At 38.6% G+C, this 144,179-nt stretch overlaps 3 protein-coding genes across 11 annotated transcripts in view; all 3 read left to right on the forward strand.

Annotated features, from left to right (window-relative positions):
• Window positions 1-1,800: 1,800 nt before the first annotated feature.
• Window positions 1,801-37,221, forward strand: slc26a6 (solute carrier family 26 member 6). 7 transcript variants are annotated; one of them, XM_057829957.1, is made up of 20 exons: window positions 1,801-1,833; window positions 2,197-2,281; window positions 2,676-2,815; window positions 7,136-7,275; window positions 7,566-7,676; window positions 11,216-11,349; window positions 11,524-11,688; window positions 15,061-15,213; window positions 15,867-15,949; window positions 16,426-16,573; window positions 17,175-17,288; window positions 17,978-18,055; window positions 22,519-22,614; window positions 22,731-22,837; window positions 30,552-30,621; window positions 30,886-30,975; window positions 31,042-31,170; window positions 31,653-31,707; window positions 31,952-32,076; window positions 35,707-37,218. In XM_057829957.1, the coding sequence occupies exons 3-20, from the start codon at window positions 2,676-2,678 to the stop codon at window positions 35,728-35,730; spliced, it is 1,962 nt and encodes a 653-aa protein (XP_057685940.1). In that variant the 5' UTR covers window positions 1,801-1,833; window positions 2,197-2,281; the 3' UTR covers window positions 35,731-37,218. The 7 variants fall into 7 exon arrangements, with proteins under 7 accessions (XP_057685940.1, XP_057685939.1, XP_057685941.1 ...); XM_057829956.1 differs by lacking the exon at window positions 1,801-1,833 and adding an exon at window positions 1,910-2,123; XM_057829958.1 differs by lacking the exons at window positions 1,801-1,833; window positions 2,197-2,281 and adding an exon at window positions 1,910-2,123 and having other exon boundaries at window positions 35,707-37,219.
• A 4-nt stretch (window positions 37,222-37,225) lies between these two features.
• On the forward strand, window positions 37,226-63,130 carry LOC130912113 (solute carrier family 26 member 6). Its single transcript, XM_057829955.1, has 19 exons — window positions 37,226-37,361; window positions 40,760-40,917; window positions 41,082-41,192; window positions 41,449-41,624; window positions 41,695-41,859; window positions 43,785-43,937; window positions 44,038-44,120; window positions 44,188-44,335; window positions 44,407-44,520; window positions 50,216-50,293; window positions 55,185-55,280; window positions 55,932-56,038; window positions 56,134-56,203; window positions 56,573-56,665; window positions 56,987-57,100; window positions 57,291-57,407; window positions 57,693-57,747; window positions 57,808-57,932; window positions 62,444-63,130. Exons 1-19 carry the CDS (start codon window positions 37,237-37,239, stop codon window positions 62,465-62,467), a joined length of 2,112 nt encoding a protein of 703 aa, XP_057685938.1. The 5' UTR covers window positions 37,226-37,236; the 3' UTR covers window positions 62,468-63,130.
• A 29,195-nt stretch (window positions 63,131-92,325) lies between these two features.
• The window catches only part of mgll (monoglyceride lipase), a 74,850-nt gene continuing 22,996 nt past the window's right edge, over window positions 92,326-144,179 (forward strand). Inside the window, exons 1-4 of one of the 3 annotated variants that reach the window (XM_057818250.1) lie at window positions 92,326-92,471; window positions 106,142-106,280; window positions 127,323-127,429; window positions 130,425-130,561. In XM_057818250.1, coding sequence (XP_057674233.1) covers window positions 106,153-106,280; window positions 127,323-127,429; window positions 130,425-130,561 — 372 coding nt within the window. In that variant the 5' untranslated portion in view covers window positions 92,326-92,471; window positions 106,142-106,152. Of the gene's footprint in view, window positions 92,472-92,524; window positions 92,862-101,629; window positions 106,281-127,322; window positions 127,430-130,424; window positions 130,562-144,179 lie in introns of those variants that run through there. The other 2 variants (XM_057818244.1, XM_057818237.1) reach the window with 2 other exon arrangements.

Here is a 144,179-nt window from a genome sequence, read left to right on the forward strand (position 1 = left end):
CATGAGTCTCTTCCGTGTGCTCTTGCTTACTTCAAAAATACTGCACGCACTTTGAAAATGAGAGCGCCACTGCCACCCACGGAGTGGATGTGCAAGTACACTTTATTCTAGTACGGCAAAAAAAATAAAAAAAATAAAAGCATGTTCCCCGAGGTCACTCGCGCCCCCCCTGGCATCGCTCTGCGCCCCCCTGGGGGGGCGCGCCCCACCATTTGAGAAGTACTGAAGTAGCCTAACACAAATGAACAAATATAAGTCCAAAGTGCACATTGACAGCTAAGACGTCGTCCCCATCAGAGCAAATAAAACTAAATATGATAAATAAGCCACCTTAACTCTTTCCTTGCTCTTAAAGATTTGATCCATTTTCTGCTGCATTGCCTTTTTTTTTTTTTTTTTTTTTTTTTTTTTTTTTTTTTTTTTTTTTGCTGTTTCAGAAAACATGCACATTTGAACCAATCAGAGCTAATTATCTCTGGTGATCACATGTCAGTATGTCAGCCAAATGAACGGATAAATGAGTCCAGGTGTTTTGCTTTGCTTTTGCACATTGACATGACTCGTCATCATCAGACTCAGATAACTGCAGCAGCTGGGGAAACCTCCATGCCGTCTGTGGAATAAAATAAACAATAAATATCGGTGGAAACGGATTACGCTACATAAGCACTTTATTATGCCTGTTGTTTACACTTGTGTATGTAAATCTGATGTTGGTAGATTGTTTTCTTCTTGGAGATTAAATGCATGTGTGGCAGCTTTGTATTTTTTTTTTTTTTGTACATAGTGTTTTGACAGTTGCCATCATATTTTCGGAATCAAAGCACCGTATACCGGCTCTGAATCTTATACCGGAACTGCGTTCCAGCCCTGAATCTTATACCGGAACTGCGTTCCTGACCGTTCCCGCCCACTTTCACCCCTGCATATGACTTATCCTCACGAGGGCTACGGGGATGATGGAGCCTATCCCAGGCAACTATGGGCAGGCAGGGTACACCCTTATTCGGTTACCAGTCAATCGCAGGGCACAACGAGACAAACATTCATGCACACATACATACTGTACCTACGGATGATTTGGAGTGTTAAGTCTGTCTACCGTGCATATTTTTGGGATGTGGGAGGAAATCTGAGTACCTGGAGAAACCCAAGCAGGTAGGGAGAACATGCAAACTCAACACAGGAAGGCCAGAGCACGCTACTATGTCGCCAGGTCCTTATAGGGTAAAGTTTTTTTTCCTTTTTCTTTTTTTTTGCTGTTGTTGTAATAACCAGAAATAGTTATTTGCCCTTAAGGTTTCATAGCCACTGATGGACGGTGCTTAGTCACTATATTGTGGAAGAAGCGGTAGGGCTGAACATCCTGGCAAATCACTCATTTATGAAATGAAAAATTTATTGCTACAACTCAGCAATTCAGCACTAAATCATTCTTTGTTTTTGCACGTTTTCAGGACTTCAAGCATTGTTCCTCAATTTGGAACCACAATGAAAATGGCTTTACAGGGCCTTTAACTTTTTAACAGAAAATGTTCTAAATTTGCTTTCAATGTCTTGATTTTTTTTTTTAATCAATCAATTCTTGATTAAGCCATTTAAGGAAGGATCAGTATAACATGTGTAAAATATGACATTAATTTTATTTGGTTTACAATAACAAATTAGTCTAGTAAAAACAGGGTGCTACGTGACACTGGCTATTACAGTGCATTCTGGGATGTGTAGTTTTATGTACAGACGAGCAAATTCAGATATTGTTTTGTTTTCCCCTTGAAGTAAAGATATGCCGCATCACAGATAACAACCAAAGAGAACTGTCGGTTTCTCATGGTAATAAAAATATGTTCGAAAATAACAACAGTGTTAAAGGATCGCGTGGACGAGCTGGAGATACGCGCGACTTCAGACCAGGGAGGGAATCTCACATAGAGAGGAAGAAGCGGAAGTTATTAATTTTCTTCGCTACAGATACTATTCTGTGCTGGACTTCTACAACTTGCACGGCTAGTTCTACTTATGTTTTGCTTTTGAAGTTTTGTGGCGAATCCACGCCACGTCAATATTATGTTTTGAACCACCCCAAAAGCGGAGCTCTTGATTCAATTTCAATGTAGATTCGTGTACGTAATCCGTTGTTTGACGTTGGAAATTAACCTTGTGCATGGGATATTTGCGTCTAATTGTGTGTTTTAGTACGTTTTCTGCTTCCTAACTCCTTTGGCCCAAAGTGCTTCAGAAGGGAAAGAAACACCGATGACAACATCAGAGGGGATGAAAGGTGCGCATGTAACAAACTTCAAGTCATTTTTGCAGGCTTGAGTTTTATTGTCATTTATTTCGATACGAACTACAACAGAGGCATTCAGAGCAAGAGAACGAAGGGGGGAAAGTGGGTTGTAAACGGTCTCCGGTGTCCAGAGTTCAAGGCTGTTACCCACCCTCTTGCACACACACATGTAATTTGCTCCCCTCTCTTTCTTTTTGCAAGTGAACTCTTGCAGATATCTGTCAAATGGGTCATCCTTTCGCTCTCCTTCTTTTATGCCGCAAAGCAACTCTACTAGGTCGTGTAGTTGAGATACATTGAACACACACTCAATATTATATATGCAAGTTCTCTAGTTTAAAATACTGTAATTCCTGAGTTTTTTATTTTATTTTATTTTTTTTAGATGTACCAAATGGAACAAAATAGCTCTCCTGAACACAGGCATGATCTTACTGTGGCTCTGGATGAAGCCAAACTGGAAGTCATTGGGCAGCGAGTAGATGCATCCATGTCCTTCTTGGAGACTGTCAAAATGCAGTGCCGGTGAGTCAAAGGACTGATTTACGACACACTCTCAACTCACTAGCGATAAACGTCCAATCTCTTGTGACTGTGATGACTGGCATCGAGTGAGGATTGTATGACAATAGCAACCATTGAGTTGAAGCAACACTTGGTAACTTTTCAGTTTTGATTGATTTTAGCGACACCGGTGGACAAAAGCGGTAATGTTTTGCCTTAAAGAGCATATGACACGAGAAAAAAAGTCTTAAATGGCATTATTATGTGAATTAGAATCATATTTTGAGACGATTCGACTATATACAACAATTTAGCAAAGCACAGATGACGAGAAATTAGTCTTTTAATCTGCCGGTTAGCCACGCCTACCATTATAGGGCTTTAGCGTCCCCAACAGGTGGATGACGTCAGCGGTAGACTGGGCTCATCGGTTTTACTTTTCAGCCCATTGAGGGGGAATTATTCAGAATGAGGAAAACGCGATGAAGAGAGCCGCAAAATGTCATTGTTTCAGTCTCTCTACTCCAATATTTTTACAGGATATTCTTTTTATCCAAGTATTTTTCCCCAATAGCTATATAAATGGCTTGAGAAGGACCAGTCAGCCCGTCAAGGGGGAACTATTCACAACGAGGAAAACGCGACGAAGAGAGTGGCAAAATGTCATTGTTTCTGTCTCTTTACTTCAATATTTTTACAGGATATTCTTTTTATCCAACTATTTTCCCCAATTGCTAAATAAATGGCATGGTCATGACAAATAACAGTCTTGTGCTGAATGGAATATGAAATAATAAAAATGCATTTATTCAGGACGACATGGCAAAATTACTCCATAACGGTCAAAAGTGTCGACTTCACCTTTACTGTCGCACCTCCCGAACGATATTTTATGACACCTGAATCGGACATATGTCATTTCCCTTCCCAGGCTTCGGAGAATGTAAACAAACCAGAAGGCGTGACAGCTAGCCGACATGCTAACCCGAACCGAGTGATGTTTCAAAGTCTTTGAAGCGGAAAATCACACATAACTAGCCTGGATTATTTGACATGACGACCCGGTTGTCGATTGTCTTCGCGGATCGGCCAACCGCCCGGCGGAGAGCAATTTACAGTTCGTTCCCCGGAGGAGGGTGGCTGGAGTTGTTGTGCAGCTAACGTGCTGCTGCTAATGAGCATTAGGAGAGCTTTTTACATGCCTATCAATGATCAAACGTAAGTAGTCCTTTATTTAAAGGAAGTTTGTAGTGTTTACTTTGTAATCGTTGTATTCGTATTTGACATAATACAAAACAAGATGTTTACTCACTTCCTCGTAAGTCCAATGGTCCCACAGTAGTAGGGCTTGGCCAATATCCATGGTGAATGGGAACCTTTTGAAACTCCAAAAAGGCGCATACGCCTCTCCCTCATACAGAATGATTTTTCTGCAGCCGTTTGGCTGGCGTGATGCGAAAAATAAACGTATTAATCCGCAAAATCAGCTGAATCCTTCGTCCTCATACACAACAGTACACTGTAGCGTGAAGAGGACGTTTTCTACCGTACATGTCACAGCGCCCTCCTCAATGCAAGACCGAAGCCGGAAGTCACTCATTTTCATGGCGCGGGATTAAAAAAACTAAATAAAAACAGCGATCGCTTCCACACACATCCAAGCGGTCCATATCATTCAAGGGCATAAAATACCGCGTGTATTATGAAATAAACATGCTTTTTCGTGTCACAGGCACTTTAAGGAAGACTGCGTTTCCCATGAGGACCGGCAATCGCGTGGCTTAAGGCCGAGTTATGCTTCCGCATCAGACCTGCGCCGTCAAGGAAGACCCGATTTACGACCCTGCGCCGTAGCCTGACGCGGTCCTATTCAATTTTCAAACCCTAGCGTCACGTCGACGCATATGACGTGACAGAAATGGACTTTGATTGGTCTGCTTTGACTGTTGTTTCCGGTTCAGCTCGAAATCACCGCCAATGTATATGCAAAAATGACCAAGCCGACGGGAATATCATCGAAGCGCAAGTCTCGTCCAGACATCATTAAGATTGCCAAATCGAAAGGTCAGCGATTGAATTTAAAAAAAAAAAAAATGGAAGAACCACCGAGATGTGTGTGTTCGGAATCAAGTGGCCAGACGAAGCGGTGACCCAGCCAAAAACTGCCAGCTTTTTATCACTTTATGTCGTATTTTTGGTTGGTGCACGTCATCATTTGTTGTGTATATCCGTTTGGTCTGTGACTTATTTACGTGTCACACTTCAAGTATATGAAGAATAAAGCACAGGTTTGGTGTCAAAAGAGTTGTTTTGATGTTTCATTTTCAACAAACGACAATTCACACACAATACATCATCAATGATTGAGAGTGCCTCGGTGCTTTGATGATAAAGTTAACATCAAGGCTTCCAACGCAGTTTGGGAAGTTCCGTAGATGCCAGAAATCTGCTATGGCTTCCAAATGGCTGGTTGTAGAACACGACAAAAAAATAAGGCTGGAGGGCTTGCCAGATCTCGGACAAAACGCTGGACGCAGTGCTCGACGCCAGTCTGAAGCTAGCCGCCACAGCTATTTGGTTTTCACCCGAGCCTAAAACTCTCTATGCGTCATCAAAAGTTGGACAGACCGCCTCGAAACAGTCAACTGCGTCGCCTGCACCTCAACATTTGCATGATCAACATTTATTCAATGTTGTTGAGCTGAAGATCCACATTCAAGCGCTCCATCTTGCATTGTTTATTTTTTTTCTGTTTAACTAGACAAGAGGAAGTCAACAAGCATGCCCCAAAACCGTACAAACATAACGCCACACCCCTCTAGTGGTTTGGCGGTGAATTACAGAGCAACGCGTCACCTGGCTGGAGAACCATCAAATGTCGAATGACGCCGTAGTCTCTGCACCGTCACCGCAATGCGGGAGCATAACTCGGGCTTTAGTGTGGCTAACCGCCCCCCACCCCATCCGAACTCATCAGCGATGACGAGTTCGATTGGGGTAGGGTGTCACGCCAGTGAGTGAAAGCCAGTACAATGTTTATTCTGTATATCGTGGTAGCCTGCCTTTTTGTCCCTCCTCAGACAAAACGTTTTGTCTCTTTTTTTGCACTGCCATATTTGCAGAATTCGGCCGAAAGCGTCCGCATCGACTTCCGTCTTTATACTGGATGGAGAAAGGGGAAGTGGCGTATGCCGTAAAGCAGTCAGCACATTGGAAGTTTTTTTTGTGTGGCAGGGTTTCTGCCACCCTCCTCAAAGTTAGTGCCGGTGAAAGCGATACAGACCCCCTCAAGATATAAAAAATGTGATAACTAGTTGTTCGTCGACGTATTATCACAAATATTATGAAAATATTAACTCATTTGCTCCCAAAAACGTATCAATACATTCTATTTTTAATTGCTTCAGTGTCCCAAAAACGTATTTATACGTCTTTTGCATTTTTTTTCACAATCGGCATCTACAGGTTCCCATGTGTCTTAGATAGAATGCACAAAGCTCAAAACCCATTTTAAAGCAATAAAACTGGCCACTGGAGTGCAGTAGCGCATTTGGTAAGACCCCCAACCCGATTCAACCAGTACAGCGTAGTTGTGACCGTGCTGCTTGCCTAGCAGAGCCCGTCATGCAGGCTCGCCGCTCGCGTCCCCCGCACCCTCCAGTGTCCCGCACGGAAACGCACACGGCCAAACCAGTTCCCCCCAGGAACACAAGTTCCCCAGGCGAAAGAGGCAGTGGTCACCACAAAAGAAAGACTAAAAAAAAATCCATCTTTACAAGACAGGCGGCAATGAGGGAAAAGTTTAACCCGCTGTCGCAGTCACCAAGCGTCATCTCTCAGTTAGTTATGTGTGAATAAATTGTTACTTTGCTATCAAAAGCTCTATTTGTCCGGTTGTTTATGTTATTTTTTAAAAGGAAAACATTATTTAGATGTTTGGGATGTAACTAAAGCAAAAAAATAGCTGTGTTAAAGTCAAAGTTATGTTTGAAATGTATGCGTTTACAAAAAGCTAATTTTCTCCGTTTTTTCATCAGAAATTGGAAAATTGCTCAATTGCTTTCTTCTAAAGAATGGAAAAAGATATGAACTTACTTTTTTCTGCTGAAAGAAGAGAGTTTAATCTTTCTTTTGGTGGGTTCCATGTTTATATAGCAATACAACAGAATTTTCTGTGGGCCTTGCAAAATCAGTCAAAATCCAGTAAAACGGCCGGGAGCGAAGGGCCTTGCTCTGGTGAAAATGGCTGGGAGTGAATGAGTTAAATAAAGGTTGAAAAGCTACCTATTGTTGCTTTAAAAAGAGCCAACTTCTAAATCTGTGCGTTTGCTCCCCATCCAGGTGTTCAGGCTCCAGGTTAAAGGGCACTCTGCTGGGCATCTTTCCCATCCTGTCATGGCTGCCCCACTACTCCATACGAGAAAGTGCAGTCAGAGACCTGGTGTCTGGGTTTAGCGTGGGCATCATGAATTTGCCACAAGGTGAGCAATGTTCGACCGTACAAAACCTGTCATTAAAAACACAAACAATCAAACAAATTTGAACACCAGCATGACACTAAGGTGCACCCGTGAATGTCATATCTGACTATCAAAGAAAGTATTCAAATTTGTGTCGCATTACTGCAAAAGTGTAATTATTAGACACCCGTTTATACACACTGTAGACATTTGTACTGCATAGATAAACAAGCACGTACTGGATGTGAGTGGTTACATTTTCAACCACGTTCCCTTATCCAAAATTCACATCCACATCTCTGTCTTACCAGGTATGGCCAACGCGATGCTGGTAGGTGTTCCACCTGTGTTTGGCCTCTACACATCTCTCTACCCACTGGTCATCTACTTCATATTTGGTACTTCCAGACATCTTGCTTTGGGTAACTGTCAGATTCACAAATAACAGCGAACAAATAATGTAATGTATCTCCCAGGTTGTATGCACTGCTCTAAATGAGTGAAATTTAGTAAAGGTGCTATATGGAGTTTGTCAGGTTTTTACTGCTACAGTACCTCTGGGCTAAAGCATAAATGCAGCCTTTTTTAAGCTAATGCACGGCGCGCATTCTTGTACGAGCACGAACATAAATCAAGGAGCGTTCGGCACATCAAATAGCCCCAGAAACTTAAAAACAGCAAAGGTGATTGTTTATACTGTTAGTAGCAAGCCTTAAGTGGGTTAGAATGTCTCTTCGCGGGTTTTGCCAAGAGGAGGCTCGGCGAAAAAGCGCTGATGCCATGGAGATGTGGACGTGTTCGGCCTGAGTATTCACACAACAAAGGCTTTCTTGTTTACCGTCTTCAGAAGAGGCTTCCTCCTGGGGTGACAGCCATGTACACCAATTTGATGTAGAGGGCATATGGTCTGAGCACTAACAGGCTGACCCCCCACCTTTTCAATCTCTGCAGCAATGCTGACAGCACTCCTGTACGAGACACTTGACATTTTGGAGGGAAAATGACAAGCAGTACTCAATTTAGACTATTAGCAGGTGTAACCCGAGTCTGTTCTGTGCCGCCCCGCGTTCCGCTCCCACCTCTGACTAGGCTGGGACGCGAACCCGCGCGCCGCGACGATTCTTGTCGGCAGGCAAGTTTGGTAACCACTGCACCAATAAAGCTCGAGCCAACGGCGCAGCCGTTAGCGACCTTACATGAAGGAATCGGCGGGGAGGTTTCCACGTGCTACAACGGATACACTTTCTGTGTACCCGTTACACTCTCCCCCCGAAACCTTCGCTGCCGATCCCGGACGAGCCCCCATTTGTAACCCGAGTCTGTTCTGTGCCGCCCCGCGGTCCGCTCCTACCTCTGACTAGGCTGGGACGCGAACCCGCGCGCCGCGACGATTCTAGTCGGCAGGCAAGTTCGGTAACCACTGCGCCAATAAAGCTCAAGCCAACGGCGCAGCCGTTAGCGACCTTACATGAAGGAATCGGCGGGGAGGTTTCCACGTGCTACAACGGATACACTTTCTGTGTACCCGTTACACAGGCATGGAAATCACTCACCTTTCGGCGAAATTCGCCGTTTTGAAGTCAAAAGGTGTGGCCTATGTGAATTGTGTAGATCCAAGGAGTATATTTTTAAGGGGTTGGAGGTAGTTATTCCATCTAACTAACTAATGACATGTTTTATTGAAGTTGCTAAGCCTGTCGTGATATGCATTGAGTCCATTTGTCGCAAGGTAAAAAACAGTAAGGGTAATTTCACGGCTGCGTTTTATCACCGCGTGCGTGTAGAGAACATATGAGACTCCAGTTCATTTTACAGATGTATATTGATAATCAACACGCCATAGAATTACAGTTCAGACATACAAAGTAAGGAAACACATGTATATTAAACACTGTAAACTACATTGAGACTAATGGGGAAAAAAAGACAACCTACTTTAGCCTGCTATAAAACATTGGCAGTCCCTTGTCCAAAACGCAAACTTGCGGTTAAAAGGTGAAACTTCAAACATTAAAAATCACTGGTGAACAGCACTTGCAAACGAAAAAAATTAAAAGAAAAAAAAATCTGAGTGACACCACAAGCAATGACGATAAGTGCTTTTTTGCGGAGTGTGAAGCTGTTAGCGGTTTAGCGAACGTACTTCCGGCGAACATCAAAATAAAAGCACGCCGCGTTTATATAAATAAAGATTTCTGGAGTTAATCCCCCATACTTCAGAATTATTACTACAGAATTCAGATTTTACACTAAGAATGGCTTTAAAATGACACCCTTTTTGAAAAATTTGATTGGCAATGAATATTATAATTCTTATAATGCTATTTTATATAGTAGTTTACTATAATAATAATAATGTTAAATATTTTTTTGTAAATTGTTTTGAATAATGTACAAAAGGCGAAGTCAGTGTTCTGAATCTGTTTACATTGCGTTCTTTTGCACTAGTAAATGCTATCAATATTTGACATCATTGTTTATGTGTGATTAATTATTGTTATTTACATGTTTATTTGTACTTTAATAAAGAATTTAAGTGTTTTTGGGAATTATTAAGCGTCAACAAAAATTTCATTGCTAAATTAGTAAAAAGTCGACTAATCGCAAAAATAGTCGGCTGACTAATCGGGAGAAAATTAGTCGTTTGGGACAGCCCTACCGGAGCATATTTGCTCCACCCCCTTCTCACCTTTTTAACCCCTGACCCATTTTCATGCCTGTTTTAGGGATGCACATTTTTTCATCGGGGTGTACTCACTTTTGTTGCCAGGGATTTAGATATTAATGGCTATATTTTGAGTTATTTTGAGGGGAAAATAAATTAACTCTATTATATAAGCTGCACACAGACTACTTTTCATTGTGTCAAAGTGTCATTTTGTTAGTGTTGTCCCATGAAAAGATATACTTAAATATCTGCAGAAATGCGAGGGGTGTACTCACTTTTGTGATACACTGTATCCTTACAACATATGGGAAGATAATCTACATTACTTATATAACCGAATTTTATGCAAATAAGCTTGTTTAAAAGTTGGTTGGGACAATTTGTGCCGTCTAAAAAGTTGGTAGTGTTATATCCCTACCGTCCCTATGCTAACTTACGCCCTTGACCAGGGTGGGCAAACCGGTCCTCGAGGGCCACAGTTGGTCCTGGTCTTTCTTCCAACTGATTCAGCACAGACAGTTTAACCAATGAGGTTTCAGTGGAAACAAGAAGCACCTGACTGCAATCAGCTGATTGCACTTATAAGAATCCAGACTGGTGAAAGGTTGTCCTCATGGTGAGTATGAACAAAAACCTGCACCCACTGCGGCCCCTTTGTGGAATATTTTGCCCACCCCTGCCCTTGACTCAAGGATACTTCTTTACCTCATTGAGCACTCTGCACTGTGCCCTCACTGTCAACCTGATAGGGAGACCACACCTTAGCAAAGTAGCAACAGTTCTGAACATTCTACATTTATAGAATCTGTCTTACTGTGGATATCTGGACATCAAGGCTTTTAGATAGACTTTTTTTTATTAAAGACCGTTTTCAACTTGATGCAAATCAACAATTGTTGATCGTAGATCTTATGAAGGCTTGGTTCACATCAACCATATCATCCAACCAACCCATTTAATCACATTGATTAGATTAGATTGATTTGGTTGTCTTCTATGACTGTTTACATATTCTGTCAATATAAATTGTGTTTGTATAGTCATGTAACTTAAAAGAAGATAAGAACATATTTTATGACCAATTTAAGGAGAAATCCAAATAATGCTGAAGGGTTCACCTACTTTTTCTTGCAACTACATAGGTGGCACTGCTTAAAACTACTGATGTATTGGTACACCAACAGCCTTGTCTTGTGTGTATAAAAACCTGCTTCTGTATATGCCAAACTTTTCCTGCTGGACATGTACTGTAACTTTGAAATTCCCTTAAACAAAATTGTGTTCATGTTTCAGGAACTTTTGCTGTCCTGGCCATTATGCTTGGGTCTGTTCCAGCCATTGTGGAGTTGCCTGGTGACGGTGCTGATGTGGTGACAGCTAAAGTAAACATAGCTGTCCAACTTACCTTACTCTGTGGTCTTATACAGGTACACACACACACACTTGTACCCTTAGCTCCTTTTCAAACAAAAATCGTACTTTTTGAAATAAATAATAATAATAATAATAATAAAATAAATAGTCCGGTTACTTGCACACATGTCCTATCTGTGAGCTTTTGAAACCATGAGCAATTTCTTTGTACATTTGTGTCCACTCAGTTGCTGCTCTATCTGTTGCGCTGCGGGGCTGTGTGCCGCTGGTTGTCTGATCCCCTTATAAGAGGCTACACAACAGGTGCTGGCTTGCATGTGGTTGTCATGCAGTTGCCTCTCATGACCGGAATAAATGCACAGAGACACACTGGACTGATGGCCTCCTCTTGGGTAGGACGTAACAACACAAGATGTTCATATACAGTCTTTGTACTTCTCTCAGCAATCTCACCTGATATATTTGTATTCTGTTTTTGTTCAAATGATTTGTCTTGATAGTTAGCAAAATGACATAATAGCTACTTTAAATCTTAATAAAGTAGCCAGGCACTACAATTGTCCCTCACACAGTTCACCTTTTGCGACCTCACTGTTTCACAGAATTTTTTTAGGGAGCCTGAAAACAGGTTTTGATCTTTGGTTTCATTCAGTAATAGTTTATTTTAATCTACCAAAAATTTTACCTTTGAGAGTCTTTGAGCAAGAGAGAAATGTAAGTGTTAATAACTCTCCGATCCAGGTGTTGAAAGTGCGTGATGAAGGGTTTCACAACCCTAATCATTAGGGATGTCGCACATCCGATCACGTGATCAGAAATCGGGATGATTGCACCATTTTTCAGAGGATCAGAATCGAGTGAAAAGGATCAGGTTTTTAGTTTAAAAAAATATACATATACATAGGTATATTATATATACAGTACCGTAATTTTCAGACTATAAGCCGCTACCTTTTTTCCGTCATTTTGAATCCTGAGGCTTATAGTCCAGTGCGGCTTATTTGTTGTTTTATTTGGGTTAATTGGTATTATTTTATTTGACAGCGGCTTCATGAGAGCATCATAATTATGACATGACACTATCATGGGCACTACTGATTGTTAATGTAACATGTCATTAAATGTCATCCCACAAATTATGTCACTAACTCCATTTATGTCCAGCACGGATCTTTTACATCCATTCAAAAGTGAGATCATTTGCTGGATAACACTAAATGACATCTGTTATAAGCATTTATTGATGCTCATGACAGTGTCATATCATAATTATGAAAGTCTAATAGCACCACTGTCAAATAAAGTGTTACTAAATACTAGGGCTGTCAAAATTATCGCGTTAAAGAGTGGTAATTAATTTTTTTAATTAATCACGTTAAAATATTTGACGCATTTAACGCACATGCCTGCTCAAACAGATTAAAATGACAGCACAGTGTAATGTCCACTTGTTACTTGTGTTTTTTGCCGTTTTGTCGCCCGCTGCTGGCGCTTGGCTCGGACTGATTTTATGGGTTTCAGCACCATGAGTGAGCATTGTGTAATTATTGACATCAACAATGGCGAGCTACTAGTTTATATTTTGATTGAAAACTTTACAAATTTTATTAAAATGAAAAGATTAAGAGGGTTTTTAATATAAAATTACTACAACTTGTACTAACATTTATCTTTTAAGAGCTACAAGTCTTTCTATCCATGGATCGCTTTAAGAGAATTTTAATAATGTTAATGCCATCTTGTTGATTTATTGTTATGATAAACAAATACAGTACTTTGTACGGTTGAATGTATATACACTGTATCCGTCTTGTGTCTTATCTTTCCATTCCAACAATAATTTACAGAAAAATATGGCATAGTCTATAGATGGTTTGAATTGCGATTAATTATGATTAATTAATTTTTAAGCTGTTATTCACTCGATTAAAAATTTTAATCGTTTGACAGCCCTACTAAATACTATAACTAGCAATTAATGAAACAACTGGAACAGTAACTGAAGAAATAATTAGCAATGAACATGAATTTTGACTTATTTACATCTGTAGCACTGCAATGCATGTGAGGAGGCATAACAGTGTTGACACTAGGTGGCAACAGAGATTGACTGTCTCCTCCAAGGGAGCAGTGATGGCCAAAGCTTCTTGGAGCAATGAAGCTTTGGAGCTAATTGGTTCAAAGCTTCATGGTGGTTCATTTGGTCTTATGACAGTCGTATAATGCGCCTTCCAAATGAAGTGTTACTGGTTAATAACTTTGTGTGTAAACTAGTGCTGCAACGATTAATCGATTAACTCGAGTATTCGATTAAAAAAAAAAAAACGAATTAAATTTTGCTGCTTCGAGCATTCGTTTAATTAAAGTGGTGTTGTAATGGTTTATTTTTGAAAGTGTTTGCATTTAGTGTCATTGATTTGGGTGGATACACTGCCCTCTAGTCGCCTTATTTTACATGGCCAAATCCAGCTGCTCCCTGTTAAGACCAACATAAGCTAGGTTTTTGTTTGAGCTAATGTTTTTCAATGCATTCGTAATTTAGTTTGAAGGTATATTTAGATATTTTTTGTGGGAATACGTGTCGGAACTATTTGTTGAGAGCATTGTAAGAAAAAAAAAAAAAAAAAAAGTTAGTATTTTATAGCATTTAAGCTAGTGGACTTTTGCTATGTAAGTTAGCCAATTGTCTTTTGTTGTACATATGTAGATCCTTATTTATTTATTTTTTTATACCGTTTGAGGCCCAGCTCAGGTATTTTAATTTTTTTCATGTTTATCCGATTGCTTGATTATTCGAACTAACTAGTTCATTGATTAATCGACTACTAAAATAATCGGTAGCTGCAGCCCTAGTGTGTTATCAAGCGTAATTAAAATTTTAGGTAAGAAATAAGATTTTTTTTTATTTTTTATAAGATCTAGAGGTTTTTGAGTGAAAACAGTAAAAAAGTTTTTTTTCTAGTCACTTCTGAGATTCAATTGTTGGCTGTTTTCAACAATCGAAAATAAAGACATTGATTGACTGAAAATGGTTCAGTATTAGATGAAATGTCTTGTTTTCTCATGTATATTTATAATTGCTCCTTACCTTAAAAAAAAAAAAAAAAAAAAAAAGTTTTTTCCGATTACTCGATTAATCGATAGAAATTTCAGTCGAATACTCGATTAGTAAAATAGTTGATAGCTGCAGCCCTAGTGTAAACATCCCATAATACTGTGAAGACAGCTGCGGCTTAAAGTCCAGTGCGGCTTATCTATGAACACATGTCGTTTTTGAGCCAAATTTGATGGGTGGCGGCTTATAGTCAGGTGTGCCTCATAGTGCGAAAATTACGGTATATAATTTCTAAGGACTAGATATAACAAAATAATCCAGAAATACAACGACATTGCCAAAAAGACCAAAAATACATACAAGTTTTATTCTCTGCAACACTCCTGGAAAAAGCGAAAAAATACAATATAAGCGTTGAAAAATATGCAATCGGGACATCCCTATAAATAATGTATATTAATCTTTAAAATCAAAACTGCAGATTGTGCCTATTGCGGGTTATGTTTAGACTGTAACCCCTGTGATAAACGTGGGAGCACTTCATAGCACTCACAAGAAAAGTGTATTTTGGTGCTCTGAAAGTACTGTTTTTATAAAGTGCACACAGAAAGTTATAACAACTTGTGTAAGGCTTTTAGAATGGCTTTAAAAATCCTCAGTATGGAACATCTCATTTTAACATCTTTTGTTTGATTGTGTCCTCTCCTAGACTTTACTCGATGTCGTGTATGGGATGACCAGTGTAATACCCGCAACTCTGTTGGTCTCTGTTGTTTCTATGGTGATACTCATTGCGGGCAAAATGTTAAATAAACATTTTAAAAGCAAGCTGCCAGTGGCCATACCCTGGGAAGCTATATTGGTAAGAAACACACAAAATCGGTGTCGGCAGATGCCCTAATGACAAATTTATTAAGAAATTATACAACAGTACAGTACATTTTGAACCATTTGAAATCCATGTTTAAAAGTGAATGAAATACTAATCCTATCTTCACATGAAAAAATGACAGAACCCCCCCCCCCCCCCCCCAATCATGTCTAGTATTTAATTGGATGTAAAAATATTCCACTCACTTTGGAAAATTGTGTTATCCCTGTTAAAGCTATCCCGGGGGATCTTCCCCGAGAATGGATTTTGATTTTCTATTACTGCTTATTTTGATCAACATGTTTACTTTATATGCTAATAAGATACAGCACTTAAACTTAAAATCTTATACAACAAAAATCAAAACACAGAGGGAGACTGTTCAAAATGATACATATGCAAAAATATTCTTAATATATTTGTATGTTTTGAATGTACTAAATCTTGTGTTCATACAAATACACGCTTGTTAAAGAGGTTAATTTTTCTTAAGCCTTTAAGTACTTTCTTTGTGTTTACATTCAAGTGATGAGCTGCTTAATTCTACAAAGCATCACTGTGTGAATGCGTTAACCTCCAGCTGAACTACGGTTTGTGATTGTAGGGATAAATGGGTTTGTCAGTTTTGTTGTTTTTTTGCTTAGATAGTTCTGGGGACTGTGGCATCAGTGCAACTGGACCTGGCTGGACAACACACAGTCCAGGTGGTCGGCCGGATTCCCTCCGGGTCAGTGGAATAGGCCTTATTGTCTTTTTTTATTTCTGTTTTCATTTCATCATGCATCGTTTCTATTACCATTTGTTAATGCCATTGTTTTTGTGAATTGACATGAATTACACAGTTATTATGAATAGAAGCTATATGTTGACTGACCCATATTTTATCCCTTGTTCTCATAATGTCTAGCTCCACAAATCAAGTTATGTCCCATTTAGTACTACTATTGTGTGGAAATAAGAAAATGTACTGTATATAATTTTCCGAGCTGTTGATGTGTGGTTCAGTGCAAAGAGGTTTCCTTGTTCGACTTACCAGTCACAATTCTCCAGTGATTCTTGAAAATAGATCTCTGGTACTCTGCTAAATCGTATGAAGACAAAATTTTAAACAATGTTAAGATCAGATGAAGTATTGGGAGCAATAATCAAATGGTGTTTTTCTAATTACATTTTCAATAGAATTGAATTGTTTATCTTCTCTAGACTGTCACCCCCCATCGTCCCCTCTCTCTCGCTGGTCAGGGAACTGTTTATTCCAGCTCTCTCAGTCGCTCTTGTGGGCTTCAGTTTCCACACAGCCATGGGCTCCATGTTTGCCCATAAACATGGCTACCACTTTGACTCCAGTCAGGTACAGTAGTTTTGAGGTTGTTCTTCAAAGAATCAACATGTAGTGGTCCTTTCCTTTTCCCCCCAACCAATTAAGCTTTGAGCATTCACATTGTGTAATGTTAGTGCAGACTGTTATCAATATTACATGAGGTAAATTGTTAGGTTTTTTTGCTTTCTGTGCAGGTAGCGGATACTTTAGCTGGGCCATTTTCTGCTAGTGTTGTTTTTATAAATGCATATAAGTATATAAATGCAGTGCTTCCTTGGAGCATAATACTAGCATAAATCACAATATTTAGTTTAGTTTTTGGAAATGAAGGAACTGAATTTTAGGGGAAAGCACTGAAGTCAATCAGGTGTGTCTTTAAGTTCTGCAAGGGATAACGGTAACAGTTGTATTGATATTGTGGCGTACCCCTTGTTCCAAGTGATTTGGTAACATTTCAACACAGCAAAATTTAAATGCACAGATGATTTCCACTAAAACCATACTCCTCAAACCAAAAGACATCTAGGTTAAATGAAGTATAATAAACTAAAGCAGTTTTCCAATCATCATTTGAAAATCTCTCCAAACGTAATGCAATATTTTTGAAACAATCTTGTTCCTCTCTGCTTAGGACCTGCTTGCTCTGGGTTTGTGTAACGGCATAGGAGCCTTTTTCCAGTGTTTTGCTGTTAGCAGTTCATTCTCACGCAGTATGGTTCAGGAAAGCATTGGTGTCAAATCACAGGTAATGTTTCCCTCAAATATGTTGAACGGGGAACATGGCACTTAATAGTTTTGCCTATTTCACTGGTCAACCCCCCTTTTTTTTTTTTTTTCCTAAATTTTTTTTCCAAATTAAGATTTGTTTTTTTGGGGGGAGCAATTATTATTGCAATTCAATAATTTGAACACAGTGGGTATATAGCTGACACTTAAAAGTATCAATATGTAGCAATATAATAAATGTTATGCCATGTTTTAGACAACTTCAGACACAAGGGACCAACAGTAGGGACAATGTGACATGTACTGTACTGCACTACTGCCAAAGTACTCCAAAATGTGAAAATCAGTCAACTATAACAAGGTATCGTTAACAGCGATACAGAAAACTGTATATAGCTATGCAAAAGACTTAAAAGTGGTATTGGGTGAAAATATAGGAAGAATCTATCATACATAAAATACTACTAATATAAGAATATCAAAAATGTTGGTTTCAGTAAAACAAAAGCATACAAAAAAAAATGGCAGATTTGATGTCAGTGACAAAAAAATGTATAGAATCAGTTTGGGGGGGGGGAGCCTGCAACAGAAAATGAGGGAAAAAATTGTGGGTTGTTGTTTGCATTCAAATATGCAAATTTTCTCGATATTCAGATGCTCATTTTTGTCATTTCCCTCAATCATTTACACTTGTATTTTTCTGTTTAGATGTCTGGTTTGGTTTCAGCCCTGACAATTTTAACTGTTTTGCTGAAGGTTGGTCATCTTTTTGAGCAGCTTCCAAAGGTAAGGTCCGATTTCAAAGCAAGTTTTGTTTTTTGTTTCGTTGTTTTACGAGAAAGTCATACATGCTCTGTAGACATCTATGAGTTCACTGAAGTCTATGAAGTCTATGTTCCATTTCAGGCTGGTATTAAAATTAGGATGCATAGTTTGCAAGTTTGCATATGATTGGTACATTAGAATACAATACATAAATCCCATTATGTCAACAACCAAAAAGATAATGATCTGAAGCAAACCTCTTTTAGGTCGCTTACTAAATGATACTAAATGTCAATGTAAAGATCATCTAATAAGAACACAATAAAAAGACCAGCCAGCCAGCGTTTACGTACATTCAATAGAGCAGAAGGTCCTGTAGGTGCTGTTCTACTACGCAAACATTAAATCATAAAGTTACTGTTAAGTAAGTTGCATCGGTCTGTAGGAGACTCGACACATAATTAACATAAAATGTAAATATAATTGGTCGACTATCTGGTTAAGTCAGGAGTCAGCAACCCGTGGCTCTAGAAGACGGTACACAAGAAAGCCTGCAAAAAGTTTGCTGAAGACATGGCAACAAAGCACATGGATTCCTGGAACCATGTCCTATGGTCTGATGAGACGGGAGGGCTTTCTTGGGTACCGTCTTCAGAAGAGGCCTCCTCCTGGGGTGACAGCCATGCACACCAATTTGACGTCGAGTGCGGCGTATGGTCTGAGCACTAACAGGCTGACCCCCCCACCTCTTCAATCTCTGCAGCAATCCTGACAGCACTCCTGTAATGGGTCACATGACATTTTGGAGTGAAAATCCCAAGCAGTACTCAATTTGGACATTTAGGGATGTACGTAGTTTGTAAAGGGTTTACTCACTTTTGTTGCCAGGGTTTTAGATATCAATGGCTATATTTTGAGTTATTTTGAGGGGAAAATAAATTAACTCTATTATATAAGCTGCACACAGACTACTTTTCATTTTGTCAAAGTGTCATTTTGTCAGTGTTGTCCCATGAAAAGATATACTTAAATATGTGCAAAAATGTGAGGACTGTACTCACTTTTGTGATACACTGTATTTAGTGTACACTACAGTTCAAAGGTTCGGGGTCAAAGGGTAGTGTCCATGTTGTATTTGCATGGTTTTTTGGGTTTTTTTGTATTTTAATTTTAAGTCAAAAAAATATTTTGTTAATCCATTTTTATATGATCAGAATGTACATTGTATTTGTGTTTGGTCAAAAGAAAAACACCTTTGCCAACTTCGACCTGCCTTATACTTGACCGACATTAATAAATGGACCCATGCTTTTATGAAAAAAAAAATTGTGGACCTTCAAGATCTGTATTTGAGGACCCCTGCTCTAGATGGAGCTGCACTAAAGGGAGTGTCATGCCATGATTAACCAATATTGATCCATTTGAAGGCGCATTGGATTATAAGGCGCACATTTGGCTTTTGAGAAAATTGAGGGCTTTTAGGTGAGCCTTATAGTGTGGAAAATATGGGAATCATGAAGGCTCATTATGTATTTGTAGCCAACTTAGTCATGTTGATAGTAGGCGAATATAGCTAATATACATAATGTAGATACAGTACATACGGCCTGTCCTGCCTTCATTGTAAGGCTTATATAAGACTTTTAATTTTTTTGTGGTTCCAGACATTTTTTTGTTTTTTTAGTCCAATATGGCTCTTTCAACATTTTGTGTTGCCGACCCCTGGGTTAGGTCAAACAAATAACCGGGCATGACAAAATCTTGCACATGAGAATCTAAAATAACTTGACAGGACTGCACCTGTTCAAAATTCATCATAAGGTCTATTGAAATGGGAGTATCAAGTAAGGGTGTCGCAATATATCACCATATTGATATATTGCGACACCCTTACTTGATACTGTGTATACAAATAGGTTATCGATATGCTCCCATCAAGAATAGATACAGTGCCTTGCAAAAGTATTCGGCCCCCTTGAATCTTGTAACCTTTCGCCACATTTCAGGCTTCAAACATAAAGATATGAAATTTAATTTTTTTGTCAAGAATCAACAACAAGTGGGACACAATCGTGAAGTGGAACAACATTTATTGGATAATTTAAACTTTTTTAACAAATAAAAAACTGAAAAGTGGGGCGTGCAATAATATTCGGCCCCTTTACTTTCAGTGCAGCAAACTCACTCCAGAAGTTCAGTGAGGATCTCTGAATGATCCAATGTTGTCCTAAATGACCGATGATGATAAATAGAATCCACCTGTGTGTAATAAAGTCTCCGTATAAATGCACCTGCTCTGTGATAGTCTCAGGGTTCTGTTTAAAGTGCAGAGAGCATTATGAAAACCAAGGAACACACCAGGCAGGTCCGAGTGAAATGGAAGGAGCATCAGACCACTGCAAATCTACCAAGACCCGGCCGTCCTTCCAAACTTTCTTCTCAAACAAGGAGAAAACTGATCAGAGATGCAGCCAAGAGGCCCATGATCACTCTGGATGAACTGCAGAGATCTACAGCTGAGGTGGGAGAGTCTGTCCATAGGACAACAATCAGTCGTACACTGCACAAATCTGGCCTTTATGGAAGAGTGGCAAGAAGAAAGCCATTTCTCAAAGATATCCATAAAAAGTCTCGTTTAAAGTTTGCCACAAGCCGCCTGGGAGACACACCAAACATGTGGAAGAAGGTGCTCTGGTCAGATGACACCAAAATTGAACTTTTTGGCCACAATGCAAAACGTTATGTTTGGCGTAAAAGCAACACAGCTCATCACCCTGAACACACCATCCCCACTGTCAAACATGGTGGTGGCAGCATCATGGTTTGGGCCTGCTTTTCTTCAGCAGGGACAGGGAAGATGGTTAAAATTGACGGGAAGATGGATGCAGCCAAATACAGGAACATTCTGGAAGAAAACCTGTTGGTATCTGCACAAGACCTGAGACTGGGACGGAGATTTATCTTCCAACAGGACAATGATCCAAAACATAAAGCCAAATCTACAATGGAATGGTTAAAAAATAAACGTATCCAGGTGTTAAGTCAAAGTCCAGACCTGAATCCAATCGAGAATCTGTGGAAAGAGCTGAAGACTGCTGTTCACAAACACTCTCCATCCAACCTCACTGAGCTCGAGCTGTTTTGCAAGGAAGAATGGGCAAGAATGTCAGTCTCTCGATGTGCAAAACTGATAGAAACATACCCCAAGCGACTTGCAGCTGTAATTGGAGCAAAAGGTGGCGCTACAAAGTATTAACGCAAGGGGGCCGAATAATATTGCACGCCCCACTTTTCAGTTTTTTATTTGTTAAAAAAGTTTAAATTATCCAATACATTTTGTTCCACTTCACGATTGTGTCCCACTTGTTGTCGATTCTTGACAAAAAATTAAAATTTTATATCTTTATGTTTGAAGCCTGAAATGTGGCCAAAGGTTGCAAGGTTCAAGGGGGCCGAATACTTTTGCAAGGCACTGTATATCGTTTTAAAAAGATGCCAATGTCTAATTAAGGATCAGGAACAGGTTACTACCGAAATTTTCCCCTGCAACAGACTATTCCACAAAAGGCCACGGTGGGTTTTCGTTCCAACCCCATCAAGCTGACACCTTTTCACCAATCTGTTGTGTTACAGGTGCAGTCAGTTGATTGCAGTCAGGTGCTTCTTGATTCCGGAGAAAACTCATTTGTTAAACTGTCTTTGCTCGATCAGTTGGAACAGAGAACAGGACCCACTGTGGCCCTTGAGGACCGGTTTGCCCACTCCTGCCCTAGAATAGTTAGTGGCTGTGTTGGCTCATTGGCTGCCACTGACTGCGCTAGACAGCATATTTTGACAGCGAGGGGTTGTTAATTCGCTCTACCCCATTAAAATGAATTGCACATCCGGTGCCATCAATGGCACTCAAACACTTCCAGTTTAATTGAATTGGATGTCAATGGCAGGCAATGAGTTAAGAAAGACACTCATTTGTTTACAAGAATGTTATTTTTTCCCCATCTAGAAAAAGCTTGTTTTTCTCTTTTAATAGTTGTATCGTAGATTATTATCCTGACCCATGGAACCGATAATTGTTGGAAGAAAATTATTATCGTGAGCCTTGTATCACAAATCATATTGTATCGGGAGGTGCCTATAGGTTCCCAACCCTATTTATATTTCAAATAAACATTTGATCTTAGATGTGCCCAGAATCTAGCACCATATCATGTGGCATAGTGAAGCGCTACCCCAGAGAAGACAGAATGTGTATCTCATATAGTAAAATCCAATAAATTACATTAATGGTCCCATCCTGAAAAAAATACAGTCAGGTTTTCAAAAACGTACGCCTTCACAAAACCATTCTCTAGTCTAAGAGCATTTACTCATCCTGGACAGGTCACCAATGAATGGTTGTTTGTCGCTATGTGTCAGCCTTGTGAAGTATTGGCAATACACAATATTCGTGAACGTACTGTGTGAAAATGTACTGTGTGTTCCAGGCAGTATTAGCAGTGATTATTGTGGTGAACCTGCAGGGTTTGCTTGCTCAGTTTAAAGATGTGACTCTCTTGTGGAAGTCCGATAGATACGACCTGGTAGTGTGTATACACACATGCACACGTACACACTGCATTTGATTATCTTTATACTAGTTAACTTTTGCCTCCTGAACATAAATATTCCTCATCTCTGTGGTATCACTCTCCTCCAGCTTGTGTGGGTGGCATCACTAATTTCAACCCTAGTCCTTAACCTTGACCTTGGTCTGGCAGTGGCCGTTGGCGTTTCTCTGCTTACGCTCATCTACAGAACTCAACGGTCAGTATTTTTTTTCTAGCGTTTTTGCTTTTGCATTATATTAAAATTAAGTACTGTATTCAAGCCATTAATGGTTTAAAATGAATGCATAAATAAAATCAATTGTGATATCAATACGTTCCCATTGAGATTGTTTAATTATTTTGTGTGCAACTAACAAATATAATTGCATACTAACATTTCCATCAACTAACAAAAAATAAAAAAAATAATTTTGTTTTAGTGTACCCCAGAGACAATTGCTCTAAGACCGCAAGGGAAGCTCAGCTTCCCCCGAAATGTCACAAAATAATCGATTAAATGTATACTGTTGTGTGTACATGTCATTGACTAAATATGTGCTACAACATGCTCAACTTTTGTTAAGAATTAGCTTCTTATCACTGATCCCGATGCGGCTTGCTTTTGTTTCATCCGTGCAGCTTCACAGTCCTTTAAACAGTGTGGAACCTGTACGTCTCTAGAGATGAGAGTACATTGTTCCACTACAGAGAAACAAGTCAAGTTATTGGCTAAAGGCCACCATCGAAAGCTGTGCATCTCTGGGGGTAGATGGGCAGTTGGTGGGCCTCGGCTGGCCCGGACGCTCTGATTCTCTGCATGATGATTGGATGGCATGTCTGAGGCTAATTCCCTTTTTGATTGACAGTAAAATGAGGAAATCAGTAATCAGGTTGTATTAACATCCTCTGGAGGTATTTTTCAATTTTCATTCCATTGTTCTGAGTTTAACCGGTGACCCATAATCGTTGTGGTGAAACTTGCTTTGTTAAAAAAACTAGAAAAAAATCGGGCTTATTTCTGTTTTTTTTTTTTTTCTGTTGTAGCTACTTGTGTTTAGTGGCTTGACTTCTGGCACAGTTTCTTTCCCTACCTTGCAAAGGGTGCCGCTGAGTCCCTCCACCGTCACAAAGCACTCGCTGGCAGACACACTTTGAGATTCCCCTCATTGAAAGACCAGCATCCGTCACTGATTTACACATGTATTGACTTGTGTTACTTTTATTTTAAAACATAAGTATTGAGTTAGTATCTATTTGTTGATGACATTTTGTCAAACACAAAAATGTAACAGTAACATATATCAATATAATTAAGTCATTAGAGTTCAGTGTTTCCAAAGTTCCTGGTATATCCGATTATGCTGCAGGCCATTTAAACATGGAAGCAAGTTTATTTAAGAAAAAAACAAAAAAACAAACTAGAGTCAATATGTTTATTACACTCCAGGCCATCAGAGGACATGACATCAAATTTAATGTGGTGTTTCAGTATAGCTTGGAATGAAATAGATGATTTACATTTTAAGAAAATCATGATACGAAAGCCACTCCGGAATGAATTAATTTTGTATTTTGAAGTACCAACGCATAAAAAAGCATGATTTAAATGGTAATAAACTCCAACTTTGACGCATCGTATAAGTGTGTTGCCGTCAAGTGAATTAATGTTTTCTTTAAGTAGAACTCTTCTGTGACTCTGCGCGTAAACGTTCACAGAACCCCGCTGAAGCAGGAGTGTGAAGTGAATGAATATTTATTTTTGTATAATTGTGAAATAGCGAAGCTTGGTGTCATTGAAGAACTTTGTAGTCCGCCTCTCCGTGATGTGTCAAAATCACCACACATGTTGCCAGTGCACATGAGCTTCCCACCGACACAAACACTGCATTAACGGTCAGTTTGAGCAAAGAGTATTCAAGTTAGATCCAGCCAGCTGGAAAACCATATGTCTGCAGAAGATCCCCGAAAGGACCAACTAAATCAGCTTGAAAAATGACATTTTATTCAAGGTTTATATTAGTGATGCACGATAATACATTTTTCAACCGATAACCGATAATTTCCTCCTCGTTCCAACCAATAACCGATAATGTCAAGCCGATAATTCTATTAAAACATTTATGTAAAAATTTAAAGTATACACAAGAGAAAATATTACCGCGCAAAAATATAATTTATTGCTCCTTTTTTTCAACATCAAATGTGAACAAGTATCCAACATCTAAATAAAGACAGATTGTTTGACATTGTGTAGTGGTAAACTTTTGGCAACAATTACTTACAGAGTAAATAGCAAGTTGTAAAAAAATGCCTTTAAAAGTAAGCCATCCCTAACATATAACATTACTACACTGCAAAAACACACCTCCTTAAAACTAGTTAAATTCCCTTGTTTTCAGTGTAAACCTATTGGAAATAAGTGAAATTATCTGCCAGCACTTCAAGTATATTTCACTCAGATTTCCTGAAGAAAAATAGTTATCTGAAAATAACCTTAACAGCCTAATTTTAAGCAATAAATTATAAAACTTAATCCTAAAAAAAAAAAAAAAAAAAAGTCAGAAATGTTCAAGAATAGGTATGGTTCAAAATATTATTTGAAAGCATTTTTTTCTTGATTTAGGTGAAAAATGACTTCTTTTTTTTTTTTTTTTTTAGATGTATGGGCTTAATAAGAACAAATGGCAATATTCAAGTAAGTGGAAAAATCTGGAGCATTCATCTGTTAATTCGTCTTTAACCCTTTAAGGTCTGGGCCTATTTTGTCTGATTTTGCATGCCTTTGAAGTTGCCTTTATATTTCAAAGAAAGAATTGTTTACGATGGCCTGGTTTGGTCCCTTTTTTTGTGACACCTTGAACTTCATGTCCAAATTGTTGTTTCCTTCACTGATCAATTATAAATCATCATTTTGGGCCCAAAAAGACCAAAAATTCCAAAATCGTTTTGTCAAAATTTTTAATATTGATGTCCAATTGACAACCAAACATGCGTAACGAACCGTTTTGAAACTTTGTAATATTTATTCAACATGTTAGGATGAACATTCAACCAAAAAAATTTAGAATAAATAGTCTTATATTTGACAATTCAACATAAACAACAGGTATAGCCATAGACGTTTTTTGCCTTTATACATGCTCCAGTCAAAACATTAATACAGCAGACCTAACAGTGAAGAACAGTGGAAAAAATATATACCATCTAACACAAAAAGTGTTTAGAGGCCATCTCTTTATGAGTTTAGGTATTGCGGCCAATCGCCTGATGAAAACTATGTACACACAATCAAGCTTCTTGAACACACATTTATATACACAAATTGAGAAGATTGATGTGGGAAAAAAAAAAAATATAACATTGGGGGGGGGGGGGGGGAAGCATTTTCAAAAATATTTACAATAAACAAGTTAAATTTTTTTCAGTCATGCCACTCCGAAAAGCAGTTTCGTCCTGGAATTAGACACGGCTACATCACACAGCTCACACTTCCATGGGGTGTCGGTCCTCTTTCCACCCTTCCATTTTCATTTCACTTTGCTTTCACTGTCACTATAAATGTACATGAAAATAAGTCAGTATTTATGAAAATAATAAAGTATAAAATAAAAATATATACAGCAATAAATAATAATGGAAATCTATATGTATGACAATAGAAAGAATACCATAGCTGAATATGTGCTACATCCCTAATCTTCATATAGAAAGAAGAACACCACAAATTATAAATTCCTGCCTGGGATACCCACAGTGCACGTACGACTTTGATCTGATATGCACATTTTATTATTATATACACAAACACACACTTATATTGCATCAAAATTAACTTTGTCTTGCAATATCAAAAGAAACTTTCAAAAGAAACGTTTTCAGCATGAAAAAAAAGAGTGAGTTGGTTTACCTCTGCTCGTCGATGGCGTCACCCACGTGTTCAAATCCGTCACTATCTTCACTCGAGGACTCTTCCGAAGAAGACGATGATGACGAATTTGGACCATCCTCTTCCTCAAGTTGATCAGAAGCACAATTGCTTGCGCTAAATTTAGTTTTCCGTTCATTGTCAAAGTCATACAAAGTCGCTGCTCGATCCAGCAGTATCCAACTGGCCGTCGCTCGCCACCTTGCTGCTTCAGAACACTCCTCCTCCCTCTCGTTCGGTTGAACCTCGCACCGCAGTTATATTTATAAAAAAAAAAAAAAAAAAAAAACGCATTTTGTGCTTCCACTGTGACTTCGAAAGGGTTCGTTTGATTTGTGTTTTTTTCATGGAGCTTCCGTTTTGAAAAAGGACTAGAAATGATGGAAATATAGACATAAACAAATGATCCATGCAGCATTTTAATGTTTTTTTGAGAGGACAATAAAACTATAAAACTTAAATGACAATATCTCACGTTCTAGTTGGTCGATTGACTTCAAATAATAACGAGAGTAAACCGCAACTTCCGCACTTTAAAACGAGACCAACCAACGGCATGTGGGTGACGTAATTAAAACGTGAGTGCGCTTCAAAGACGACGTGCGCTGAGGACGCGCCGGCGCGTCCTTCGACTCTCAAGGGTTAACACTCAAAACAAGATGGGGAAAATTATTTGACTAGATTTAAGAAGATTGATCTGATTAAGACTTCATAAATTTACAGCGTACTAAATGCATTACTGAATTCTTGTGAGTGGTTTGGTGCATGTTACGATTATCATCTAATCACTGTGCCGAAGCATGCTTACTTGACATCACTTGTCCAAATGTCCGTGGTGAAACTCATGTAATCGGCATGTTTTTCACAAAGAATGGTGGTCGTATAAACTGCATTATTTTTTTATCCGGGGCTTGGGCTCTCCGGTCACTTTGGTTTAAAAAAAAAAAAAAAAAGGTCTCTCGTCCAGCATCCCCTCCCGACCTGTGCCCTTCAGTCCGTCCGGCCACCGTAGTGCACGATGAGTTGAACTGGAGATGAGTGACGGCGGCAGCTACGTTCGTACCGGTGTTATATCCGCCTACCCCCGGCCATCTCGCCGCGGCATATTCAGGGCATGGCTCTGCTGCGTACGGAGGCGCGCGCTTGGCGTCCCGCACGCCGAGGGGGAACGCTCAAGAAACCGGGGTGTTCGCCGGAGGTCTCGCCGCTGGGCAGTCGGGCTCAGGCCGCCTGCCCGCCCCGCCGGCAGCCTGCCGGACCAGCCAGAGCGGTGGGCTCCATCGGAAGACGGCCACTTGTCGACTATCAGTCTCCTTGCCAGTGTTTAGCCTTAAATGGAGTTTACCACCGGCTATGAGCTGGATTCCTAAACAACCCGACTCTGGGAAGGGAAGGCTGCAGCGTCTCTCTATCGTCACAAGCCCCGTAGTTTAGCTTGTTTATGTGTGTTTAGCTGTAGCATTCGCGCTAACAGCAGCCTCGTATTCGTTCCAAAAATCTTTGTGATGCAGTTTCAAATGGCTGCTGGGTGTTGAATGAAGACGCTTTCTTTCCGCCTTGAGGAACTTCTGCAGTGCATGTTTTGCAGATGGCGAGAGCGACATTTGTTGTCTGCCATAATATTGCCTCAACTCTGTTGTGCAACTCCGCTTCCTCTATGACGCCATACTCCTCAACCCCTCCCCCTTCAGGGGCTTCAGAGAGAGGAGCGGTTGAGGAGGCAGCAGTGGAGAAGTGGACAAAACTGCTCGTTTGCGCACATTTGGAGGCTAAATCAAGTATATAATTATCAGATTGCATTATCGGTTGAATTTTTGTTTATCTGGATTATCTGTGTGACGTCATAATTGTCATTATCGGCAGATAATTATCGGTAACCGATATTATTGTCCATCTTCAGTGTATATATTAATTATCGGTAACCGATATTATTGTCCATCTTCAGTGTATATATATATATATATATATATGTGTATATATATATATATGGCAGAAAATACAGACAAGACTGAAAAAGCAGTTTCTGCTCTTGCACTCCTCTTTAAAAGAAACTGCTCTATTTTAAGCCAAAAGAACTGTTGTGTTTGATAGAACAATATGTCTATATGTTGCCATAGCAGATTCATGGCGCATTAAGCCCCCGAACTATTTTTAATTTGTCCGTTTTACCCTGGGAACCCCCGTTTACAGACGTCGCGCAACTGCTTTTGTTTCAACCCAGACATAAAACGAAGGTAATTAATTATTTTCATTATTCAAAATGTCCGTCATTTTTAGCTTAGAATCATTAATTGATGTCTAATATTTCGTTAAAAAAAAAAAAAAACTACAAAAATTCTTCAATCGCATATTTTAAACTTTTAAATAAATTATGTCACAATGAAAAAAAAGGTGTCTGTAAAAATGTCACGGATATCTACCTCGTAACTATCACTTATTTATTTTCTTTTTTTTTTTGTTACTGTCACATTTTCTCCGGTATGTTAGATGTTAATTAATATCTCGTTAAAATCATCTGCTCTCGCGTGCTCTCACCTCCAGTTAGGGTGTTGCGGTTTGAATTTAAAAAAAAAAAATTTAAATGCCCTTCTGTTCAAATTTGTTCTTCCCCCAGAAAATTGAGATTTTAAGCTTTCCAATGATGTATCACACATGCATATAGGACAATTTTGAAATCTGGCCAAACTGGGGGTCTCAGAGCGGAACTTCAAGTCACCTGAGTGTTTTCCGCCATATGTATATACGTATATACAGTCTATATAAAGAGAGAGAGAGCGATAAAACTAGTACCTCTTCAAGTGCTAAGGAAAATTCACATCAATTCGATACTACTCTGAAAAGCATAAATATTAACCCCTATAAACGCTCCAACATTTCTTGTCATGTACAAAAAAATATAACTGCTCTTTATACACAGCCAAAACCATATATATCAACCATCGACAAAAAATCCTTCAAGAAAGTGTTCTTCCATAGTGCAACAGTGCTCACATGTCTCTGTGATGTGTTGCCTCCCAGTGGTCATGGTGCGCACACAAACAGGAATGATTTTTCTATTTTCTTTCCTCATTTAATTTGTAATTATATATGCATCGTATTTTCCGTATTGTAAGGCGCATCGGAGTATTGGGCGCACCCTGAAAGAATGGCCTATTTCAAAATGTTTTTCATATATAGGACGCAGTAGTAGTAGTATAAGGGGTTGGGGTTACCTTATGCATCCATTAGATGGAGCTGCACTAAAGGGATTTTTATGCCATAATTAACCAATATTGATCCATATACACAGCACATTGGATTATAAGGCGCACTTGTCGGCTTTTGAGAAAATTGAAGGCTTTTAGGTGCACCTTATAGTGCGGAAAATATGCGGTGTGTGTGTGTTGTGGAACACTTTATTTGCAAATTGTCCGTCAGTATGAGTGTGCGTGATCAGTTATTTGTCTCCTTGCGGCCTGTGATTGGCTGGCAACCAATTCATAGTGTACCCCGCCTACTGCCCATATCTGGCGGGGATACACGTCAGCATCTCCACCACCCTAATGAGGATAAGTGTCACAGAAGAGGAATGAATGGGGGGAGTTTTCTTTTTTTCTTTTTTGTTACTACTTAGCATTACTCTTTTTGGAGAACTAGGGTCTTGCAGTGTCACTATAAGTTCTGTAGCTTTCTTTTCAAATTTAGATGGCGATATTTTTTTGTTCCACTTTCATTGTTTCATAAATAAATGGATTCTTAAGTGTTAATAATATTCGCACCTTTGAATATTGGATTCAGTTGTTCAGTATGATCTATTTACCAGTGTATATGTGTATTTATTTATTTATTTATTTATTTTAATTTGGGGGGACAACTAGTACTGTGTGATTAATGGAACTTTCATACTAGACGATTAGTGGAGTCAATCTGACTTTTGGCCTTTTTATCTACACTCCCCAATTAGTTGTGTAGTCATCTGCTATGTTGTCATTAAAAAATATTTCTCTCATGTGTCCTTATCTTCCAGCTCTTCGACTACTGTGTTAGGTCAAATTCCTGGTACAGATTGTTACAGAGATGTGCAACTCTACAGTCAGGTATGTATGTTATTTTATTATTATTATTTTTTAATCATTCCAATTGGCGTAGCAGCATTTGGACTAGTGAAAATGTGTTGCTTTTGTTCTACGTTTGATGGAGATCATCTGAGCCAGTCAAGAAAAAGGCAAATGATAGAAATCCTTTAAATCAGTGTGAAAAGTTGATATTTATAAATATATGATATTTGCATCCCAGTTCCATAAGCAGTAAAGTGTTCTTTTGTTTCTCATTTCGGGGATTTGTGTATGGATATTTTCCAGGCAAAGATGGTTCCTGGAGTTACTGTAATCTTTTGTCCCAGTCCGATTTATTTTGCCAACTCCACACTGGTTTTCACTGAGATCACACAGGTGACAAAACCTACAAGCAAATGCATTGCAACAGAATTGTCTACAACTTTTCCATTCTTCGCTCAGATTGTGGGTCATGCTCAGAAGGAGAACCCAGCAGCCACCAGTCAGTTACTGCCACACAGCCACTACTTGATTCTGGATCTCAGCTCGGTCAACTTCATGGACACAGTTGCCATGACAGCACTTTGCAAGGTGATTAATCAATTATTTCGCTTTTTATAGTGTGCAACGCACAGTGAAAACAAGATTACACAATTGGTCTTGGTCTTCTGGTTCAAACCTTAATTTGTAATTAACAAACATCTGTGGTACTCGAAATTATTACAGTACTGTATTACGATATTTTAAGGTGTTTTAATGATCCCCAAATCACTCAAAATTTTCGTTGCTTGTGAGTAAGATAAAATGTATTGTCCAGTGGTTTTGTGGTTGTGAAAATAATAAAACACACCCTCTAGATTGCGCGCCGACTCACATTTGACAGCTTTCAATAAATGACTAACCAGCCTTACTGTTCCAACTTTATCACAACTTTGACTACACTGATAAGCAAAATACACAAATAACTTGACAGCCTATGTGACAGTTTTTTGTTGTTGTTGTTATTTATTTATTTATTTATTTATTTTTTACGGCGTACGCTCACGAGGCTTGTCCTTACGTGTGTTCAACAGCTTGTGGAGAACTTTGAAGCCCAGAATCTCCGTGTTTTTCTGGCCTCGTGCCCAGGTCAGTTCCATTGTATGAATCTTTTTCAGTCATTTATTGCCACACGTGCTGAAGCACTCGCGCACAATCAGGACATAAAAAAAGTGACAGACACGTGTGTGTGTGTTGGTGTGTTTCATTTCCCTTAGGATAGGTGTTTTTGATCTCACAATCATACATACACACTACCTATCAATGTGATTTTTGATTGCATGACCAAGGTACAGGCGGGAAATAAAACTGGAGGTTTACTGTGTGTCAATAGAGAACCTTTTATCCCAGCTTCGGTATCAGGGCTGCATACCCAAAAGCCTGCCCAGCTCTTCCATCTTTCCTTCAATCCACCACGCTGTTCATCGTTGTGTCAGCATGATGCCTGTGCTTCTTGAGGTACGTTTCATCCAGAGGACTTCTGTGGAAGTGCTGAGAAACATGACAACATCAACACAGACAGCATGTTATTACATCATTGCCATACTTCTTGCTTTTTTTTAAGTTCGATTTTATTCCAGAAAACGTCCAATATTTGAGAAGTCACACATTCGCCCCTCCGTTGAATCTTTAAAGGGTTACTTGAACTTATCATTGACTTTATACAGAGAGGAAAATAAGTATTTGATCACCCTGCGATTTTGCAAGTTCTCCCACTTAGAAATGATGGGCGGGTTTGAAATTTTCACGGTAGACGTTTGTCCAATGTGAGAGACAATCTAAGAAAAAAAAAATCCAGAAATCACAGTGTATGATTTTTAACAATTTATTTGTATTATACTGCTGCAAATAAGTATTTGAATGCCTGTCTTTTAGCTACAACTGTGAGCCTAGCCTGTTAGTTGCCTTTAAAAAGTCCAACTCCACTCCACTCATTCTCCTAAATAAGTGGAGTGGAGGTGGACTTTTTAGAGTGACTTTTTGACCTGTTTGAGGCAGTTAGCTGCATATAAACACCTGTCCACGCCATACACCCCAAAGAGCTGTCCAAAGACACCAGAAACAGAATGGCGTACCGCAAGCAACACGTCACTTCCACTCATTAATATTCATGTCGTTAGCTACTGTTGCTAAGGAGGGACCCGCCACCGTTTGTCCCTAATAGGAAATGAATCGAAATCGTGTACGAAGGAGATGTTTACACAGCTAAACCTACCAATTCTCTCCGAAAATGATGTCCCTGGTGCCAAATTCACTGGCAAAGATGTGGAGGAACATAAAAATGTTCAGTTAAAGAGATGGCTGGAGTGTCGAGGGCTGAAAAAGACGAAATAAACGAGCCGACCTTAGCTTTTTTATCGACAACTTTTTCTTACGCGACTGACAATGTTATTATCCTGTTTCAACAAGCTATCCTTTACCACCAGCCCTGTCTTTCTTATATATTATATCCTCTGGTTGTCCTACGTCTCTGACCGTTCTTGGGGGTAATTTATATTGTTAGTTTTGTATAGCGATCGCAAATGCTACTCAGTGACAGCCAACGAACACTTTTAATTTTTTCAGTGATAACAAATCTTGATTCTATAATTAATTTACACTTCCCCTTTACTAAAGCTTTTCTTTTTTTTACAACAGAAAAGGTAACTGGCAGTCAGATACCATTTTAATTCTTTTCAGGTCATTCATTGTCAGACAGTAGCAGCACAGCACAACGTCACGCTAAAAAATAAGTTAAAAATATCAAAATGGCTTACCTTTTTTCTCTGAAAGACTATGCCAACCCAACAAAATGTTTACTGCATACGAAATGTGAATGGATTCCCTGAGCTGCCGTTAAAAGTCCGCACAAGTTGATTCATTCTTCACATTTTTTCCTCTGAGTTTTTTGGTTACGGGAAACGTATGAAGAAAACATCCTTCATATGTCGTAATGTCTAGAATCGTTTGTACAAGTTCCAAAAAAAGCAATGTGTGATCGGCATGTTCATTTTTGAAAGATTGCTGGAGAAAAGTAGCAGAATTAAAATGGTTTCTATGCGAGGGCGGGTCTAAAATGTCCCACTTCTGCTTTACTTCCGCTTTATGATGCGACGTCACGGTTTAAAAATAGCATGCGTGCGGTACGCCATTGTAGACCTCGACAAGGCTGGAAAGAGTTACTAGGTAATTGCCAAGCAGCTTGTTGATATAAGATCCACCGTTGGCGCACTTATTAGAAAATAGAAGAAGCTAAACATGACTGTCAATCTCCCTCGGACTGGGGCTCCATGCAGGATCTACCTCGCAGGGTCTCAATGATCCTAGGAATGGTGAGGAATCAACCAAGAACTACACAGGAGGAGCTGGTCAATGACCAGAAAGGAGTTACGACCACCATGTCCAAGGTTACTGTTGGTAATACACGAGCACAGTCTAGCCCTGTTTTAAGTTTGCCAATGACCATTTGGATGATCCAGTGGAGTCATGGAAGAACGTCATGTGGTCATATGAGATCAAAATGGAACTTTTTTAATTCCTCTCCTAGTGTTTGGAGGAAGAAGAATGATGAGTGCCATCCCAAGAATACCATCCCTACTGTGAAGCATGGGGGTGGTAGCATCATGCTTTATATAGGGGAGGTTTTTTTGTACATGGGACAGGACGACTGCACTGTATTAAAGATAGGATGACCAGGGTCATGTATTGTTAAGACTTATTTTCCTCACTGTATATGGTATTAAAAGTTTCAGTCTGCATGAGTGCCTTGCATAAACTACACATGGCAACAATTTGAAAAAGAAAAGTGTTGTTTAGGTCTTACATCTGGTTGCAACTTGCAACTCATTTCTAGGTGCGAAATCCAAGACTCCAAGACCAAGAGTTTTTCTATATTAAATTAGGTTTTTTTTTCCTCTACAGTTTACCTAGTTAATGTGTTGTTACTATCAATATAAGCAGGGTTTCTGCAGGTCATTAAAAAGTATGAAAAATAAATAGATTTTGTGAAAATTCAGGCTTCAAATGGCATGAAAAAGAATGAACTTAATGTTCGAAGCAATAAAAACTACTTACTGTATTCTTGACGGTTAAAAAATACCAATTTACACGATTTATAATGATTGTATAAACATCTCATTTAAATTTTGATTGGACATGTGGGCGAAGAGATGACGTCAGAGAGAGGTGCCATTGTTTGAGAGTGCGCGGTGGGGAATAACTAAGTCTGCCGTTGGTTGGATTTTCCTCCCCTGGATTGTGTGTGAAGAGGAGGAGGGTTTTGACATTTAAAAATAATGAACAGATGTGTAGTTTTTTTTCATGGTTTATTCTTAGAGGAGCTACAGTACTCTTGTCACTCATTGTAGGCAAAAAATCAATACCCACAAGGCTACTCGTGTTCCTGTCATGGCTCATCTCCATGCATGCATGGCCTTCCCGAACCTTATGTTCCCTCTGAGAGATCGCAGAAGTTGCATGAACCTGCATGTACATGTGACAGAGGGTATTCACTCTTAGAAACCAAAGTCTGGTTACACCCTGTTTAATACTGTAACTAAGCATCATTCAATTTAAATGGTGATGCCTACTTGAACTTTGTCTGGTTGACATGAATACTGTATATGTGATATACACTATATTGACTATATTTAAAGAGATATTTCAAAGTTTTGTCAAATTTGCCAACTGTCATTTGTGCAGTATGTTCCTTATACTTTGAATTATCTGAGCGTGTTCTTTGGGGTTACTCTGTGAAATAGTTAAATGGCCTGACCGAGTGATCAGATTTCCTTTGGTTTCTTATTCTGTGAAGCACTTTGTTGCGTTTAAGTTACATTTAGATTTTCAAATATTAAACCATGGTCGGGGGTCATGAAAATTTCCCTCGTATTTGTATATAACCAATTAAAAATCAAATTTCTTAAATATTTTCCCTTTAAGAACCTCCTTTAAATATTTTTTCCACAAGCTGCGAAAGTACATTACATTCCAATGAGATATCTTATCTACAAATGTGCGTAGCTGAGCAAAAATGTTGTCCATGTACTGTAATTCTGCAAACTAATTTTGGTTGAATATGTTTTAATCTTTGGATTCGTCTATTCTCAGGAGTTGACCTCTGCCAGAAGATAAAGTTGAACACACAACTTGGACTGCCTCTTCTCTATGTCAGTGTTATGCATCTCAGAGTTATGGCATCATTAAATGTGGAAATCAGACCAATTACAGTTTAATACTGTAGTCCAACAGAACATTACAATATTTATTTCCAGAAAAAGGCATCTTCCACCAAATTCAATTTTTAAAATTGTTTTATGCATTAGATACTGTCGGTCAAAATGCGTGTTTCACGATGTTAAAATTTGTCATCTGTTTGTGGTTCGTGACTTGATTGCAATTGCTTTTGTAATTTCAAAACTGCCTTGCAGTTAAGCAGATTTCAGATTGTTGACAATGTGACGTCACACCGTGCCTTATTATACAAATAACTGCCCACCTGGTGTTTCCCCATACGCCCACTCTTTAAAGAAGGGCATACAAAATGTGTTTCACTGCTGCTGTTATGACATGCAAAGCTGTTGAAGTCAGCCAAACACAAAGCATTTAAAAAGTATGATTTACTGTATGTCGGCCTGGGAAGATCTTTTGGAAACAACAATGGCCAAACCTTGACAAAATTACTAATCCACATTATTAAAGTGCTGCCTGAAGATATGCATTCATTTTGATGGGCAAAGAAAGATTGGGATATGTGAGTGGTAGCTGAACAGATCGAACTCATATCTAAATGCCCTGTGTTTAAAAATATGAGAATCAATCCACTATGGTTATGGTTTGAATATCCAAAAGATGTTTTTTAAATTTTTTATTTTTATTTTTTTAGTAAAAATATAAACCCCACACAATGAGTAAACGATTCCAATATGTCTGCTGATAAAATAAACAATGTCAAAATATTTCATGAGTGAGGTTTTGAGGACAATGTTCTAATGATTACCTTTTGACAGATTTTTTTTTTTCATGTTCAGATAATTATCTGTTTTGAAAGAAATCCAGCTGGCATCATGTTTTCATCCGTGTGGTGTAATGATTGGACAAGGCACAACCCTGACGGTGCTTCAATGACTGACTAATCTAATCTCTTAGGGATACAAGATAGGACAAGAGCTTGGCCAGTTAAAAAAAGGATCATGCCTCAAGTGTGATCGGCTTCCTATGCTTGAGACAATAAAGACAAACCACTTGGATCGGATTGGAAAACTTCAACAAATGACATTCAAAGCTTGGTGACTGGAGCGACCACAAGAAAGATTCAATTTTTCTGATGTGGAAAGGAAAAACTATTTTATGCAGTTGGATGAGTTCTACAAGTGCAGCATCTGAAATGTGAAAAACAAACTGAAGACCCCACTTAATTTCCAAGAACGTTTGGATTTTATGCTTTTTTATTATTTTACTTTTATTATTATTTATTATACAACAGGAAAACAAGGTAATAGCTGTTTGTACACATGCTCTGTGCCTAAGTATGTAGCCTAAGTATGGAAATATAAAGATAAGTATGGAAAGCTTTTTTTTCCCCCAAGAATATACTGTACTCTACCTCCATCAGCTCTCATTTTGTGCGTTATTGTAGTCATGGCGGAGAGGAGTGAAGCTGTCCACAGATTCCACAGGGAGATCATGGATGAAGGTGTTGTGGAGAAATTGGCAGGGTTACCAACAAAGATATCCATGTGCGACAAGGTCAAAAATTCACTAAGGTAAACATCATTGATCCTTGACTGATTTTAAGCAGAAAATATTTTTTGTGATTTGTTCCACACTGTGTTTTAATATTGAAGTCAAACAGTCCGCTTGGACCCCCCCCCCCCGGCCTGTCCTTTGAATGCCGTCACACTCTGATAGCCACAAAAAAAATTACTTTTGACTGATGTTGTTAACCACAGTACACTTGGTTGCTTGCTTCTACAGAATTGTCTGGAAAACCATAAGGCTTCCTTTTTAAATCCTGCTATCTAAGATTAATAAAACTGTGATTGGGATTATAATGTACAATATAAAATGTAGTTTTAAAATTTGCATGTATGAGTGTCTCATTTATAGTTCGCATTTTTGAATTTGTTAATAATGATGGATGAAAACCTGTTTAATGCGATATGCGACTGATGATTAATTTCCATATCATTATCCACTTGTTCAAATATTCTTGAATTTTAAAGGACTTAAAAGGATTTTCAGGTTTCAAATTGACCTGGCATTCTTTAAATTTGGGAATAACTGACATTGTGTTTTATTTAAAACTTGTCAGAAGATAGGCAATCATGTTGATCATACTTCTTGAGTTTTAGCTGGGGGGAAAATGTGTTTTCATAGAGGACTAAGGGAATAAAATATTAAAGTATTTACATTTTAGGGACTGATAGCAGAAAATTGCTATTGAAATCCATACAGCTATCCATTTTACTTTTCCTCATTAGTTATCCTTTATTGGCGCATTGGGTACCTAGAGTTGTTCTGGGACTGAAGGATCAGCAGTTTAATTTCCGTCTACTGTTGAAGTGCCCTTGGGCAAGGCACACTGAACCCTAATTTGTCCCCAATGGCTTGGCAGCGCCTTGCATGGCAGCAGCAGCATTGGTGTGTGAATGCGTGAGTGAAAAGGTAAATGCGTGGTAATGTAAAGCGCTTTGGGCATGGTAACCATGTAGTTAAATGTGCTATATAAGCACTCTCCATTTACCAAAGTTTGTTTTGTTACTGAATAATTTAGCCAAAATAGGGTAGACTACTAAGAGGAGTAAAAATAGGATGATGATCAATTGCTCACAAAAATTGGCTTCATATGCGACTCCCCAAACATTTTACCATCATTAGTTGTCATGTATGAGCACATGTGGAAATTTGTAATTAACAAGTAACATAAATATTAAGTGGAAATGTTTGCATTTATAGAGGCGTGATTGATTCCTGAGCACTATGAAGATGGCCTTGAGCAAAACATTCTACTGTGATGTCACGAAATCGGAAGAGTCCGTTTTTCATTCATTATGATAGAGAGTAGCTGCACAGTGGCTGACTGGTTAACACGTTGCCTCACAGATCTGAGATCGTGGGTTACTTCCTTTGTGAAGTTTGCTTGAACTCGTAGCTATAAGGGTTTCCTCTTGGTGTTTTCCTCCCACATCCCAAAAGCGTGCATGGTGGGTTGGTTGAACACTCCATGTTGTCCGTAGGTGTGTATGTGAACGTGAATGGTAATTTTTTCCCTTTTGCCCTGGAATAGGCTTCACACACACTCGACCCTCATGTGAATATGGGGTGTGAAAGATTCATGTTAGAACCTGACCAAAGTCTGTTGTTATGATAAGATGATTGTTACAAACTATTGTTACAAACTGACTGAATATTAATACTGTCACAGAAATACTAAATACCATACTTGTTAATAAGTGGGGAGGTGGTGATAGTTAACATTTATAATTGGCATTTAAGGGAACTGCATACCGACACCACTTTTAAAGAGCCTGTCACACGATTTAAAAAAAAAAAAAAAATCTTAAATAGCATTATTATGTGAATTAAAATAATATTTTAAGACGATTCGACTATATACAACAATTTGGCAAAGCACAGATGACGAGAAATGAGTATTTTAATCTGCCGTTTAGCCCCGCCTGTCATTATAGCGCTCGAGCGCCTCCATCTGGGTGATGACGTCGGCAGAGTACCGATTTCAACTGATTTAGAATCAAGCCCAATGGGGCAGATTCAGAACGAGGAAAACGCAACAGAGAGCAGCAAAATGTCATCATTGTTTTTATCCCGCCAATATTTTTGCAGGATTTTTTCCCCCAATTGCATGGTCATGACAAAAAACAGTCTTGTGCTAAATGGAATACGACTTATCAAAAATGCATTTATTCAGTATGGCAGGGCTAAATTAACTGCATAATGGTCAAAACTGCCGAACGGTATTTTTTACCAACGGAGTTAGTCTGGCTTTTGTTTTTTCCCTGCCCCGGGTTCGGAGATGGAGGAAAGAGCGTAAACAAAACAGAAGGCCTGAGAGAGGCCACATGCTAACCTGAACGAGCGGCTTATCCAAGTCTTTTCCTCACATTTCGAAAACGAGAAAACACACAAAATTACCCCAACTCATGTCACACACGGCGGCGGGGTTGATTGTCTTCACCGATTGGCCAGCCCCCGGCTCGTCGTTCTGCTGTGGCCCAGGCTGGCAAACAGTGCTCTTCGCTGGGGACGCAGAGGGGAATAAATCCTGAAAATGGCATATTCTCGGTGTACAAACCGAACAACGTCGGAGCATGTGGGTGCCCGAACCCATGCCGAGTATAGCGCTATGTAGGCAGGCAAGTGAAGAGGGCCGGGGGGGGTCGAAGTCTCGACACGATCGAGAACCGGAGACGAGAGCAGGGGGGTCCCTGGGCCCAAGGCGAGGATATTGCTCAATAGGCAGGCACGCCTTTATCGGCCGGCGACCATGGTGTGGGACAAACCGCCGGTCGTTGGCCGAGTGACCTTCTCGGTGGACAGGGAGCATTGTTACCTACAAAATGCAAGCCACCTCCTTATTAAAACGCTTGCCATGATCCCAGTATTTGACATAACATAAAACACGTAGTTTACTCACTTAGTCATCCGTCCAATGGTCTCTTGGTGATCGAACTTGTTTTACCCATAATTCGCGGTGAACAGGATCTTTTGGAAATCCAAGAAGCCTCACACCACTCTCCCTGGTGTAGCAACAAAAGCCTGCAGCACAATGGGCGGGCGTGACGCAAAAAATAAACAAATTAATCCACAAAATCGGATAAAACCGCAGTCCTTCTGCATACGATAGTAGTGGCTGTATTGTGAAAATGATTCGTCCACTGACGTCACATTCGCCGTCTTTCTCAATTAGAGACCGTAGCAGGAAGTCTCATTTTCATAGCGCGGGATTGAAAAAAAAAAAATATATATATATATATATATATACTGTATATATATATATATATATTGAGCGCTTCCACACATATCCAAGCGGTCCATTTAATTCAGGAGCAGAAAATATGGCGTGTAATATGAAATCAACATGCTTTTTTTGTGTCAAATGGACTTTATAAGTCTAAATTAAACAATTGTCTGTTTGCGCTAGGTCGAATCTCAATTCCAGGCGCTTATGTCCCAGAGTGATGAGCTCCCTGCTGAGTGCTCTGCCCATTTTGTCGTGGTTGCCTCGTTACTCCATCAAAGAAAATGCTCTGGGTGACCTCATCTCTGGACTCAGTGTGGGCATCATGCAGTTGCCGCAAGGTGCAATTGGCATATACAGTATAACTATATTGCATATATTTTCATGCTTTTTGTACATGTACAACTTGAACTTGTTGTTTTAATATTTTTGGTTATTTGTTGATGTTGCGATTCCATTATTTACAGTTACATTGATATGCTCATCATTTTTTGGTGCCCTCAAGGTATGGCTTATGCCTTGCTAGCTGCAGTTCCTCCAGTTTTTGGCCTTTACACTTCCTTCTACCCCGTCCTCATCTATTTCATCTTCGGCACATCCAAGCACATCTCAATAGGTTTGTAATCGTCACTCACAACATATTTTCAAGAACACATAGGTGAACAAAGGCACATTTTTGTAAGTCAATAATTTTCACTGCCATACCAAACCACATCCTGAGGTGATTACGGTATCGCCTTCACATGTCCACCAACAACTTGTTTTAGATTTTCCCATAATTGTTGTCAAACTGTTTTTCCACTGCAAAGGCATCATGATTTTTGGAATGTACTGTATTTGGATTATGAGCTGAACCGTCCTCCCTCCTCCAGGAACATTTGCAGTAATTAGTGTGATGCTCGGTGGGGTGACAGAGCGATTAGCTCCAGACTCTGCGTTTATGATGTGGGACAATTTGACAAATTCGACTGTATTAAATGTCGCTGACCGAGATGCAGAACGGATAAGAGTGGCTACTGCTGTTACTTTGTTAACTGGATTATTTCAGGTATGTTACTATTTTCTATGTCCATTTGTAACAAAGAAAGCCTTTCCGTTTACATATCCATCTGTTGTAGATCCTACTAGGCCTGGTCCATTTTGGATTTGTGGTGACCTACCTGTCGGAGCCACTTGTCAGAGGGTACACAACAGGCGCTGCAATCCACGTTATCGTGTCCCAGCTGAAATACACATTTGGACTTAGCCCCTTGAGATACAGCGGACCACTCTCATTGATATATGTATGTCACGTCACAGCCACTATTATGATTTTCCTAATGCTAGTATGTGTTCCAACAAGAATTAACAAGAAAACAGATCCACAGAACCACATTCTAAGCTTTATTACATTTAAAGAGGCACTAAAGTCGTTTTCCAATATTTTAACAGTATCATGCATAAGGGTCGAAATAACAGTGTCCCCTGTTTGAAGTGTGTTATACAGTGGGGCAAATAAGTATTTAGTCAACCACCAATTGTGCAAGTTCTCCTACTTAAAAAGATTAGAGAGGCCTGTAATTGTCAACATGGGTAAACCTCAACCATGAGAGAATGTGGAAAAAAACAGAAAATCACATTGTTTGATTTTTAATGAATTTATTTCCAAGTTTGAGTGGAAAATAAGTATTTGGGCACCTACAAACAAGCAAGATTTCGGGCTGTCAAAGAGGTCTAACTTCTTCTAACGAGGTCTAACGAGACTCCACTCATTACCTGTATTAACGACACCTGTTTTAACTCATTATCGGTATAAAAGACACCTGTCCACAATCTCAGTCAGTCACACTCCAAACTCCACTATGGCCAAGACCAAAGAGCTGTCGAAGTACACCAGAGACAAAATTGCAGACCTACACCAGGCTGGGAGGACTGAATCTGCAGGAGGTAAAATGCTTGGTGTAAAGAAATCAACTGTGGGAGCAATTATTAGAAAATGGAAGACATACAAGACCACTGATAATCTCCCTCGATCTGGGGCTCCATGCAAGATCTCACCCCGTGGCATCAAAATGAGAACAAGAGCAAAAATCCCAGAACCACACGGGGCGACCTAGTGAATGGCCTACAGAGAACTGGGACCACAGTAACAAAGGCTACTATCAGTAACACAATGCACCGCCAGGGACTCAAATCCTGCACTGCCAGACGTGTCCCCCTGCTGAAGAAAGTACACGTCCAGGCCCATCTGCGGTTGGCTAGAGAGCATTTGGATGATCCAGAAGAGGACTGGGAGAATGTGTTATGGTCAGGTGAAACCAAAATAGAACTTTTTGGTAGAAACACAGGTTTTCGTGTTTGTAGGAGAAAGAATACTGAATTGCATCTGAAGAACACCATACCCACTGTGAAGCATGGGGGTGGAAAAATTATGCTTTGGGGCTGTTTTTTTGCAAAGGGACCAGGACAACTGATCTGTGTAAAGGAAAGAATGAATGGGGCCATGTATTGAGAGATTTTGAGTGAAAATCTCCTTCCATCAGCAAGGGCATTGAGGATGAGACGTGGCTGGGTCTTTCAGCATGACAATGATCCCAAACACACAACCAGGGCAACAAAGGAGTGGCTTCGTAAGAAGCATTTCAATGTCCTGGAGTGGCCGAGCCAGTCTCCAGATCTCAACCCCATAGAAAATCTGTGGAGGGAGTTGAAAGTGCGTGTTGCCCAACGACAGCCCCAAAACATCACTGCTCTACAGAAGATCTGCATGGAGGAATGGGCCAAAATACCAGCAACAGTGTGTGAAAAGCTTGTGAAGAGTTACAGAAAACATTTGGCCTCCGTTATTGCCAACAAAGAGTACATAACAAAGTATTGAGATGTACTTTTGGTATTGACCAAATAGTTATTTTCCACCATGATTTGCAAATAAATTCTTGAAAAATCAAACAATGTGATTTTCAGGTTTTTTTTTCCCACATTCTGTCTTTCATGGTTGAGGTTTACCCATGTTGACAATTACTGGCCTCTCTAATATTTTCAAGTGGGAGAACTTGCACAGTTAGTGGTTGACTCAATACTTATTTGCCCCACTGTACGTACACTCATAAACCTGACTGTAATTGTTCACGAGTATGTCAAAGTTACAAAATGTTTGTTCCAGGCTTTTCTGTTGCAACACCATATAAAGTATACTGTACTTTATCTATCTTTTATGATTTTATTGCAGACGGTCTTGGAGATATGTTATCTAATTCCACAGACCAACGTCGGGACTCTGGTGGTCAGCATTGTTGCCATTGTTGGCCTCATCCTAGCCAAGGAGCTCAATTCATACTTAAGTAAAAAAATACCTGTCCCAATACCTGTGGAGTTGCTTGCTGTGAGTATAAAACGTCTCAAATTGCCTCACTGACAAAAATGTGGGCTCAATCAATGCATTGCAAATTATGCAAGTAACAGTCAACACACCTTTACTTCAGATTACCATAGCTACTCTCGTGTCTTGGCAAATCAACCTTCAGGGGAAATATGGAGTGGATGTGGTTGGAGAAATTCCATCAGGGTGAGAAATAACATTTTCAAGAGTGTGAGTGCATATTTTTCTTAACTCCTTCTCTCTTATATAATAGGCTCCAGCCGCCTGTTTTCCCGGATACCTCACTTTTTGTACAGGTGATTGGGGATGCATTCGCACTGTCTGTGGTTGGCTACGGTATCGCCATCTCACTGGGAAGGATCTTTGCACTGAAATATGGGTACAAGGTGGACAGTAACCAGGTAGAATACAAGCATGAAAACCATTATGTTGAAATGGACATCTTCAAAAGTGCCCCCCTTTTATGATAAAGGAACTATTAGCCTTGGGGCTCAGTAACTTCATCGGGGCAATGTTCCAGTGTATCACCGTCAGCTGCTCTATGTCCCGCTCTATGGTTCAGGAGAGTACGGGAGGGAAAACTCAGGTGGGCAGATTTTTTTTTTATCTGAATGTTGCCTTTTTTCATTATTAATAAGAATAATAATGTAAGAATCAGTTTCACAGCATCAAACATGGTTTTACGTTATTGCTGCTGAAGGATCACCCAGTTGTTAAATCCAAGCGTTGACTTATTGTGTGGTACTAGTTTAAGATATTAAGTATATTAATTCTTGTGATTTAGATGGCCAATTTATGCAGAAATGTAGGAATAAAGTCAGGGGTGCACATAAGTGGTCCGCATGCGCGCATGCGTACTGGACGTATACAAACGCGCTGGCCCTCAACGGTTTCCATACGCTTTTGCGTACCGATGGCTGACCACTGTATTTGCAGCGGACACGAGATAATCACTTCTCAAAATGTCGGAGGCAGGCCCGACTGAGTAATTATTTCCGTGTTCCCACACCCCCGTCAAAGGACAGACAGACGACAGAGACGTCACCGGAGCTACCGAAAAAAGGACTTTTGCTGAAAAGTGGCTGCAGGAGGTACCATGGCTAGAAGGAAATGATGCTCGCACGGATATGTGGTACAAAATTTGCTGTGAGAATCCCAATGTCACTGATAAGAGCAGCGCATTTTATGTAGGGTCAAAGAATTTCAGCCATCCAAACTTTGAAAAGCACGGAAAAACAGAGCATGTGGCAATTAAGCAAACTATCGATGTCAGGCAGCACCCCACTCGCCCTATGGACAAGTGGCGGAATAAAGTTAATGAAGAGCAGCGCCATGCACTGACAAACGTGTTTTTGCTCGCATTTCACAAAGCTAAGCATGCACGTTCAATGACCTCTTATGAGGAGGAGGACATCCCACTTTTACAAATGCTTGGAGTTAATGTGGGAGCCGCATAATGTCCTTTATTTTGAATTAGTACTGCTTTTATGTTTATTTCTTTACATTTCACTTCACAGTAATGGCAATTTTGTTGTGCCAGTTGATGTTAATCAGGCATTAATTGTTAATATAATTAATTAAAGGTATTTGCCTCGAACTAAAGCTTGTCATAATTTTATCGAATCAGGCGGGTCGGCTCTCAAGCTCAATGAGGACCAAGTCATATCTCCAGGTCCTCCTCTGAGAACCTGGGCAAAAAATATATGTGCCAGAGGTTGCGCTAGACTTTTTCGTTGTCTGTCATTTTGACTGACAGGGTCATAAAAATCCGGTCATAATCTATTTTTACCCATTACTTAAATTTTTTAAATGATAATGACATATTCAATAGTATTTAGTTTTCATTCATTTTTAATTAATATTGTAATGCTTGCTTGGCGGTGAAAAATTAGACACGGAAGTCGTGGTAAGAAGTGGCTCTTTTCACTCTGCTTACCGCCAGCAACACCAACAAAACAACAACTCTGCCACCAAAGAAAAAGAGGCAAATATATACACAGGCGGCAATCTAGTCCACCAATTGGATGACGCGCTGGCATACCGGGTGCACCAATAAGAACCTCGCGTTGATGTGTCAATCACGGTGCTGCCGCCAGACCCCGGTGACGCTACAATATTCTGTCCGAACAAGCTTAACAGAATCCACACCGTGCCATCAAGCATATAAATATGTAACTTTTTCTCCGCAGTGACAAAAACAGCTGTGGCCCCAGTAGGTAGGCTACATATGGAACAATGAAATTAACAGTTCACCGGCTGTGGCCTGAATGCAGTCTTCCTCCTGGTGCGCATGGACTTGAATTGCGTGCCCGCTTGTGCATAATCAAATGTCTCAAGTGGGATTCCTTCAGAGGCTATTGTCATGAGGTTTTGGACTTCTGCCCCGGACAGACGACTTAGTTCGGACACTCAGTTGCCTTGACATTTTTCCGAGTAAGGCCAACGACGTCATGCATTAAGAGAGACAAGAGCTAATTAATATGCTCACTCGCCACCCTGTGGTCTGGGGTGTGAATTGCAACCTGTCAAAATGACAGATGGACTTCAGTTTTTTCTGTCACCGTTTTAAAAAACCGGTCAACGATGGAAAATATTCGGTTAACGCGACCCCTGTGTGCACCCCTGAATATAGTCCTTCCACTGCAGTGATTCCCAGCTGATGTGCCTGGAACCGAAATGGGGTCGTTCTCGGTCAACTTGCAAACATTTTTAATTTGATTGTAATTGGTCTTTTACTACCAGTTCAGGGTGGGGCCCATAGTTAGCTGGGATAGGCTCCGGCACCTCTGAGACCCTCGTGAGGGTAAGTGATATGGAAGATCAAAAAAAAAAAATTTCCCATTCATATCCAAATTTCAAAATTATGTCTACTAATTTGTGGCAGGCTACAATCATGTATATAATTTAGCAGAAAATCGAAAGAGCTGTAGTTAAATTCTTCTGTAATTAATTGTCTTCTATATAATTGCAGTCTGTGTAGAAATTGTCAATTAGGATGAAATGCAACTTCCTCTTAACTTTTTAGATGGCAGATAAATTGATTTTGAAGGTAACAAATATTAAAGCCATGGTAGAGATCTGCACTTCAGTAAGTTTTCAAGCACCACCGCAGAATCACTAGTACTGAAAGGATTGTATGCATACAGTGTATCACAAAAGTGAGTACACCCCTCACATTTCTGCAGATATTTAAAGAGCATACGACACCAGAAAAAAAGTCTTAAATGGCATTATTATGTGAATTAGAATCATATTTTGAGACGATTCGACCATATACAACAATTTAGCAAAGCGCAGATGACGAGAAATTAGTCTTTTAATCTGCCGGTTAGCCACGCCTACAATTATAGGGCTTTAGCGTCCCCAACAGGTGGATGACGTCAGCGGTAGACTAGGCTCATCGGTTTTACTATTCAGCCCATTGAGGGGGAATTGTTCAGAACGAGGAAAACGAGACGAAGAGAGCTGCAAAATGTCATTGTTTCAGTCTCTCTACTCCCAATATTTTTACAGGATATTCTTTTTATCCAAGTATTTTTCCCCAATAGCTATATAAATGGCTTGAGAAGGACCAGTCAGCCCGTCGAGGGGGAACTATTTACAATGAGGAAAACGCGACGAAGAGAGCGGCAAAATGTCATTGTTTCTGTCTCTTTACTTCAATATTTTTACAGGATATTCTTTTTACCCAAGTACTTTCCCCAATTGCTAAATAAATGGCATGGTCATGACAAATAACTTGTGCTAAATGGAATATAAAATAATAAAAATCCATTTATTCAAGATGACATGGCAAAATTACTCCATAATGGCCAAAACAGTCGACTTTACCTTTACTGTCACACCTGCCGAACGATATTTTATGACACCTAAATCGGACATATGTCACTCATTTCCCTTCCCCGGCTTCGGAGAATGTAAACAGACCAGAAGGAGTGACAGCTAGCCGACATGCTAACCCGAACCGAGGGATGTTTCAAAGTCTTCGAAGTGGAAAATCACACATAACTAGCCTGGATTATTTGACATGACGACCCGGTTGTCGAGTTTCTTTGCGGATCGGCAAACCGCCCGGCGGAGAGCAATTTACAGTTCGTTCCCTGGAGGAGGGTGGCTGGAATTGTTGTGTAGCTAACGTGCTAACAGCTAACTGCTAATGAGCGTGAGGATAGCTTTTTACATGCCTATCAATGATCAAACGTAAGTAGTCCTTTATTTAAAGGAATTTTATAGTGTTTACTTTGTAATCACTGTATTCGTATTTGACATAATACAAAACAAGATGTTTACTCACTTCCTTGTAAGTCCAATGGTCCCACAGTAAATATCCACGGTGAATGGGAACCTTTTGAAACTCCAAAAAGGCGCATACGCCTCTCCCGCATACAGAATGATTTTTCTGCAGCCGTTTGGCTGGCGTGATGCAAAAAATAAAAGTATTAATCCGCAAAATCAGCTGAATCCTTCGTCCTCATACACAACAGTACACTGTAGCGTGAAGAGGACGTCTTCTACCGTACACGTCACAGCGCCCTCCTCCTCAATGCGAGACCGAAGCCGGAAGTCACTCATTTTCCTGGCGCGGGATTCAAAAAACTAAATAAATATAGCGATCGCTTCCACACACATCCAAGCGGTCCATATCATTCAGGAGCATAAAATACCGCGTGTATTATGAAATAAACATGCTTTTTCGTGTCACAAGCACTTTAAGTATATCTTTTCATGGGACAGCACTGACAAAATGACACTTTGACACAATGAAAAGTAGTCTCTGTGCAGCTTATATAATTGAGATAATTTATTTTCCCCTCAAAATGACTGAAAATATAGCCATTAATATCTAAACCCCTGGCAACAAAATTGAATACACCCCTTTGAAAAAAACGTACATCCCTAAATGTCCAAATGGAGTACTGCGTGTCATTTTCCCTCGAAAATGTCATGTGACTCATTACAGGAGTGCTGTCAGCATTGCTGCAGAGATTGAAGAGGTTGGGGGTCAGCCTGTTAGTGCTCAGACCATACGCGGCACTCGACATCAAATTGTTGTGCATGGCTTTCACCCCAGGAGGAAGCCTCTTCTGAAGGCGGTACAGAAGAAAGTCCGCAAACAGTTTGCTGAAGACATGTCAACAAAGCACATGGATTACTGGAACCATGTCCTATGGTCTGATGAGACGGGCGGGCTTTCTTGTGTACCGTCTTCAGAAGAGGCTTCCTCCTGGGGTGACAGCCATGCACACCAATTTGATGTAGAGTGCGTTGTGTGGTCTGAGCACTAACAGTCTGACCCCTCGCCTCTTCAATCTCTGCAGCAATGCTGACAGCACTCCTGTAACGAGTCACATGACATTTTGGAGGGAAAATGACAAGCAGTACTCAATTTGGACATTTAGGGATGTACGTTTGTATGTTACGCTATATTTTGAGGGGAAAATAAATTAACTGTATTATATAGACTGCACACAGACTACTTTTCATTGTGTCAAAGTGTTATTTTGTCAGTGTTGTCCCATAAAAAGATATACTAACATATCTGCAGAAATGCGAGGGGTCTACTCACTTTTGTGATACACTGTAAAGGGGCGTTTACATGGTGACACCAAGACGAAACGATTGTGTTACGGAATGGCCTCGCCTTCACATGGTGACGGTGAAAACGGAAGGCAAAGACTTGATTCCGGCCTCCAAAGCGAAACAATTTGATTGTGAGGATTGCTCCGCAACCATATGAATGGAACGCTCTCGCTCCGATGATGTCAGCATTCGCACATGTCACTTTTGGAATGAGCAGTCGCTGCGAGTAAACATTCAAAACAGCAAACACAATGAAGCGTCTGCTTTAATTTACTGTTTGTATAATATTTTTAATTCAAATACATTTTATGTTCGCGTTTTGTGCCTTTTGAAGCAAAAGGGCAAAACGCGTGGAGGCCATTGCTTCGAACTGCTGAGTATGTTGTCTTCCGGGCTGAGGAGGTTGTTGTCAAGGAAATGCATCATTGCCTGTCGCCTTGTAAAACTGCACTGCCCCCGAGGGCCTGGCATGGATACTACATCGTTTTCACGCTGAATTGCAACATCGTTCGAATGGAGACGGAACCATGTAAATGGAAACATGAAATTTGTTGTATTCTTGGAGCGTCACCATGCAAACAACATCCCCTTAATCCTGTGTATATCATACAGTTTATTTTTTGGGTTCATTAAAGAGGAAGAAAGGCATGCCCTGACTGACGCATCCTCTGGTAATCATGTCATGTCTGTCTTACATGCAGGTTGCCGGGGCGCTATCAGCAATTGTTATTCTTTTCATCACCCTTTGGATTGGAGCTCTGTTTCAAGACCTTCCGAAGGTGCGTGTATCTGTGCATGTAGTATGTCATGTGCTCATGTAACACAGACGTGACCAAGGCAAAAATTTCCACTAGTGTATTTCGATGGATCATCTTTAGAATAATAGATGCGGAATAATTAGTAGTAGCATTTTTAGTCGGGGAAAAATGGTGGGGCATCAACCACTTAAAAATGCTATACAGTACATACAGCCGCAATACAAATTAAGTTAGGACGTTGTGTTAAATATAACTAAAAACAGAATAACATAATTTGCAAATCAAGTCCAACCCATATTTAATTGAATACACTGCAAAGACAAGATATTTAATGTTCAAACTGATCAACTTCATTGTTTTTAGCAAAAAAAATCACTGACTTTTAATTTTATGGCTGCAACATGTTCCAAAAAGACTGAAAAGTGTATAAATTCTCATCTAGCACCTGTTTGAAACATTCCATGGGCGAACAGCCAAATTGGGAACAAGTGGCTGCCATAACTGGGTATTAAATGAGCTTTTCCTAAATTGCTGTCATTCACTGGTACATTTGGGGTGAGGTTTACCTCTTTGTGAACAAGTGCCTACATCTACAGTATGTATTAGAGCTTGGACTCCTACTGAAAATAACATTGGAACGAATTAGCTCCTTGCACATTTGCACACAAAAAAAATCTACTCCCACAAACATACGTCACACCAAGCAACATTATAAAAACACAAAACATTAAAAAAAATTCGCATGAGGAGAACATGAGAGCATTTCAACATAGGTGATTGATCAAAAACCTCCAGGTGGAGAGGCACTCCACACAACATGACTCATACATTGTTCCGTCACATTGTTTTTTGCAGTACAAATCATATTCAAACTTGAATCACATGCAGCATGTGTGGTGTATCATGAATCACCATGCTCCAACATGTGACTCACTATTTGTGTTGGAGAGGCAAAAGCAATAAATCATGTAAGGTTTTTGTTGTTTTTTAGAATTCATATGAAGTTTCGAAGTTGTGTTAAAGATAAATGAAATCAGAACAAGATGATTTGCAAATCATGGTCACGTACATCTAATTGAATACACTACAGAAACAAGATGTTTAATATTCAAACTAATCAACTTTATTGTTTTTAGCAAGTAATCATTAACTTGGAATTTGATGGCTGCAACACATTGCAACAAAGCTGGGACAGGTGGCAAGAAAGACTGTGAAGGTTGAGGAATGTTCATCAAACACCTGTTTGTAACATCTCACAGGTTAATTGGAAACATGTAAATGCCATGACTGGGATTTTAAGGAGCTTCCCTGAATTGCACAGTCATTTACAAGCAAAGATGGAGTGAGGTTCACCTCTTTGTAAAAAAGAGTGCGTAAAAATAGTCAAACGGTTTAAGGACAATGTTCCTCAGAGTACAACTGCAGTGAATTTAGGGATTTCATCATTTACGGCAGTGGTCTCCAATCTTTTTTACACCACGGACCGGTGTGAAGTGGGCCTTTTTTATGGACCGACAATGTTTGGCAGAAAATTACAGTAAATATAAAATACCAGAATGAGATTAAAAACAAGCATTAAGTGCAGGGAAAGTGTAAGTCACCATACGCTAACTCAACCTTTTTTTTTTAACAGTGGCCTCTCCTAAAACCTAACAGCAAATATCCTTGGTAGCAGGCATAATGAGTTCTTCTCTGATCGTGAAAGATTTCTTGGCTTTAGCAATACGGTTTGCCACGAGGTATGAAGCTCTCAGTACTACCGTTTTTGTTGCCTCGTTTGCTAGCTTTTAGCCACATATTATGCTGAATGGACTTGGTTGTAAGCACCTCTTCTGGCTCAGCAGTTGGCCTTTTCCCTGTAAAAATGCTGTCAAAAAACGTTTGTTTTTCAGTCATCTTTGCTAACATGTGGGCTTATTATTTCCAAGAACAAATCTGATGCGCCTACATCATTATCCAGGCGCACATAAATAGCTAATCCAACTAAAACGACTGGAAGGACCCTGTCCACCATTGCTGAGGTGTGCTGCACACATCCAACAGCAGCTAACGTACTGTTTACATTGACTGACGCTGGGCTGCTATAGTTGTGCAAACACCCCAGTAATGGCGGTCAACCACTAGAGGGCGATGTTCACAAATCTCTTCTCGGATTAGTCAATACAGTAGACAGGCATATTCATGTGTCAAGAGGCACAGGCCGGATTGCGGTCTTTAACAAATCATTATTTCTCTGCGGCCTGGTAGCAAATGTGCCACGGACCGGTACCGGTCCCAGGCCCAGTGGTTGGGGTTCCCTGATCTACAGTCCATTTCATTAAAAGGTTGAGAGAATCTGAAAAAAAATCATTGCATGTAAGCGGCAAGTCCAAAAAAAACATACTGCATCACAAAAAGGAATGCTACTGTAAAGGAAATCACAAAATCGGCTCAGTGATACATCCAAAACCATTGTCGGTGAACACAATGTTCCATGCCATCGGCCATTGCTGGATGAAATGCTATAATGCAGAGAAGCCATTTTTAACACGACTCAGAAGCACAGGTGTTTTTTTTATTTAGGCTGAGTGTAATTTAAAATTGAGTGTGAGAAGGTTCAATTCAATTTAAATTCACTTTATTTGTCCTCGAGGGGCAATTAAAAAGGCATAACCAGCAGCATTGCAGGACAAACACACCAACAACAATATAAAAACTGGTGGAAAACTGTTCTATTGTTTAATCACAATTTGACGTTCTTTTATGGAAAACTGGGATGCCTGTCACCCAGACGAAAGAGGACAAACACAATCCAAGTTAACAGCGTTCATTCAAAAAGTTGCATCAGTGCGTATGGTATAGCAAGCTTGCACTGAAGGTAAGGCCCCATTAATGCAGAAAGGAATACTCAGGTTTTGGAGCAAATGTGCTGAAATCTAAGCAATGTCTTTTTCATCTTCACCCATGCTTATTTCAGCAACACGATACCAAACCACATTCTGTACTTGTTGCAAAGACACCTTTTCCACTAACAGGTTGAGAGTGCTTGTTTGGTGTTTGTGCTTTTTTGGCTCTTATCATGTGCTTCCCAAACATCAGTTGGCTTTCCATCGACAACAAGCCAAGTAGGAGCCACGTAATGCGTCACTGTATGTGCCAGCATGTCATTACATAAGCAATAAGTAGCGGCATAATACAGCGAGCCAAGCCGAAAGGCAGTCTTCTCCTCGCTCATATGAGCTCCCTGCCTATGCGCCATCGATGAACCTGCTCCCTGACGTAGTTGTTGCTTCGCTCTGGTCGATCGAAATAAAGACCCAGCGCTAACCGGAACGCTAGCCTGGAACGAGCACCAACTCGGTGGAAACTGGGCCAACAGCATAGCTTCATAGAAAAATAGTGTGGGTACTCGACTGGTTTGTGTACTGTCCAGACCTTTCTCCCATTGAAAAGTTATGGTGTATTATGAAGCGTAAAATCCGACAACGCACACCCCGGACTGTTGAGCTGAATCTGTATATCAAGCAAAAATGGAGAAAAAAATTCCACCAACAATGCTTCAACAATTTCTGTACTAATTCACCAAATGTCTATTGAATGTTGTTAAAGGGAACGGAAAGACTTGTAGTTCTTAAAAGGTAGACGTTATTATGAGTTAAAATAATTTGATATTAAAACCCCTGTTGAACTTTTCGTTTTTATACAATTTGTAAAATAAGTTTAAATAGTAGGTCGCCATTGTTGTTGACGTCGCAGGGCGGTGACGTCACTGGGTTACGCTGCCGGGCTTTCAGAGTATGACTCTAGCGACATAAACATGTCATCTGTTCAGCCCTTTCAATTTGAACCCAAAAGGAACATTAATGAGCATGACAGCACTGTCGATATTTCACAAAACAAGCAGCAAAAGCAAAATAAACAGGAAAGATGGGATGAGACGAGATGAGGGGAGGACAAAAACTGTGTTCTTCAAAAATGTGCTACACCAACAAAAACTCCTACAAAAGCTGAATTTGTCACCCAAAATCCTACTGGGCGCTTTCAGCTTGTTTTGTTTAAATGCATACAGACAGGACATACTAAAGATGCCTCAAGAAAATAATAGTAGTAATACCAAATAAGAGTTGTTTAAATACGCTATGTGACTAATGCGGTCAACAGATCAACAATCTGCTTTAAAGCTACCACAACAAAAGAATGCTTAAAAGTATGAGAGGGAAACACATGCAAAAAGTATTTTGAGGCAATAAAAAGGTAATAAAAGACCCAATAAAAACACAAATAGTAAGTACTCGCAGCTATGAACCGATGTGCGCATGTGTTGGACGTCTCGCCGCGCACGAAGGAATGGCAGAACACCGATAGTGTTTGTCTTGTGACAGTGACGAACTAGGTCATCACACCAAGCGTCCATTGCGCACATAAAACATGACGCCCTCTGTAGGTCAAAACATGTACTAAATATTATAGATTTTTAAATCAATGGCAATATTTTATGGCACATAAAACATGACGCCCTCTGTAGGTCAAAACATGTACTAAATATTATAGATTTTTAAATCAATGGCAATATTTTATGTGTTTCTACTAACATATTTTCGTCAAAGAGAACAATTGTGGCTAATTAGGCCCTACGAGTCTTTAAGTCCGAGGCTCCTTTTAAAAGGTTAATTAAAAACAGTGGTAAATATGACCCTCTGCCAGCTCTTTAAGAACCTGCTGCTGACATAAAATTCCAATTAAATGATTATTTGCCAAATAATGTTTTTCAGTTTGAGCATTAAATGTCTTATTTGTAGTCTACTCAATTAAATACATATTCATCATGATTTGCAAATCATTGTATAGTTATATGTTTAATACAGTCCCCACTTCATTCGAATTGGGGTTAACATTTCAAACATTCATAATGTTTTGGGGTTATTTTACGCAGGCAGTTTTGGCGGCCATCATCTATGTTAACCTGCATGGCATGATGAAGCAATTCATGGACATCCCCGCATTATGGAGGAGCAACAAAATAGACATGGTGAGTCGAGGTACAGTCAAAGCTGATCAATCAAAACAGTTCAAGACGTTGAAACAAATTTTCTCAATGTACTATGGCAAAAGTAAGGTACTATTATGTCAAACATTGGTATGCTGAGCTGCATTGATAGCACAGACTCACAGAATGATCAGTGTTAGCTTCTAATAAGTGTATCTGAATGTTCGGCTAAGTTGCAGAAGTTGAAATGTGTTGTGATGTAATTTTATTTAGCCATCTATGATGAATATTAAACTTTTTATTATTGGTTTTATTATTTGTTGTTGTTGTTGTTATTCAGACTTGAACTGAGTTCAGTGGGATAAATGTTGACAGTAACTGTTGGAGAAATATAACATTTCGCTCCACAGGTGCAGTTAAAAATCTGAACTCAATAGAGGATTTAAAATTTTCATCCCTTTTAACTTTCTTTGCCGATGTACAAACTTTGCTTTTTATTGTAAAATATAGAAACAAGAAAGTACTCAATTTTAATTAGTATGCATGTTCAACTTCAGGTATTTTGACTGTAGAGTGTCTAAAATGTGCTTGCTTTGGTGAATTGTGGTAAATTAGTTGTGAAGGGAAGTCTTTATAAACTTCACTACTGGTTTGTGGCCATAAACAAATTTGGTTTTATTGATTTCCTTCTAGATAATCTGGATCACCACTTTCCTCCTCACCTTATTGTTGAATCCTGACCTCGGACTGGCTGCCTCCATTGGCTTCTCAATGCTTACTGTCATCTTTAGGACACAACTGTAGGAAAAATACAGTATAACATTGTAATGATCCAGCCTTTCTACAAGCCACAAACTGAAGATTCAAATTTAATTTTCTTATATTGTATCCACAGACCCAAGTACTCCAAATTAGGGCAGATTCCAAACACAGAAATATATAGGCCTTTGGAGGACTACACTGAGGTAATAATGAACATTTAGAGTCAATTTTGTGTGTAGTAAAATATCAACAGCACAGCTCTTTATTTTACAGTATTTTTATCAACAATTTTTTCAGAACTCTCCAGTCAACAATTGCACACTTTTGGTTTCGAAATGACTGTGGTTTTCTTGTCTATACTGTAGTTATGCTGTAGTCTGCTGAATGCACCCAGTGGCATCTGTATGCAAATAACAATGGGGATAATGATTTACCAATGTATTATTAGAGTAAAATGAAGGTAAAAACAGATTTGAACACAATGTGTGACGGATCCATTTACTTTATATTCAGTAAATCTGATAGATTTATTCATTTTTCAGGGGAGAGGCTAATCATTTGACTGATTTTAGGTGAGAGAAGTGCCGGGTATTCTGATCTTTCGATCTTCAGCCACACTTTACTTCGCCAATGCTGAGATGTATCAGGATGCACTGGGAAAAAAGGTGAACACACATGCACACACACGTAATTAGGGTGTCATTATATCACTTTAAAACTTGATAGACATGTATGAACACACAAAAATTCCAAGCATATGTACTGTATGTATACAGTAGAAAATACTACACATGTTGCTATAAAAATACATTTTAAATATATATTTTTTTAAATATTCTACACCTGTAAATAACCCTTCCACACGCTATAATCACATTTAAACGTCTAGCATCATACATCATTACCACCTGTACATTATAACCACTTAGATATGCTTAAATGTTTTGCAACATTTCAGAAGTTTTGTGTTTTTGTGGTTATTTCAGTTTGGCTGTGACATCACCAAAATTCTGTCAGCAAAAAAGAAACTTGAAGCCAAAAAAAAGAAGCATGAGAAGCAAAAGGCCAAAAATGGTGAAAAAAACATTGTTACAGACATGGTAAGACAAATGAAAGCCGAATTTTGCTTTCAAAATGTATTCATTCATCTCGCTCACATATTAAACCAAATTGGCACTATTATCTCAAATATCAATATTTACCCAGAACTCTATACTGAATATTTGTTCTCATGGCAGGGAATAGAGGAGTTAAACATTTCCTTGCTTTTTCTTCCATTTGCATACTCAGGATATAGCCACCATTGAGATGGATTCTGAGCCTAATCCCTCATTGCCCAGGGCCATCATCCTCGACCTCAGCCCTGTCAACTTCTTGGACACAGTGGGAGTCAAGACTTTGCGTGGTGTAAGAAAACAGAAGCATGCATACTGGGAATGAACAAATACAAACAGAGTTCAAACACATACTTTAAAAACATTTTACTGAGCCCGTTTCGATATTGTTGCTAAGCTAACAGCGATTCCTTCTAAGGCCTGCAAACATTCTGTCAGTACGAAAGCTAAAATGTCCAGCGGTTCAGTATCAATCTTATGATTCACAAGATATTCAATTACTGGTCATTCAACTGGCAGACTAATGAAGCAACACCACTTTTTGACATTTTCTCTTTACTGGTTTTATCCTTTTCAGATTGTCAAAGATTATGGCGAAATCGGTGTGGAGGTGATGCTCGCATCTTGCCAAAGTAAGATCTATTTCCTCTCTTATTTCCTATCATGCCTTACCTGTGTTTCTCTTTCTCTAGCTGGCGTCATAGAAAATCTGCACACAAGCAATTTCTTCAATGATAGAGTGACACTGTCTCGCCTCTTCGCCACCATCCATGACGCTGTGCTTTTCATTCAGTCGGAGCAAGTGCAAATCAATGAGGTGATGTAATGAACAATGGTCATGTTTACATACAGCCATTAACTCTTTTATAATAGGATTGTTGGCACTAACCCAGTTATGCATGCCCACGTGAACATATTTAAAATGAAAAAGAGAGAAAGAAAGAAAGAAAAACCTCATTTGCTCATATATTTAAAACTTGATTCTTTCCCCTGGGTCATCTCTCTTCTATACCAAATATTTGGCCGTGTAAACCCACTATCGGGAAAGCCTCCTTAAAAGGAGCTCATGCTCTATTTGCAAGGATTCTTGGGTAGTACGGGTAGTTGTTGCTGCATTCATCATACGTCATACACAAACCACTTTTGGAACGAGAAAGAATTATGGACCTCAGTTCGCTTAGGGTTGTTTATATCCATTAGACGCCTACTTTAAAGCCCCCCATCATGTTTTTTTCCCATACTAATTAAATGATTGAATCTTGTCAAAGATTATTAAAAAAATAATTATCAACACTCACACAGATCAATTACTATTGAAATTGTGTAGTAACAATATTTTTCATAACGGTTTGCCCCTGCATCGCTGAAACTGATGACATAGTGACATAGTGAAGGGCAAGGAGTCCGGCAGATGCCATTGGAGTCAATGTAAAATAGCAGTTGAGACTCGTTGACTTGATCGTACACCGGTCGCATTACAAAATTGAAAGTAGGAGGAAGTAAGTCCCGCATAACATGATTCCGGGGGAGGTTTTACCACAAAAGTTCAAAGCATAACACGCCGCAAGTGAGAGGGCAAGCGAACGGCAGGGAGAGAGAGCGTTAGACACAGAAGCAAGCGGACTCCCACTATCATCGGATTTTGGGCACCTGAATGGTAAATAGCTTCCATTCACCTCTCGCGACTCAACAGAAAACGACTGAAAAACTAATAATTGATCATCTGAAAATATTAGAACCTGGCGACGCAGGGATCAACAACGCTAACTAAAGCCTTGTTGTTTCATTCCAATGTCAATGTTAACAACTCTTCATTGGCAACACGTCATTTGTCACTTGGTCAAAGCAGTCTTCAGTATAATGTTTTGATCAAAACAACAATATACTTATGTCCACAATCCATTTAGCTCACTGCTTGGTCAGACGGAAAATATCGAGGCTTATATCTGCAAAACAGGCAAGTGCCTAGGGCCCCCAGCCAGCAGGGGCCCCCAGTGAGCCAACAGATTCAGCACACGCATCTTTACTGCACTGTCACAGCGGCAAGTGAAGGGAATGTTTCAATACCATGGAATCATTTTGGCAGATTATGTAACAATTCTGTTATCAATTCCAGTCAGCACTAACCGTAACACGTAAATTATGCATGTTTAAGAAAATCCAATCAGCTATTAATTCCACATGATAGTTTAAAGAGTGATTTATCAAGTATTCTCTGGAAAGTCCTTGAGGAGTTGTTTTACGTTGATTTTCACAGGCCAGATCGTTTGACTACTTAAAGAAATGGTGATTTTTTTTCCAAAAAAGTCTATTAATGGGTCTATCGTATTCCTTGTCGAATACTCTATGAGAAAAATATAACATATATGCATCTAAAATAATCCTAAACGATTTTATTAGCAATTTTAATACTCCTTTTAACAAGGTTCCTTGGGTATGCATACGTTCCCATAGCAACCAGTCCTGTTATTGTCCTACGTCACAAGCGCTGCGTATTCTGGGAGCGAGAATAGGCGTAAGGTGCGCATTTCGAGCAGAGGACAGCCACCTGTTAGAGGATTAATCTGTGTGTCCATGAACGAATTTAAGTATTTCCTCTTCATGCCATTAAGTTGTTATGATAAGTTAGAGCCGTTATCAGCGTGACCGTTTCATGGTTTCCTGTTACGTCGGCTGGTTGCTCCCACTCGTTCTCGCTGCGTCGAGGAGAGCGTTCTTTATATTATATTCGCGTTGCACATTTGTGTTAAGAGGAAATGTGTTAATTTCGCATCTTAAAAAGATGTTGTACATCCATATGAGTGTAAAGTGCTTAGTTTTCGCCACTTTTATGGCCAAGATGACCGCACGTGCATGCAGCGCGCACTCGCACCCCCCCACCTTTGTGTTCATTATACTGTGCGAATATGTATGTGCGTCACGTGACTCAGAGTGAAAATGGGCGGCGATCTGGCCTTTTTTAAATTAGCAAAATGAAGAGAAGTTATCCTTCTGGAAGCGAAAAAAAAAAGAAAAAAAGAAGAGGAGAAAAGGAAGCGGTGAGTGTACTGTTACTGTAGTTTTATGTCCTACTGTAGTAAAAGCACTGCACACTAGAATTAGTAGTATTTTTATGTCCTAAACCAATTAACTGCCTTGACTTGTTGTAACTAGATTGTTAGCTTTTGCTACTCTCCCCCAGGGCAGCTGTGGTTACAATAGAAGCTTACATCCACTGAGTTTGGAGTGAATGAATAATGCAATGGGGGGGCATTTTGAGTGTCCTAAAAAGCACTCTATGTGAGCGAGGCGTTATTAGACTTTTATTAAATATGCTTTTGCTCCAAGTCCAGCTGTCCCCCTTACTTGCACACGCTCGAAGGGCCCCATGTTGCTTGTTGGCTGGGGCCCCCGGGGACCCTTGCTACACCTCGGCAGTGTTTGTGTTTGAGCAATTAATAGCAACGCATATAAACCATTCTCCCATATACAACATATATTAACCATTTGTACAAATAAAAACGATTTAATTTTTGGGAAAAACAACTAAAACGCTGGCCGCCAAAGCAATGGAACAAAATGGATGAGGGATGCATCTGTTCAGGTCATTGACCAATGTTCCCTCTAATTTTTCATGTGTCTGAGCAGACACACATGATCTGTGAGCAACACCAGATGTGTACCCTATGGCCACACACCTGTATCACATGATGCCACAACTGCCCCGATTTGCATATCTTTAGTTTTTTTCATTCAAATTTGGAGGAATAAATCTATTGTTCGACATTAAGTTTATTTGCAATAACGTTGATCATGTAGTTTCTGCCATCTTTACATCTCAAATGATATCGAATTTGATATTAAACCCTTTTATTAGTGCACAAAATGATCGACAAAATCTATACACCAAAGCAGTATGTTCAAAGGGAAAAAAAGCATGACTCAACCCACAAGAACAAAACAACAGTGTGAAACAAAAACAGACTGCAAATAAGTTTGCCTTTTGAGGTTGTTTTTCACGTTGGAAAATGAAAAACTCATTTCAAACTGTTCCTTTTTTGTTTCGTCTCTACATTCTCATTCTGTTGTCGCGTACTTATATCACACATGATTTTCATGGTGTAAAATGTGGCACATATGCTTTGTTTTTCGCCAGCAAATTCCAAGCTGCTTGTAGGTCAGATGTACTTCCTCGTACGAAGTATGAGTCAACCTTCCACTAAGCAAACCAGTTTCTTCTCTTCTCTCATCAGAGGACTAGCAGTTGAAAGAAATATGCAATACGGCCTGTAAATTGGGGGCAACCAAGTCCAGAACATCCTCGAAAATGGCACTTTGCTTATATTTAATTAGCATACAAAAATAAGGCCATGTATGTCTTAACAAACTCCTTAGACTTACTCACCGAACCACCTGGGGTTCGATCGAACCCAGGTTAAGAACTATTGATTTAGACTAGGGCTGTCAAACGGTTAAAATTTTTAATCGAGTTAATTACAGCTTAAAAATTAATTAATCGTAATTAATCGCAATTAATCGCAATTCAAACCATCTATAAAATATGCCATATTTTTATGTAAATTATATATATATTCGGTAAAATAAATTGTTGGAATGGAAAGATAAGACACAATATGGATATATACATTCAACATACGGTACATAAGGACTGTAGTGGGCATTTCACTCTACTGTCATTTAAATCTTTCTATGCTGTCCTCACTCCGAAGCGTCTACTTTTTCCAAAGCTAGACAGCTAGTGAACGACGCCTTAATAATTAGACTTCTTCCTTTTTCATCTGATTTATTAATAAAATGGCCTCAAACCATTGTCCTCTTTAGACCGTTGTAAAACTACAAAAAAAGTACACAAGCATTGCATTAGCAACAACGTTAGCTTAGCACGCTATACAGGTTCACTAAACATAAACAAAAAGCGTCTCATACAAAAAATATAACATTTCGCTTACTAACATAATATGTACATTCTTTACAACAACCATACTTACGGGCAAATCTTGTCCAAGGATCATATAAGCACAACATTACAACGTAGCCCGAGACGTCGTGCAGCCATATTGAACTGGCAAGAAGACAATAAACCATGTCGCAAAGCGACCACAAGAGTTCGCTGTTAGACAGCACAAAAAGCCTTGCTGTAAAACTTACCAAAAGGCAGAATACTGTCTGAGTGGGACATGTGCGTTAATTGCGTCAAATATTTTAACGTAATTTAAAAAATTAATTACCGCGCGTTAACGCGATAATTTTGACAGCCCTAATTTAGACATATACTGATTGTAACTTTAGATAGTGTGCATCCAACACAGAACTCTTTTTGTTTTACAGGAGATCACTGCAACACGTTTCTGAGTGCTCTGCAGGATTGGGTATAATTTCATGAAGATGAAAGACTGCAAGGAGATTATACTCACTGGGCGCGGGTCTAGAGACAGACATTTACAGAATGACATCCCAGAGGAAAACAACAGAATGCAAACAAAGGTCATAATTTAGGTTTGTGTACAGAATGTACGAACAGGCCACATTGGAATGGATTGTAAGCGGTTTTAATGGAAACAAGGGATATTAATGTTAGAATTTGACTCCTGATACAGCTTTGGAAGATTTTATAGCCCATCTGTTGTATGAATTAAACATTCCAGAATTCCAGGTAGATACGAAACAGCAGCTTTTCACCCCACACCATTGTGAAGTACTCTTCAAAATGATTACTTTTGAAATATCAAATACACATCTACAAGTGTGGCGAGTGGGCAGCCAAAATAGCAAGGTTATTTTGGGACAGGAAATCAGATTTACAGTACAGGCCAAAGATTTGAACACATTTCATTTAGTGAAATGCAAATGAGGGTTTCAACCCCAATGATAAAGCAAGAAATTCCACTTGTCGAAAATAATAAGGCATACCTGGGACGTGAAAACCATTTCAGGTCGCTATCTCATTGTGAGAATGCTGAGAGTGGTTCCAAATAGTAATTAGAGTAAAGGGTGGCTACTTTGAAGAAACTTGAATATAAAACATATTTCCGGTAAGTTCACCTTTTTTTTTTTTTTTTTTTTTTTTTTTTGCCAATTGGATAATTCCACATGTGCTCATTCATAGTTTTGATACCTTCAGTTAGAATCTACAATGTAAATATTCATGAAAAAAAAAAAAAAAACGCACAGGTGAAAAGGTGTGTCCAAACTTTTGGCCTGTATTGTACATCGAAAAAAAGAAAAGTACCTTGCATAGCAGAACTGAGTCGCAGAGATTCCGAGATAATACACAAAAAGATGTTTCACGTAATTTTTTTTCAAAATATTTCTTCAATAAATTATTTCAAATTGACATACGGTTAGGTCGTTATTCCATGAGGAACTATTGTTTCTCAGTATGTCCTTAGAACGTGTACCAAATTTTATGGTTGTCCATTCTAACATGCTGTTGTTTAAGGATTGTTGTAAAAAATATTTCAGGTGCGTTTTGAATAATTCACAGACCACCGAAATTCATGTAGCAATTTCTCTGAGACGAAATGTTCTAGCAAAATGGTTGAAAAGTCATTGGAAAGCTGAGGCTATACTTTTTTCTTTTTCTTTTTTTTTTCTTTTTTTTTTTTTTTTTTTTGTATCATGCCAAAGCTCGATTATGAAAAATGGATCAATGTCACTCATTTTGCTGTGTCGGCTCACAAATGAGTAAAGAAGATCATATGTGACTACAGAAAATAATCAGGAAACAAAGACTTTATGAATGCCCTAGCAGTGGTATAATTGGAAAATTGAAACGTTACAAAAAAAAGCCGATGTTGTAGTTTCAATCGTGACAGTTTCCTGATTGATAAAACAAAGTGTTCCTTTTTAATTGTCTGTTGTTAGTAGGGGTGTAACGGTACACAAAAATCTCAGTTCGGTACGTACCTCGGTTTTGAGGTCACGGTTCGGTTCATTTTCGGTACAGTAAGAAAACAAAATGCAAAATATAAATGTGTTAGTTGTTTATTACACACCTTTGTGCTTTCAACAATAGGAACATTAGCCTATACAAAGCTAGAATTCTGCTCAAAAAGTAGCGGGTATTTAAAGATAATCCAACAACAATTTGCCTTTCAGACCCCACGTATTGGTCAGCGTTCTTTCTGAAAGAAAGAAGAAAAAAGGAAGTCCTGTGCTAAAGAGAAAAGCAATCCCAATGACAAAAGATTTTAACATGTATTTAACAAATGAAATGCCTCAATGGATCTTTTTTTTTTTCTTATGAACGGTTTTCAAAAGCTTTATTGGTGGATTTTCTCAAGTTAAAGCGCCACACAGAAATTAATACATTTAATGGTGTAAGGAGGATCTGTGTGTAATTCTTATTATTTAATTACAGGTGTTTTAGCTCATTTCAATTTATTTTATTTAAATGGGCTATTATTTATTTTATTATGTGTTTATATTTTACAAATGTGATGTAGTATTTTATATTGCATATTTTATGTTGTATAACTTTAGTTCCTATGTGAATATTAGTTCGTACTTGTTTTGTTGTGGTAGGAGGGTTTTGTATTGAACACAGGGCTGTGTTGGTTATTATTATAGCAGAGAAGACAGCAGTAAATCAACAAAGACAAGTCAACTGTGCCCTGATCTACCACTCAATAGATTTGATGGACTCAAAAAGTAGGTTACGATTGCATATTAGTTTGAAAATCGACCGGATCCACAGTATTTTTACACGAGTGACTTCCGGTCTGCCCGATCCTAGCTACCGGTAGTAATAATATAATAAAAAGCAGGAGGGTCACGTCTCGCGTCAAATAATAAACTGCCGTTCTTTTCTTGTGCGTCGTGTTGAGCCGCTTCTGGGACGTGTCTAACACGCGACCACACTGCGACTGGTGAGCATTGGTTGACTGACTTTAACGCCCGCGTTTCACTGCGTTCTCGCGGCGGCCAAGTTGTTGCGCCGTTGACGTTTCTGGGTTTACTGTCCTACCGTGTTGGTCCTCATTATAGTAGAGAAGACTGAGTAAATATAATCTACGCAAAGAAACTGTAACCCAATCGACTCACAGCCTCGAAAAGTAAGGGTTACATTACGTCAGAAACTCGTTCGGTACGCCACCGTTTCGAACCGAGCACCGCGTACCAAAACGGTTCAATACAAATGCATGTACCGTTACACCCTAAGTTGTTAGTGAAGTTAGTGAATTACGTATAACATTCATATCATTCAAATTATGTCTCTGTAATCTGAAATACAAATTAAATTAACACATTTTCCCATAATAAACACTTTTCAAACATAAAAAGCAAAAGTGGAGTCTTGCATTTTATGTTCAGTAATGATTCATTCATTCAAGAAAAAGTTGAGTTAAAATCGGACAGCTCTCAAAATATCACGCGATGAAACTATATCAGTATTTTAGGGATGTTGAGTAATCACAATAATAGCTTTTATTCCCTTAAATTCATTTTAATTACATCAATAACAGTTTTGCATCCTACCCTTGTAAATAACAGAAAGAAATATCCAACCAATAGCCTATTTGATTCTGGCCTCTCAAAATGACATTTTGCACTATAACCATGGGACATTTGTAAGTAGAAACCTCTTTTTGTCGTACATGTGTATAGAGTATTTGCAATTACCTGTGTGAGACAGCGCAAAATGTAAATTAGTAGATTGGGTGTTTACGTTAAGGTCGTAAATTGATGACGTCACACTGCCCAGTGATGTCGCCACCTCAAACCCATGTGGTGATGCCACACCCTGTGTATCTATAGCTGCTGTGACACAATGACTGTCATCATCGGGGAAGGCCTCAGAAAGCCGCTTTTGAATCTTGACACTCCTCAGATCTTCTTCATTTTTATAAATGGATTCCATCAATTCTTCGCCTCGTGCTAATAGCCGAATAGAGTGTTCCTCCAGGTCAGTGATAGTGACAGAAAATGATATTGAGGAAGTTTCCCTTCAATATGAACAGCAAATTGGTAAGTATTCAGTGTGGTTACTGGTACTAATGAGATGGAGTACTATTAACAACATTATATGAAACCTCAAAAGCAGGGAAATATAGGTACAGTGATGCCTCACTTATCGCTGTAAATAGGGACCGAGACCCTCTGTGAATGCCAAATTTCAGAGAAGTTGGTTCGACTCCAACACACAAACACACAAAAAAAATTCAACGCCCCCTCAACACACGTACTGTGTACTATAAGAGCATGTACTTATGTGAATAATATCAATAAATACATATTCACCGCTAGAAATACTTATTATAACAATAATAATTAAAAAAAAAAAACGCATAAGGTTTAAATATAAATACAATACAGTGGTACCTCTACATACGAAGTTAATCCGTTCCAGGACCTTGTTTGTAAGTCGAAATGGTCGTATGTCGAGCAGGATTTTCCCATAGGAATACATTATAATTCCATTAATTCGTTCCACAGCCCAAAACCCTGCACTAAATCCTTAAAAAATACTGCTGGTGCTATTACAAATGGCAATTACACGTAGCAAAACAAATAAATTATAAATCAAAATTGGAATAATGTAATAAAAAGAATAATAATAATTCCAGTAATAGTGTAACGAATTGGGTTCTAATAAGGCGGACGTTTTTTTGTGTACCTGAACGCACCGCGGGGCTCACGTGCCAGAGACAGACCGGTGAGCTTGAGTTTCACTTTCACTTTGAATGTTCTCTTGAAAACACCATCAATTGCGGCAGACAGCAGGCGTTTTGTGTTGAATAAGTTGTGAAAGAAATGATGAAAACGTGGCGAAGCTGGCGATTTCTTTGGAGACAATAAGAATTGTCAGCTTAATTTATAAAGACTGGCGAACGATGGTCGGAGGAGGACCGTGGAGATGTATTGTTGAGCCATTTCACGGATGCCCACCCCACGCTCATATTTTTCTGTCATTTGCATCTTCATTTCGAAGGTAAGCATCAACTTTTTCCTTGTTTCACCACCTGTACCAACCTTTTCTGAAACCTGTGTTGATTTGTCACACAAGAAAATCCTCCGTGCATTCGTCTGCGGTGCTGCCATTGTCGTCGTATTTCGAGCATGTCGTCGGATGTAGAAACAAATGGCGAGTCAAATTTTACGTCGGATGTCGAAAAGTTCGTGTGTCGAAGCGATCGTATGTAGAGGTACCACTGTACAGCACATTTACTGCAGCGGACTCCATAGTTTGTCTGGACGAGCCAAGGCTTCTGCAGGAGGTTGTGATAAAGGTTTCCAACGGACGAGGAACATTGCGACGGGGAGTTTTCTCTATGAGCCAAGATGCTCTTATATGATACAATGTCCGACTAAATATGGTTAATGAACTCGACAGCTCTGACTCTGGTGTCCTCAATCTATAAGGTCTTTTGTTTAACAGTCCATACCATGTTGCACAGCTCTTGCAGTTTCTCCAGGGTAAGGCCATGCGTTTCAATTTCTTTGATGTCTTCTTTGGCTGAAATCGATGATCCAGAATGATAACGTGTTTTCCATTAGCACAGTTTTCTGGTTCCGTGGTGTCACAATAGTCTTCGCATCTCTATTGAAAGATATGAAAGTCATTTTGCGCCTCTTCACTTCATGTAGCACACTGTCAATTCGTTCAAACCGTAATGCGTCCTACGGCCGCATAGCTACAGCCGTACTTAAAGGAGCCGGTAACACTTTACAATAAGGGTCCCTTAATTAACATTATTTAATGCATTTTTAGACAATAACTTATGTTTAAGTAACATTACAATAATTAATATGATTACTTATCTAACATTTATTAATATATTAATTAACATGAGTTAAAGCATTAGTTAATGCATGAGTTAATGCATTGGTTAATGCATAACCAGACAGTAACTAATGGTTTGGTAAAATTAAAAATATATATAGGCTTATATAGGCTTAGGGTTTACGGTTAGGTTTGTTAATTTAAGCATTTATAATTTCTTAGTTAGGGGACACATGTGCTACACTTTATAATAAGGGTCCAAAAAGCATTCAGCAGTAATGGTTAATAAAGGTTAAGGGAGGGGAACTTAAGCATTTATAATTTCTTAGTTAAGGGACACATGTGCTACACTTTACAAGTAATGGTGCATAAAGGTTAAGGGGGGACTTAAGCATTTATAATTTCTTAGTTAAGGGACACGTGCTACACTAAGGGTCCAAAAAACATTCAGTAATGATTAATTAAGGTTAAGTAATACACATGAGGTATGTTCACTTGAAATAATACTAGACCTAAGGTTAGGCTAGCAGCACCCAAGGACTCACAGAGCAATGTTTTTGCTCATGTTAAGATAACAATAACTTACTAGTACCAGTATACGTTAATAACTATTTATTAATTCACTAATGTATATGTGAATTAATGTTAAGTGATGTATTATATATTATAACCTAACCTTAACTATGGTATTATTTCACGTGAACGTACCTCATAAGTATTACTTAACCTTAATTAACCATTGCTGAATGTTTTTTTGACCCTTATTGTAAAGTGTAGCACATGTGTCCCTTAACTAAGAAATGATAAATGCTTAATTTAACAAACCCTAAACCGTAACCCTAACCCTATATAGGCCTATATTTTTTTTTAATTTTACCAAACTATTAGTTACTGTCTGGTTATGCATTAACTAATGCATTACCTAATGTTAATTAATGTATCACTAAATGTTAAATAAGGGATTATGAATTATTGTAATGTTACTCAAACATTAGTTTTGTTCTAAAATGCACTAACTAATGCGTTTACTTAATGCATTACCTCATATTAATTAATGTATTAATGAATGTTAGATAAGGGATTAAATGAATTATTGTCATGTTACTTAAACATTAGTTATTGTCTAAAGATGCATTAACTAATGCTAATTAAGGGACCGTTATTGTAAAGTGTTACCAAGGAGCCATTTATAAGATTGGTGGCCAAAATTGGTACTGCAACCAGGATCATCATATCAAAGCGGACAACATCCCTATCCCCTTTGGGTTGCCATATAGGTGCTTCGCAATCTACTTTTGGGTAAAATTGTACTTGGTTCATCTTCAAAATGTCAGTTTACCATATATGAAAGTAATATAACTCCTAGCAAAAATTATGGAATCACCAGTCTCGGACGAGCACTCACTCAGACAATCTATTATGTACTTGTAGAACAAACTCAGATAAAAAAGCTTGTAAAAATAATGAATTAGTTCAAAATTGTAACTCCTTGGCATTCACAAACACTAAAAGAAATGAATAAAAAACATTGTGGTAGTCAGTAAATATTACTTCTATAGAGCAAGTGCAGAATCACTCCATTCTGAGGGGAAAAAAAATATGTAATCACTCCATTTTCAAAGAGAGTTGGCACCAAATTGATGAAGAATACTGTTTGTCTCTCATTGATTCCATGCCTCAGAGACTGCAAGCTGTCATAAAAGCCAGAGGTGGTGCAACTAAATACTAGAGATGTGTTTTGATTGTTATTTCTTTGTTTGTTTCTAATGATTCCATATTTTCCTCAGAATGGAGTGATTCTATATTTCCCTGCACTTGCTCTATAAAAGTAACATTTACTGACCACCACGATGTTTTTTATTCATTTCTTTTAGTGTTTTTCTAAATGCTAAAGAGTTGCACTTTTGAACTAATTTATCATTTTTTCAAGCTTTTTAATCTGAGTTTGTTCTACAGAATAAAATGTCTCAGTGAGTGCTCGTCCGAGACTGGTGAGTCCTTACTTTTTGCTAGGGGTTGTATATAGGATAACTCAAAAGTACGTCACCTGTTGAGGAGAAATCTTGCAACTTTGGCGTCTGTCATCAATTTTTTCATTTTCAGTTGTCTCCCTTGATTAAAGGCATTTCCAATGCATATGCCTCTTTCTGAATTTGTCTTGACTCATTTGAGATTTGCTACAATTTTTATTTTTCCCAGTAGTAATCGACGGAATCGTTAATTCAGACTGTTTGTAAAAGCCTACACATGACTGAGCTGTGGCAACCTGGACGAAAACAAAGAACTGATCTTGTAGTTGGCTTATTGTGGAGGGCGGGACATCCGTTGTAAACACAGAAACAAAACAATACAACTAAAATGTGCTGAGTATCGACTTTTTAAATGAGTAAATCTCGGCTTAACCATTGGGAATCATGTTGAACGTATTTCCAAAATACACGTTTCTTTAATGTTTAATTGAAATATTAGGGCCATTTAATGAATAATTGAAGTTCAATTCTTACGTATGACTCCTTTAACCATGTATAATAATTTCACTTTCTCTTCCACAATCATCATCCTCTGCTTCTTATTCGGTAGATTTAGAAAGAGGACGTCCTTTAGGAGCCATTTTTAAGGGCGTCACAAACGCTTATTTCACACAAACAAATTGCAACGTAATAAACAACACAGATAGTTGCTCAGTACGTCCATACACCAGCTGCATTCAAGTTAACCTGAGCACCAAACCTGAATCTGTAGTGAACTCACAGCATTTATCTTAACATTGCTCCCTATTTTTTCTGAATTGTTTTTGTTTTTTTAGGGCTGTCAAACGATTAAAATTTTTAATCGAGTTAATCACAGCTTAAAAATTAATTGATCCTAATTAATCACAATTCAAACCATTTATAAAATATGCCATATTTTTCTGTGAATTATTGTTGGAATGGAAAGATAAGACACAAGACGGATATATACATTCAACATACAGTACATAAGTACTATTTTTGTTTATTATAACAATAAAACAACAAGATGGCATTAACATTATTAACATTGTTAAAGCGAGCCATGGATAGAAAGATTTGTAGTTCTTAAAAGATAAATGTTAGTACAAGTTATAGAAATGTTATATTAAAACCCCTCGTAATGTTTTCGTTTGAATAAAATTTGTAAAATTTTCAATCAAAAAATAAACTAGTAGCTCGCTATTGATGTCAATAATTACACAATGCTCATTGTGCTGAAACCCATAAAATCAGTCGCACACAAGCGCCAGCAGAGGGCGACAAAACACCCAAAAACACAAGTAATAAGTGGACATTACACTGTGCTGTCATTTTAATCTATTTGAGCGGAGCATGTGCGTTAAATGCGTCAAATATTTTAACGTGATTAATTAAAAAAATTAATTACTGCCTGTTAACGTGATAATTTTGTCAGCCCTAGTTTTTTGGGGTGAATACTTTTGAAAAACTCGCGATGCACTGAAGCCGCAGAAACTGAAGCTTGAAGTAGTGAGGGATCACTGTATTTTGTCTAACAGGCAAATAAATCACATATTAATGAAGTGTATACTGTATGTATGCAATGTATTTAATAAAACATCTCATTCCACCGTATTTTCTGGGGTGGTTTGAACAGGAAAACCTAATTTTTCACAAGGTTAAAAAGACAATGGGGCAAGTATTTTGTTGTTAATACAATTTTCATTAAAAAAAAAAAACCTAAACATTTCTGCTAAAGTGGGAAGCAAAATTTTGAGAGAGATATGCAGTCAACCAGATTTGAAATAATTCCATATTTTGTTATTCATGTCTTCTGGTAGAATTGTACACGGAGGAGTGTCCGTCATTCTCTGTTTCAAGTTCTTCTAGTGTATCAGTAATATGGAATACAAGGAAGGAAAAACCAGGAAAGGTAACGGTGCCAAGCCATGATGAAGAAATTCCGGCATTTGTTCCACACAACCTTTCCAGACCAGACACACCACCACATGAAGATACACCAGTGGATGAAACAGAGCTTAAATGTGGTCTTCAGGACTTACCTGAATCCCCAACATCCAATAGAGATGGCATATATAAAACTGTGTCACCAAACCACACACAGGAAGATGTGGCTGGTCCAGCCTACGTATTCGCATCAGTGATAAAATCAGTGAAACAATTAGGATCACAGCCTCAACATGTGTTACACTCAGAAGATGTATTTGAACTTGCCTCTCAACCGCATGAAGATATTCAAGAGTCTGTTCTCGAGGACGCCTTTGAAATTGGAAACGGTGTATTCGATACAGCAGGAGAATCAGTGCCAGATTCAAATGGCACAACGATTGAGGACCAACATGATTCGAGAATGGAAGAGACTATGTCATCTACTGGAGAGGAGTCACCTGATCCGGTGCTATTATCAACTAAAAAAACAATTCACTATTATAAAAAGAACGTCTTCAATCTCAGAAAACCACAACACAAACAGGACCTAACTAATCTTTCTACAGAAGCAACAACAAAAATTGAGACTACGGAATCTGGACCAGGACCACCAACACTACATGAAGAGATGACTGTGTCTGATTCAAATGATTTTTCCCCTCCACTGATATCCTCACTTCAAATATCTCTTGAACATACTTTTGATTTTGATACAGTACACAGCACAGAAAAAGAACAGCCAAAGCAAAGAGAAACAACTGAATCTATGAAGGAAGACATAACTAGACAAATTCGATCACCACACGAAGACAGCATTGACTCTGATATAGATTACATAACCAGTAAAGTGCCATCACTACAAAAAGTGACCACTGAGTCTGATTCAGTAGACATAGCTGAAATAGAACCTTTACCACAAGGCGAGTCCCTTGACTTTAATACAAAAGACATCACTGAAACAGCGTTATTACAACAAAGAGAATCCACAGATAACATTTGCCCAATTCAATCAACACAAAAAGACGGCATTAACTACGGTACTGAAGAAATTGCAAAATCTATACCATCACTACAAATAGCAATCTTTGAGTCTGAAATAGAAGTCATAAATGGAGCAATTCAACTGACACAAGAATACACTCTTGACTTTGATACAGAAGACATAATTGAACCCACTCAAATACAAATGCAAAAGACAATTGATTCAGATGAACAACACATAGCTGGAAAAGCACCATCAGCACAGTATGAGCCAAATGAGCCGGATACACAAGATGTATTAGAACCGGTTCTTTTCCTGGAAGAAGAGACCAGTGGGGCTTATTCAGAAGACACATTGGGACCGGGTTTTTTCTTAACAGAAGAAACCACTTTCTCTGGACCAATTTATTTAAGTCAAGAAGAGACCAGCAACTCTGATACTGAATACATTACTGAACTGTCGATATCACTGCAAACAGAAACTACAGTTTCTACAACTGACGATCTAACTGGAACCATTAGATCCTTACGAAAATATGACATTGGTTATGACAATGAAAAAATGTCTGAATCTCAGTCATCATCGCAACAAGAAACCATTGAGCAAGACGAGGTAGACATAACAGGAGAAATGCAATTGCCACAAAAATCTATGTTTCATTTCGGTAGGGAATACATTATTGAATTAGATGAACTGCCACAAATACAACCTACTGATTTTGAAAAGGAAACAACTGATTCACATATAGAAACCATAGATGAGAACATTGCTTATGAGAGAGAAGATCTCACTGAACAAGTATTTTCACCGCAAAGAGAAACCACTGATTCTAAAATAGAACCTATATCTAGACCAATCCAATTGCTACAAAAAAAGAATATTGACAATGATACGGAAGAAATCACAAAATATGTGTCATCACCACATATAAAAAACATTGATCCTAAAGATGAAGACACAACTGTAGCAATTCAGTCACCCCAGAAATATATTATTGACTTTGATACAGAAGACATTACTACACCAGTTCAACTACCACAAATAGAAACCACTGAATTTATAACAGAAGAAAGAAATAGACCACTGTCATTACAACAAAATGAGAAAAATGATTCAAATACAGAAGACATAGCTGGAAAAGTACCATTTGGACAAAAAATGAGTACAGCACCTGATGTAGAAGCCATATCTGAACTAGTTCCTTTTCCAAAAGAAGAGACCAATGGCTTTGACATTGAAGACACTACTGACTTTGGTCTTTTTCCTTTGCCGGAAAAAGAAACTGTAGACTTTGATGTAGAAGTCATTACTGCACCAGCATTACAAGACAAGTTTGGACTAGTTTCTTCATCACAAGGCAAGACTGAAGACATCTCTGAACCAGTGCTACCACTAAAACAAGAAACCAGTAGTTTTAAAATTGAAGATGTAAGTGAACAAATTCAATCATCACAAAAAGAGGACGTTGACTATGATAATGAGGAAATCACTGGATGTGTGTCAGTACAACAACAGGAAACCATTGAGCCTGAAATAGGACCTAAAACTGCAGGAATTCACTCAGAATCAGCAACATCTGATTCAAATATAGATTCACCCAGACAAACTCAATCACCAGAAAAGGAAGACATTGACCATCATATAGAAGAAATAACTGAATGTGTTTCAGCAACTGAAATGAAAATCATGGGGTCTGAAAAGGAAGACATAACTGGAGCTATTGACTTGCAAGAAAAGGGAACCAGTGAATCAGACATAGAAGACATAACTGGAAAACTGACATCACCAAGAAAGGAGACCACTGAGGCTGATTTAGATGACATGTCTAGAAAAGTACCTTTACACCAAAAGGAGACCAGCGGCGTTTATTTTGATGGTATATTTGGATCATGTTCACCACCAGAACAAATATCTAACTCTGGACCATTTCATATAACCCAGGAAGAGACCTTTGACTTTGGAATTGAAAACCTTACAGAAACAATGATATTACCAGAAAGAGTTGGAAAAGTGACATCACAGCGAAAAGAAAGCGCAGCGCCAGATGAAGATATGTCTGAACATGTTCCAAAACCACAAGATGAGGTCATTAATTTTGATACAGAAGATATCACAGATATTGTGTCATCTGCACAAAGAGAAACTACTGATTCTCAAATGGAAAACGGAACGAGACAAGTTTTATCACCACAAAAGGAGACCATTAATTCTGATACAGATGACATAGTTGGAAAAGTTATATCGCCACAAAAAGAGAGCCCTGCGCCTGATAAACATATGCCTGGATATCTTCTTAAAGCAAATGTTGAGGACAATAATTTTGAGACAGAAGTTGTCACAGAAATAGTGTCAGTCTCGCCACAAACAGAAATCATTAAGCCTCATGCAGATGACATTGCTGGACTGTTCCCTTTACAAAAAATAGAAGCATCTGTTTCTCAAATTGAAGACAGAATTGGACCAGTTTTATCATTACAAAAAGAGATAGTTGATTCTGTTACAGAAGACATAGTTGGAAATGTGTTGTCACCACAAAAAGAGGACATTCACGATGATCAAGAAGAAATTACAGAATCTGTGTCATCGTCACAAACAGAACCCCCTGAGTCTGATGCAGATTGTATTTCTGGAGAATTTCTTTTACAACAAAGTGAAACATCTGTTTCTCAAATGGAAGACAGAATAAGAACCATTTTATCGCCACAAAAGGAGACTATTGATGCTGATACAGAAGACAAAGTGATATCACAACAAAAACAAAACGATGCGCCAGATGAAGACATGTGTGAACATGTTCCTAAAACAGAAGGTGAGGCCAATGATTTTGAAACAGAAGATGTAACAGACACGGTGTCATCTGCACAAAGAGAAACCACTGATTCTAAAATGGAAGAAGACATAATTAGACTTGTTTTATCACCACAAACAGAGAGCCATGCGCCTAATGAAGAAGAGACTTATGGACAATTTTCCAAGCCACAAGGTGAAGTCAATGATTTTGAGATCGGTGTCTCACATATTGTATTATCTACTCAAAGGCAAACCACTAAATCTCAAATAGAAAATATAACTGGACCAATTCAATCACCACAAAAAGAAGACATTCATGATGATGAACTCACGGAATCTGTGTCATTGCCACAAATAGAAACAATTGAGCATGAAATTGAAGCCATAACTGCAGGATTTCAACTGCCAAAAGTGGATACACCTGACTTTGATACAGAAGACATTACCCAACCAGGTCATGTACAACAAATAGAAACCACTGTTTCAAAAAATGTTGACAAAACTACACCACTGCTTTCACCACAAAAAGAGACTGTTAAGCATGATGATGAAAACGTAACTGAACAAGTTCCTGAACCACAATGTGAGGCCAATGAAATTGCTCCAGAATCTGTCACAGAACCAGAACCGTTGCCACAAAAAGAAACGACTGATTTTAAATCTGAAGATGTAACTGGACCAAGTAAATCACCACAAAAAAAAGACATTCACTATGATGAAGAAATCACGGAATCTGTGTCATTGGAACAAATAGACACAATTGAAGCTATAACTAGAGGATTACAATTACCACAAATGTATACACTTGACTTTGATACAGAAGGCATTACCCAACTAGGTCATGTACAACAAGTAGAAACCACAGTTTCGAAAAATGTTGACAGAACTACACCACTGCTTTCATCCCAAAAAGAGACTGCTGCGCCTGATGAAGACGTATCTGAACAAGTTTCTGAACCACAATGTAAGGCCAGTGAAAACGCTAAAGCTGTCACAGAAGCAGAACCAGTGCCACAAAAAGAAACAACTGATTCTAAATCAGAAGTAACCGAACCAATTCAATCACCACCAAGAGAAGACATTCACGATGATGAAGAAATCACGGAATCTGTGTCTTTGCCACAACTAGAAAAGATTGAGCCTGGAATTGATCCAATCACTGGAAGATTACCATCAACAAAAATGTATCCTCTTGACTTTGACACAGAAGACATTATCCAACCAGGTCATGGACAACAATTGCAAACCCCTGATTCTAAAAATGTTCACAGAACTACAACACTGCTTTCACCCCAAAAAGAAACAGGTGCCTCTTATGAAGATGACACATCTGAACAAGTTCCCATGCAACAAGGTAAAGTCAATGATTTTGATACAGAACATGTCACAGAACCAGTGTCATCACCGCGAAGAGAAATACAATCACCACTAAAAGAAGGCATAGACTATGAAGAAGAAGAAATTAGAGAATTTGTGTCATCACCAAAAACAGAAACCATTGATCGTGATACGGATGAGATACTTGGACTAGTTCCTTTACCACGATTAAAAAACAGTGATTCTGAAATGGAATACGGTATTAGACCTGTGTCACCACTAAAAAAGGAAAGTGATTCTGATACAGAAGACATGGTTGGAAGAGTGACCTCCCCACTTAAAGAGATCACTGCGCCTGATGAAGACATATCTGGACAAGGTTTTAAGCAGCAAGGTGAGGTCGCTGATTTTGATACAGAAGGCGTCACAGAACTGGTGTCATCTCCACCAAGGGAAAGCATTGATCCTGAAATTAAAGACATAACTGGACCAATTCAATTACAACAGAAAGAAGACAATGACATTTATAACGAAATCACAGAATCTGTGTCGTCGCTACAAACAGAAACCATTGAGCCTGAAATTGAAGTTCCAGCTGGAGAATTTCAATCGTCACTAAAGTATAACCTTGACTTTGATTCAGACGACATTGCCCAATCAGGTCATGTGCCATCAATAGGAATCACTGAGTCTAAAAATGATGACAAAACTACACTGCTTTCACCACAACAAGATAATGCTGCACCTGATGAAGACCTAACTGAACAAGTTCCTAAACCACAACATCAGATCAATGATAGTGCTACAGAAGCTCTCACAGCACCGGTGTCATCGCTACTAAGAGAAACCAGTGATTCAAATATTGAGGCAATAGCCGGACTTATTCAATCGCCACAACAAGAAGTTGACTATGACGAAAAAGAAGTCAGAGAATTAGTGCCATCACTACAAACAGAAACCGATTCTCCTGATACAGATGAGGTTTTTGGATTGTTTCCTTTACCAGAATTAAAAAACAGTGATTCTGAAATGGAAGACAGTATTAGACCTGTGACACCACTAAAAAAGGAAAGTAATTCTGATACAGAAGAAATGGTTGAAAAAGTGATATCACCACAGAAAGATAGCATTGCACCTGACGAAGAACAGGTTCCTGAGCCACAAGGTGACATAAATGATTTTGATTCAGAAAGTGTCACAGAAACGCTTTCATTATCACCACAACGAGAAACCACTGATTCTGAAGTTGAAGATATACTTGAACAAATTCATCCACCGCAAAAAGAAGACATTGACTATGTTAAAGAAGAAATAACAGAAATTCTGTCATCACCACAAATAACCATTGAGCCTGATGCAGATGACATATCTGGACTCGTTCCTTTACAGCAAACTATGGACTCGACAATGGAAAACAAACTTAGAGCTGTGCTATCAACACAAAAGGAGATCCTTCATTCTGATACTAATGACATAGTTGGAAAAGTGACCTACCCACAAGAAGACACTGATGACAATAGGTCTGGACAAGTTCCTAAGCAGCAAGGTGAGGCCACTGATTTTGATACAGAAGATGCTGCAGAATTTGTGTCATCACCATTAAGAGAAGCCATTGATTCTAAAATTCAAGACAGAACTGGACCAACTCTGTTACCACAGAGTGAAGACACTGACGGTAATAAAGAAATCACAGAATCTGTGTCATCTCTACAAACAAAATCCATTCAGCCTGAAATTGACATTACAACTGGGGGATTTCAATTATCACGCAAGTACACCCTTGACTTGGATTCAAAAGACATTACCCAACCAGGTCATGTACCACAAATAGAAACCACTAATTTTAACATAGATGACAGAACCGCACCTCTGGTTTCACAACAAAACGATGATGCTCTGCCTGATGAAGACTTAACTGAAGTTCTTAAACCACAAGATGAGGCCAATGAAATTGATGCAGAAGATGTCACAAAAGTGGTTCTATCGCCACAAAGACAAACCACTGACTTTACCATTGTATGTATCAGTGGACCAAATCAATCGCCACAAAAAGAAAATATTGAATCTGATATCGAACCTACACCAGTAAAAGAGACCACAGCATTAGATGCACAGCATCTATCTGGACAAATTCTTTTACCAAAAGTTGAGACTGTTGACTTTGTTATTCAAGACAATAACGAACCCCCACTGCAACAAGAAAGTACTGATTCAAAAATTGATGATAACACTCCACCAAATCCATCACCCAAAAAAGAGGACATTACCAATGAGAAAGAAGAAATTAAAAAGTCTGTTTCGCCACAATATTATACTTTTGACACAGAAGACAATAATAAAACAATTCAAATCCCACATATAGAAACCACTGATTTTGAAATCATAAACAGGACTGGACAAGTTTCGCCTCCACAAAAGGAGAACACGGATTCAGATAGAGAAGACACAACTGTAAGTGTGCTATCACCGCAAAAAGAGACCACTGCTCCTGAATCAGGTTTATCATCTCCTGTACCACAAGGTGAGAATATTGACTTTGTGACAGAAGACACATCTGAACCAGTGCTGTCACCTCAAGGAAAAAGCACCAATTCTATGTTTGAAGACATAATTTGGCCAATCCCTTCATCACAGAAAGAAGAAGTTTATTGTGAGACCAAAGAACTAATCACTGCATCTATGTCATCACCACAAATGGAAACCACTCAGCCTGGAATGGAATTCAGAACTCAAGAAATTCCATGCCATCAAGAATATGCTCTTGATTTTGATGCAAAGGAGATAACTGAAAAAGCGGGAGCACTACAAAGACAAACCACTGATTCTAACATTAAAAACAGGACTCAAAAAGTGACTTCACCACAAAGGGAGACCAGTGATTCAGATTCAGAAGACAGAGTTGTAATTGTTCGCTCACCACAAAAAGAGACTTCTACACCTGAAACTGAAGAAACATGTGGGATATTTCCTTTTCCACAAGGTGAGATCATTGACTTAGTTTCAGAAGATGTATCTCAACCACAACTACCACAGCAAAGAGAAACCGATGATTTTAATATTGAAGATGTAACTATGCCAATTCAATCACCAGGAAAAGAGGACATTGATTATGAAATAGCAGAAATCAGTGCTCCTATGGGACCATCACAAATGGAACTTATTGAGCCTTCTTTAGATGCAGGTGTTTTATCCAGACTCATACTTTTACCATCAGGTGAGACTACTGACATTGTTATAGAAGACATCATTGAACCAGCTACATCACAAATTAGAGAAACTACTGATTCAAAAAGTGAAGATAAAACTCAACCAAATCTATCTCTCCAAAAAGAGGACATTACCTATGGTAAAGAAGAACTTACAGAATTAGTCTCATCACAAATAGAATGGAAGCATGAAATGGAAGACAAAACTGGGGGAATTCAACTACCTCAAGAATATATTTTTGACGAAGAAGACATATCTGAAACAGGTAAATTTCCACAAATAGAAACCAGTGAATCTAAAATCAAATATAGTACTAGAAAAGTTACTTCACTACAAAATGAGACCATTGATTCAGGTACTGAAGACATAGCTGGATTTATGTTATCACATCAAAAAGAGAAGACTGCAATTGAAGTAGAAGAAATACGTGGACTACTTACTTTGCCACAAGATGAGACGATTGACTTTTTTACCGAAGACATATCTGAACATGTGCTATCCCCACAGAGTGAAACAACTTCTTTTAAGGTTGAAAGTATAACTGCGCAAATTCAGTCACCACAAAAAAATGACAATGAATATGATACCAAAGAAATGACCAAATCTGTGTCATCACCACAAATGGAAGCCACTGAGACTGGAATGGAAGTCAGAATTGAAGAAATTCCATCCCCGCAAGGAGATGCTTTTTACTTTGAAACAGAAGAGAATGAAGTTTTGCAGTCACCAGAAAGACAAACCACGGATTCTAAAATTGAAGAGGTCACTGGAGCAATTCAATTGCCACAACAAGAAGACATTCACTATGACGAAGAAGAAATCAGAGAATTTTTGTCATCACCACAAAAAGAAACCGTTGATCCCGATACGGATGACATATTTGGACTAGTTCCTCTACCACAATTAAAAAACAGTGATTTTGAAATGGAAGACAGAATTACACCTGTGCCGCCACAAAAAAAGGAAAGTGATTCTGATAACGAAGACATGTTTGGAAACAATGACCTTGTTCGACAACGAATTGCGGAAAAAGTGCTATCACCAGAAAAAGAGACCACTACTTCAGATGCAGAAGATTTATCTGGACAAGTTGTTTTACCACAACGTGAGACCATTGACTATGTTATCGAAGACATCATTGAACCAGCGCTATCACCACTAAGAGAAATTGAGCAAGAAATGGAACACAAAACTGGAGCAATTCAATTGCCTCAGGAATATACTTTGGACATAGAAGACATTTCTGAACCAGTTAAATTAGCACAAATACCAACAACTGATTCTGAAATTACTAAAGACATAGCTGGGATTGAGTTATCAATTCAAAAAGAGACCACTGGGATTGAAGCAGAAGAAATATGTGGACTAGTTCCTTTAACACAAGTCGAGACAATGGACTTTCTTTTAGGAGAAGTATCTGAACATGTGCTTTTACCACAAAGAGAAAGAACTACTTCTAAGATTGAAGATACAACTGGAAATATTCAATCACCACAAAAAGATGACATTGACAGTGGTAAGAAAGAAATCCCAGAATCTCTATCATCACCACAAATGGAAACCATTGAGCCTGGAATTGAAGGCAGAACTAAAGAAATTCTATCCCCTCAAGAGTATGCTTTTGATTTTGATACAGAAGAAAGTGAGATTCTGTTACCAGGAAGACAGACCACTGATTCTAAAATTGAAGAGATCACTGGAGAAATTCGATTGCCACAAAAAGACAACACTGGCAATGATACACAAGGAATACCTGGAAAAGTGCTATCCCCAGAGAAAGAGACCACTGCCATAGATGCAGACAATTTGAATTTTGTTATCGAAGACATCACTGAACCAGCACTATCACCACTAAGAGAAATTGAGCAAGAAATGGAAGACAAAACTGGATTGCCTCAGGAATATACTTTTGACACAGACGACATTTCTGACACATTTATGGAAACCACCAATTTTAAAATCAAAGATCGGACTGGACAACTGCCTTCACTACAAAAAGAGAAAAGTGATTCAGATACTGAAGAGAGAGCTGGAATTTTGTTATCAACTCAAAAAGAGACCACTGTGTTTGAAGCTGACGAAATATGTGGACGAGTTCCTTTAGCACAAGTCGAGAGTATTGACTTTTTTTTAGGAGAAGTATCTGAACATGTGCTTTCAACACAAAGAGACACAACTGATTCTAAGATTGAAGATGCAACTGTGCGAATTCAATCACCAGAAATAGAGAACATTTATTATAATTTAGAAGAAATCACAGAGTCTGTGTCATCACCACAAAAGGAAACCACTGAGCCTGGAATAGAAGGCAGAGCTAAAGAAATTCTGTCATCTCACGAATTTTTATATTATTTTGATGAAGAAGATTTCACTGAAGCAGGGGTATCACAACAAAGACAAACCACTGACGACATTGGTAATGATAAAGAAGCAATTGCCAAAGGTTTGTCATCACCTAAAATGGAAACAATTCAGCCTGGAATGCAAAGCAGAACTGAAGAAATCCTACCTTTTGAAGAATATGCTTTTGAATTTGAAACAGAAGAGGAGGAAGTTTTTCGCTCGCCAAAAAGACAAACTACTCATTCTTCGCCTGATGTAGAAGACACGTCTGGATTTTGTCCTTCTCCACAAAAAAGGTCCAATGGCTTTTATATGGAAGGTATTTCTGGGCCACCTTCACTTTCAAAAGAAGAGACCACTAAGTATGAAGAGGAAATATCTGAGTCAAGATCATCATCATGCCAAGAACCGTCAGTATCTGACATTGAGTGCCAACCTGTACCATTGTTATTGCCACAAAAAAATATGCTTCCGGGGCTTGTGTATGAAAGACAATCAAATGAAGGAATTTTATTTGGATCAGCGCATAGTCGTGTCAAAAGGGTAATACCTGACACAGAAGATGTATGCGGTATTACTGAGGTCATTGTATCTGATGAAGAGGACCTGTTTGAAACTATGCTGGCGCACAATAAAAGCTCTGTTTTAGATGGAGTGTCCGTTGAGGAACCCTCTACACTACCGCCAAAACAACATGAAGGGATTGACAAACCGGATATTGAGGGCCAATTCACATTTGTACCATCATCCCTTGTAAAGACATCTTTGTGTCATACAGCATCCTTACCAGCGTCCGGACCAGAGGATCCCATACCGTCACAATTGCCAACGAAAGAGAGCACTGTATCCGATACAAAGTACCTGTCAAAATCAGTGCCAAATGTAGATGAAACATTTGAACCTGATACATTACAGCGTAAGGGAATTGTCACTCAAATAGAGGGATCTTCTGGGTCTTTGCTAGCCCAAAATGCTTGTGTGCACCATGACCTGGACTCATATGGTCTGGTCCCATATCCACAACAATGTATTAGTGATTCTGACATCAAACCCATTTTAGTATCGGGGTCATCATTATGCCAACACAAAACTGTGTCTAACATTGCAGAGTCTGACTCATTACCAACAATTCTCAAAGAGCCCAACGTCTCTGTAGATAAGTTATCTGAGCCACTACCATCACAAGTAGAAGATATTGCTACATCTAAAAAAGAAGTTCCATGTAATAATTTCTCAATAGCACCAAATGAAACATATGTGCCCGAGACAGAGGACAAACATTTGCATCCACAACAGCAAAAAGTAAGCTCTGCAATGCATTGTGACAACATTTCTGAAATGTCATCAGATTATGAATGTGGATCAGGACAAATGCGGTCAATATACAAAGGGATCTTTGAATCTGAATCTGAGGATGCTGCTGGTCCTGTGTCATTCCTACCACACAAATTGATTAAAACATCTGATACTCGGTCTGTAAAGTCCTCACCATCATCCAAGGGGGATTTTTCTGAATCTATGAAATCATCATTTCAAGAGACAACATCTGATGGAGAGGATTTCTTTAGGCCAGTCGGACTACCAGATGGAGCTAGCCCTATATTTCATGTAGCACGACCAGCAACAAAGCCACCACCACGTGAAGAGAGGCGAAGGAGAAGGCGGGGCTTTTGTCTCCGAGTCCCTGATCAAAAGGAAATAAAACTATCTTTAAAGTCTACACCGCCAGATACAGAATCATTCCCAAGCAAAGATCATCCAGTGCTATGTGATGACTTGCTAAAAGCAGAAAGCAAGGAGTCTCGTTCTGCTGGACAGCCAGACCAAGTACAAACACCTATCTTGCCCAAAGCCTCTACACAAAAACAGCTGAGGGGTAAAATATCAAAAAATGTCAGTTCTACTTCAACAACCAGTGACCACTTGCATCATCAGTCAAAGAGGTATCAGGGTAGGAGAAAAAATGAGGCAAGTCCCAAAGTTGACATAAAGCATTCTTCCAGGCCCAAAAGAGGTAATTTTGTTGATCAACATATAGCATCATCAACTGCTATAACATCAACTACTCTAACATCATCAACTGTTATACCATCTAAGTCATCTAAAGAGTGTAACAGTAAAAAGACTTCTAGTTTCTCCAAAGCAAGGACAAATACACATGCTTTAACATCATCTAGCCCATTGACCCCATCACATGAAAAGACCTCTGTGTCTCATTTACCTCAACCACAGCAAGCACAAGGATCACTGCAAGGAGGAAGAACAGTACGACGCGCATTTACTTTCGGGATACCTAATCAAAAAAAGGCACAAATTTCTCCATATGCTGTAAGTTCAGTCATAGCCAAGCTCCCTAGGGTCCGCAAAGCACCTTCACAGACACCAAAATCATTGTATGCCTACAAAGAGTTCACAGAAAAGAAAAGGAAAGAGCCACCTGTGTCTAAAATAGTCCACCAACACGGGCCACTTCCACCACCACCAAAAGAGAATTGTACGGCTGATAGTATTCAACCTGGAAAAAATCCCCCCACACATCAAGAGAGAAAAAAAACAACGCGGCCCTCATTTAAAATCAGAGTTCCTGATTCACAGCCAACAGCTGTCCCACCTGGTCTGGCCAAAGCTGATGTCTGTGGTGAGCGCATGAACGAACAAAGAAAAGGGTCAAAATCTATGGAACTTCTGCAACCAGAACTCTCACCAGTTTTGGACAAAACTTTACAAAAACAGGTGAAAGAAAACAAAACGCCATTGAAAAGTTTAAATTTTCCACCAATTAGTGACTCATATCAAAGAAAAAGGTCTTGCACTGAAAGCTGGAATTCGGATACCAAAATATCAGAGGAAAAGCCAGTGTTGGAGATCCGTCCATTGTCTCCATACAGAAGCAGGCGAAGCACTCCTGTTTCTCCAACAGTTGAGAGCCGAAGTCTTGAAATGAAAAAAGAACTCAAACCTGAGATCGTGTCTTCAAGCAGTTTTGGACAAGAACAGATTGTTAGCCAAGACTCTAGTCCACGTAAAGTCAGTAAATTTTCTAGTTTATCAGATAAACGAAAGGAACCAGTATTTAATTGTGAGAAACGGGGTCATTACAAACCCAAGGGAGGAATGATTATCGATAGAGAACTTGAACCTCTAAGACCTAAAACTGATTCAAGACGAAATATGATAGGTAGTGGATCTGCTATCAGGGCAACGTACAGGCCCAAGGCAGGGCCAATTGCTGGTCAAGACATCATTCCGATGAGATCCACTGCACAGTCAGGTAGTGGCACAATACAAAAAGGGCTCGGGCTTGGATCAATCAGATGTGCACCAGACAATCTTAGGCAAGAAACCAGTTTTGATCCGTTAAGATTTAAATCGGAATGCAGACGTTTGGAAATGAAGCAAAATGACCCTGTGTCTACAATACAGCCATATAGACAGAGGGAAGCTATGCTCTTTGATAATACATTGCCTCTGAGAACCGAGCCAATCTCCAGGAGAAACAGGACCACAAATTCAGGGAAACCCACACATTCCACACCCAATGGGAATGCCTCTATGTCAGAATCTAAAAAAATCATACAAATGGTAAACGTGTCTCTTGCGGCCTCAACAGTCATGTGTTCTCAGTGTGGATACGGCGCCTCTTTGTTTCAGTGCAGACGAGACATGATGCTAGGATGTCAAATGCAGGTTCCTAGACCACCAAATTGTGGGGACACCGCTGTGTCGTTACTGAAAAAGATAGCCACTTACCCACCTCAAAGACTAATGACATGTAAATCGGGTTTGGTGGAGACTGACACATTCAAGCAACTTAAGTACACTCCTGCACGCACTGTTTAATGACAATTTTTTTGTAATGGAAAAAAAAAAATGCAATCCCCTGATTTACAAAACTCACAAACCTGTTTTTTTACATACATTTTAAATGGAACAATATATTTTTTTATTTTATTTACATAATATATTTTTGTATATATACAAGTATATATACTGTTGCCGTGCAAAGAAGCCCTTTTACACAATGTGTAGTGCAATATATGTACATGTTTAAACAATGTTTCACAAATAAAGTAGTATTTCTTATTAATATCATATCCTGAATTGTTTGCATTTGTGTTTGCGCGCACACAAGTGAGTGTGTGGGCCTATCATTGGTCATTCTAACTGGGGCTCTATTTTTACAAAACTCTTAAATTTACCCTGTAAACCAGGGGTCGGCAACCCAAAATATTGAAAGAGCCATATTGGACCACAAAAACAACAAATATGTCAACAAAAAACAAAAAGTCTTATATAAGCCCTATAATGAAGGCAACACATGCTGTATTCATCTACTGTATATTACCCTAAATGACCAATGATTAAATGTTTATCTCTATAGCAGAGGTTGCGCTAGACTTTTTCGTTGTCTGTCATTTTGACTGACAGTGTCATAAAAATCCGGTCATAATCTATTTTTACCCGTCACTTACATTTTTAAAATGATAATAATGACATATTCAATAGTATTTAGTTTTCATTCATTTTTAATTAATATTCCGTCCGAACAAGCTTAACAAGAGGCAAACAGACAGCGGAGTGCACCAATCAGCGACGGGCAGACGTGCCGTTAGCAAAGCGACGAGGGCAGGACGAGGGACTTGCGCGCGGAAGTAAACATACGAGGAGAATGGAGTTTATTCAACATGGCTAGCGCGAGACAGACTGTTGTCAATGACTCGTGTCGATGTGTTTTAGCTCATTTAAAACTGAATTTACCGCGGATTGGAACATATTCTCGGCTCTCCCGTCGCCATCCGTGTTGATGTAGAGACGACTTTCGGCGCGCAAGAGTGACGTTGCTCGTGAAGAACACGTCACGCAAATAAACAAATCTGATTTGTCGATTGATTTTGTACTTACTCGAGAGGCTGTGTCCCAGACTTTTCTTAAAAAATACAGGGAGAACAGTCTGGCTGTGCCAGGCAAACACTCAGTTGCCTTGACATTTTTCCGAGTAAGGCCAACGATGTCATGCATCAAGAGAGACAATAGCTAATTAATGTGCTCACTCGCCACCCTGTGGTCTGGGGTGTGAATTGCAACCTGTCAAAATGACGGATGGACTTCAGTTTTTTCCGTCACCGTTTTAAAGAACCGGTCAACGACGGAAAATATTCAGTTAACGCGACCCCTGCTCTATAGAGAATGACGCACGACGTGACTACTCTGTTTTACGATCAAGGGCATAGGTTTGGTCTCAATATTGGTAGGGACGATAGAACAGCACAACCTACATGAACCCTTTTTGCTGGGGATGGGACATTAAAAAGACCAAACAGACTGGGTGAACAGCGGCCAGGGTTACATTTCTCACCAGTAAAATGGTAAATGGTGTTATACTTATATAGCGCTTTTCCACCTTTCAACCCTAATTCATTGATAGGCTAAATGATTAATGCAAAATAAATCTGTTTTGACTTATACTAAGTTTCACACTGCAAATTTACAGTATAACATCTTAATCTGATTATTTTTCTTAAATCTAGTCGAATAATTTTCTTCATCTTGTTTTGAGTTTTAAAGGCTAGTTAACAGATTAATGTGTCAGATTCTTCCACTTTCTTTTAGTAAATAATAACATTTGTTCTTATTAAGCCTAAAAATCTAAAAGTTGGTCATTTTTCACCTAAATCAAGAAAAAAATGCTTTCAAATAATGTTTTGAACAATATCTATTCTTGAGTTAAGAACATTTCTGACAAGTTTCTTTTTAGATTAAATATAGAAGCTTTTTGTTTAAAATAAGTCTGTTAAGCTCATTTTCAGGTAGCAATTTTTCTAATTTCGAGTGAGCAGCCAATCAAACGTGTGTTTGAGGGGGGGGGGGGGGAAACATGGACGGGCTCATTCAGCAAGTGAGGGGTAAATGCTAGTCTGAAAATAATGAAAATAATTCATTTAATAATGGTAGGGTCAATTCTAGCGTTACAACATATGGGAACACCATCTAAATCAGGGGTCCCCAACCTTTTTGCACCACGGACCGGTGTGATGGAGACATAACCAGAAATGGGGAGATGAGAAATGAACGTAGTATGCGTCTTATTCCAGGTTTACATACCTTTATTTATGGCTTTACTGACAACAGTTGTACATTTACTGACATCCCTGTTTGAGAGCTATGGAAGGCAAAACAGGGGGGTCAAAGATTGCTGTGAAGATGCTAAGCTCCCAGACGCATGCAATAGTCCTCGCTCTTCTCAAGGAATCAAGTTGACGGTGAGTACATAATTAGCTGTATAGCATTTGACTTATTTACATACTTCTTTGATGGCATGCATAAAGTATGATGCCAGTGGTGTTTCACATGTGATCGCGCTGCCTACTTCATCAATCATAAAAAAGAAAGTCATTTAGTTTGATTTCTTGTAAGAGTAGTTTTAAACGTATATGATTAGAAATGGTCTTTTTCTTTGTTTTTTTGGTTTGTCAGTTTATTTTGTGTAGGGGGAGTGGAAGGATGCTTTCCACATACTCTTGGTGTGTATATACCAACTATAGTGTTTATATATGGCAGAAAACACAGACAAGACTGAAAAAGCAGTTTCTGCTCTTGCACTCTTCTTTAAAAGAAACTGCTGTATTTTAAGCCAAAACAACTGTTTTTTTATAGAACAATAGGTCTATATGCTGCCATAGCAGATTCATGGCGCATTAAGCCCCTGAATTATTTTGAATTTGTCCGTTTTACCCTGAAAACCCCTGTTTACAGACGTCGCGCAACCGCTTTTGTTTCAACCCAGCCATAAAACGAAGGTAATTATTTTATATATTACTCAAAATGTCCGTCGTTTTTAGCTTAGAATCATTCATTGGTGTCTAATATTTAGTTTAAAAAAAAAAAAAACACTTAAAAAAATTATTCACTCGCATATTCTAAACTTTTAAACAAATTACGTTCACAATGAAAAAATTGGCGTCTGTATAAAGGTCACGGATATCTAGCTCATAACTATCGCTTAATTGTATTTTTTTCCGTTCCTGTCGCATTTTCCCCAATATTTTAGATGATAAATAATCGATCCAAACAAAATAGAGAAAAAAAAGGTATAAAGGGTAAATATATGAAAAAACAAATCTCGACCACTCCTGGATGTCTGCGATTTCTGCATCGCGACCCTTGTTACATTAACATGTTTCACCCATAAAATCCCCAAAAGATCCGGTTGTGGCCATTCACAGCTGTGTCTTGACACTCAGTGATACATGCTACATGGACTTTTTGGATTGAAACAAGGTAAGTACGCAATATTGTCTCCTTAAAGTCATGGTCTTTAATTCTGCTCTCGCGTGCTCTCATCTCCAGATAGGATTTTACTGTTTAAAAAAAAAAAAAAAAGTAATGCCCCTTTCGTTCTGCAGCCCGGTCTGGTCCTATACTAGTACTAGTAGTACATGTTTTGGAATTTTTGCCTTTACTGCTAAAAGCAAGTACCATCTCACAACTGTAGAGGGAGCTTTAGAGGTGAAAATACAACCAAAGAAACGTTCGCCAAATGTCAGCCTCCAACTTGACTTTTACATCTAAGAAAGTTATTGTTTTACATCAAGGTGATTTGGGAAGACTTCTTCATTGGCTGAACTTATACCACCAACACAGTCTTCAATTTTCTTTTGTGGATGTTTGCTACTAATTTCTGGGAACCTTTTTTCGCAGTGTATTAAAAATACTAACAAATGACTTTGAACTAGCAGTTAGTATTTTATATTATTAAAATGATTTTCCGTTGAGTGCACTTTTCGTGGATTTGTGTTCATGGACTTTATAATCTGTACATATTACATGAGCATTAGCCATAAAAACCATGCAGTATACAAAAAATATTGAGTACTAGACAATGTCTTTATGCCCGAGTTAATATTTTTCAACTCAGGGTCTTGGTTTTCATGTAATCATAAGGTAGTCGAATCAATTTTGCTGCAGGGTGGGTAAAGTAAAAAAAAAAATGTTAAAGTTAAGTTGGAGGTTTTGAATGAGTGATATAAACTGTTATGTCAGGTAACATCCAAGTACAAATACATATGAACCCCAGTAAATTACAAATAAATTATTGAAAAATCATACGATGTGAGTTCTGGATTTTTTTTTTCAGATATATTTATCTATCAGCATCTATGATTGAAATTTTTTCTACCTATTTTCTAAGTGGGTGAACTTGCAAAATCACAAGGGGTGCAAATACTAGTACTTCTGCTCCTCGCTGTATATTACCAAAGGCAGTCTAAAGGAATTCGGGAAATTGTGGGAACCAAATTTGAACACGTTAGAAACTAGCGACAAGAAATAAAAAATATCCTCTTTATTTGTGTTTTCTGTGTTTGCATATATTAATATATACATGTGGGGGGAGGGGTAAGTGTGCTTGTGTTATACTGTTAGTGCAGGTCTACATGGTGTATTCAGTATCTTGTACATAAGCGGTGTTTTGTATGCATCGCTTCTTCAACTGCACTGGGCGCACATCCTAACGAAATCATTTTTCGAACTGATAACACACGGAATGACCCGTTCATGCGTTGCCTCAAACACTTTACAATGACGCCATTTTAGCAGATTGAGAGCGAATAGGCAGAGAAATGCGAGTGGACACAGGCATTCATTGGACCGCGCCTTTTATTGGCTTAAGCTTTGGCAACTCTTTCACAACAAATATAAGTATTGTGGCGAAGGACGTGGGGAAGAATGACAGGAGACGATCTTTTTCTTAGCACTCTTAACTGAACACAACGCAGAACATACTGTATACCATTTGCAGCCACCACTGACAGTCATGGTTGCCCAACTTCCCATCATGCATTAGGGGGGAACAGTTAAGTCGCTACAGTATCATTTAGTAAAGCACAACAAAAAGAATATTCGTATCTCTCAAAAAAATAATGTTCACAAAAAGAAAAGTGCTCAATGCAAAGAGAACTGTAATTCCCAATTAAAATAGCTACGCAAAATACACATAAAACATACTTAGACTTTGCCTTGGCTCGATCTCTAATTCATTTAAAACTCGCCATTGACAATTTGTGGTGTATTTCAATCACTACCCTATGTAGTTAACGTAGTTAAAGACACTGTGGAAGAACGGCAGGGAGCCCATGTGACGTTCCGCTCGGCGACGTAAACAATGGCGAGCTATTAGTTAATTTTTTGATTGAAAATTTTACAAATTTTGTCAAAACGAAAACATGTAAGAGGGGTTTTAATATAAAATTACTGTAACTTGTACTCAAATTTATCTTTTAAGAACTACAAGTCTTTCTATCCGTGGATCCCTTTAACAGAAAGAATGCTAATAATGTCAATGCCATCTTGTGGATTTATTGTTATAGTAAACAAACACAGTACTTATGTACAGTATGTTGAATGTTTATGTCCGTCTTGTGTCTTATCTTTCCGTTCCAACAATAATTTACAGAAAAATATGGCATATTTTAGAGATTGTTTGAATTGCGATTAATCGTGATTAATTAATTTTTAAGCTGTAATTAACTCGATTAAAAATTTTAATCGTTTGACAGCCCTAGTTTTCGACCATAACGCTCGCTCTTCCATAATTCAATGACTTTTCAATCATATTTCCCAGTCAATCATAAATCAACTATTTGTCAACATTAGTTCATCAACTATAAAACAATGTTAACTCAAACATCGCCTGACATACCATAGAACAACGTTGTTTCAACTTGACTTGACGTTGAAAATTTCGATGTCAACCATACTGATGATTTTGATGGAGAATCAACGTTTATTCAATGTCGATCTGCTACATTTGAACTATATAGGTACTGTGGATCGGAATGTCCCAACAGAGCGACAAAACATTTGTGACTGAGCGCGCGCGAGAGAGAGCGCGTTGTTGTTTACGCGTGCATGTGCGCGTGGGTGCGAGTACTTTTGGTTGCTTCCTAAATAGTCTCTGGCTTCACTGTGCCTCTGGTGAGTGCAGAGAGAGGAGCGGCGGGACAAAAGAGGCGGACCAGGACGAGCGAGGATCCGAAAATAAGAAGATTCCACTTCACCGCAGACGTTGCAGTGCAGGTCGGTTATCCTTGTCTTCTTCTCACTACTTGGATCTTCGTTGCAATTGGAGGGCTTTGACTTTGTCCAGACTCTTCATTTGCGCCTTTCATGCATGCGCACGGCACAGCAAAGTATATCAATTGTCGAGTGGAGAAGGTACTCTCTCCATTCATCATGAAAGATGGTGATGTCATAAAGGCGTGAAAACAGTCAACCGTCATAGTGCACTTGTTGTGCCGCAATGGTAGTGAGTGCGCAACCTTACGTTGCGGTTTGAGCAGCCTGCCATGTCTTGCACGGGGTGTAGAGGTACCTAAGAACGTTTGCGGGAATGACAACAAACGTCCAGCGTGCAATGTGCACTTAACCGCCTATTTGTGCAGCTTGCACCAAGGCACGACGTTAACGGTAATGGAATCTTGCTTGTTCTTGACATATACAATAAAAGATGGTACAGGTGGACAAAAGACAGTACATGTTGACGTTACTCCAGTGAATACACGTTATTATAACATTGTGGGTGATTAATGGCACTTTGTTAGACAACGTCGCCGATAAATATTAATACACTCCCTTGCATAGTGTCGCACTGCTATAGACGAAATCCGATACTGTTCTGGGTACGAATAGCTTCACACTGCTATTTTTAACCGCCACGCTGGTCGCCTCATTGTTGAGTAGCAGTGGAATGCAGCCAGATGAAGATATGCACTGGATGTGAATGGGGCTGCGTTTTGAGGGGGGAAAAAAAACAACAAACAAACATTGAACAACAACAACAACCAAAACTGGAGGCTTTCATGTTCCCTAATAATCTTTGAACATTTCCTTGTGGGTTTTGGATATGTTTGTAATTTTGCTGTAATAACGCATTTCCTTAATATAATAACTAGTATATTTTACTCTGTTACACTTAGTTCAATTGGGCTATGTTAAAACGAAAGACCATTTACAAGGATAGCTCCCCAATTTATTTAAATTGGGAAGACTGACTGCTCATGTTTCAGTGCGATGGATGTCCAATCCATTTGAGCCGGGAGGAATGGCAGCTGTCAAGGGGAAAGTTCCAATACCCTTCTGGTTGTGAACAATCGCTAAAAGACCTCCCAGCCAAAATGGATTGGATGTCTAGCGCCGTCATGGCAGGCAATTAGTCAAAGCATAAATCTTTAAAAAAAAAAAATTTAATATTTGATCTTTTTGTGTGACCTTTGAGACTACCATTTACTATAGTATCCAGGGTTGCCATCTTTCAGAAATAGAAATAAGTAGAGATGTCCCGATCGATCGGGTCCGATCACGTCATTTTCAAAGTATCGGAATCAGCAAAAAAATATCGGACATGCCTTTTTTTAATGTGTATATATATATATATTTTAATTAAATCATTTTCTAATTGTATTTAACGTTACAGACATAATATGTTACACTCATACAGAGTCTTTAGTTTAGGCTTAAGGTAGGGTTATCAAATTTATCCCAATAACGGCGGTAATTAATTTTTTTTTAAATGTATCACGTTAAAATATTTAACGCAATTAATGCATGCGCTGCTCGACCCACTCACGCATTGTCACGTTCAATCTGTAATGGCGCTGTTTTACCTATGTAGAGAGCTAAAAGGCAGCGTAAAATGAGTAGAATGAATTTTGGCAGCCTTTGGAGCCTTTTTTTAATTGGCTAAAGCCTTACAATCGCTCTCCTTACGATTAGAAATATCGTGGTAAGCAATGTGGGGAAGTAAGGTAGTAATTTTTCTTAACACCCTATGTTATTTCCCAACGTAGAGAAGATATATCAATTGATAGCACTACGCACAGCCATGGTTGCACTTCCCATCATGCATTTGGGCATGGCTACAGTATCATTTACTGAAAGCTCAACAAATACACTAGATGGCAATATTTAGTCACAATATACAATGTCACATTTATCCTTTAAGAATTACAAGTCTTTCTATCCGTGTATCCCTCTCACAGAAAGAATGTTAATAATGTAAATGCCATCTTGAGGATTTATTGTCATAATAAACAAATACAGTACTTATGTACTGTATGTTGAATGTATATATTCGTCCGAGTTTTATTCATTTTTTTCTTAATGCATTGCCAAAATTTATATGATCGGGAAAAATTATCAGGAATGATTGGAATTGAATCGGGAGCAAAAAAAAGCAATCGGATCAGAAAAATATCAGGATCGGCAGATACTCAAACTAAAACGATCGGGATCGGATCGGGAGCAAAAAGACATGATCGGAACAACCCTAGAAATAAGGGACACCCCCCTCGCACCAAAAGCCTTACGGGCGAAAAAAAGCAGCGTCCCCAAAACTCCTAAAATGCATAGAAATGTATCTATTTTTAGATGAGAACACTGTATTGTGCACTATTTGGGCATGGCGGTTTCCTTGCAGCAGATTGTTTTGTTTTTTTCTGCAGGTTAGTGAAAACGAAGCTGTGAATATCGTAATTAACATCGCGTTGTCGGCACCGAATCCGGTCACGTGATCCATTTACAAGGCAATTTCTTAAGGGAATGTTCCAGGAGACCTACAATTCCAGCAGCTGACTCGTCTGCATTCTCTGTGAAGTCAAGTATTGCTGGTGAGCCCAGACTCTGGACTGGACAGTGCTGGACAGCAAGGGGAAACATCTTCCTGCTCTATTTATTCGAGTCATCGGTCTGTATGGAGAATGGGATGGGTGACGTTAAGATCTTGAGCACATCACCCACTGCCTTTGGACCCAGGACTTGTTTACAGTGCCTCTTGTTTTGTTCTTCCCAAAGTCATTTTCTTCACCATTTTGGAATCACATAAAAATCTTCTGATTGAGCCTGTGTCCACAGTCAGCACTACTGTAGCTCTGGCTGGCTACATTTTACTGTGTGGTATACATGTGTGGACCTCAGCTGCAGTAATTTAGAGGCTAGGAGTTGGATGATGTCAAATTCACTATTAATCAATCAATAGATAGTATATATTCGAAGTACGACTATTTATTTAGTGTTTATTTGCTGTTAATCTATTAGTAATAATTCCACATGAGGAGCATTAGTTAGCGTATCAAAATAAGATGTTCTTTATGGGTACATAAATTCAGTCCATATTGATTGATAATAAAGGCATGTTAAAAAAAAAAAAAAAAAAAAATCAACATTCCTGAAACTAATCAACCATAGTGGCAACTGAAATAGCCTAGCTATGCTCCTATCAATGCAAGATGTATTAAGGTACATATAAATATAGCCTATATGTTATCCATATACAGTGCCTTGCAAAAGTATTCGGCCCCGTTGAACCTTCCAACCTTTCGCCACATTTCAGGCTTCAAACATAAAGATATAAAATTTTAATTTTTTGTCAAGAATCAACAACAAGTGGGACACAATCGTGAAGTGGAACAAAATTTATTGGATAATTTAAACTTTTTTAACAAATAAAAAACTGAAAAGTGGGGCGTGCAATATTATTCGGCCCCCTTGCGTTAATACTTTGTAGCGCCACCTTTTGCTCCAATTACAGCTGCAAGTCGCTTGGGGTATGTTTCTATCAGTTTTGCACATCGAGAGACTGACATTCTTGCCCATTCTTCCTTGCAAAACAGCTCGAGCTCAGTGAGGTTGGATGGAGAGTGTTTGTGAACAGCAGTCTTCAGCTCTTTCCACAGATTCTCGATTGGATTCAGGTCTGGACTTTGACTTGGCCATTCTAACACCTGGATACGTTTATTTTTGAACCATTCCATTGTAGATTTGGCTTTATGTTTTGGATCATTGTCCTGTTGGAAGATAAATCTCCGTCCCAGTCTCAGGTCTTGTGCAGATACCAACAGGTTTTCTTCCAGAATGTTCCTGTATTTGGCTGCATCCATCTTCCCGTCAATTTTAACCATCTTCCCTGTCCCTGCTGAAGAAAAGCAGGCCCAAACCATGATGCTGCCACCACCATGTTTGACAGTGGGGATGGTGTGTTCAGGGTGATGAGCTGTGTTGCTTTTACGCCAACATGTCATTTTGCATTGTGGCCAAAAAGTTCAATTTTGGTTTCATCTGACCAGAGCACCTTCTTCCACAAGTTTGGTGTGTCTCCTAGGTGGCTTGTGGCAAACTTTAAACGAGACTTTTTATGGATATCTTTGAGAAATGGCTTTCTTCTTGCCACTCTTCCATAAAGGCCAGATTTGTGCAGTGTACGACTGATTGTTGTCCTATGGACAGACTCTCCCACCTCAGCTGTAGATCTCTGCAGTTCATCCAGAGTGATCATGGGCCTCTTGGCTGCATCTCTGATCAGTTTTCTCCTTGTTTGAGAAGAAAGTTTGGAAGGACGGCCGGGTCTTGGTAGATTTGTAGTGGTCTGATGCTCCTTCCATTTCAATATGATGGCTTGCACAGTGCTCCAATGAGATGTTTAAAGCTTGGGAAATCTTTTTGTATCCAAATCCGGCTTTAAACTTCTCAACAACAGTATCTCGGACCTGCCTGGTGTGTTCCTTGGTTTTCATAATGCTCTCTGCACTTTAAAAAGAACCCTGAGACTATCACAGAGCAGGTGCATTTATACGGAGACGTGATTACACACATTTGGATTCTATTTATCATCATCGGTCATTTAGGACAACATTGGATCATTCAGAGATCCTCACTGAACTTCTGGAGTGAGTTTGCTGCACTGAAAGTAAAGGGGCCGAATAATATTGCACGCCCCACTTTTCAGTTTTTTATTTGTTAAAAAAGTTTAAATTATCCAATAAATGTTGTTCCACTTCACGATTGTGTCCCACTTGTTGTTGATTCTTGACAAAAAAATTAAATTTCATATCTTTATGTTTGAAGCCTGAAATGTGGCGAAAGGTTGCAAGATTCAAGGGGGCCGAATACTTTTGCAAGGCACTGTACAAGAGCATAATAACATACCAAATCAAGCTCAGGGGATGTTTCAGGTACAAAGAATTGTGACGAAGGCTCTTCTGGGATTTTATATTCCGTTTGTGGAGGTCCCCTGCAGCATGCTGTTTTACATCTCTGTGAGACACATCAAAAACTTTCCTGCCTGCCTTGCAGTTCGCTTCATAATCATCATCAGTGACTCTATCGAGCCACGGGTTACCCTCTTTCCACTCCAATCTTTTTTTTTGGAGCCGTTTCCCCTTTGAGGATGGGGTGGCGTGTCCTGAACTTCTGCTGTTGAGAAGACATCTTTGTTTTGAAAACGCGCGGCGGTGAACTGAGCAGAGCGAGCGAGATAACTAGGCAACGAACCCGGAAGTGGAGCGCGGTGCAGGGCAGACAGCAGCGGGCAGGAAGATAACTATCTTGCTGTCTTTAATATCTCCTGCCCTTTTTGTCCATTATTGTTGGCTCAGTGGTCACTCATGAGCGCAGGTGTGTGTTTGTGTGTGACAGTCGTGCATGGGCTCGGCGTACCGCCGCCCGCCACTCCCCGCCGCCAGAGCCACGGGTCGTGCGGGGTCGCCCCATGGGACAATTGTGAAATACGGAATAAACAACGTTCCGTATTGGTTCATTACGGAACGCAACTTTTAATTCCCAATTACAGAACGATTCAGTATTTCAAGGGACGGGTGGCAAGCCTAATAGTATCCTGAAAAGTGTCTCTTATGCGCAGTGTTGTTAATCTTACTTTTAAAAAGTAATTATTTACAGTTACAAATTACTTCTCCCAAAAAGTAATTGCGTTAGTAACTCAGTTACCTGAATGTAAGAGTAATTAGTTACTTGGCAAAGTAACTGGTGATAATTTTCATTTTTTTTTTCTCAAAAAACAAAACAAACAAAAAAAAACAGGTCACACAATGTGAAGTTTAAAGGGTTTTGGGGACAATAGGCCCTCGCCCAATTCTTAACCCTAAACTTAACTAGACACAGGGTTATTGTGGATATTGCGATAACTATATAGTAACTTTTGCTACGTGTGGAAGTCATTTAATGTTGTGAATCAACCGTTAAAGTTGTTAAAATTGCTCCCGTTATCGCATTAGTTCCCTTCTATTTTCGACATGTGTAAGTTTTAAAACTGTTTCATTTTTTAAAGATAGATTTAAATTAAGTTTTGCCGATTTAGGAGCATTTTAGATAAAAAGTTACTTATGTTCGCTAGGAAGGTTCTCTACAACAGCCTCCCTGAAAAGTCTACTGCTTTAAATTGGCGGCTGTTTACTAATGCATCTAGTTCTTTATTATACATGTTGCTAATGCCACCATGGCTGTCATTTGCATCTAGTTCTGTATATATGTGATATCTACCGAAGCATCATGTGGGCATAGGCTATTGGCTACAGTCAGGTATTATTGGAGCCACCTAGCATAGTAGCATCGCGTTTGCAACGGCGTCACACTTCCTTGCCTCCTCCCCAATCCTGCTCTGCTCTCTCGTCTCCGTGAGTCCGTCTTTTTCAGACTTTTCTCACGTCAGTCAACCAACATCGTAACGCATAGTAACGCACGCCTTTCCCGCCTCAGTAACGGTAACGGCGTTGCCAAGATGAGAAAAGTAATTAATTAGATTACTCACTACTGAAGAAAATAACGCTGTTTATAACGCCGTTATATTTTAACGCCGTTATTAACAACACTGCTTATGCGTGGAAACACATCACAAGATTCACAACAATGCGCTAAGTAAAATGACTCGCATGTACAGATGTAGAAAAATTGGTCACAAGGAAGCAGCGGAAACATGATAATCAATCACTGACCGGATGCGATGTTAGACCTCAAATTGCCTTTTCCTCCCAAATACTTATTAGTTGTTGCACTTCGCTCTCCTGCCACTGCGCGCATTTGACCATTCTCCATGTTTGTTGTGATTTCCTATTACTTTACCCCGCCTCTGCCATTTCACCTGTTGGTAAGGAATACAAATTAACGTCATGAACAGCAGCGTGAACTCTGATTTGGGGACAGTGAAGAGTTTAGACCGCAGCCTCTTTGCGAAAAATATGGCCCATATCAGATTTATATCCACATATGAAAGTGGCCTAGGTTGGATTTGAAAATATCCGCTTCCGTGTGCATTGGCCCATTTAGACTGTCAAAAAAGTATCTCATTTAAGCCGAGAGATGCAAAAACCCAGAATTTGGTCTCTTCAGCCCGTCGTGTGACCATAATCGTACTCGTCTCCAGATGTAAAACTCAAGGCCAGTGGGCTATATCCGACCATTGTGGCACAAATTTACATGAGTTTAGTCCAAAAGTAGTTACCTGTCATTAAAATGTTATCATTTAATGCCGGGGAAATTACGTTATAAAATAGGAGAAGTATTAGAAACACGAAAATCGGTTAGGGTTAGGCAGAATGTCTACTTTAAAAGAGCCTCAAAACCGCATTAGTAGAAAAATATGAATTAATAACGCAACTTAAAAAAAAAAAAAAAAAAAAAAAAAAAAAAAAAGGCGGTTAGTCTGAAAGCAACTTTGAGTAGCATTTAAATACCCTCTTGATAGTTTACTCAAAGGGTGTCAAGGCAATGATGAATTCCAAAGCACTTTTATAGTATGATAACAGTTTTACTTATTGTTTCTATCAGCAGTTTTTTTCCTATGTTTTATCTGTTGATGTTTCATTTTAAATGTTACTCAAAGCCAACTCATGAGATCAAATCCAACAAGGGTTGCAACAATGTGAATTGGTTTTTTTTTAGTGGTTGGCTTTTATTTTTTATTTATGTATGTTTTTGTGGTTTACTATAACCGAATAGAACTATGACATGATAAATATTGCTCTAGATTAAAACAGGTTTGACAACCCTTTGCTCTCCTTTTTAACACTCTGTCTCGGACGCTTCCTCTTTTTGGGCTGAATTTGTGTGTGTGTGAGTGTGTGTGTGTGTGTGTGTGTGCGTGTGTGTGCGTGTGTGTGTGGTGGTGGTGGGGGGGCTATAGCATGCACCCATTTTGACTCTGTTGCTGACAAAAACAGAAGAAGCTATACCAGCACATATGCATTGTAAAGTGTGTAGTCTTACTGCCTGTTCCAAACAATCACATTTGCTACGCAGTACATCAGTTGACATTAATGTTATGTGCAAACACAATCTTTAACAATTATAAAATGTTTTCTTTGTTCATGTTTACAGTCCGACAGTCCAGATTTCATTCTTTTGTGCTGTTTGGGCTAGTATGGTGAATTAAAATCACTTAATCTGTATCTCTTTTACTGGGATTGATTGGAATCCAAATCAGAGTGTAAACTGCCTCCTGCACATGGCAAGCTGGGAGATAGTGTTGTACAATACTGTATATTTTGGGTATCAATCCAATACTAAATAAATATGGGATAGTATAGCCGACACTAATCCTTTTTTTTTCGTTAATATTATGGACGGTGGCGAACACACCCACTAATTTTGCTACTGACATTCCGACCTGCCTCAGAGTTAGCATAGCATTAAACTGTGTTAACTTATTAACCTGCAAAGCTCGAGTACACTGCAAAAATACACCTTAAAACGAATGATATTCCCTTGTTATCAGTGTAAATCTATTAGAAATAAGTGAAATTATCTGCCAGTGCTTCAAGTAAAATTTATTCCGATTTCTTGAAATAAGAAAAATAGCTAGCTGAAAGTAAGATTGACAGACTTATGTTTCTAATCATAAATTTGCAGTGTGTTTTGTACTGTTATCATTAATTGAACTGTGAGAAATGTAGTAAACTCTGCTGGAAACTATAGAACCAGCAAGACGCTGCTTGGTGGGAGAGTTCCCAGGACACAGTTTGGGGTTTCAAAGGAAAGTGTTGACAGCCCAAAAAAACACATGCTGCTTCTTTTCTTCTTGTAAACGGCCTGGTTTAGAAGGAAAGAAGCATGTTGTGACTTCACACTTCTGAAAACAAATACCTATTCGTGCATTGTCTTTCATTAAAATGAATTCATTTACTGGACTGTCTCAGAAAATTAGAATACACAATATTCTAATTTTCTGAGACAGTCCTGTACATTAATCCACCATTTAAAGCAGGGGTGTCCAAACTTTTTGCAAAGGGGACCAGATTTGGCGTGGTAAAAATGTGGGGGGCCGACCTTGGCTGACGTCCTTTACATAGAACAATATACAGGACTGTCTCAGAAAATTAGAATATTGTGTATTCTAATTTTCTGAGACAGTCCAGTATTTTCTACATTGTTTATTTAACAATATTTTTATTTGCAGTTTATGCGGAGATTATTTTCAGATAATCATAAATTAATCATAATCAAAATAAAAACATTTTTTCCCCATAATATTTCAACCCACTTATGCAAATTAGTGATGAAAATAAGGGAAAAGAAGATGAAAGAGAGAGCCAAGTGAAGCAACGTATTACTCTGGTGGTGAAGGACAATGTAGGCTAACATGTAGTTCCATGTATAGGTTAAGTAGTATCTCCCCCGTAGCCAGCAAAAACACCACTGTAAATTTCCATTATATGAAGCAAGGGGGAATTCCCCTATTTTGAAAAATGACTTTCTCCCATTGAAATAATACTTTTAACTTTTTTCATTCTTACGTAGGAAACACATCAGCATATTCGTGGAAAATGTAGCCCTGTCCACCGTTCACCTAATCTGTTTGGTTTTATAAGCACAAAGCAAAAATTGTACATGCAGGTTATGCTGTAATAGCGTCCCTACCAATGTTGAGACCAAACCTATGCCCTGGCAGTTTACCATACATGGAAAGTAATGAAGGAAAACTCAAAAGTAGATCACTTGTCGAGGAGAAGTCGTGCAACTTTGACGTCTTTTGTCAATTTTTTCCTTGTTTTCAATTGTCTTGATTGCAGTGACGTGCGGTGAGGTTCATAGTTGGTGAGGCACTTTCCAAATATATAAACCAAAAAGGGTAGCTTATTCAATTGGCTACTGGTTATTTCATATCTCATCAGCATTCTTCACAAAACACGCACACACGGTACATATTATCGATACGATAATAAGAAAATAACATGCATTTGCTCTACACCCTCAATGTGTTGGCCGTCGCAATTCTATAATTCATGATACATAAATGAGAGTAAAGAGTGGTGTACAAAACCACCGAATTCAATTCTGACCTTTAGTGAAATATTGTTTTTAAAATTTTTAATTCTGATACTTTAATCAATTTATTACAGATTGCTAAACAAAAAGTGTGAAAAGAAAAACAAAGAATATTTTAGTTAAGGCCAAAATTTAGTTTTTAAATATTCTATTGTATTTTTCTTAGTCTAAGCTCGTTTTTTTTTTTTTTAAATAAGATTGAAATAAAAACTGTTTGTGGTCTTGCGCCTGTCCTTCACCACAAAAACCGCCGTTACTTTGGAAGGGCTTAGGTTTGGTCTCAACATTCGTAGGGACGATATAACAGCATAACCTGCATGTAGGTACACTTTTTGCTGGGGACGGGACATTAATAAGACCAAAGAGATTGGATGAAGGGGGCAAAGGGCCACATTTCTCATGTATATGAGCCTAATTAATTAATAGGCAAAATGATCAATGCAAAATAAATCCTTATCTACTGATAATAACTTTAACGTGCATTGGTTCAGATAATACACTGTTCGATTCAAACCTTTGTTTTCAAAAAATACAAAAACATTTTGAAAACTTCCTGAATAAATGTCTGGTTTTTATTAGCAAACATAAACATAATGAAAATAATTCACTCAATAATGGTAGGGTCAATTCTATCCTTACAGCATATGGAACTATTGAAAGATCTAAATTCTCTATATAACTGAACATTATATCATGCAAAAAAGGTAATGTTGCTTAAAAGTTGGTGGGAACAATTTTAGCATCCTGAAAAGTTGGTAGTGTTATGTACCTACCGTCCCTATGCAAACCTACGCCCTTTTTGTAAAAGTCCTCCGTATTTTCCTTTACTTTAAAAAAATCTCTCTGCCTCAATGGAGAGGATTGCTTCAATTAGATCGTTCTGTGTTCTATTTGACGAGCCAGAAAGCACAGTGGATGTGTCCAAATGTCTAGCTAAACCTTTCATCTTTCTCAGCAAAACCATGTAAATCGTTCTACATATATGCCACGTTTAGAAGAGCTTACACGCTCATCGTTAACACGAAATGTTAACTCCTGTTTAGCTAGGATGCAGGTTGCATTAATGAGGTCTTTCAAAGTCTTTCGGTTTTCCTTTACCTTAGCATTGTGGATGCTTCCGTTGAGCTTCCGCTGTTCGTCAAAGCCAAATCGATCCTTGAGCTTCCAAAAGTTTTTAAAGCAATCAGGCTTTGAATGTGAGTGGTCGAGCTCTCATGTTTGCTGAGGCTGCTTCGTGGTAGTTTTTTTAATGTCACAATATTTCGTGTTAGTCCAGACATTGGCACAAGTTGAGAAGAAAAGACAGGGATAGCAGCAAAGGCGATTTTTCGAAGGACAGCCACGTAGCCAGTCTTTTCGGGTGTACCAGTCCTTTGAAAAGTGCGAGTTATCTTCTGTCCCATAGTTTGAAGCAAACCTTTTAGCTCCGGTGTTGTGTTAATCGCGTCCACTTTTGACGGAAAGTCCAGTTTCACGTACGCCCCCTTTCGGTGCGGCAGAGTACTATCTGCCGCAACCTGTGCCTTTTCACTGCCGCAACCTGTGCCTTTTCACTGCGGTTTTATTTCCCATCAGCAAAACTAAATATGTCGCTAACAAACATGAAACTTTAAGGGTTAAAGACATTAGCCAGACTGTGGAAAATCAGGTCAAATAAACGTATCTGCAAACATTATAATGGCGACATGCAGATGTACGGCAACCAGCACGATCCAAATCCATGTATCAACCCAGTTTGTTATGGATTGCGCATTCAGAGGTGAGGCTTTACATGTTGCTGCCGCACCTCTCATTTCATTTCTTTATTTGAACAGGAAATAGGCAAATTCAGCGATTTTGACTATAAAAAATGTTTGAAATGAGTCATACATAAAGAGCAATGTACAAATATTAATATAAATTTGATGCTATAATTATTTTTTTGTCATGATGACAGGTGAGGCTCTGCCTCCCCTGCCTCCCCTGACCGCACGTCACTGCTCGATTGATCAAACGCATTTCCAATGCATATGGCGGAAAACACAGACAAGACTGAAAATGTTTCTGCTCTTGCACTCCTCTTCATAAGAAACTGCTGTAGTTTAAGCCAAAACAACTGTTGTTTGATAGAACAATATGTCTGTATGCTGAAAATGCAGATTCATGGCGCATTAAGTCCCCAAACTATTTTTAATTTGTCCGTTTTACCCTGGAAACCCCCGTTTAGACGTCGCACAACTACTTTTGTTTCAACCCAGCCATAGAACAAAGGTAATACATTATATTTATTACTCAAAATGTGTGTCATTTTTAGCTTAGAAACATGAATTTATGTCTCATATTTTGTTTAAAAAAAAAACGACTTTAAAAAATTATTCACTCGCATATTTTACACTTTTAAACAAATGACGTCACAATGAAAAAAATGGTGTCTGTAAAAAAGTCACGGATATCCACCTCATAATTATCCCTTAATTGTATTTTTTTTGTTACTGTCGCATTTACTCCAATATGTTAGATGATAAATAATCGATCCAAACAAAGAAAAATGGGGGAAAAAACGGTTTGAACGGGTAAATATATGAAAAAGAAAATCTCTGCGATTTCTGCATCACGACCCTTGTTATATTACCATGTTTCACCCATAAAATCCCCCAAAAATCCAGCTGTGGCCATTCACAGCTGTGTCTTGACACTCGGTGATACATGGTATATGGAGTTTTTGGATCAAAACAAGGTAAGTACGCGATAATATCTCGTTAAAGTCACGGCGTCTTTAATTGTGCTCTTTCATGCTCTCACCTCCAGATAGGGTTTCGCTGTTTAATTTTTTTTTTTTTTTTTTAAATGCCCTCCCGTTCGAAATTTTATTCCCCCAGAAAATTGAGATTTTTAAGCTTTCCAATGATGTATCACACATGCATATCGGACAATTTTGAAAGTTGGCCAAATTAGGGCTCTCAGAGCGGAACTTCAAGTCACTTGAGTGTTATATCATTGTCTTGTTTTTGATTTTGTCATGATTCATTTGAGATTCGTAACAAGTTTTTTTTTTCTCTAGTGATAGACATATTTAGCCTTTAAAAATTAAAGTGCATTTCTCACAAATGGTTCGTTTAAATTGCGTTTTAGATCAATTAACGGTGTGTATCTCGGTATTTTCTAATTTAATCTTGTCGAATTTAATCTAATACACGACATTTATATTGCATTTATAAATAATAATAATAATACATCAAACTTGTATAGCGCTTTTTTGGACACTCAAAGACGCTTTACATAACATAACACATAAATAGAATTAAGACATACATATAGTATAAAACGTACAATGAGTTTGTCATTGAAGTTGTGTGTACTCCTTCCTTCCTTCATGCAGTGGGAACCAGGAGGGAAAAGAGCACATATGGTCTTCTGACGTAACAGCAGTATGTGGTGCGCGTGCTTGCGTGCGTGTATGGGATTAGATCAAGGCTAGCGCCGAGCCTCCATTTCACGTGATGACAACACGTCTTTTTATCAGCACCCACAAGTTGCATTCCGACATCTGTGGGCAATGAACGCCGTGACCGCCGCGACCTGCTTTCTTGTGGCCGGCCTCGGCTGCTTCATGTACGGCCGCGATGTTTTACTGTGGTCGCTCCGTGTCTCCTTGTCAGAGCCGTCCTCCATGCCCGAGCCGGGGGCTGCTCCGAGACGGAGCCCGCAAGGAGTTCCTTATACAGACCTGGAGCACATCGTCAACGCCGATGGACTGCACCTGTTTTGCCGCTACTGGAAGCCAGTCGGCCCGCCAAGGTCAGTGAGAAAGAAAGGGGTAGATGGGGAGGAATGGGAAATTAGTAGTGATGGCAATGGCACTTGGGGGTCGCTATTGTGCCGTTGCATTCCTTCAATGTGTAGTTTATCGGGAGTGAAGACCCTCTTGTCTTTATTAAGTTGATGACGTTTTTATTCAATTGATGTGTTTTCTGCTGCACGTAGAGGTACCACGCTTTTATCACACAGTGTGCAACAACGGGTTGGCAATTCATTTAGCAAGAGTCCATGAGAAGCTGGTTTTAAGGGCAACACCAACAGCAAGAGCGTAGGTTTGCATAGTGAAGGTAGGGACATGACCAGTGTTGTTTATCTTACTTTTAAAAAGTAATTAATTACAGTTACAAATTACTTCTCCCAAAAAGTAATTGCGTTAGTAACTTAGTTACCTGAATGTAAGAGTAATTATTTACTTGGCCAAGTAACTGGTGATAATTTTCATGTTTTTCTCAAAAAAAAAAAAAAACAAAAAAAAAAAAAAAACAGGTCACACAATGTTAAAGTTTAAGGGGTTTTTGGGACAATTGGCCCTAGCCTAATACTTTACCCTAAACTTAACTAGACACAGGGGTATTACGGATATTGCGATAACTAGATAGTAACCTTTGCTATGTGTGGAAGTCATTTAATGCTGTGAATCAACCGTTAAAGTTGTTAAAATTGCTCCAGTTATTTTTAATTTTTATTTTATCTTTATTTTATCAGGCAGTCTCATTGAGATTAATATCTCTTTTACAAGAGAGGCCTGAGCACAAAGATACATTCACAAATATCAAACAACACAAAATACACTAACGGAAACAGTTACAATAATCAGTAAAAACATCAGACAAAAGAGATTTAAAATCACCAAGATGAATGATTGACTGTAGTTTAAGAGTGGTTTGCAATTCGTTCCATTTAAGAGGAACATAGTAGCTAAAGCCAGTTCTGTCAACATTTGTGCGAGTGGATGGAATGTTTAGGGTTAAGTAGTTGGATGATCGTGTTTTGTAGTTACTGGATTTGAATGACAGAAGAGATGTGAGGTAATTCGGAAGTTTGCACAGTAAAGCCTTATAGATGAATAACATGATATGGATATTTCTTCTTGACTGTAGTGAGGACCAACCAACGTTTTGATGAAGGGTACAATGATGAGTGTAGAAATTGTCATTGGTGATGAAACGTAGTGCACTGTGATAGACCATGCATTATTATTATTATTATTATTGTATTAGTTCCCCTCTGTCTACTTTCGACATGTGTAAGTTTTAAAACTGTCTCATCATTTAAAGATAGCTGTAAGTCAAGATTTTGCCGATTTAGGGACATTTTAGATAAAAAAACTTAGGCTCGCTTGGAAGTTTCTCTCCAATAGAGCCTTCCTGAGAGGTCTACTGCTTTAAGATGGCAGCTGTTTACTAACGCATCTAGTTCTTTATACATGTTGCTAATGCCGCCGCGTCTGTCATTTGCATCTAGTTCTATATTATGTGATATCTACCGTAGCATCATGTGGGCGTAGTTTGTAGGCTGTCGGCTACAGTCAGGTATTATTGGAGCCCTAGCATCGTGTTCGCACTGCCGTCACAACTCCCTTGCCTCCTCCCCACTCCTGTTCTGCTCTCTCGTCTCCGTGAGTCCGTCTCTCTCTTTTATTGCGTCATTCAACCAACATAATAACGCATAGTAACGCACGCCTTTCCCGCCTCAGTAACTGTAACGACAACAGCATTGCCAAGATGAGAAAAGTAATTAATTAGATTACTCACTACTGAAAAAAATAACAACGCCATTTGTAACGCCGTTATATTCTAACGCCGTTATTAACAACACTGGACATGACACTACCAACTTTTCATGATGCTCAAATTGTCACCACCAACTTTTAAGCAACCCTATTTGCATTATATAATGAGTTCAGTTATATAGGTAATTTAGAATGTCTTCCCTTTTGTTGTAGGATAGAATTGACCCTACCATTATTAACGGAATGTGCCGGTCCATTTTTCCCCTCTCAAACGCACGTTTGATTGACCGATGACTTGACCCTGCCCCCTGCCACACAGTGACACACTCGCACAGCCCTTACAGATAAATATCGACAAAATGCCGCCTCCTCCGAAGAGGAGGGAGATTAGAAGGTTTTTTTTCGGCCAGCAGCAGCAGTTACGATAAATAATGTAAAAAGACGTCAATGTTGTATGGAGGTGGGAGAAACACCACTAATTGTGCTACTGAAAGTCCAACCTGCATCAGAGTTAGCATAACATTAAACCGTGTGAACTTGCTAACCTGCAAAACTACTGTGGTCAAGCCAGCTTCTACAAGGAAAAACAAAGTCATGCTAGCCGTCCCTCATTTAGATCATATTTTGCATTATGTTCATTACGGTAATGCAATTCAAAATGTTTGTTTCGTAGTTTTTTAAAACAAAGGTTTGAATCGAACGTTGAACACCTGAACCAATAGACATGTAAGTTAGTATAAGTCAATACAGATTTATTTTGCATTGATCATTTAGCCTATCAATTCATCAGGTTCATATTCGTGAGAAATGTAGCCCTGCGACCCGTTCAATAATCTGTTTAGTCTTACTAATGTCCTGTCCCCAGCAGAAAATGTATCGTCCCTACCAATGTTGAGACCAAACCTACGCCCTTGACCAACAGATAACTCCAACAGTCTCTCTCACTGTATTTGTATAATGTAACAAGTTATGTAGTTGTAATCATGCTTCCAGTGTAGCCCCCAATAGATTGTAAATAGTTATAAATGGGGACATTTACATTTTTAACCCTTTGAGGGACAGTGGTCACGACAGTCGACAGCTATTCAAAAGTTGAGACTTGAAGCGAAGGTTCAGAATTTTTTTACATTAAGCTTAATCTTCGAGTTAGTGGGGGTTAAATTAGTCGGTGGAGTTGATTTCAACAAATTCCGTGCAGTTGGTTAGTTATTTATTAGTTTCAAGGCTCCCAAGTGGCTAAGCTAGCGCGAGTCAATGAGCCCGTCCTAGCATCCCAATAAAAAAACATTCACCCATGCAATCAATAGTGTTGGCTATGTTTTCAGGATGAAGTTATTAAAACTTACCATCGTATGTCAATAACTGCTGTATGAACAGCAACATTTGTAATCCCGTAGCTCTGTAAGTAACATGCTGATTTGTTGAACAGGATTTTTATTTTTCAAAACATTAGCAAATTGGAACATAAGTATAATGTTAAGTTAAAATAAGTTAAAAAAATAACTGAAATATTCTAAATAAAATTAAAATAAATGCAGTCCTTTAGGTGAGCCTCAACATACCGCCACAGCTCAACATTATTACCATCAGAACGAAAAAATTATTTTCCATAGAAAGCAACACGTATTACTACTGCTAGAAACACTAAACACCTCCGCAAACACGTTTTACATGTCGGTTGCCCCTCCTCCGCTAAGCCGCAGCCATCTAACTTTTCTGTAGCCAAAGTATTCCCATATCAGCGATTTTGCTTTCTCCAATGGGGGAAAAAGTATATGAGTTTCACCTCCTCCAGCCTCCAGCCATGTAGCACAGCTGACTCACTGACACTGAGCAACAACCGGAGGGGGAGGGTTGAGCCTTGCAGCTGCAAGCGAGGGATTTGGGACATAAAAAATAACTAATGCTTTAGGGACGGTATGACGAAAAAAACTTTGCAGTTTTGAAACATTGGCGTTTTCATACCACGGTGTACCTTGAAACTGGTAATCGGCACATGTCTAATGTGAATGCGACGAAACAAACTAGGAAATACCACATAGAACCTGGGAACAAAATATGTGTTACATGATTATATGGTTTTTGGCTAAAGATATCACCAGCTAATAAAAAATTATCAAAACGTTATCTATATTGTACCTATAATGTCAACATTATCTTGGTAATATTTTGAGCTCCAACGGCCAACCCATAATTGCAATTCCTTGTCTAGACGCTCACTATATAAGGCACCCTTATGCATCAGTGGGCGACATTTTGCAGGAATTTCCAAAATGCAGACCAATGAGATACTTTTTCGGCATTGTCGTTGGTGGCTATTTGAAAAAGTGATTGCTAGAGGGGTCGTTAAGGTCAGGAGATACAGAAAATCTATTATCAGACCATCTATGGTAGTGTCTTTTATCTTCAGTGGCTTCCTGTCCGGCTTAAAATATGTCATACCGATATAAGACAAACAGCTTAGACTTAATTATATAACCATTAAAAGTGTGATTATGCTAATCTTATTGGTACACTGTGAACACTTATTGCATTGACCCCCATCGGGGTGTAGGGAGGTGCTTACCTAGTCACCCTGCTGGCTGAATGTTTTTAGCACTATGCAGAAGTTGGACCATTGTGTTGTAGTAAATGCATGTTGATCATTGGTATATGGGCCATTTTGCTCATGCTTGCTTCACACATATGTGGCTGTGGCAGAAAAAGAAACACAGATGTCACACATAAACTCTTGGGGCACTTAATTGCATGCAGCGTGACAGCATAGAAGGTGTAACAAAATTTGAAGGCCCACAAAACATCTGGAGTCAAGATATAACAGAACCTTTTCGCACGTTAACACCTCATCGGTTCAGCGCAGCAGTGAATCATGAGCTCTGCTGATGTCTGAGTAATTAGTTTTTTGCAAACATTTTAAGCCATTGACAGAGAATCGGTCCATACCAGGGTTCCTGATTAATAATGAAAGAGAGACAGCATGTTTGTAGACATTGGAGTCTTAACTACTTTAAAATTGATATTGCTTTCTTCGCAGGATACCCAGGGCACATTTCTCAAATTCTTTTTTTCATTTCAGCGTTGAATAATACCGGTGCTTTATATTTGCAAGCTCTGGATTAAAAAAAAAAATGGCAAAAATAAGTACATAGCTTTTGCCCTGTGTTATTTTAACTAACAAAACTGACTTATGTTGAAGTGATTAAAGTCAAGTTTGTTTTAACTCATTGCCAACCATTGATGGCGCTACATGAAAGGAAGGGAATAATCGTTAACAGCCTTCTTAGTCAAAATGGATTGGACGTCTTGTGCCGGGCTAGGCACTGAAATGTGCATTCTCAGTGAATCCTCACCAGTTTATATTAATTGGACATCAGTTAATGCAGTACATGACTAATGCAAGTCCGATAGCAAGCAATAACTCATTGCCCCAACCCCCCGCCCCCTTGTATTTTAAAACAAATGATTAGTTGGTTTAAAAGAATAATTCCTACTCATACACGGAGATAAAGGTTGGGCCAGGTGGCATAGCACCCCCCCCCCCCCCCCGGTGGCCGAAAATTTCATTGCATATAATTGACTTTCCTACGTATAAATTTAAAATTAAAATTAAGACTTTACGGGTAAAATGTTGTCTATAAAATTTTTGAAGCAATAAAACAACAAAAATGAATTAAATTAACCCAAAAAAATTATAACTGGTCAAATTTATTTATTTTTAGAATATATCATGTGACTAGCACCTTAGAGACGGTCATTTGCTTTGCTTAGCCAAAACTACCTAAGGACAGAAGAGGCAAGGTGGATATACATAATTTTTTCAAACCTAAATTAATTTTATTGCTGACACTGCGTTTCGGAGTCATCAACATGTTTTGCCCCCACCTGCCACAAAAGTCAAACTCCGCCTATGCTCATACATATGTATTTATATGAAAACTATGGTTTCATGTTTCAAGCTCTGTCTTGCTTTTATGTTTTCGTAAAACGTGTCTTCGTAAAATGCGACCATCCAGGACATAGCAGGAATCTTCAGAAAAAGTTGTGCCTCCTTGGTCGCTGCATGCACATGGGTGGTTTATGCATGTTGGATGTGTCAGAAATTTGGATGGAAGAATCCCACAACCTTGAAAATGCACAAGCAAGGCACATCTAAATGACTTAAGTGCACGCAGTAGTATATTATACCTTGTATGGTTAAGCCACAGGCCAGGCAAATGCAACAGAGATTAGAGGTTTCATTGGTAATATGGATAAATGTTATTTTGTAGATAGAAATATGAGTCACTTAACCAACGATACCCTTATTATTTTGTCCACAACAGGGCCTTTTTATTATCATGACTAGGACTAAAGTAGTAATAGATTTGATGATAATGGTTGCTGGGCATATTTTGAATAGCCGTTTTTCAGATTCAGAATATTTATTGTCATTGTTACAAAAAGCACAACGAAACTTTGTTTGGAGCATCCATACAGCTCATGCAGCTAAGTTGGTAAAATGCAAAACCCATAAAATAAATACCCTTCAGTACCCAGTGTAAACATTGACACAGTTTTGGACATATGTACAACAAAGATTCCACAGCAGCATGAGGTCATGTTCTATCTGCTGTTAAATCAGTTCCAAACTGGAAGGAAATGAAAAAAAGGATGCTAATTAGTAGAGGTGGGAATCTTTGGGCACCTAACGATTCGATTACGATTACGATTCAGAGGCTCCGATTCGGTTATACACGATTATTGATGCACCCCCCCCTCCTCCCTTTTTTTTATTTGTTTTTTTTTTTAAATTAAATGTTTTGTACATTAGTTCCAAAATTGTTCAAAAATCCTCTCAGGCTAAACCAAACTACTATTTCAGTATCAAGTTAACATATAGCAGTAAACAAATATACAAAAATAACAGTAAATAAAAAAACTCCAGTCCCCATTCTGTAACAGCAGCTTTAAACTACATTCAATTAATTTAATGTTGTGAATCAACTGTTAAAGTTGGTAAAATTGCTCCCGTTATTCCATAATTTCCCTTTTGTCTACTTTTGACATGTGAAAGTTTTAAAACTATTTTAAAAGATAGATTCAAGTCAATATTTTACCAATTTAGGAGTATTTTAGATAAAAAGTGAGTGTGTTGTACTTCCGCTTTACTTGGCATATTTCAATAATCGGAATTTGGATGTTTGTGAATCGTTCTCGAATCTTCCATGGCCGAATCGCGAATAATCTAAGAATCGGAAATTTTGCACACTTCTACTAATTAGTCACGCTCTCTAACAATAATGTGCATAGTTTCCAACTATCAGCCTGATTCCTGAACATGTGTTAAATGAATGAAAACACCTACATACATTTATAGGAAAAACTTGCTAATCAATATATTTGTTACATTATGTATTTATGTAATTATGTATCAATATATGTTGGTACAAGTGGTAGTACCAAAACCTGGAGGTTTACTTATTTTTAAAGGCACATATTTTGACCAGTCACAATGCAAACAATGTCTGCTTAGGTAAAACATTGACCTTTGTTGAGTGCCAATGGTCTTTAGTGATAATGGTGGCAAACAAGAAAAGGTTGGAGGATGTATAGTACATACTGCAAACAAGAAAAGGTTGGAGGATGTATAGTACATACTGTACACTTAACAAAATATAGTTAACACAAAGCAGGTTTTGTGTATCACACCGGTTTTCCTCTTCTTTGAAAAGTTTAGTTGTTTTTTGTAGTTCATTAAACCAAACCATGCATGGTGAGGGAAGTGCGGTGAGTTACTTCTACTGTAATATTTACAAAAACTAAAGATTTGTCTTCATGAACCAAACATGTTGAACACTATAAAATATATGTTACCATGCAAAAGCATATGTTACCATGCAGAAGCCTTGTCTCATAATTACGTTTACACCTATGAAAAAAAGATGCACAACATCCATTCCATTTATTATACCCACGGACTAGGCTACTACAGGATAACTTCTTTTGTACACCCTATGTATACATACATATATATTCTAAATAGATTTCGGTAAATGAGAAGGGGTTAAGGGTTAGCTCCTTCTCAATGGTCCCTTTCACTAAAACTAGGAAGTGGGTGAAAGGTTTTGGGCTGGAGGGGAGGGCTCTCTACAATGATTGACAGACTTTTGAACAGATGTCCAACTGAGGCTTTGAACCAGCACGGAAGTGCCATCAACAAGTCATATGCACACGTCGAGGTCATAGCACATCAGATGCTTTGTAACATTCTGTGTAAATGGGTCAGTGAGTATACGTAGTGGTAAACTGATAGTGCCTGGCTTGACTTCATTCCTTGTTTAATTATTTTTTTTACCCTGCTGTTAGTCTTAATCTTTGAGACTGGATATACAAATACAATAATTTGAAAATGGAGACCTGGGTTGACTCCCTGTGTGTAAAGCAATGGTCATGAATACGGATGCAAGATAAAGATATTACAACATTTTTATAAGTTAGATTTTGTGGGGACAGATCAACAGTATCGATATGTAAAAAAAAAAATTAAATTGATAGCTTTTAAGACCACAGATTTTCAGCCTGACAGCAATGATACTCTTAATGGACATGTGGATGTGGCCAAAATAGTAACTACATTAAATTACATAATCAGATTACAGATTAGCCAGGGTTCCCGCAGGACATTAAAAACTCTTAATATGTTTTAAATTTAAAATCCGGATAACCAAGCTCTTGAATTGTCTTAAATTTAATGGAAAACTTGAATAGCTATTAAATTTCCATACGATGCGTTTAATGCCCGTGAAATCACTGTAGTGCGTCGTAAAACTTCTAATGGTGTGTACCTTTTTTCTTAATGGTTGTGCACTAAATATAACAGTTTGGGAATAATATATATGTTACACGGTATGCAATGTTGCCAACTTGGCGACGCTCTCGCTAAATCTGGCGATTTTTTTGTCAAACGCCACTAGCGAAAAATCTAGAGAATTTTTCTGGTATTTTTGTTTTTTTTTTACCCAGATTTTGTGCTCCCACGACACATTATTCTTTTCTCCAACAGTGTCCTTTACAATTACGTGCAAATGACTCACTATACAAATTAGATGATAACATCATCTAGCGATTTCGAGCGACTTTTAGGACAACCAATAGCTAATTTCCTTACTGGGGAGTTGGGAGCCTCCGCAACTCAGCGAACGTCAGTGACTAAACTAGAGTTGTCGCCATGACGTTGTTTCCTGGTTATTCACGTTTGTAGATGTGAGCGTGAATATGCAGATATGGGAAACTGCACAGTAAATTTGATCAAAAATGGATGGAAGACCGCTTATTTTAGAGGTGGTTGGCCCCTGTTGAAAATAACAACAGTGCTCAGTGCAGTCTTGCCAAAAAAAGTCTTGCATTTTCATTGAGACAATGGGGGTCAGAACCATCGATTCGCACATGAAATGAGAACAAAAACAATGGTTTGTGGCAGCAGTTCTGTTTTTACAGCAGGACGGATAATGGCCTTGAACGTCTAATTAGTTGGACTATACGGCATGTTGGCTACACTAGTATGCCTATTATCCGGATTAGTTGTTAGGCGGGTAATGTTACCCGCCGCCTAATATGTACTGCTGTCACCGTACAACATTTGGATAGCCTACTCAGGAAGGGTCGTCATTCCGTCACTGTTTTTAGTGCGGCATGACAGCATCGTAAGCAATGGAGGCGGATGATCACGACGTGGCAGTCCTGCTCTTTTCTTTTCTACACATTTTTCTTGAACCTTCAAACTACGTCTCAATAATATGCTTCAATTCAGTGCCCATTTTGGAACCATTTTGGGTTCCCATTGCGGATGAGGTGGAAATGAGCGTTTTTTACAGAGCTCGTCTCCCGAGTTGTCTCCGATCAGCCAGCTGCTGGGCTGGCCCCTCCCAACTCAATGCCGACCGAACATGAGTACTGTATATAAAAATGCGTAGAGGAAAATTAAACCCCGAAAAGTGACCTGCGTGGTACCCCCAGTCAAAGAGGTGCGCGATCAGTTTTTTTCCCAGACATTTCTGCCTGTCAAAACTGTTGCCACTTCCAGGATCGCCACTTTTATGCATTAGTAGTCCTCGTTGCAGCTTCCAGGAAATATAAGCAGCGCCACACCATATGCTTCTTTTTGTTATTTTCCAAGTGATGAGAGTGCAACTGAGCATCGATTGTAACATCCCAAGTAATGATGTCAGGCTTTCGTTGTTTTATAAAGATTTATTTCAATCACAACATGGCGCCTGCTCGTAAAAGCAGAGCGTGCTCTCCCTTCCACTCTCGCTGCTCTGTGATGCGTTTAAATGCGATCAAGAAAAAAACAGTGATCACAAAATCATGACAGTCTAGATCTAGAAGGTGTAGTAATTTCGAAATTTGCCGCGGGCTAGGAATGAGTTTCCGTTTCAGAGTTAAACCGCCTGGGCGATGACGTAACACATGATGTAACACTTTTTACGCATGTGTAGTTTGCGCAAATGCAGGCGTACCTTGCAGAGGCGGGGAGGCCCTTAAACGCAACTTAAACGAAGTGTGGACAGGTATAAAAATAGTCGGCAAAATACCCTGGAGAAAATTATCTGTCCTAGTGTAGACGTAGCCTGAGTTGAACCGAACTGTCTTTTTCATTCCAAAAAAAAAAACTTAGATCACACTTTTTACATTGTTTAAAATGTCACCAGTATAACAGTATAATTGTATGCAAACTTTTGACATTCAAATGCTGTGAGAAAAATGCGTTTTTGTTTTTCCTGTTGTACTGCACCCGCACCAAACCGAGGTACGTACTGAACAGTGACTTGTGTGTACCATCACACCCCGAATGATATATATATATCTTTTTTTATTTTCCTTCCCAATATGCAGCTCTAAATCTCTTCCCTCTCTTATGATTTAAAAAAAATCACTCAAGGTTTAAGTATAAGTCTTTCAAAAAAATGTTAAGGGCAAGTGACTATTTTTGGTAATAAAAAACAAACATTATTGTTATATTGTAGCATCTACAATAACAAAGTCCACTTGGTAATGATAATGCATACTCAGCAGGAAAACAATCCACTATTTTCAATGAATTGTACCCACCTGAAAGCCACGAACTGTATGTAAAAAAAAAAAAAAAAATAGAGAAAAAAAAGTTCAGAGAGTTTAAGATGAAGCTCGCCACGCTAAATGCTAATGCTAGCGAGAACGCAAATGCTATGCTAACGCTCTGAGCCACCTAGCATCGCATATGCAACTCCCCTTATCCCCCATCTTAACGCCACTGGTTTACAGTGAAATAAAATTAGTTCATCTGAAATTGTTACGGGATGTTTCGGTCATAAATTATATTTTCAAGGTCTTAAAAATGTCTTTAAAAGCATTAAAAAAAATTATAATGGTGCAAGAATCCTGTTAACCTTCCTGCCTTCAATTGAATTTTATTTCATGAGTTCTCTCTTGAGGTTAAAGTGACAGCTCACATGACCTCAACCATCTAATTAGTCTGGAATCCCCTTTGATACCTGTCCAACTGGTGTATTTAAATGTCATGTGCAGACGTATTGTTCGTCGGAGAGCCTTGTTAAAACGGTGAGCATAATATGATTATTAATACCTCAGTGCCATTTGACTCTTGGCTGTATGGAATGTCAGTGTTTTGCTTCCTAGACTTTTTTCCACACACCCTTTCTATCTTTTGGGTGTCTTAGAGCCATCATTTGATATTCTCCTTTGGGCTGCATTTTGTATTCGGTTGATAAAAGTTTGCAAGTTCCCCAAATCATTTTCAGGAAGCCAGGCAGCAACGCATGAAAGGGATTAGGCTGCATTCTGTGCTTGTTTGGGCAAGGGGTGAGGGGTGCGTAACATCTCTCTACTGTCTCTTCGTCTCTCCTTCCCTGTCTGTGTCCCTCTCTCTCCCTCCTTTTCTCCGCCCAGTGTTTTAACAAGGCTTTTTATAGGATATGAAGTTCAGACAACTTAACCATTGTGGGAGATAAATGGGTGAGAGTGAAATGGTAAACAAACCTCTTCATATACTGAATATAACAATTTAGTTCAGCTATGTTTTGTTATCATATAAATCTATTATGTGTTCTTGGTTATGTAATATTTGAAATCTGTGCAGTAGCTTTCATATTTTATTCACTGGTGATAGCGACCCACCAATAGTGAAAATCTGCATATAAATGACGGCCTCTGAAAATGTCCCCAAAATTCTTAAATGAGCATGGATAAAACACCAACTACGACTTGGTTGCCTAAAAAGAGAGTACATCCATTTATTAAAAAAAAAATGTTACAGCATCTCAACGCCTCATGTCAACCTGCATAAAACAACAAAGAGGAAGAAGCATCGCATTATACCTTAACGAGGTCCATCAAAAAGTTATTATTTTTAACAGCTTTCGACTTTACATTTCTATCAAACATTACCGTACCAAACAACCAACAGTCGAATGAACATGAAATTGGGAAGCACTTTTTTTGCATTTGAGCACACAATTGGGAAGATAAATGTGAAAATCTGCCCTTTCGTGTGATACCCAAAGAGATGGAGCGGCATGAAAAGTGGCTTACAGCAATCAAAATGTAAAACTTTATTCTAAAAGGGGCTCTGCAATGTCAGTTTTCTATCCGCTATGAAAATGTATTTCCCTTTCCGAAGGTTAATAGCCAGTGTTGTGGCTTTGCATTGTAAGTGCATTGCTCTGTGTGATGTGCATATATCATGTGCAGGTCTATGGACAATGATGTAAAGAGCTCGCTGAAGGTCTTAAAAGGGATTTGTATGCTTTTAGTTTGTTGGGTGTACGTACTCGCCGTAACCACAAGGTGATTATAAATGTGCAGGTATTCCAAATTTGACACTTCGTAAGCTGACAAAATTTACTTCAAAGATAATTAAAAATATTACAGATCTGCTGAACCAATGTGGTTGGTCTTTGAAATGTACTGCTCCCGATGCATGCCTGTTAACCCATCAGTATTGGTCAATAACACGATATGGTCCTTTTTATTTCGCACTTATTTACTATTTAATCGTACTGCATACTAGGGGTGCAACGGTTCAGTTAGCACACGGTTCGGTTTGAACCTCAGTTTTGGGATCACGGTTTCGGTTCGGTTTCGGTTTGCCTTTTCCATTTTTTTTTTTTTTAACTGGCTTTATTTGGCTTTTAATAAAATGAAATAAACACTTAAAATGTAAACATTTTCGACTGTTAAAATGCCTCTTAGCTCTTTGGCTAGTTTAGTGACTGACTACTGAAATACACAGTAGTAAAAAAGTTACTTGGCAAAGTAACTGGTGTTACCTTTCATGTTTTTTTTTTTTTTTCATTAAAAAAAAAAAAAAACAGTAACCTTTGCTATGTTTGGAGGTCATTTAATGTTCTGAATCAACCATTAAAGTTGATAAAATTGCTCCCGTTTTTGCATTAGTTCCATTCTACTTTTGACATTTGAAAATTTTAAAACTGTTTCATTCATTTAAAGATAGACTCAAGTCAATTTTGCCGATTTAGGAGTATTTTAGATAAAAAGTTACTTAGGTTCACTAGGAAGGTTCACTACAACAGAGCCTTTCTGAGAAGTTTACTGCTCTAAAATGGCGGCTGTTCACTAACGCTACCGAGTCTGTCATTTCGCATGTAGTTCTATATGCATGAGATATCTAGGCGTAGGTTGTAGGCTGTCGGCTACAGTCAGGAAATATTGGAGCCACCTAGCCTAGCATCGCATTTGCTATAGCGTCACAACAAACACTCTTCCTTCTCCGTGTCTCTGACTTTTCTTCTCGCGTCATTCAACCAACGTATTAACGAACGGAGGAAAAAAAACGAAATGCACGAAAAACATACAGACTTTGAACGTAACGTACGGCGTACACATTTAAAAATCAGTGCTCACTTGTACAAATTACGCCGAGACCGTACAACTTGACAGGTATGGATTATAGTGGACCGTCACAGTTAGGTAGTAGCACTCTGTAGCACGGGACGTACAACTATCAGTGGGTACAGCGAAACTATGCGCTTTAGCGAAGTCATCTTCGATGGCTTTGCGTGCCATTTCATAAAAGTCGGGGAATACGTTGTTGGAGAAATATGTCCGCGAGGGAACAACGTACCGCGGGTCAAGCATTGCAAATAAATTAACGAAGCCCGCCGTGTGTTTTCACTGGTGTCATCTCCGGGGTTGTCCCGTTCTGAGAAAGTGATATCTGTGCGTAATGCCGGCTGAGGTGCCGGAGTCATGTTATAGGTGTTGCCATTAGCATAGGGAACAAGCGCTGAGCAATGCATGCAAATTTTTTTCTTTTTTTTTCAATATTTTCTCTCCCTCCTATTATCTCTCCCTCCTCATTGTAGTCCACGGGGAAACCGAAATGTTGCCTCACCGCAGATTTGAAAGAAGCCAGTGCTTCCTCAAAATTCGGTCTCTCCACTCCTCCGCTCGCCATAGCTTTTTGTTTTCTTTCTTGTTTCACTTTCACTTCGCTCGTAAGCGAGAGAGGGCGTTACTCGGCTTCTATTACACAGGTGCTTGACAGCGATCGGACATTTACTTGCGGCGGGGCGGGAATTTCTCCACAGCTGTGCTTCACGTCACACACCAGCACAAAGATCTCGACATATTCATTCCACAAGCGTTCGGAATAAATTAATTGCAAAACCGAAAAGGCGCGGTTCATAAAGGCGTATTGAATTGTGCAGGGCGAACCGGTTCGGCTTTGAACCGCAAACCGTTGCACTGCTACTGCATACTAGGGCTGTCCCAAACGACTAATTTCCTCCCGATTAGTCAGCCGACTATTTTTACGATTGGTCGACTAATCTAATTTTTTTTTTTTTTTTTAACTACTGTAATAATAATTTTTTTGTTCAAGCTTATTAATTCACAAAAAACATTTTGGAACACCTAAATTCTTTATTAACGTATAAATAAATAACATAAATACCAATAATAAATCACAAACAATGAGGTCAAATGCTGCTGGCATTAACTAGTGGAAAAAAATGTAAACGGAAACACTGTGACTTCACCTCTTTAACAGGAGTCAAAACAATTCTTACTCTTTTTGTGGTATGTCATTGTCTATATATTTCTAAATGTTAAAATGAATTGCAATGTCCCGGACAACCATTTTCAGAATACTTTGTGTGAGTTCAGATGCTTTTTCTGGTGTGCATTCCGCATTTTTGGGGGATGGGAAAAACTGTTAAACTTTTGTTTTTTTTTAACCTGAAAATAAATAAAGTAGAGGGCACACTGAAATATTACCACAATTATTTTGAATGAAAGGCACACATACACACAGTAAAAAAAAAAATGTATAGTATTCATTTTATAGTATACTACTATATGTAAAACTTTATATTAAATAACATCAGTGCAGTCATGGATTACAGTAAGCAGGCCAGTGGTGTTTCCATATATATTTTTATTATATTATGTATATACAGGATATATGTATATATTTTTTCCAAGTGGGAGCTTCCATGATCCTGATAAATTTAATAATAATTAAAAAAAATATATAATTATGTTAATTATTTTATCAAATAAAAATGAACGTTGATACGATTCACATAAAGGCAAGTTCCATTTAAAAAAGTTGTATGGACTTACAATCCGCTAGCTTGTTGTTTCTTGTTGTCTTCAAAAATTACACTTGGGTGACGGCGCTTCAAGTGTTCGTTCATAGCCGACGTGTTACCGTGGTATGCGAGCTCAGCTTAGCAAAGAGTACACAAAGCGGCACCCTCTATATTTTCCTTGAAATAATTCCAGGCTCTGGCTATTCTGGTCCGCTTTTTTGGCTTTGTGCCGCTTTCACGTGCTACCAACTCTGCCCTTTTTGGAAATTGGCGGCGTTTTTAACCCCTCACCAGCGATTCACTTGGCTCGTTGTCGTCGGTTCGTCTGGGTTCGTCCGATTTCCTCCTCAGGAAAGCGGCGGCGTGCATAAAAACACCGAGAGGCTTCGGATGGCTCTTTATGGATACTTTTATTGACCAAAACAAAAACGTGGGGTATGAAGCCACTCAACTCGGCGCTATCCGCACACTTTTCCAACTCACCGATCTCACTCCCTCTCTCTCTCTCCCTCTCTCTCTCGCTCGCTCGCCCACATTCTTCCTCTTTGCTCAATCTGACAACGCCGGTCACATTGAAATAACAGTGGCACCTTGGGGGTGCCAGTAACAACCGTTTGTATCGCGAGCGCCCGCCATTCTAAACTTTATCCGCATGTAATTTTTTTTTTTTAACCCGTCATTACCCGTCGACGGTATGTTTTGCCCGTCGACGCATTTACGTCATCGATGATGTCGACAACGTCGACTAGTCGGGACAGCTCTGCTGCATACTCGGTTTGTTTTACTGCCAATTGGTGGAAGGTTTCTTGATATAGAGCAGGGGTCAGGAATATTTTTGACTGAGAGAGCCCCCAAAAAACCCCACATTTTAAAAAATGTTATTCCATGAGAATCATGCAATGTGAGTGTAAATACATTAGTAGGGTGCACACAAGTGTGTGTGTGTGAGAGTTGGGGTACAAGTTTATTTTCAAGGTTTAATTTTCCCTATTTATTTTAAAATACTCCACTTTGCTTGGCACCGAGTTGGCAGCGACCAGTTCTTCCTCTCGCTGAGGGAAGGGAGGCTGATGAGTTCTCTCACCAAACAACTCCGATTTTCGGGAAGACAAGTTCTAATGCCCATCTGTGTAATCCGCAACGGGCGAACCACGGATGAGCGCCTTATTGAAGCATATTATTGTGATGTTTTGAAGCGCCCAAGATCAATGTCTTAATAAATAAGCAGCTTGCGACAGCTCGTTCATATTAGATGAGCCAGCCGTTTCCACACTTAAGATGTCGGGTGCAGTCAGAGTTGGCGGAGAGCCAAATGCGCTCATCAAAAAAGCCAAATACGGCTCGCAAGCCATACGTCCTTGAACCATGGCAAAGAGTCATGTGACAAACATCACATCAGTGAAAGTTCTCTATTAATATGTGAAGTTTCTGCCAGTGTCATGACTACCACTTCCACTTGCTTCATGCGAGGTCTCATCAGTCAACAAACGCCTTTTTGACACAGAACATAAAAAGAGGTTTGAGAGTATTTGGCTTGGGTCTAAGTAACAACGCAAAAAGAAAAGCACATGTGGCCTTATGGTTTTCAGTACATGGGGTGTTGTAGTCTGCTCACTATATAGCTGTCTTTAAATTCAAACAAGATTAGACCCATTAATCTCCAGATGGCCCAAAGATTGTGAGTTCAACTGTATTATGCCAAAACAAAGACTTCTATTCACTCGTACTGTTGGACACGAAGACACCCCGTACACGCACCCACGCAGTCATACAAACATGAATGCACAATCTTTTTTGTTCTGAGTCAAACAGAGAAGCGGATTTCTTATCTCGAGGTGAGGATGAGCAGTAAGTAAAGTCACTGATTGGTACTCCACGTGGCTTCTCAGAACTTTTGACACAAAGAACAGGGATGTTTTTTCTGCTGTTTTTCATACACCGACCACCTGTAAGACTTGCCAAAAACTATTTTATATTGTTACTCTAAATAGTCGAACAAAAATAATAATTGTAATGAATTAAAGTACAGCTATAAAACTATCGTACACAAGTACATAAACGAATATACATACACAGAGTACACAACAGGCTATTTATGCAACAATACAAGATTAGTAATAAAAGCTTACGCGTCAGTGCTGCCACTAACTTAAGTTATACTTTCAGGGTGTCAGTTAAGACAACCATGATATTGAATATATACCCCACTGTCAGAGCACATTTACATCAAACGTACAAACAAGCATCATTTTATGCTGAGATCAGCCAATGTTTAGACTTGAAAACGTAAATGCAACAAACTGAACAGTAGGCAATACAATCTGAACAATGAGCCTTTCAAATGTAAATAACATGAGGAAGTTCATCCTTAGCATGTTTCCTACTTAGTATGTTTGGCCTTGCAATATTACAGATTTTCTCAGTAAATGTCCTTACTGTCTAAAGCATCATTTGAGAAACGCTACCCACTTTATCTGACCTCACGTTATTATACTCACATAAAATAAACTTTGTTTTTGTATATATGTGTATGTGTTTGTAAAGCCCTTCAAAATTGGGGACCTTGTTGGTCAAACAAAACATACAGAACCTTTCAAAAGTATTCAGTTCACCCACTAGCGTTTTGACTGTTGTTATTATTACATCTTTTTTTTTTCTTTTTGTATTGACAACCCTACAATGTTAATGAATTACCCTCAGAAGTCACATCATCTGTGAAATGAAGTCTGCCTGTGCGTAATAATGATCTATTAGTGTATAGCATAAACACCTATTCTGAAATTCCAAATTAGGATGCAACACTAAAGCAAGAGGCACCACTAAGCAAACACTGTTCTGAAGTCCAAGGAGGTCACCAAAACAGTTCAGGTACAATTTTGTGGGGACGTTATGATTGAGTAATACGAAAATATAGTGGTACAGTGCCTTGCAAAAGTATTCGGCCCCCTTGAATCTTGCAACCTTTCGCCACATTTCAGGCTTCAAACATAAAGATATGAAATTTAATTTTTTTGTCAAGAATCAACAACAAGTGGGACACAATCGTGAAGTGGAACAACATTTATTGGATAATTTAAACTTTTTTAACAAATAAAAAACTGAAAAGTGGGGCGTGCAATATTATTCGGCCCCTTTACTTTCAGTGCAGCAAACTCACTCCAGAAGTTCAGTGAGGATCTCTGAATGATCCAATGTTGTCCTAAATGACCGATGATGATAAATAGAATCCACCTGTGTGTAATCAAGTCTCCGTATAAATGCACCTGCTCTGTGACAGTCTCAGGGTTCTGTTTAAAGTACAGAGAGCATTATGAAAACCAAGGAACACACCAGGCAGGTCCGAGATACTGTTGTGGAGAAGTTTAAAGCCGGATTTGGATACAAAAAGATTTCCCAAGCTTTAAACATCACAAGGAGCACTGTGCAAGCCATCATATTGAAATGGAAGGAGCATCAGACCACTGCAAATCTACCAAGACCCAGCCGTCCTTCCAAACTTTCTTCTCAAACAAGGAGAAAACTGATCAGAGATGCAGCCAAAGGCCCATGATCATTCTGGATGAACTGCAGAGATCTACAGCTGAGGTGGGAGAGTCTGTCCATAGGACAACAATCAGTCGTACACTGCACAAATCTGGCCTTTATGGAAGAGTGGCAAGAAGAAAGCCATTTCTCAAAGATATCCATAAAAAGTCTCGTTTAAAGTTTGCCACAAGCCACCTGGGAGACACACCAAACATGTGGAAGAAGGTGCTCTGGTCAGATGAAACCAAAATTGAACTTTTTGGCCGCAATGCAAAACGATATGTTTGGCGTAAAAGCAACACAGCTCATCACCCTGAACACACCATCCCCACTGTCAAACATGGTGGTGGCAGCATCATGGTTTGGGCCTGCTTTTCTTCAGCAGGGACAGGGAAGATGGTTAAAATTGACGGGAAGATGGATGCAGCCAAATACAGGAACATTCTGGAAGAAAACCTGTTGGTATCTGCACAAGACCTGAGACTGGGACGAAGATTTATCTTCCAACAGGACAATGATCCAAAACATAAAGCCAAATCTACAATGGAATGGTTAAAAAATAAACGTATCCAGGTGTTAGAATGGCCAAGTCAAAGTCCAGACCTGAATCCAATCGAGAATCTGTGGAAAGAGCTGAAGACTGCTGTTCACAAACACTCTCCATCCAACCTCACTGAGCTCGAGCTGTTTTGCAAGGAAGAATGGGCAAGAATGTCAGTCTCTCGATGTGCAAAACTGATAGAAACATACCCCAAGCGACTTGCAGCTGTAATTGGAGCAAAAGGTGGCGCTACAAAGTATTAACGCAAGGGGGCCGAATAATATTGCACGCCCCACTTTTCAGTTTTTTATTTGTTAAAAAAGTTTAAATTATCCAATAAATTTTGTTCCACTTCACGATTGTGTCCCACTTGTTGTTGATTCTTGACAAAAAATTAAAATTTTATATCTTTATGTTTGAAGCCTGAAATGTGGCGAAAGGTTGCAAGGTTCAAGGGGGCCGAATACTTTTGCAAGGCACTGTACCTCAAAATAAGAAATTAATTTGTTCCAGTGTGGCATTTGTATCATGATGTTTTCGTATAATGAATAGCATTTTACATGTAACTCGTCCAATTCGTTCCAAACTACACTAAGGCACCACATTAGATTTGCTCTCATGTCGTACTTTATTTGTAATGCTTTGTCGCCTCGTAGTGGCGCTTCAGTGTAGTTTGTTAGGTTCCAGCTCATTCTACAGATGTTATCACGTGACTACTCGAGCTCATAGCAAGCATGGAGTGCTAAAAGGCTAGCTAACTTCGACGGCCGTTGCTTGCTATTTCGTTAAGCTGTTTGTGCTTTGCATTGCATTGTTTTTTATATTCTTTTGTTTCATGTACATGAGCATTGTGTAGCGGATTGTGGTGTGCATATTTCATTTATTTACATTTATAGTCAAACGTAGCATTATTGCAATGCTGAGAGCGGGATGTATCTTTAATATGAATACTGTTTCGTGAAGAGAAAAAGCTTTGAAAATATTTTCGTAAAATTAATTTTTCGTGTACCGAAGCTTTCGTATCTCGAGGTACCTATACTCAAATATTTGATGAGCCCCAGGAGCACCGTTATAATCAAATGTCAAGAACAAGGCACCTAAAAAAATCTGACAAAATGGTTGCCCACCAAAACATGGAACTTGAGTAAGCATTGCATTAATCAAATGCGCAACACAGAGACCAAATGTCACCTTGAAAGAACTGCAGATTTCCACAGCAAAGGCCAGAAAATCTGCCCATAAAACAAAAAATCTTAAGGATTATGATCCCCTTTTTATATGCTTACCTTCATTCTCATTTCAACTGCGCTTGGCTGACCTGCAGTTCAGATTGAAGGGCTCCCTTTACTGTTGCTTTCCTATGTCATTTCCACTGACACCCTTTCAACGTGATCCACAATGTCTCATATTAAGGGCGAGGAAATTAAGCAGTTAATTGTCTATGGAGATTTTACAAATTTCAGGTGAACTTTAAATTCATTCCTATAACTGCAGCACAGCCACCGAATGCCAGTTCATCTAGTTACTGTAGTTGAGGATTTGGTCAATGTGTCACAAGTCAATATTGTTATATACAAGTACAAATTGTATAGTCCCCTGTGTTTATACAGTACTTGAATCTCCTTTCCCAGGGCGCTGGTGTTCATTGCCCACGGGGCCGGGGAGCATTGTGGGCCATATGACGAAATTGCACAGAGACTGAAGGAACTGTCCCTGCTGGTCTTTGCACATGACCATGGTGAGCCACTATTCACTGCGTTGCTCTCTTTGTTCCTGCATATATTTACACCTACTACAATACTCAGCTCTTACGTGCCATGACATGTGCAGACATTCTGAGAAAACACAATTCCTCCCTATCTGCATGACTGAGCCATTGTCCATGGGCCAGGCAATGCTACTTTAAATTTTAAAAAAAATCTTTAACTCTTTTTGCTCAATATTAAGAGTAATATTAATCAGTTTTTCATAAAAGATAATAGTGACAAAATTATACTGATAATACTGATAATAATTCAGACTGTATGTCATGTTTAAAGGTTGAAATCAGAGAATTTGGACAATTGTACTTTTGATTAATCAATTCTAAAAATAATCCTTTTGGTGATTGATAAGTCGTTGATTAGTTTAAAAATTATCAGCCCTCTAAGCACTAGAAAAAAATTAAATATCTGTCTGTCTACCAGTCTTTCTATTTGAAGACTACAGATTATATTTAGAACTGAAGCCTTGCTTTCGTAAGCAGTTTGGCCAATATCTCATGCTCACATAAACATCCATCTTTTAAATGAAAAATACCACAGAAATATGTAACAAATGCCCACTAACACTTATTTTTAATCTCTTTTCACTCTCTCATGTGCACATACACATAGCAGTAATTACAATGATGTTTATTTATTTATTTACAAACTGGAGACCAAACTCATTATTTAATATAAAGCAACATCATTCAATTCTTCAGAACATTTTAAGCGCCTGTTATCTACCAATTAAAAAAAAAAGGGCACACGCACACACACAAAAACTCATGTTAAAAGACGTATGCAAGCAGGAAGTGGCTTTTAGCTACAGTATTTGCATCAGCTTGGAAAGTGTTATTGATTGGAAAGTATTGACATGAGAGTTGAAACTGTCCATCTATTCATTGACAATTTCACATGCCTTAAAACCACACAAGATGAACATGGTGTCACGCACACGATGTGTGTAATACTGGATCAATGGTTGCATGGCAACCACCGGCACCTCCCAGCTTCTGCTAAATGTACATCTGCTTCGAGAGAATACCGCCATAAAAATGATCATTTCCAATAAGTATCCCACCTCAGTAAATAACAACCAAATTCATTGCTAATATACGTATATCCCTACTGATTCCCGGTACACATTCCAGTTAAGTAAATACTCCTGTAAACTGTATTGTTGTTACACACCACACACAAAAGCAAATCACGCACGCTGCCATGCAAGGACGGATGTGACAGGGTTTCTAAACTGAGTCTGGGTGGTTGGGTGCCTTAATCAAGAGCATCTTTTTTTACTGTAGCATGACTCAAATATTGAGCCCACCATCTAATTTACAGTGCCCTCCATAATTATTGGATTTATAATAATTTTGTGTTTTTTAGCTTCTAATATTTTTTTTTCTAAATAATATGGGACCTTAATGAAAAAAAAAAGAGAAAAATCCAACCTTCAATACAAGTGCATTTATTCAGTGGGGAAAAAATCCCACATAAAGAAATAATTATTTGACATCAAATATTGTGTGTCACAATTATTAGCACCCCTGGTGTTAATACTTTGTACAACCCCTTTTGCTAACAAAACAGCACCTAATCTTCTGTAATGTTTCACAAGATGGGAAAAGACAGAAAGAGGGATCGTTAGCCATTCCTCTGTGCAGAATCTCTCTAAATCATCCAGAGACCTGGGTCCTCTCCTCTGTACTCTCCTCTTCAGCTCACTCCACAGGTTTTCAATGGGGTTGAGGTCTGGGGACTGAGATGGCCATGGGAGAAGCTTGATTTTGTGTCTGGTGAACCATTTCTGTGTAGATTTGGCCATATGTTTAGGGTCATTGTCTTGCTGAAAGACCCAGTGACGACCCATCTTCAGCTTTCGTGCAGAGGGCAACAGATTTTGATTTAAAATGTCCTGGTATTTCAAAGCATTCATGATGCCATGCACCCTAACAAGGTTCCCAGGGCCTTTGGAAGCGAAGCAGCCCCACAGCATCACTGACCCACACCCATACTTCACAGTGGGTATGAGGTGCTGTCTACACGCCAACAAGCTGTTTGGGAGGCATGCACGGAGAAAACCTTTCCTCACTCACAATCATAAACGCAAACGTCTGGAGTTCGCCAAGCGGTATTGGGGTTTCAACTGGGACCGTGTGCTTTGGTCAGATGAGACCAAGATTGAGCTTTTTGGCAACAAACACTCTAAGTGGGTCTACTCTGGCGTGCCACGAAAGATGCGCATGCTGAAAAGCACCTCATACCCCTGTGAAGTATTGGGGTGGGTCAGTGATGCTGTTTCGCTTCCAAAGGCCCTGGGAACCTTGTTAGGGTGCATGACATCATGAATGCTTTGAAATACCAGGACATTTTGGATCAAAATCTGTTGCCCTCTGCCCGAAAGCTGAAGATGGGTCGTCACTGGATCTTTCAGCAAGACAATGACCCTAAACATATGGCCAAATCTACACAGGAATGGTTCACCAGACACAAAATTAAGCTCATCCCATGGCCATCTCAGTCCCCAGACCTCAACCCCATTGAAAACCTGTGGGGTGAGCTGAAGAGGAGAGTACAGAGGAGAGGACCCAGGTCTCTGGATGATTTGGAAAGATTCTGCAAAGAGGAATGGCTGAAGATCCCTCTTTCTGTCTTTTCCCATCTTGTGAAACATTATAGGAGAAGATTAAGTGCTGTTTTGTTGGCAAAATGGGGGTTGTACAAAGTATTAACACCAGGGGTGCTAATAATTGTGACACACATTATTTGATGTCAAATAATTATTTCTTTATGTGGGATTTTTTCCCCGCTGAATAAATGCACTTGTATTGAAGGTTGGGTTTTTCTCTTTTTTTCCATTAAGGTCCCATATTATTTAGAAAAAAAAAATATTAGAAGCTAAAAACACATAATAATTATAAATCCAATAATTATGGAGGGCACTGTATATCCTATTAATATTTACGATGGGTTGTTTTGCCTCCACAGTTGGCCATGGTCAGAGTGAAGGAGACAGAATGAACATAAAGGACTTCCAGATATACATCCGAGACACGCTACAACATATCGACCTGATGACGTCTCGCCATCCCGACCTGCCTGTCTTTATCGTGGGCCATTCAATGGTATGAACTATGCAGATACCTGATTAAAACAATTTTAAATTGGACAATACGATAAAAGTGAGTCCATTATGGATACAAATGGCTATTTTTTTAGTCGTTTGTGACAAAAGCATAAGTAGCGGTACTGTGTTTTTACAGGCTAATGGTATGTCACATATTGATGTTGTTGGTGGTGTGCAAACTATCATTTTTATTCTATTCCTTTGTTATTCATTGATGGATCGCAATGAAATTCAGTAGGTATATTCTAGGAATATATAGGCATCAATCGTTGAGCGTAATTTTTGTTTTTCTTTGTTGGATTCAATTGCAAAAACAGGTATTTACTGCGGCTATGAATACCTCTGTTGTATGCAATGGGTCTTCAAGAATCGATGTGCCAATATTTATTTATTAACTGACTCAAGTGGCTCAATTATATTATGCTTGAGAATTCACAATTGTCATATCTGGAGGGGGGAAATTTGGTTCGATTGTAGTTGGAAGAACACAAACTACATCATCTGCAGCTGAGTGACACAAATTGTGCTGGTATAGTCAAAGCTTGTTTAAAACTTACACAAATGATCCCAAATCCTCTTATATCCTGTAGATGTATACGTAGTATGCGGAATGTCAAGATTTTTTTTTTAGCTGGCTATAAGTGTGATGATGACCATATAACAAATGGGGAATTTGGAAAGTAGAGCAGTGGTAAAAATTAAGGGTGTAACGCTACATGTATTTGTATTGAATCATTTCGGTACATGGTGCTCGGTTCGGACTGAGGCGTTCCGAACAAGTTTCTGATGTAATGTAACCCTTACTTTTTGAGGCTGTGAGTTGATCGGGTTACAGTTTCTTTGTGTAGATTATATTTACTCTGTCTTCTCTACTATAATAATCAGGACCAACACGATAGGACAGTATAATTCAAAAACGTCAACGGCGCGACAACGTGGCCGCCGCGAGAACGCAGTGAAACGCGGGCGTTAAAGTCAGTCAGCCAGTGCACACCAGTCGCAGTGCGACCGCGTGTTAGACGTGTCCCAGAAGCGGCTCAACACGACACACGCGAAAAGAACGGCAGATGTCATTATTTGATGCGAGACGCGACCCTCCTGCGTCAATACTACTACCGGTAGCTAGGATCGGGCAGACCGGAAGTCATTCGTGTAAAAATACGTTGGATCCGGTCGATTTTCAAACTAATATGCAATCGTAACCCACTTTTTGAGTCCATCAGATCTCTTGAGTGGTAGATCGGGGCACAGTTGACTTGTCTTTGTTGATTTACTGCTGTCTTCTCTGCTATAATAATCGCCAACACGGCCCCGTGTTCAATACAAAAGCCTCCTACCACAACAAAACAAGTAGGAACTAATATTCACATAGGAACTAAAGTTATACAACATCAAATATACAATATAAATGAATACTACATCACATTTGTAAAATATAAACACATAATAAAATAAATAATAGCCCATTTAAATAAAATAAATTGAAATGAGCTAAAACACCTGTAAATAAACAATAAGAATAATACACAGATCCTTCTTACACAATTAAATTTATTAATTTCTGTGTGGCGCTTTAACTTGAGAAAAACCACCAATAAAGCTTTTGAAAACCGTTCATAAGAAAAAAATGATTCATTGAGGCTTCTCATTTGTAAAATACATGTTAACCCTTTAAGGTCTGGGCCTATTTTGTCTGATTTTGCATGCCTTTGAAGTTGCCTTTATATTTCAAAGACAGAATTGTTTACGATGGCCTGGTTTGGTCCCTTTTTTTGTGACACCTTGAACTTCATGTCCAAACTGTTGTTTCCTTCACTGACCAATTATAAATCATAATTTTGGGCCCAAAAAGACCAAAAATTCCAAAATCGTTTTGTCAAAATTTTTAATATTGATGTCCAATTGACAACCAAACATGCGTAACGAACCGTTTTGAAACTTTGTAATATTTATTCAACATGTTAGGATGAACATTCAACCAAAAAAATTTAGAATAAATAGTCTTTTATTTGACAATTCAACATAAACAACAGGTATAGCCATAGGCGTTTTTTGCATTTATACATGCTCTAGTCAAAACAGGTTATATACAGCAGACCAAACAGTGAAGAACAGTGAAAAAATATACCATCTAACACAAAAAGTGTTTAGAGGCCATCTCTTTATGAGTTTAGGTATTGCGGCCCATCACCTGATGAAAACTATGTACACACAATCAAGCTTCTTGAACACACATTTATATACACAAATTGAGAAGACTGATTGTGGGAAAAATATATATATATATAACATTGGGGAAAAAAGTATTTTCAAAAATATTTACAATAAACAAGTTAAAATTTTTTCAGGCATGCCACTCCGAAAAGCAGTTTCGTCCTGGAATTAGACACAGGGCTACATCACAGCCCACACTTCCATGGGGTGTCGGTCCTCTTTCCACCCTTCCATTTTCATTTCACTTTACTTTCATTGTCACTATAAATGTACATGAAACAAAAGTCAGTATTTATGAAAATAATAAAGTATAAAATAAAAATATATACAGCAATAAATAATAATGGAAATCTATATGTATGACAATAGAAATAATACCGTAGCTGAATATGTGCTACATCCCTAATCTTCATATAGAAAGAAGACCACAAATTATACTTTGATCTGATATGCACATTTTATTATTACATACACAAACACGCACTTATATTGCATCAAAATTAACTTTGTCTTGCAATATCAAAAGAAACTTTTACAGCATTAAAAAAAAAAAAAAAAAAAGTGAGTTGGCTTACCTCTGCTCGTTGATGGCGTCACCCACGTGTTCAAATCCGTCACTATCTTCACTCGAGGACTCTTCCGAAGAAGACGATGATGACGAATTTGGACCACCCTCTTCCTCAAGTTGATCAAAAAGCACAATTGCTTGCGCTAAATTTAGTTTTCCGTTCATCCTCAAAGTCACACAAAGTCGCTCGCCCGCTTGCTTGATTCAAACGGCCGTCGCTTGCCCCCTCGCTGCGTCAGAACACTCCTGCCTCTCGTTCGGTGGAACCTCGCACGGCAGTTATATTTATAAAAAAAAAAAAAAAAACGCATTTTGTGCTTCCACTGTGACTTCGAAAGGGTTCGTTTGATTTGTGTTTTTTTCATGGAGCTTCCGTTTTGAAAAAGGACAAGAAATGATGGAAATATAGACATAAACAAATGATCCATGCAGCGTTTTAATGTTTTTTTGAGAGGACAATAAAACTATAAAACTTAAATGACAATATCTCACGTTTTAGTTGGTCGATTGACTTCAAATAACACCGAGAGTAAACCGCAACTTCCGCACTTTAAAACGAGACCAACCAACGGCATGTGGGTGACGTAATTAAAACGCGAGGGTGCTTCAAAGACGATGTGCGCTGAGGACGCGCCGGCGCGTCCTTCGACTCTCAAGGGTTAAAATCTTTGTCAATGGGATTGCTTTTCTCTTTAGCACAGGACTTCTTTTTTTCTTCTTTCTTTCAGAAAGAAAGCTGACCGATATGCGGGGTCTGAAAGGCAAATTGTTGTTGGATTATCTTTAAATACCTGCTACTTTTTGAGCAGAATTCTAGCTTTGTATAAGCTAATGTTCCTATTGTTGAAAGCACAAAGGTGTGTAATAAACAACTATCACATTTATATTTTGCATTTTGTTTTCTTACTGTACCGAAAATGAACCAAACCATGACCTCAAAACCGAGGTACGTACCGAACCGAGATTTTTGTGTACCGTTACACCCCTAGTAAAAATATATCTTGGCAGTCAACAAGGAAGAAGCCAAACTCAACTGCTTAGTCTACTTTGCAAATTGGTGTTACTGATCATTTCATCACACATGCGTCTGACCTGATTGCTCTGAATAATATGGCTAAGTTAAACTGAACTAGGGCTGTAAGTGACTTTAGGCGAGAGATGATATACACCTAGTGTTGTTTTTGGCAGCTCTTTTAGATATTGTTTAAGTCTTGGTCTTTTGGACAAAAATACTTATTAGTCTGAGTCATATTTTATAATGTATTTATATTTTTAAAAAATGTTCGTGTTCGTCTAGTTTTAATCAAAAAAAAAAAAAAAAACTCAAATTTTGTCTCGTTTTAGTCGACAATTATCAAAATGTTTTGGTCCATAAACGTTTTAGTCCATCAATAAATAAATGAAAGATTTCCAACATTTTCAAATGACAAGCAGCACCTGACACATGTGTTTCACAAAAGGATGGATGGCCTGGATTCGGCACACGCTTAAGCCTGTGTGTGGAGCGGCGGAGTCGAGGGGAGGCGCAGCATATGGCATTCGTGACACAACCAAACACTGCTAAAATGCATGCTAACTAAACATATGATAAGAAAATATCACACATTGTGAACTTATGGCCAATTTTCGTCTCGTGATTTTTGTGCATCTAGTGTAAAATATGAGAATTTTATAGCCATTTTAACTTTTGTTATATTTATATAAAAAAATAATTAATCGGTATTTTATCAGGGAACAACTTTGAATTTTGTGATGCCGCTGCTCATGGAGACTCATATATGGCTAAGGTAGGGGCCTGTTTTGGTTTTACGTCAGTAGAAGCCTTGGTTTTGTAAATATTTGAATTTGAAGTTTTTGAAAATAGGCCCCCTACGAATTGGTCCCGTTTCCCGTGTCATGTCAATAGGTTATGAAGTCTATGCCCAGGTGTTAAAATGTTAACAGTCCTATTAAATTAATGAATTCCATTAGAGCTGTCCCGACTAGTCGACATAGTCGACGTCATCGATGACGTAAATCCGTCGACGAGCACAACGTCCCGTCGACGGTTAATGAAGGGTTAAAAAAAATATATGCGTGGAAAGTTCAGAATGTCGGATGCTCTGTATCCAAGCGGGGAAAGCGGCACAAAGCAAAAAAAAAAGCGCACCAGAGTGTCCAAAACATTGACTTATTTCAAAGAAACAAAGGAGGGTACACTCTTCTGTCCTGTCTCTTCAATGCCAAGCTTGGCTGCATGTCGGCCGTGAATAAACACCTCAAGCGCCGTCACCCAGTTTGTAAAAAAAAATTTTTTTTCATTTTTTGTACACCAGAGGGTGCTGTCGCCTTACTAAATAATAATGTTTAATTGACAATGGGCCTATAAGTGCTATTAGTATTGTTCTTAATGCTAACTGAAAGGTTTATTTCATGTTATGGTTTATTTTATGGTATAGAAAATTATATAAGGTTAAAAGGTCATAAATATATACAGTATATACAGTGATTGCACTCAAGGGAGAGATTGTCAATGATAAGGTAATAAATTAAGGTAAAGGCAATTCATATAGGCAATTCATTGATATATAAATAAGGTTTAAAAGGAAAAAGGTGAAAAGTTTCTGTTAATTTCTAATTGTGTTGTTTTATTTGTGTGCACCGCAGCTCTTACGGTGTGATTACATCAAGGATGGAATAAAAGTTGTAAACCATCAGTTTAAGAGAGCATCTTTTCAATCGGGACGCTACATTAGTTATTTCTGTCGGCATTTGAACTCATTGTTTATTTGTGATTTATTATTGTTATTTACGTGTTTATTTGTACTTTAATAAATAATTTAAGTGTTCCAGTATGTTTTTTGTGAATTGATAAGCGTCAACAAAAATTTTGTTGCTAAATTAGTTAAAAAAAATATATATATATATATATATATATATATATATGAATTATTAGATTAGTCGACTAATCGTAAAAATAGTCAGCTGACTAATCGGGAGAAAATTAGTCGTTTGGGACAGCCCTAAATTCCATGTTTTTATAGGACCAATATTATAGCTTCGCAGTGTTTTGACTCCGTCTGTATCCTGTTGCTATTAGTTTGGGCTGCTGCTGGTCTGTTTGTATGGATTTCTATTCATTGGTTGCCAGAATGACGCACAAAGGAGGAGGAAATGAAAGGCCACCTGTGGATTTCACTGAATGTTTTCAGAGATGCTGCTGATGTGATAGCATTCTCTGGAGACGACTCGGTGTGACCACATTTGATGCTTAGCTTTGTTGCGGCATTCTGTGTTTCCACCTCAAAATACTTTTATAACATCGATGCAGTTTTAATTCGTCAGTATGTAATACTAAGTGATTGGGATTTAACTGTACCTTGAACTGGACTAATGCTTCTATTACTACTGATGATGATAATAGCAATAGAGTAGCATTGTCATACTTTGCTCCTAATGCAAAGAATTACTCCAAGAGAAACAGGGAGTCTGTGTTGATTGGTATGCTGTGAGTATGCGTTTCATGTGTCTTTAGAAGTTTTTTGGGTGGGAACTGCTTAGTGGCTCATTTCAGCAAGCAAGCCTGCCAATGGCCAACTGTTGAATATTCACACGAGTGACAAAGAATGCTCACATAAACAACGTTGGAGCCAATTAGTCTTCAGAAGAGCAGGATGGATTCATTCGCACTCAATCATCACGCATTGTGTGTGTGTTGGATTGGCTACATTTTTTTTGTCGATGAGCCTGTTTGCACCTTTATATGATAATTCCTTATGGGTGAAGAAACCACACTAGTGTTAATTGCTTGGGCTTATGGTTGTCACAAACCTGTCATTTGTCAATGTAGTGGTGTGGATGCCAAGGTGCGGCCTTGCTCTTTCTTTAGGCTTTGTTTACATTGAGCCAATTGTCTATAGAGCAACACTACAAAAAACAGCAGGCTGGAAATACACGCCCACCTAAACAAAAGCCCGGTTGTTTTATGGTCTTGTTGGCCTCTGTGTAGTTTTCCCAGAGCTCTTTTCAGCAGAACCTCTCACCTACTTGCTTTCCACTCCTATTAGAAGACAGACAATCCTTCCTTACTGTCTTTGACAGTGGAAGCGCTTAACATCTCTCCCTCACTGAATCAAGGTCTTTGTTCCATTTTTAATTCCTTTTGTGGGTAGCTCTCAGTATCGCCTCTGTTGATTTAGTATTCAATCCAAGCTACTTTATGGAGGACTCTCATATTAAGTTGCATGAATCTATGCCGGAAAATATTATTTCAGTCTATTTAATAGATTTAAAGTAAAACTGTAACCGATGGAAACGGTTGCTGAAACTACCAAATATTGGGGAGGGGCTGAGCACATCTCGGTGCCGAATCGAAGCTGGAACATTTTTCCACTGCACAGTACTGGTTGCCTCAGTTTGGACTGTGGGTTTTCCCTCCCTGACGAGTACTGTGTGAAACTACAAGAAGCATGCTGCGTTAAACTCATAAGTTGGAATGAGATGCTAACAAAACAACAAAAGTGTAGCACCAGTTTATTTACTTCTCAGCATGTGACTCATGGCCATAGTAAGGAGACATAATAGGAGAATAAGTGCAGCAAGAAATCTGAGTCCTGAGACTGCAGCATATAATGTTACTGCATTTGGAGCTTAACACATGCACCAACAAAGTAGGCTAATTGTAATGATAATCAAAGCAAGGAAAGACTCCCTCACAAGGGTGTATACTGTGTTAATTGTATGGTAATACAGTGGTACCTCGACATACGATCGCTTCGACACATGATCTTTTCGTCATCCGATGTAAAATTTGACTCGCCATTTGTTTCTACATCCGACGACATGCTCAAAATACGACGACATGACAGCGCTGCAAACGAACGCATGGCGGTTCTGGTTCTGAGAGATTAGTGCAGGTGGTGAAACAAGGAAAAAGGTGATGCTAACCATAGAAATGAAGATGGAAATGATAGAAAAATATGAACGTTGCGTGCGAATCCGTGAACTGGCTCAACAATACGGCCGTAGAATGTCGACGATCTCCACAATCCTCCTCCGACCTCCGTTCGCCAGTCTTTATAAGTTAAGATGACAATTATGATTATGGTAACATCGCCAAAGAAATCGCTAGCTTCATCAAATTTTTATCATTTATTTCAGAACTTGTGCAACACAACACGCCTACTATTTCCCGCAGTTGACGGTGTTCTCAACAAAACATTAAAAGAGAAAGTAAAACTCAACTGCAACTCTCCCTCTCTCCGTCACGTCAGCGACGCAGTGCGTTCAGGTACAGCACGCAAAACACATCTGCCACATTAGAACTAGAGCTGAAACGAATACTGGATCAACTCAAGCAACTTGAGTTGAAAAAATGAGCCGAGTAATTTTATTTACCTCGAGGAATCGTTAAATTTGGCCAGCTCTAAGCATCACGTTTTGCCCGGACTACTTTTAATGCAAGACAACGTGCTGAGGTCACATGCGTAAAGGAAGAAGCAAAAAGAAAAAAAACCCACTGTAGCCGACAGCCGCTACAAACTATGCTGACGTTATTAAAAACTATGCCCGTATGATGCTAAGGTAGTAGCAGGTAGCGTCTGATGTGTCTCATAGATATCACATGAATATAGAACTTGATGCGAAATGACAGACTCAGTGGCGTTAGTAAACAGCCGCCATCTTTAAGCAGTAGACTTCTCAGCGCTAATAAATAAGATTAACGCCTTGCTAACTCTACGTTAGCCCTGCGGAGAGCTAGGTTTCTATTAATTATGACTACTGTCAATGCGTGGCTAACGTGTCTTACATTCAGGCTTTATTTAATCTGTAAAAACATAGCGCTGTAGAGTGATGAAGGTGGAAAATAAAACCATAATAAATCTAACTGTCAATTTTAGCTCAGTAGTCATTGCTGGATAAAACAACAAGTAGCACTGGTCCCTAATGTGCTCCAATTCAGCAGGTATCATACATTTATTTCGAACACTGCAAAAACTCTAAATCCTATCAGGACTAACAGTTTAGACTAACTTAAAACTTAACTAGAACTTAAAATAGCTTGACACAAATGGAAATTCAATTGAAACACGTGGGAAAAACACCTAACTTTTAAGTGATGTGTGTTATCAAGCATAATGACATTTTTAGGTAAGAAATAAGATTTTTTTAGAAGATCTAGAAGTTTTTTGAGTGAAAGCAGTGAATTGGTCTTTTTGGTCTTTTTTTTTTCTAGTCACATCTAATATGCAATTGTTGGCTGTTTTCAACAATGTACACCGAAAATAAAGACATTGATTGACTGAAAATGGTTCAGTATTAGACGAAATGTCTTGTTTTCTCATGTATATTTATAATTGCTCTTTACCTAAAACAAAATTTTTCATCCGATTGTAATCGATAAAATTTCAGTGGAATACTTGATTACTAAAATATTCGATAGCTGCAGCCCTAATTATAAACCGATCCGTTACATTATTTCAGAATTTATTATTTTATTATTCCGGTTTTTATTAATATTTTATTTATTTTTCTATGTGTAATTGCCATTTGTAATCATACCAGCAGTATTTATTAAGGATTTAGTGTAGCTTTTCGGGCTGTGGAACGAATTAATAAAATTACAATGTATTCTTACAGGAACATCCTGCTCAACATACGACCATTTCGACTTATTTTACAGTTAAACCATCATTTGTGCAGGACAGGAACTGTGCAGGGTAGGAACCGAGCCCTGCCACTAATACCTTATTTTTAAAAAAAGAAAAATTGACAACTTCCCCTAAAAATGTTCATTGTTACCTTTATGAATGCTTAACTGACAAACTCACACAACCTCCCTCTCCCTCTCCCTCCCTCCCTCTCCTAGGTCTTTGTTCCTCTGCGCACTTGCTTATTAAAGTTAACAATGGTTGTGTTTGATCTTGCCACAGAGGCGGACTTCAATCACACCGCATCTTTCAGTCGTTGTTTAACTTGTTAAGCACGTGTTGCATGAAGGAAGCGTGCGCTGGAATGAATGTGTGTGCGTGGAAACGTTGGGGACAGCCGGTGTTCTGACGAATGGGTATGCTTTGTACACCTGTTGTGTTGTGTCCTGGAAATAAACACTAGAAGTGATTCTGCAGCCAAGGTAGCTAAACAGAAGCATTAAATAAAGCAAAGCATTTTTCTACTACAGTACATTATTCTTGTTTAAAAATGATTCGATGATCTGCACGTGTGGTACATGATTGGAAAGCTTTAAATCTCAACTTTCTGGGGGAAGAAAAATTTTTAACAGGAGGGCATTTTTTTTTTAAAAAAAGAAATGTTTTTTAAACAGCAAAACCCTAGCTGGAGGTGAGAGCATGCGAGAGCAGAATTACAGACACCATGACTTTAACGAGATATTATCGCGTACTTATCTTGTTTCGATCCAAAAGCTCCATGTCTCATGTATCACTGAGTGTCAAGACACAGCTGTGACTGGCCGCAGCTGGATTATTTCATTTTATTTTATGGGTGAAACATGGTACTATAGCAGAAATCGCAGACATCAAGGAGTGGTCGAGATTTTCTTTTTCATATATTTACCCTTTTAAACGTTTTTTTCCCCCAATTTTTCTTTTTTCGGGTAAGTTATTTATCATCTATCATAGCAGGGAAAATGCGACAGTAACAAAAAAATACAATTTAGCGAAAGTTATGAGGTAGATATCCGTGACTTTTTTACAGACGCCATATTTTTCATTGTGACATAATTTGTTTAAAAATGGAAAATATGCGAGTGAATCATTTTTTAAAGTTAGCCATATACATTTTGTAAAGCATATTTTAGGGGGAACATTTTGAAAAAAACATGTCTAATATATGTATAATATGTTTCTTTTTTCAATGCAAAAAAAAAAAAAAATATATATATATATATATATATATATATTTTTTTTTTTTTCTTTCTTTTAATATCGCAATATAATATCGCAATATATTGCAACCCCCCAAAAAATCGCAGCAATAGTTTTTTCCAATATCGTTCAGGCCTAGTTTGTGCCATGTCATGAATAAGTAGTTGCCAGTAATATTTGTACAGGTTTGCCACTTTGCTATTTAAAATTATCAAGCAAATGTGAATATGAGGCGATAGCTCGAGCAAACAGGACATAGCTTTTTAAATTTGTGGGTTTAAATAGGAATAATAAACAATTCAGAGCTACCTGGCCTTCGGGGGGAAAATAATTGTCTCCCTTGTTAAGTTATTAATTAACTGTTGCAATTATATGTTTTTGAAAGCTGGGTCCAGGAATGTTTAGGCATCATTTTACTGGCATATATCTGTATGAAATTCATCAAATCTAAACCAAAAATAAAAAGATAGGGGGTAAATGCTGTTTTACAGCACTGTGATCACAGATTACATATTATTAAACAGTAAATCCTCACCAATAACCAGAAGCATCCAACCCTTGAGATACCGCCACGAACAACTTCATCAGCTTGCTGAATTCCATTTGAGCAACTTGCACAGCATGACTTGGCAAACAGTAGAAACAAGAAAAATATTTGTTGTGTGATGAGCTGGAAGATGAAACAGAATACAATGGAATCTGAAAATGTACTCACCTTTGTACTTTGGTTTTGATAAGAAAATACCGTAATTTTCGGACCATAAGCCGCCACTTTTTTCCCTCATTTTGAATCCTGCGACTAGTCCAGTGCGGCTTATTTGTTGATTTATTTAGTTTGATATGTAACACACTATTTGACTGCGGTGTCTTAAGACTGCCATGAGACCTTTATAATTATGACATAACACTATCATGGGCGTTAATGAATGCATATGACAGATGTCATTACATGTCATCCGGCAAATTATGTCACGAACTCTATTTATGTCTAGATCGGATCTTTTACATCCATTCAGCTTCATGATGGTTCATTTGGTCTTAGGACAGTCTGATGATGGCGCTGTCAAATAAAGTGTTGCCGGTTAATATCTTTTGGTGTAAATATCCCATAATACAGTGAGGACAGCTGCGAATTATATTTCAGTGTGGGTTATCTATGAACAAATGCCGTGTTTGTGTCAAATTTGGTGGATGGGGGCTTATAGTCAGTTGCGGTTTATAGTCCGAAAACTACGGTAAGAAAAAATTAATATTTTGTTATTTTTTTGCAGATGTGGTGATACCAAAGTTAAGCGGTTGTGTACAGTGATTGGAAGGGGCAACATTACATGTCATAGAACTGAGCAAAATTCAATGTCAGTGTTGGTGCGATATTGCAAATAAACATCTTGAAGCAACGGCCTAGGTTTGCATATGAATGGTAGGGACATAACACCACCAACTTTTTAGGATGCTAAAATTGTCCCCACCAACTTTTAAGCAACCTTATTTGCATTATTTAATGAGTTCCGTTATATAGGGAATTTAGACTGTCTTCCCATATGTTTTAAGGATGGACCATACCATTGCTAAGTGAATTATTTTCATTATGTTTATGTTTGCTAATAAAAACCAGACATTTATTCTGGAAGTTTTCAAAATGTATCTTTAGTAGTTTTTGAAAACAAAGGTTTGAATCGAACAGTGGATCACCTGAACCAATGCAAGTAAAAGTTATTATTAGTCGATACGGATTTATTTTGCATTGATCATTTAGCCCATTAATTAATTAGGTTCATATTCATGAGAAATGTGGCCCTTTGCCCCGTTCACCTAATCTGTTTGGTCTTATTAATGTCCCATCCCCAGCAAAAAGTGTACATGCAGGTTGTGCTGTTTTATCGTCCCTACCAATGTTGAGACCAAACCTTCGCCCCTTGCCTTGTAGCCAGGCAAACTCACAACAGGACGACTTTGTCTTTGAACTTTAAAATGAAAATTAAGAAACAGAAAAACATAGTCCATGTGCTGCTGGTCAAACAACTTTCATGCATCCACATGAGCTGACTTTATCTGAACTGTCTAACTTAAAAACCTGCTCCTTCCTACAACGAATCTCGTGAGTGACTACATGCAGAACGTTTCAGTATACATACTGTATATATATATACATATATTATACATATATTTGTCACATCTCAAGGTAAATTAAACACAAATTAGTTTTGTGTGAAATACACTTAAATTTCCTCATTAAAAGAAGAGCAAAGAAAATCACTACAAGCTCTTTTTAATGGAAAACGATGTTGTCACAAGTGTGACATGAAGAGCCATCATCCGATCGCAGCATATTTTTTTAAGGTTCCTCCTATGAAACAGGTCTCGATTGGATCTTTCCCAGACTTATATGTGGAATATATCCATAGCGGATGTATGGAACAATCACTCTGGCTTGCCAGGTTACAATAAAAAAAATCAAATATTGTGAAATGGTTTTGTCTTTCTTGACACGTTTTCTTGCCTTGGCTGATGTCTTATTTATTGAACGTATTCAGCAACGGTGATGGTAGAAAAGGACCTTTATGAACACAACTGATTTACAGGTCGAGAAACTGTTCAATACATAGAACTTGTTTTTAGCACATCCATGGGAGCTCGCATTCTCGTTGTCTCCCTTACTCCAAATGAACAACAGCTTTAGACAAATTGAAGCAAAACTGAGTTGTTTGAAGGTCCCCTAATGTATCCCAGACAAAACACACTCATTAATATTTACCTATTCTTGACAAGCACTTTCACATGCAGCATTCGCTCCTGTTTACTCTGTATAGTGAGTTTTATGTCATCACTTACTTTCCGTAAACATTTTATAAGTGGGGAACATTTCTACACTACCTGAGAGACCTGAATATTAAAAAATTAGATGGCTAACTATCCCAAGTAAATAAAAATATCTAAAGAAAGGATAGGTTTGTGTGTACAAAATGGGG

This window comes from Corythoichthys intestinalis, chromosome 2 (assembly GCF_030265065.1).
Source record: "Corythoichthys intestinalis isolate RoL2023-P3 chromosome 2, ASM3026506v1, whole genome shotgun sequence".
NCBI lineage: Eukaryota > Metazoa > Chordata > Actinopteri > Syngnathiformes > Syngnathidae > Corythoichthys > Corythoichthys intestinalis.

Bases quoted from the DNA above. Each gene is read 5' to 3' on its own strand.
- slc26a6 (XM_057829957.1), top strand. From the start codon at position 2,676: ATGTACCAAATGGAACAAAATAGCTCTCCTGAACACAGGCATGATCTT. The intron at 7,276-7,565 runs GTGAGCAATGTT...CTGTCTTACCAG, and splicing joins CATCATGAATTTGCCACAAG to GTATGGCCAACGCGATGCTG. The intron at 11,350-11,523 runs GTACACACACAC...GTGTCCACTCAG, and splicing joins TACTCTGTGGTCTTATACAG to TTGCTGCTCTATCTGTTGCG.
- LOC130912113 (XM_057829955.1), top strand. From the start codon at position 37,237: ATGGCGGAGAGGAGTGAAGCTGTCCACAGATTCCACAGGGAGATCATG. The intron at 56,666-56,986 runs GTGAACACACAT...TGGTTATTTCAG, and splicing joins AGGATGCACTGGGAAAAAAG to TTTGGCTGTGACATCACCAA. The intron at 57,933-62,443 runs GTGATGTAATGA...TTTGTTTTACAG, and splicing joins AGCAAGTGCAAATCAATGAG to GAGATCACTGCAACACGTTT.